The sequence below is a fragment of the Athene noctua genome, chromosome 1 (genome assembly GCF_965140245.1).
Source record: "Athene noctua chromosome 1, bAthNoc1.hap1.1, whole genome shotgun sequence".
Taxonomy (NCBI): domain Eukaryota; kingdom Metazoa; phylum Chordata; class Aves; order Strigiformes; family Strigidae; genus Athene; species Athene noctua.
Window position 1 is genome coordinate 63,469,570 of NC_134037.1, and position 117,674 is coordinate 63,587,243.

Below are 117,674 nucleotides of genomic sequence, written 5' to 3' on the forward strand. Positions count from 1 at the left end.
AAATTAATTTATATATATATTAGGGGTGTGTGCTCAAAAATTTTTTACTGCACAATCAAAATAGTTTAGACACCACTGGTCTAATTTCCCACCAAAAAATAGTAGGGCAGGGAGGTCCTAAAATCCTGTTTCTCACCTAACTTCAGCCATAGCAACTTATCTTTGGGTCCTGGCTTGCTGCTGTGGCTACAGCTACCACTCTGCTTCTTGTCAAATGGCGTCTCTTAAGACACCACCTTCTGTTTCATTGCATGTGGAAGTTTACAGATGACCTAAAGAGAGGACATCATTTTCTGCTCACTTCAGTTCCCCCGTGAGGCTTCCCCACTTTGTGGTGTGGGCACAGGTGGGAGCTCCTGGCTGACTGTTCTGCTTTCTCACTCATAAAAACAACCCCGACAGCAAACATAAAATATGAGGCTCCTGTGATGGCATGAGTAGCATCCATATTTTACAACAAATGTTATAGGAACAGGCATGTGACCTGCTGCTGACAAATCCATGATATCCATAACTGGTATTGCAGTGGGTCACTATTTCCATGATTTATACCCTCTGAAATCTCTGTGCCAGGTGCTGAAGAGAGCGAAGGGGGGTTCTGCCTGTATGCAAGGAACTCAGGAAAGACAACCACAATGACAAAAAACACATGTCAAAACTTGAAAGGCATTTGAGAAAAATTCTACCTAACACCAGAGATTAAAAATTGATAAATGTATCATTGGAGGAGCAGGGTCATTTTCTGTGGTGGATGGATGTCCATTGACTGCAGCCATGGGAGCTGCAGCAGGGAAAGCCCAGCTGCCAGGATGTGCTCATGGACCACGGAGTCACAGGCAGAGCCTCTGCAAATCCACTGTGCCAGTGGAAAAAAACCCAACAACTTGTTTTTATATTTGTATAGGGCCACATAATGAAGTTCTTGCAGCATTACAGCATTTTGTCTTGCTGGCCCTTTCACCATTGTTAGCAATTCCCCCATCTTTTCCTACAGTGATATTGAGGGGATTGATTCAGTTGTCTGCAGTGTGTCAGTCTGTGTCAGCAATTCTCTCTCCAAATGAGAAAAGCTAGCTACAGACTTCTCTTTTGCCTCTTTCATGCCTACCAACCCAATATTTATGTCTTTCTGAAATACATTTTACACTGTTTCTGATGAAAGCTCTTTCTGCTCTTCAGCTGGAAATAAATACGACTTCAAATCCAGCAACTTCAGTGAAATTAAGCCAGCTATGACTAGTTCATGAGCTAGCTTTGCATTTCTGTACTTCCCATTGCACTCCTCCTCTCATGACTGCTGCCGCCGTGCAAGCATTTAATTTATAATTTTGGTATCAGACGAATCTCCACAAGGGCTCCCTTTCTTATTCCCCCTTTCCCAGCAGATGAAATGCAGATGAACTTCAGTACCTGATTTATATATTTTATTCTCTATGGAGACAGAAAACAGTAGTCACATATAGGAATCTCTTGAGATGATACAGAAGAATCAAAAATGTGCCGCCCAGTTTCATAGGATTTCAATCTTCAGTCACTATATTTAATTTGAGAAATAAGTAGTTTTTACCTAGCTTTCTTCTGTTCATAATAGCAACCACAGAAACATCTCACAGTCCTGTCTAGAAAAATTAAATTAAAGCTTTTCAGTTGAAGTAGATGATGCTTACAGTACAGAAATAGACGGTTTCTAGTCAGCAGGATTAAAGGAAAGAAAAGCTCAGCAAGAATGAAGTTGCACTGCAGACTTATCTCTATCTAGGCAGCAGACTAATTTCCATAGACTAAAGAGAAAATTCTCATCGCTGCTTTGCAGGTCAAAGACCCATTTTTAAATTCCCTTATCTTCTCTTTCTTTTCCTTAATTCCCTCACTGTCTTCTCTTCTGTGCTTTATTTGAGAACTGAAGAATAGTGAAGCATAGAAAAATGGACTCGATGATTTTGTAGTATATTCAGGTGTCTATATAATAGCATATTTTACAAGTGGAAATGTAACAGAGGGGAGGAAATGCTCTTTAACAGTATTGCCTGTCGCAAGCCATGCTCTGCCAGGGTATTATTGTCTCTTGGTCACTTAAGATCAATATGTGAGCTGTTCTTTACTAAAATGATTAGTCCTGTAGACCTCACTACCTTGTCCTTACTCTACTCATGGCCTCCCTTGGGCCAACACTACCTTCGCCCAGACAGCTGCTGAAAATTAACCTGTCAATGGCGGTTACAAAAGTAAAGATTAGCTTTGAGCCAGGTAAACTGTGGGATGCAGCTCACTGCGTGTCCATGTGAACACTGGTACCAGTCTGAGGGACAGCACAACAACATGTTGCCGGTGGCAGGCTGAAAGGTGATTGAGGGAAGATAAAACAAGCTCTTCTGACACTAGCTCACTCTTAAATCAGCCTTAAGAGATAGCGGAGCAGAACCTTGAGCCAAGCAACACGAATACAGTCATGGAGCTTCCGTGCCAAAGCCATGGCTCACACTGGGTCATTTCCAAGGCACCATGTTGTCATAGGTGTCTGAGCTAACCCAGGCAATCACTCGTCCTGAATATAGTAAGAAAGCGCTATTAATGAAATATTGAAATTGTATCATGGTACCACTGATTTCTCTAGTATTTGATTCAAAATCTCAAGATGAGTAAACTTAAAAATTAATGAGTAAAATCCTGGATCTCTCACAGCCTATGGGAGTACCAAGGCAGAGTCAGGTCTGCACCCTTGCTTGAAGTAGCGGTGTGAACATGGACAATGTAAGGTATGAATCTCATGGCTTGTCAAAAATCCACTGAGATTAACCAACCAGAAACTGTAGGAGATTAAATTTTACTCTGTAAGGCAAAGTTTCAGGAGGAAGTCCTGGCAAAGCAGACTGCTACTGGCTCCCTTCCCCTTGCAGAGCAGCCACACAACAGGGGATGTTGCCCCCTGGCAGTGAGATGCAGCACCCTACTTTGCACTGCAGAGGATCCCCAGGATGCCCAGGCCCTCTCTGCATTATTTGTTATTATATTATTATTATTATTATTATTATTGTTATTATTATTTATTACTACTACTATTGCTATTATTATTATTATGATGCTGTGTTTTTAACATCTCAGTCCTCAGCAAGTAATTAAATAGTATCTTTTCCAACTTTTGAATTTCAGTATCCAAGTTCAAAAGAACAAAGGCAGGAAATTTTTGGTTTCCATTTTTCCTTGATCAAAAATTTTAAGGAGTTTTATTTATTCCTTCAAGAACATTCTTGGTTAGCTATTCAAGCACAGAAAACTGTAGGCCAAATACTCATGCCCTTTCAGTTGTGAGGGTGTAAAATAACCATATTTTTGATGGAAAAGATGTTGCAGAATACCTACAATGAGTGCATACTTAATACCTTAAAAACTACTTGCACACATTTGTTTTCCCCAAAATGTATATGCATATGGACAAACATCAAAATACATAAGATGTTAACTATAATATACACACATATCTCTCTAGATAACAAGCTAGGAGAAATGTCTATGAACAGAACATAATTAATAACATATCTTATAAATACTTGCTCGGTAATAAATCTATTTATCCACATGCCTTACTATCCAAATAACTTAATTAATATACTATTGGCTTGTCAAGCTGACATATTTTTCAACTGAATTAATAGCAGAGTTTATGGACTCTGCTTCATTAATCTATTTAGGGATGGTACTTAACACCAAGGAAAAGCAAAAACAAGAAAATGATCCAAGCAGCCTTCAAGGCTGACTTTCTGAGTGCCTTTGAGTATGATTACAGCTCAGGGCAGCCACCACACAGTCTCCTAACCCAGCTCCAGAGAAGCCTAGCAAGGGGCTGACTCTCTGCTTTCCCCATTAGGGAAGCTGGTGGTGAAAGCTTTATTCCTTGCACAGCTTTCCACCCTGCAGATGGTGAAGCCATGATCTGCCTTAATGCCATCCTATTTTTTTGACAAGACATGTTTTTGCATGTCTGTCTCTATCGTGGGAGGGGACAGAGCCACCCAGGAGATGCTTGGCAGGAGCAGGCAAGCAGCGTCCACAAACACAGGGGAGCCCACGGGGACCATCACCTTCATGTAGCCATGTGTGCCAGGTCTCGGGGACCACACTCACTGCCAGGCTTTAGGATGACAAAGGAAGACTAATTTTGCTAACACCGATGTTATGTTTAATACTGAAACAATTAGAGGAAATGAAGATGGAAAAGCAAAACATTGTAGTAATAAGAGAAAAATTAACCATCTCTTATACTAATGAAGGCTGGCTGGGGAACTCCTTTGCATTTATCAGTTTTTAAACATGTAAAATATTGTATTGTGATTTCTATATACCACCTGAACTTCTATACTTCTGCACAACTTTCACACAGTGCCTGTAATGAAATTCCAACAAGGTTATCTGGGACTTTCTATGCATATTCAGCTGTGATTGACTCACAGCTCCTGGGAGTCTAGAAAAAAAGATATGCATGGCAGTTTTCTTAGCTCTTCACTTAAAGCACAGTTACAGACACCTCTGCATGTTTGAATCAGTGTGATTGAAGATGAATGCAAAGAAGACTTTATTCTTATGCTAGATCTTGCCACTATAAAGACACCACACATTTGTTCTGCAATGAAAAGGAGGACTACACGGCATATTTGTAGGTTAAGCTCTGAGCAAAAAGGGTGTTTGATAGAGGTTTACGCATAGCTGTTGTAAATTCTCTTTTATCCCTGCTAATTTTGTCTCTCCTTTCGACTACTGAATAAATCCCAATAGAGCATCTGGATCCTTAAATGCTCACAGGACTAGCTGAATGAAATACCTACTAAGGTTGCCTATGCTGCCGAAGTGAAAAGCAACTCCTTCACGTTGCACAGCTTAATCCCCATCAAAGCCTCCTCCCCAAAGCCCTTCTGAGGCCCATTACAGACATTACATTTCTCGAGCTAAGGAAATTTCACAAGGCCACGTTGTTAATCAGATACAAACTTGGGCAAAGAGCTGGGAGTCTCAGCCCTCACTAACACACCTCCCCAGGCAGAAACAGATGTGTCCTTTGGGCTGTCAGCAGGAAGGGATGACTGCTTTCAAAGCAAGTCTTAACTTTTTTCTGGCTCCCAGAGAAAAGCAGAGCAAATCTTTGGTGCTGCCTTCTGCTCTGTTCAATTCACAGAGATCCTGGTGCCAGCCTGGCTGTGAGTGATGTGTAGACCACCAGCCTTTCTCCCTCCACACACAAGTCTTTCTTGGCTGACAGCTTTGACAAGAGAGCCCTGGGTTTTCAAGCTGGTGACTCTCCAGAGTCAGGTTTAGTGTCTTTTAACAACCACAGAAAATTTGGCTTCAGCCTTTTTTTTTTTTTTCTTTTTTTTTTTTTTTTTTAAAATCCATCACTGATTTCAAAAAGGGCAGCTGGTATTTATTGCTGGAGAACATGTGGGCATTAGTCAAGGAAGACAGAACAGCCTCAAAAAGAGAAAGAAGATAGGAAACACAGAAGGCAGGTAGCAGAGATGGAAGAGTAAAGGTCAGGACCATAGGGAGGAAGATATAAAGGAAGTTAGAGTGATATTTAACTCTGTAACACTATTGGCTGACTGTGTTGATTCAGGCAGATATACTGCTATTAGAACCTTTTCCAGTGTTCAGAGATGTCTCCTGCACCATCCCCCCAGAGCTTTCTTTCTTCCCTGGAATAAGACCTGTAAACATCCTTTTCTCCTTGCACAAAAACTGGACCCTTCTTTTTATGTTATGTTTTCTAGACTGGCATGAGGCCTTCTGAGCTGCAGTTTCTTCCGGAGGAGTCAGCAGCCCCTTCCCTTTGGTGTTTGCAGAGGGTTTGCACGAGAGAAGCAAACAGCAGCAGAATAGGTACCCACAAGTCTTCTGCATGGCATCTGCTAGGGCCCACATCATAGGCTGATGAGCTTTCAAAGCAAACTTGGCTTCACTGTGGCTCAAAGCCGTTGCAAAGTATTTGGGGCCTGGGGTGTTACTGAAACAGCAGAACAGCTAAGCGTTACACTGTGACACCAAGAGGGAGAATTCAAGCTGTACCCAGGGTTCATCCCAGTGGTGGCCCCACCAGCCTGCAGGTACCTGAACTGGTGGGGCTGGAGACCTGGAGAAACTGTGGGACCTACCAGGGCCCTGCAAGTTTTCTGTGTTTCAAGTGCAAGGAGACAACTTTTTGCAAGGTTCCTAGTTCCTATTTATTTGTGTACATTTATAGGAAAATGAATTATGCCCCATGCAAAAAAAATATTCAAGAATACTGGTCACACAAAATGACCCTGTTGTTCTCCAGGACTCAGCTGTTTTTTCATTCAGGAGCTGGCAATAAAGACTGCTTTATTAGCATTTGGTACTACACTGTAAAAAACTGGACAGCTTGCAGCTTAACCTGAGCCCAAGCCAATAGTTTGCTGCTGCACTAGGCTAGTCCTGCACCAACCTTCTCAGGACTGCATCTTCTGGGGATGTGACTGGGCAGGCGGGGTGTACACTGCTTTTCCTCATGGAGCTGTGTAACACTGGGTTGCAGAGTGCAGGAGTGTAGGTGCCGCCTTGAATTCAGAAGCAGCAACACCTGCATTGTCCAGTCTTTTCCATCATTGTCTAAAGCAGAACCCCATGGCATCAGATGATACCTTTGAATTCCCATGTATGTCTCAAGCTGAGAAGTGAAAGGTGGAACAAGGCTGCTCAAGCCACTGGCTTCCTCATTTCTAATACTGACAATGTATGAGGTAATATACTGCTTCAAAGCTGGGTTTTAGGATGGCTGTAATCAGCCTGAATGCTAAAGTCACACGTGTGCTCAAGTAAAGCCAGTCTGTCACTGCACCTACCACAGCCCCAGCAACGTGACCCCTATTTACCAAGCACTTATCTGAAAAGGAAATAGGAATATATCTGCCAGTCACAGTCTTAAATTACCTCTCAGTATGTTCTGAGCAAGTGCTGGATGCCGTTCCCTGGCAAAGGAGGTTGTGCAAACTGACACCTTGCCTCTCTTGAAGGCTGCAGGCTCCCATCTGGGGAGCACCCAGTGGGGCTCTGCTCCTCACCAGCTCACCCCACAGCCCCAACTCCCAGGGAGCTTCCTTCCTCCTGTGGAGACTGCTTTGCGAAGGAAACAGGATAAATGAAATGCACTAGGGAGAGAAGCTTGCTTGCAGTATATGAGACTCTCACCGGACATGCCCATATGACACTGTAAGGTGTGACTGAAGTGCTTGTAGTTATACCTGAGTTAGTGTTCAATGGGACAGCTTGAAGACTAGTGACACTGAAGCAACAGAGTTCAGCCTGGGCTCACTGCCTGGGGGCTGTGAATTGCATTTGCTTGTGGATTTGGCTGACAACGTTGCTGTGCTGGTGTTTCATGCCTGACTCAATCCTCCTTTACCTCCTGTATCCCCCAACTGCTTGCTCCTGTTCTTGTGTTACTGTTGTTTAGTGCTGTCACTGTCGCATCTACAGTGGCATGGTGACCCAGGTCCAGCTGAAGAATAAGTGCTCCCTAAGCATCCTCACTGTGCTGCTCCTCAGCAAGAGCAGTGGGCAGCTGTGCAGGGGTGCATATGTGCCTCAGCACAGAGGGAGGGGGAGCAGGGCAAGGGCTGCATGGGCCAGGGCAAGCCACCTTTGTGCTGGCCATGAAGTCTGAGCCAGAAGTGCAATGGTTAATGCCCCAGCTGCCCACCCAGACACCATTGCTCGAACAGCAGGGCATGGTGCAGTTGCCAGCCCAGGCAAATACGTGTGAATTGGAGCCACTGGCAGAGCCTATGACTGTGGTGGGACACAGGACCAAGATGCTGGTGAGGTGAAGGATGTCCTGTTGATCTGTCTGTGCTGACAGTGCTGTCTGTGCAGCAGAGGGCCAGGACAGCACCCAGAGCAGCCCACATTTCCACCTTGGACAGCTAAAGTCTGCCATAGATGAGACAATGCCACAGCCACTTCTCTGACTTCCCTGATAGCCCTGCTCACACACCTCTGAGCAGTCCCTCCGGAGAGCAAGGCAAAGTCAGACCCAGTGGCACTTGTTAAACTGGATTAGGACTTTTAAACTCCTCTTTGTTCTCTGACATGGCTATTTCCCTAGGACAAGCTGGCTGCTTAACTTTTTTTGTTTGTTTTGCCTTCTTCACTGGCTTCATTTTTATGGATTCAGAGACAATAAGACTAGAAAGGCTACCACCCTGATCTTCTATAACATACAACCACAGGACTGCTCTGATTCAGTCTGTATTACACTTGGTCAGGCTTTTGGAAAAATCTCATATAAGTTAAATGGGGCATGAATTGGCTAACTGGGCAGTGCGTGCGCACTGACCAGCCGGCTGGCATCTGCGCTAGACAGCTTGAAGCATAATCACAGCTGCCTTCCTCTGTGCGAGAGCACAAATCTGCACAGCACTCTTGTCCAGTTGCTTATTGTCAGGACACTTATGGATTTGTCATATCTTTGAGATTTTTATTTTTCCACTGTCTCACCCCAGCAATTTTGGTTGTAACTGGACAGGCATGCTAAAGATATTTTAAACTTGCCTGGGTAGGAGAGGAGAGGAGGAAAAGCAAGGAACTGAAATGAAAGATGGACAGACCAATTGCATACACTTTGCTATCCCTAGGAAACCATGTGAAAATAATATCCTATACTCCGCCATCTCAATTTTCCATCTTTTGAATTTGTTTGTTAGATTGAAGACTACCTATCATATCTCTGTTCCACATATTTAAAAAGTGAACAGCTCCCTGACCAACATACGTTTGAGTAAAATAAGTAAGTTGAATCCCTTTGTTTCATTCTCAAGAGACGTATTTTCTAGTCCTTCAGCAATTTCTGTGGGTCTTTCCTGAATCTTCTCTGATTTCATCAACGTATTCCTTGAATTTGTAGGTATCTGTCCTGTTTTCAGCTGGGATAGAGGCAATATATTTTTCCTTAGTAGCTAAGATGATTTGATTTGAGAAGAATGTCAATAATGTACTGATGCTTTCTGTTGTTGCTAAGAAATCAAGGACTTCTCATGTCCTGCTAGTGCACAGGTACACAAGAAGCTGTGGGGGAGCATAGCCAAAGCAACGGACCCAGATTGGCCAGTGGAATATTCCATATCATCTAACGTCATGCTCAGTATATAAATAAGGGTTGATCAGGAATCCTTCCAGGATTGTGGTTTCAGAATTCTCTCTTTTCTGGGATTACTGGCCGGGAACAGGCTCAGCATCAGTCAGTGGGTGGTGAGCAATTACACTATGCTTTACTCATTTGTATCTTCTATTATTACTATTATTATTATTATCATTATTATTTTAATTATATTTTATTTCAATTATTAAATTGTTTTTATCTCAACGTACAAGTCTTTTTACCCTTACCCCTTCCACTCTCTTCCCCATTCCCCAAGGGTGGGGAAGGGTGAGCGCATGGCTGTGTGGTGTTTGGCTGCCAGCCAGGTTTAAACCAGGACAGTACGAGACGGGACAAACATTTCAGCAGCAGACTCCCTGTGGGCATGACACAAACTTTTCTGTTCCTTTTGCTTTGTGCTTTTATAATCGGGATGTAGCAAACATGACATCAGGTGGTTTTGCCATCACCATTCTGAAGCTCATGTTCAGCAGATGATGCACCAGGACCTCCAGCCTCCACTACAGTCTTCCCCAGGACTTAACTCGCAGTCTTTGTAGAGACATACTTTCATTATAGGCCACACTCAATATATATCGTATACTGGCATCTCATTTACTGACAGATACATGTTGCTCTGTATCAGAGACCTGTTTTCTTCATCACTGATTTTTGCTCCCTTATTTTTTTTTTTACATTTGCGAACAACTACATTTCTCTAGATTGTTAATGAAGAGTTTTAAATGGCATAATGCTAAAAATTGATCTCTGTGGGAACCAGTAGAAATACAACCATTAAAACAAAAATCACTATAACATTTTGAAACCTATTAGCCAGTTTTTAATCCACTTTGCCTTTCAATTAAAATGCCACTCCTTAGCACATCACACACCCGGCAGAGTCTGTTTAAAACAGCCACAGTTAACTTTTGCAATCAATCTTGTAATATTATCAACAGATAACAAGCTACTTTTTCATAATTGCACTTTGTTCAGCATTAAATATACCGCTTCCTTTTAATTTTTTATTAGTTGACTCTCAGATCAGCTATAGAGTATTTTACCTGGGATTAGTTTCAGGCTATCAAGCTTATAATTACATGGACTCTTATTTGTCTTGCTTGAGAAGATTGGCAAGATATGACTGATTACTTTTTTTTTTTCACGGTTGCAGCAATAGATATTTATCCAAGTTATGACGTGACCTCGGCTGAACTGTTTTGGGAATCCTTGAACTATAATATAAGATGAGTGTGTGAGACATCAGCTTTTTTTTCAGTTGGGAAGCTGCTGGGTTCTGGTCCACTGCACAGCTCCTTCACTTTTCCCTGGTTGAAAATTTTAGAAACTGAATGTTTCATCTTCCAAGTCTTGGACAAGTCTTATCCAGAAGGAAAGGACTGGGAAAAACCTCAGGTCTGATGACAGGAGAACACTGGGAGAGCATGCAGAGAGGCTGTGAGGGTGCAGAGAGCGTGGCTGTGGGCCCCACAGTGGCAGCATCACTTTTGGGGTCCCTGTGTGGGACCCAAATTCCTTATGTCATGCTCATTGCTGCTGCTTCCCTGAGCCTCAGTCCTTTGTGCTTCTGACCTCTTCAAGGGGTGTAAAAGTCCTGTGCATATCTCTTTTCTATGTTCCTTTGTGCCCCACCTTAGTTTTTCATTAACCAGTGCTCGAAGGGATAGAAACTAGTTTGCTGTGCTTCTGTTTCTTACTCTGCCTCTATGAAAGAGACCTTCCATCTGCCAAAGAGTTCAAGTGCTACTCAGGTTTCCTGAAAAATAAACTTTCTCTACCTGAAGGTCATGGAGAGAGGCTGTTGCCTGCTTGAGATTTGTCTGCAATGACAACGTTGCTTTTCTATTTTTACCTCCAGTTTCCTCAAAGGGATTTTGACGTGCATCACAACTGCAACAGAAGGGGGCTTCTGGCTAAAGCCCAAAACAATACTTTTGAGAAGCCACAACCCTGTATTCATTTTCATTAACAGAGCCTGGAGTAGAGCTGAAGCTGGTACGAATCAGGAACTGGTGTGTCTTCAGTGGACCTGTCTTTGGTGACATCTGTTGTGGGTCTAACTCTGAAATGAAAGACATGCTGCACAGCAAATATGGGAGCAATTGTTTTTTCTGGAGAATTTTTTACATGGAGAATAGTGTAGGTCCTTTATATAGAAAGAATCAAATAAAACACCTGAGATAAGAAATGTGCCCTTTTGCCCTTCACAGAAAAGTAGAAAGTAAAATAATTTCTTTCATTAAAACAATTTGGCACCTGAACTGGATTTGTTGGGTCCTTGTAGTCAAGCCTAAGACCTTGTCCCAGTTTCCTCCTTTCCCCCTCCAACTTCTCCTTTAGAAGCTGCCTGAATAGCTGTAAAACAAAGACAGTACTGGAAATCAGATGCATTTTTTTAATAAAGCAGCAATTTTAAATCCCCTATGTGAATAAATAATCCATATGTTGCCTGAATCTTTTATGACATGAATTCCAAAAACCAACTTAAAAAGCTTTCTCTGTTGTTTTGGAACTGGGTCAGAAAACTCACTCAGGGAATTTTTAATGAGCTAGACAGCCTCCCAGCTCTGGGTTACTGGTTCAAACATGAATCAGGTTAGTAGGGAACAGAATTTGTTGCTGCAGCTGAAGTTAGACCCACTCCTCACCCCAGACACCCACACCACCATGGGCAATAGTGGCACAATGAGCACAATAGCCCAGGGAAAAAATGGAAAAAGGGCCTGGAATAAGATAATTGCTGCTTTCTCTCAATACCTGCCCTTTAGCCCATGTCCTATCTTGGACACTGCCCGCCTGTGCCCCTAGCCTATTTCAAAACCCTCTTTACTACCTTCAGCTGTAAAGGGACTGTTAACCTCAGTTGGGTCATAGATAATGAAATAACTGGTTTTGTCAAGGGAGATCTTAACACAGTTGAATGAACATCAGTTAGCAAAAGTTGAAAATCTATAGTTTTCTGGAGTTGTGAATCTTCACTGTTGACAAAATTACCAGACTTGATGTTGTCTTAACCAGTGCAGAAAGACTATTTTCTGACCCATAATCATTGCTTGTTAGATCTTGTATAGACTAGCTGTGCCCAAACTTTTCAGTGTTTTCCCCAATAGTTTACTCTTCCATTCTTCCTTTTTTTCTTTTCCTCCCCATGCTTATTCTGGTCCTTTTCCTTTTTCAGCTCTTCCATCCTAATTTCTCTGGTCTGTTCAATTCTCAAAGGAAGACATTGCTACTAGGGTCACAATTCTTTCAGTAATTTTGTGACAATAGCATACTGCTAGTATTGTCATCCCTGGCTCTTCCATTAAACTATCCAAACACTTTTTTTTCTTCCTAGCTTTCCGACAGTGAACATAATCAGTCTCCCTGCCTCTATTGCTCACCCCCAGCATTTTGATCCATCAATATCCCAGACGTTTCATCTTAATGCTCCCAGGCTGGCCCCCACAGCCCTCATGTCCCACATGGATGCAGTCAAGGGTCAGCGGAAGGGACATGGAAGTGAGAGGAGATGCCGAAAGCATGGATCTGCAGCAGCATCCCAGCGCCCCGTCATCCCTGGCTGACTTCCCATCTCATTTTCTTCCTCCTTTTTTCTGGAAACTGGGGTGCTGGCAAGGACTGTTGCAATACAGAGCCTGTGGACTGGGCAGCATGTCTGGATCACACTGCTGCAATACAGCTTTTCTTGTTTCTCCTATACTCCAGTCAGGTGAGTGTAGTGATAAAAACAGGTACTGCATGGGACTCCTCCATCAAACCAAATAGCTTACAAGATCTGTGAGTCCTCCTTAAACACTACCTCCGGCCCCAGCACTTCTGTGCCAATGAGGAAAATATTGCCAAAGGGTCAGGTGCAGGTGGGGAAATCAACACCAATTTTGTCCAGTTATGCCTTTTTATGATGAAAGATCCATAAATATGTAAAAGATATCTTTTGCATATTAGAGGAATGCAAGGAAGAATTAAGCTGCAGCTGCAAAATTGACATTTCTTTGTACCTTCTACAAATTAATAACAACTATTTTGTTTCACTGATGCTACTTTACTACTGTGAATAAAGAAGAAAAGCCTTAAGGAAAAAGATGAGGGAGAAAGAAGGGAATCATGGGAATGCATTTGATCAGATTTGTACTTTCTGGTATTTTTAGGCACATCTGCAAACACAGATAGAGCAGCTTTTAGGGCTGTACCTCTTTCTGTCCTACTGAGATAGATATACATGCTACAAAATCCTATAAAAATCAATACTAAAACTTTCAGACTGTAGTAGACAGCATTGCTATCTGCTCACAAATCCAACTTTCCAGTTGTCCAGCTGCTGGGAGTGAGAAGATCTCCAAAGAAAACAGTATCTGTCAGGATCAGTCATTTCCCTTACCTGTTTTTTGTGGAACTAACAAAAGGGAACCAGTTAGTATAGTGGGACAATCAGTAATTTTTTTTTTTTTTTTTTTTTTTTTTCCAGGACAGTAAAAAAGGTAAGCTGTCTTTCAGACATCACAGCCAGAGGGAGTTGCTGCCTGTGGGACCTAACCCAGTCATTAGGAAACAAGGGGAATGACACACTTCATGTGTACGTCAATGGAGACTGTGATTATGCACTAAATATCCAAACACAGCATTTTTTTCCATGCTGAAGGAAGGCTGTGATTTGCACTGGAGAAATTTTACTGAATTATTACAAAAGAGAACCAGCAATAAGAAAAAGAATAGAAAATAAAAAATAGAAATAAGAACAGGAAAAAAAATGACTAGTTCATTTTACTTGTTCTTTTGTCAGCTCAAGAGCAAAAGTAGATCTATTTACTGAAAGGTCTGTTTGTGAACGCTACAGATAATACCAAAATATGCACTCCAAATGCATTGACCTGTTTGCATTAAGGTATCTGAGTGTTATTTTGGGTGGAGTAGGAAAATTAAATCTCATCTCTCTCCCAGATAAACCAGAGTCATGCATTTAGTATCCTTTGGTTTACATGGAAAGCAAAAAGCCAAGGTTAGGGCTGACTGTCTGACTCAGAAAAAGCCATTTAGGAAGGAAGGAAGGAAGGAAGGAAGGAAGGAAGGAAGGAAGGAAGGAAGGAAGGAAGGAAGGAAGGAAGGAAGGAAGGAAGGAAGGAAGCCCTAAGGAGACAAGCTGTGGAGACCCTAAGCATAAAGGCAGAGCTGTTGGGCTAGGAAAGGCAAGGTTAGAAAGACAATGCTAAGAGGAAGGCTGTGAAGTCTTGACTCCACTCCAGCAAACTTGTTACACTAAATATACTCCAAGAAAAGCATAATGTTGTGAGGATAGGCTCTGGGTATAAATAGATAATTTCTGAAGTTCAACAAGGAACATACTTGACTGTTCTCTGCCCCTGAGGGCTCCTTGGCACCAAACTCAGTATTATTAAAACTTACAGAAAAAAAACATATAGTAGCTCACTTAGAGATGCAGAAGGTGGTTAGTAACAATCAAACAGCTGTTTACAGAGACCTGGAAATAATACACTACTGAAGGAGACTGCCAAGGTCACTGAACCGCAGATCCCAGCAATTGCATCAGGTGCTTCTCTTCTTAAGTGCAATTTAACCCTAGTTATGTTCAGGACTAATATGCGTGTCAGCCATTCCCTGTTTATTGTCCTTCTGTGAGTTCCAGGCAAAATTTAAATAAGGAACAACCATTTACACAGATGACATACATACACTTGATTCTTAACTGTGTAAATGGTTTGACATGCTAGGGTATTTTTTCTTGTAGTGTGTGGCATCAGCATTATACCTGAAGTGTTGGGAGGAGAAGAAACTAACTGGGGAGTAATGACCCACAAATGGCCTTTTGACAACTTCTCTGGCATGAAAAGGTGCAGGAGAGCACATTGGACTAGTCTTGTCCCAGGTTGCAGTTCCTAATTTTTTAGTTCATACCTACATTCTTAACAGGGAGAAATCTGTTTTTAGGCAGTAAGGATTAGTATTTCAGGGAGGTATTTAATGATAAGAAAGTTGCTTTCCTCAGGTTCAGATCTTTGGATGTGCAAGTGTCACTCCAGATCTATAATACTTAGTTACACAACTGAGTTTGAGACAGCACCTAGTGAAACCCCATGACTCAAAGGTGGAGATATCTCACTGCATTTTGACTTGCCTGACTATTCCTTTTTTTTTTTTTTTTTTTTTCTTGAGATTCCGAGGACTCCAAATTTCTGTTCCCAGAAAAGACCTTGCAATCTGATAAGTACAAGTGATTTGTTCCAGTACTGGCCAGGCTAAACATGCGCATTTTTTTCTTTATGTTTCAATAATGAAGGCATTGTCGTAGGACATGGCTCCTTGCCACCCAGGAAAGAAAGAACAGAGAGAGCCCAGCGCCGGCGCAGCCATGCGGTTGAATGCAGTTGAATGCTGCCGTGGTTGGCACTTTCCGGGCACTCTGGGGCATGTCACTGTGCCAGACTCCCACACATATTGCACCATTAGATCCATAAATACTACCTACTGCTGGTGTGCAAAGGCAAGTCATGAGTTTTCAATAGATCAAAGTGTGATAGGAGGAAATTACATTGATTTCCCCATAGCAAAGTTTTTGTTTAAGAAATTATAAGTGAAGTTTGTGAAATCTGAAACTGCTTCCAGTTGCTCTGCAGTCCCTCATGGAGGACAGCAGGCTCCAAAACAGGAACGTAGCTACATTCACAGACTGCATTTACAGGAAAAGCTGGAAGAGAATTAGTCCCGCATACAATTCCACCACCATTCTTCACAGATAATTTTTAACAAGTGTTTGCAGGAGAAAAAAGTCTTTCATTCCTGGAGTGGAAGAACGACTTCGGTGACAGAAAGGGATTCATGGGGCTTTTCCAGTTAAATTTCTGCCATGTAAAGTCAACTTCTAAAGCTCAGAAACTCTCAAGCTTTTTGGGGGAGAAAAAAAAAAAAAAAAAAAGAGGGAATTTATCCCAAAGACTCTTAGCATAGCTTTGAGACTGAAAAATAAAAAAATCAAGCCCCCAAACTTCGAGACTGAAGGGCTGAAATACAGCCCTTGATCACTTCCATTGAGTCTGTTCTTAATTTTTCCACCTCTCTATTTCTTCTCCTGGTGCTTACTCCACTTTGTCACTTTCCTCAAGCCAAGCATATTCCTGCCTCATAAAGAAGGAAAGAAGGGGTAAGAAGTGATGAAAAGTCAGACTGGGTTGAGGAGAAATGAAGAAAAAGGAAAGATGATAAGGAGGAGAGTAAAAAAGGTCAGGAATTTGGTGGGTGTGTCTTATGTCCTCTGGACTTATATCTCCCCTTGTCCAAGGTGCATAGGACATGAGGATGTTCCTGGGCCATAGGATGTAGGCTCTGCTACTGCTGTGCAATGTGTCCCTCAAAGTATTCAAGCACTGTTTTTAAGTGGACTTTAAGTTTTATCCCTCCCTATTCTGCAGGAAGGCATAGCGGCACTTCATAGCTTTGATGCTTAGAAATCTCCTAGTTTCCAGGTCATGGCTATAAATGTCTGGTTCCTATGTGTATATTCTTGTGGCAATGCTGTCTTTTAGCTTCAGTAACTCCTTTCATGGCTATATCACGTTGACATCTCATAGCCATGAGTAATGAATGTATGCAGGTCTTGATTTTGTTAATGAAAACATGCAGTGGAAATGTATATTGTCAGTTTTATATCTGTGTGCTGAATAGTAGGAGTGTCATTTAGGTACTAAGGGATGAAGGTTCTGTCAATGCTTTTGGGGTGAGAAATCTCAAAATAGACACAATTAGCTTAAAATACTATAAAATATCTTACATTTTTATGCCCTATTTTATTAAGACTTAAGACCCTTCCACCTGAAAACGAATTTTTTTCTCTTATTACTTTATTTGCTCTATATTTTACTCTTTGAAACTGAGGATTTCATAGACACTGTATCCCTTTGTGTCCATTTGTTTTTCCTCTATCCTTGTATCTACAACAGAGGACCACATGGATGTTCCCTTCCAAAACTGCCCTACCAGTAACAGCAGCAGCAGCAAAGCTAAAGATTAAGAAGCAACAGGTACAGAGAAAAAGGAAGATGGAGAATGAATATAGTAGGAAGCAAACCCAAAAGATATCTGCAAGAAATATATTTAACTCTCACAAAATAAATTAACAAAAAAAGCGTGAAAAAAGTGTCTCTGTACCCAAGAAAATGGAGATTCTTTAGGTTCTTAGTGAAAAATCTGGGCACCCCACTGAGTTTTCCATTTTTTCATTTAAAATACTGCATAAGGTAACAGTTGTATTCATTAAGAACTGCAAGCAGAACTTGTGCCTAAAACCTGTGCTGTTAATGGTCAGCAATTTATGGTGAACTCCACTCTTTTCTGATGCAGATTTGTATACTAAAGATCAAACCAAACATTGGTTGAGAATATGAACCATAAGGAACTCCAATATGTACTGAAGAGAGTGTCTTGCCCCATAAACTGTGTTGTGATGTATATTGCATTACTCTGGGGGTGTCAGGGATGTTGCAATCTAGCCACAAATGATGATCAGAGAGATCCTTTGGCCTTGGAGTCCATCACTGGTGCCTTTGTTGTACCCTGGCCCCAGTCCTTCTGGTTTAGGAATTTGTCATGGGAGCTCAGAGTTAAGGACATCTTTGCATAACGCTCTGCCTGGATTTTGTCAGAGTGAAAAGTGTAGAACTGATTATTACCTCAAGGCCTGTGAAGCTGGGTGGGTTTTTTGTTTTGCGCTTTTTCCCCTTTTTGACCATTAAGCTTATTTCATAGATTTGAAAATACAGTCAGTCTAGACCTTACTGAGTCAAAAATCGTTTTGACATCAGTGGGACTTTTTTTCCCTTGAATCAGTGCCACAGGATTGGGCTGACATTAGGATCTGTGGAAACTCTAGATAGCACACTTATCAGTCCTGCCCCCCTGACAGCTATTTATACCATTTCCTCTTTCTGGAGGATCAGCAGTTTAACTTAGTAAGACACAGGACTGGATTCTGTAAGATGTGCGTAAGCCAAAAAAAAAACCAAAACCAAACCCCAAAAAACCAAAACAACCTAACTTCAAAAGCAGTCTCTGTTTCATCCAAACCATTCACGAGAACAAATCTTCCCTGGTATATTCTGAAATGGTGTTCATTTGCTTTTCTGTGGAAAAGCTACATATCTTTCTTGACCAAAGCCTATCATTGCTAAGTTTCAAATTGTGAACTTAAATGGTTGCAGAGTTTTCTCTCCCTGAATTCAAAGGAAATAAAACATTACACAGATTTCAACTTCTTCTCTGACAATGCCTTAAAAAACATTTTTAAGATTAAATATTGCATAACAAAACTATCCCTGTCACTTGTCAGTGTAACACCCTCTGTGAGTGACATGCTGCTGACTTCTTTCCCATAGGGAACCAAGTAGCCTATTTATTTATAAATCTGTTGTATGACTCAATCAGTTACTCCTCTGTGTTGTTCTCTTGACTATTAATTAGTTCTAATAAGAAATATAAGTCTGGAAGAACAAACAGGCTCTGCTCAGTTTATTGATTATGAAAATTGAGACAATAATCAATGAAGACATAAATTTATGTCATTTCTAGAGACACAAGGCACTTCATTGCTCCTAAGGGATACTGCTCTCTAGGGCTGTTCAATAACCCAGATTAAGAGATCTCTTTTCTAATATGCTAAATACCTTCCACTCCCTATTATTTGAGCTCATTAAAAGTTGAAGTAGTCCAAGTGATGAAAAACTCAGTGTGACTTGTATGGCCAGGACAGCAAAGCAGCACCTGATAGCATCTCTTGACTCAGTTTGGTGCAGCGAGGGCTTAGCCTGGTGTCCAATGGGATCACCTCCTGTGCTGTTGTGCACAGGCTGGCTGGGGAACCAGGAGGGTCACACGTCGTGTCCCGTCTGGGGCACATGGCCATTTCCATCCAACACCCAGAAGAGTTCACCCCAGGGGCTTCAGACTGGCAGTGGGTGGCTGAGATCTGAGTATTGCCAGAAGAATATTCACCACGGTCACCTCCCAAACAAGATTCTGGTCTCAGTTTGATGCAAGTTTAAAATAAATAAAAGAAGCAAACCAGGATCCTGATCTGCACTGCCAGTGTTTAGTCTAAATGTGGGAAGAACAGGTTTCCTTCTGTACCTATCCAGGGTAATTCAAAGAAAGTAGAGCTGGATTACTGAAGACTACTGTGTGAAAGACAAGTGTGAAAAATACACAGCATGGGTATGTCAATCTCTTAATTCAAACAAAAAGTTCATCCAGATTCATTTTATACTGAGAATTCAGGAATTTCAGAGGGAAGAAGAAGTACATTTATCAGTATGTCCCTTGCAACTAACTTATCTAGCTGAAAATAATAATAACAATATTGTTTTGTCTTGAAAGCCTGGATATAAGGAGAAGATTTCAACTTCAAGTAGTCTGAAAATTGCATAATCAGAACCACGAGTGATGGAAGAACTGTTCTCTTACACAAACCCTTATCAATTATTTTATTAAGTTTTCTTAAATTATAAAAATTAAATTTTATGCATTATAGGTGAGTGCTGTTTTAGCTTTTAATGTTGCCCTCTTAAAACATTAAAAAATACTTCAGTTAGGTGGGCCATAGGGGTGACCAAAATCAGCAAATGTCTATTGGTGGTGTAATATCTGTCTTTTGTGGCCACTAACATATTTTTAAATAGTATTTAATTAAAAATGCATAGCCTTTGTACTCTCAGTGTAGACACTGCCCTTGACAGGAAATTACAGCTGTTCAGACAGCAGGTAGAGTAAGGAGTACATAGCATTTTGGTAAGTAACTATAAGGAGGACAAAAAGAGTCCTGAACCAGAAATAAGTTGTCAGGGCAACAAATTAGTCTGCTTTGGGTTTGAGACCTTGCACAGAAGGAAATACAGATGGACAGGCCTTGAGGAGGGTGGAAGACATCATCAGCCTTTTCACCAGGACTGCTTCAGATGGAGTATGGAGGCTAAAACCAAGGAGATGCAAGCTATGTTTACAGAAATGTGGCCTAAACTAACAAGCCTTCTTTTTTCAACATGGTGATAAAATGCTTCATAGTGACAAAATTACATAAATTTTGAGAGAACATGTAATGTTGAAATAAGGTGCTCTAGCTCAATGTATTTTTGTTAAAAAAAATCTCCACAGTATTTTCAATATTGACTGTACTCATTCACTGAAAGAAACCAGAAGAAGAGAGGGGACTAAACTACTGCAGTTTATATGAGCATGGCTTTAATCATCCTTTTACTAAATCTATGAAAAAGCTGAAGTATATGCGGAAGTTCAAGTAATTTCAAGTAATCCTGACCTGTGCCTGTTGGATAGTTTTCAGTGATGTCATGAGGCTATGCATGAGGAAAAACATTTTCCCTTTTTTGTTCTGTGAAATATGTTCACTTGCCAAGTACAAGGAGAACTCCAGGAGCAGGAAGCTTCAGGTGAAGTGTGCTGTTAGTTCTGCCCTCTGTCTTCTGGGACAGATGTGACTAAAGCTATCTACACCTGCATTCCCTGTTTGGCATCTTTGCCAGATGTGTTTGCTGACCTACTGCTGCAAGACCAGCTGGGCGAATCTTGGTGGCATCAGGCAAAACATCACTCCTTTTTGTACAAACTGGCCTTAGATACTTAATATGTTTGGGGGCTGGCAAAGAGAGGCCATAAAGAACAAAATTATCAACCATGTTACAGTCCTTTTAAAAAAAAAAGCAACAAAAAAACAAGAAGAATTGCTTATTTTCTTCAGCCCTCAAAAAGTAATCAATGCCTCCCACCTGCCCAAAAGCTTTCTGATGGTGGTAGGAATCTGGCTGGTTGTTCTCTGTCTGGTGGGGGAGAAGGTTTCCTATGTGTATGCTGTTCCGGGTGCACCCGTGGAGGTCCTGGTAGCAGAAGAGAAGAAGTAAGAGGCAACACTTCAAGAGCCCTTCTTATTGCCAAGGTCTTCAGGGCATCAACCCTTTCAGCACACACGGGAAGTCTGTTGGCCACGTGCATGTCTGCCCACCCAGGACAGGACGACTTGCTAGCTGCAGTCACATCCTTCAGCTACATCAGCCCTCACTGTTCTGGGGCAGGGAGAAAAATAGAAGATGGAAGTCAGAGACCTGGGAGCAAGACACATGTTCCTGATTTGCTGCAGGGACTGTGTAGGTGATCCTGGTCCAGCCCTCAGCAAAGGCTCTGCCTGAAGGTGCACTCGGCTGACAGAAGTAACAAAATACTTATTTCAAATGGCTGGTCTTCTGAGAAGGTTTGTGGTGTTTGATTTTTCAACATTTACACAAAAAGACAAGGAAAGGGAGGGGAAAAAAAGATAAAACATTTTAATGCCAAGGCTTTTTGTCCACACAGATGAACATCAGGATCAAAAAAATTTTTGGTTGCTTGAGTTTTCCTGATGGAATGACCACAATCTTGTAGTGCACAGGAAGCCCACCCCCACCTGGTGGCTTGGCAGGAGAGATGCACAGAACAACAACCACACAACAGCATAAATAAATTTCTTAAAAGGCTTTTAATTAAAAAAAAAAAGACAAAACAAAACCAAAACTATTGCATATTTCATCCCCATGACACTGATACATTCAGATTTGTATTATGTGACACATACTTTGAATATGTACATGACTGATAAGCATATTAATGAGCCAAGATTTGACAGGAAAAGATATTTCAAAGCTTGGATTTCTTTGACATAGTGTTCTTCCATGCTGGAGATAATTAGTGCTGCCTGCTTTCCCCTCATTCACGGAAGAATTTTTTCCGATACTATAAAGATTAGTCAGAGCTCTTAAAAATCCTGTTCAGTTAAATCCAACTAGTAAAGAAAGGTACAGCACATGTCAAGCGACAAAGAGAAAATAAAAAGTGATTAATTTAAGGAATCATTTGAAAATCAACTCTGTATTTTGTTTTGAGTACGAAATAGCTCATAATGAATATTGATTTTGATGACTATTTTTACTATTTTTGCTAGACAAAGAACTGTATCCAGTATTCACCTCTGAATAGGGATGAGCAAACCAGTTTAGAAAAAGATGTGTTTGCTGCTCCAAGCATTCTCTGAATCCTTGCTCATTTACAGGATGAATCCCAGACTACATCCAGCCTGAGAGTCTGACCTCCAGCATCCATGGGAGCTTCTGGTTTAGTCCCCATATGAACTAGATCAACGTCTGTTCTTGCTTGATGGCCCTTTCACTAAAAGTGTGCTGTGATACAATAACAGTGAGTTCACTGTCTGTGATCTAGTTGATGCTATAGTGTGTGACAAGTGCACCTTCAGAGTCTTCAGAGACTGAGATGGGATGGGAGCTGCAGCATCTATTGTCTCATCTGTAGTGCTGATGGAGGCATCACACCTTCAGTGGGTTTTTTCCCTACTGCAGAGTTGTTGTGCAGTGCATTGAAGACAGAAGGGTTCAAGTATCTCGCAAGGCAATCGCTCCAAAATTATTGTCACAGACTTTCTGGCTTGTTTTCTTCAGTGCAGACTGGGGGGGCCCACACTTGGGTTGTTGTGCAAACCCCAAACAGACTGTGACAGAAGACAAGCATCTCCGGCAGAAATTCTTCAGAAACATTTCTGCAGGTCCAGCTGGGAGTAAGTGCTGCAAGCAGAAACTGTGACAGAAACCAGCAGCAAGCTGGGGAATCCAGTGGGAAAGTAAAAAGAGCCACTCCTTCTTAGTAACTTTAAATCAAGCTAACCTAATATATTTTGCAATTTTAGAAGTACCAGCAACAGTTTAATTTGCTAGCAATACTGCTAAAACAGGCAGTTAGTACTTATTAAACCATCCATCTCTTTATGGTGTGACATCGTCATGTGTAATGGAGCAGTGTCATTTAGTCTGCCAAAACAGAAATTATATTAATATATACTAAGCTGATGGGGAGATATGATTTCTTTTATCAGACTTGATTCTTCATACTTTAGAAACTTTTCTCATAATTTGAATGTGCATAATGCCTTCCTTATTACAAGGTACAGCCATTCTTTTTTTTTTTTTTTTTTTTTTTTTTATATGAACAACCAGGAACACTTGCTCACAGCTGAAGAGTGCCATTAGCATTTTACATACTTACAGCTATTTTCAATTTCTATAATGGTCTCTTCTTCCAGCCACATGCTATGTAATGGCATCTCAAAGGAAAATCCAAGGGTTACTGCTGAAGCTGACATCAGCTCAGATTGATCTTTCTTCTTCCCCTGATGCACTCGTTCTTTCATCTTCATAATGAATTCACTGGTGGATCCTTGCATCTCTGGGTAATACAACAAAGTAAAAGAAGCCAGACCTAGCCTGGGAACAAGGGAGGTCCCTCAGGTTCACACTTCCCCATGTGGGGCCCATCCCCAACCCAAATGCTAGTCTCCAAGCTCTTCCTCCCTCAGCAGAGAGCAAATGAGCAGGCCATTCACGTGCACATTTCTCTGAGCATCTGGCCCTTTAAAGCAGACCAAAATAAAATCCCACTTCAGGTCACTAATAGCCACAGTAATCTTTCAGGACTGCTTCTGCTTTCAAAGCAAACTGTAAATTATGATAACATAGGGTCATGGGACAACTAGGTCTGGAAGGGACCACAGGAAGTCTCTGGTCCAGCCTCTCTGAGCAACCTACACACCTGCATGACTGTCTTCATGGTGAAATCTCTTTTTAGTGTATGCCCATTTTCTCTCAAGCTCTTGCCATGCACTGCTAGAAACAGCCTGGATCCCACCTCTCACCCATCCCCCACAGGTACTGGAAGAGCTGCTGTTAGGTCCCCTCAAAAATGATCTCTTCCTCAAGCTTAACCAGTCCCATCACTAACCTTCCCTACATAGCACGAGTACTGCAAACCCAACCACCTTGGGGTCCTCCCCACTGAATTCAGTCCAGGTCATTGATGTCTGTCTTGTCATTATGGGTCCGAAACTGGTGGTGAGGTATTTATAGAGGTGGTTCAGTGAGTACTGAGGAGGGATCCCTTCTCTCAACTTCCTTTCCTGACAGGGCACACTGCAGACTTGTGTTGAGCTCACTCCCACCAGGACCCCAGAGCCTTTCCCACAGAGCAGCTCCCCAGACTTAGTCTACACCAAGAGACCAAGTTAAGATCTCTTCCTTTCCAGGTGCAGGACTTTGCATTTGCCCTTGATGAATTTCATAAGGTTCCTGTCAACCGATTCCTCCTGCCTGTATGTAGGTGTCTCTGAGTGGCAGCCTGACGCTTGCGGGTACTGACGGTTCATCTGCAGATTTGATGGGTGTGCAGTCAATCATCTCTTCCAGGTGATTAAGCTGTTAAACAGGACAGATCCCAGGAAAGATTTCTGCAATTCTCCACTTGTAACCTGCCTCCAGGTAATATGTAACCTGTTACCTCCTACCATTTGAGCACAATCTTCCAACTACTTCTTCCCAGTTCGTTCCCTACCCATAGAGACATTCATAGCCTAACTTGGATGCAAGGCCGTTGTGGGAGACAGAGTTGAAAGTCTTACTAAAGTCAATGTAAATGACATTTATTGCTCTTGCCTCATCTGCAAGGCAATCAGGTTGCTCAGGCATAATTTATCATTCATAAATCCATGCTGACTTTTCCCATTCATCTTCTCCTTCATTTGCCCTGAAATGTGTTCCAAAATTACATAAGCTTACAATATAATAAGCAACTCTTTCTTCCACAAGAAGTAAATGTCTCCTTGTCTTTTCAATACAGCCTTCTAGAAATCCACCCTGTTCATCAGCTGTTAGCAGTTCCAGCCACATCCTGATCCTTGAGCTTAATCTTCTAGATTGGTGTTTTAGTTGTGACTTTTCTGACTCTAAACCTCATCACTCAGGTTGTCTCCAGACTGAACAGGAGATGCACGCTCTTGCATGCCTTCAGCATTTCTGCAAAATCCAAATTAAGGACTTGACAGGAAGAGCTATTGTCAGGTTTTCTTTTGATGGGAAACAAGATGCAGGAGGGCTGGTGGAGGCTGGAGCATGCCCAGTTCTTGCTTCAGCACAGGTCAGAAATAAGATTAGTCAAATCGGGTGTCAGGACATGGGCACTCACCCTTTGGATGCTTTGGAGTCCACCAATTGTAGATGTAGGTCCTGTAAAGCCAGATAGCTGAGAAAAGTCTGTACTGGTGCCTGAGTGGGAGAGACGTTTCAGAACAGCACTGTACTCCAATGGAAAACCAGCAGCTCCACTTCTGGGGAGATATCAAGGCCGTGCACAATGCATATACTGTTTCTTTCCTGGGGACAGACAGCAAAAGGTTGGTAGACTCAAGCTTCATATATTGTTAACTAGTCCTTGTCTGCTGGGATGTTTTAGATCAACGGAGTAGACCAGATAAAATCTGACTTGGACTGGTCACAGGGATTAACATTCAAATCTTGACAAAACACATAGCATGCAGTGGTGGCACAAGAGGTAGAACTGTAGACTTAAATCACTTCTGAAGTATGGCACCTAACACAATGGCAGCATGATCCATAACTTCAGGAGAAGCGAAGAGCACCATCTACTGAATGACAAAGGCTAATTTTGCTTCTCTCACTCAGTAGAGGTTGCTCATTCACAGACAAACCATCGGTTACTGGGTAGTTATGGGTCACTGGGAAAGTTATTTAACCTGCATTAACAGTTGCCTGGATCATATCAAGGAGAGGAAAGGATTACATTCCTGCCAAATCTTTAAGCCCTACCTAGAACTCTGATTTTCACAATAGCCATAAATGATGTTTGAATCCTTTTTTCACCATGTTATTAACTACATGTTTATCTAGCTAACCTAACTCATTAAACTTTAAAAATAGTTTAAAATAAAATCAAAGGCAAAAGAAGATTTAAAGATAATCAATGATCCTATTAATACAATAGATTGTGAGTCAGCCAGGAAATCACTCATTTGGGTTGACCTTCTTTCCTACTATTGTAATAGTGTGCTCTTCTCCACATCCCCAGTCCCTTTATCTCCACTTAGATATGCTCTTAGAAATAAAATAAGCCTCAGGCTTATATTTCTAGAATTTTTTTTTGGTCATGATCTTATTGATGTTATTTCTTATATTGGCTTTTTAAAGCACTTGCTAAATTTGCCTGTAATATGAGGCTACAGTAATCCACCGTCCTCCTACACTGCAGTCTGTTCTAGCCTACACCACATAAAGACTCCTTTGCTGTCACAGGGTTGGAACTGTGCACTGAGGCTCCTAAAATAAATTCAAAGGGAAAAGAAGAGCTACAAAGTAAAATGGAAAGACACTCTGAGAGCTCAGTTCTGCTCTCAGGACACACTACATGTTCACATCACTATGTCTTTTGATAACATTTCCCCTTTACAGTGAAACTCGAGGTCATCTCACCATTTTGATTCAAATTTTGAAAGATCTAACCTTCTTAAAGATTCATTCTAAACCCCTACCAGCCCACCAAGCACAGCTTTGTCAGCTCTGGGAAAAGGAATAGCAGGTCTCAAACCAGAGTTGCATTTGTTTTATTTTAAAAATCTGTCCTGCATGTATTACTTGCATGGTGGGAAGTGCCAATCTCCACAACACAACCATTACCAAAGACAGTGTAATCACATGGAAAGCCCCACCTCCATGCTTCCTTAGCTTCTGGTATTTCATTAAACATTTTATGAAAATTACATCATGACTTCTGATTCACTAGTGCTATTGTCCAAATGAAATCAATACACGACATGATAAGGTTATTTTTCTTCTTTTACTTGGAAGTAATGTTTAAATTATATTAAAGAGTTCCCAAATAGATGGTTTTCTTAGCTTTGCAAATATAAAACATACCACGAAAAAACATCAGGATCACATCTAAGTTCTACCTTTCAGAAATAAAATTTGTGCAATTTTTTTTAAAAGTACAGAAACACATCAGGTTAAGTTTTATAGACAAAACAGAAACAAAGACTGTTCAGATGGTGAGTTCAAGGATGGGTAGTAAATAGATTTCCCATTTCACAAAGATTGCCACAAAATCAGAGCACAAGTCTGACCAGAGGTAGAACAAACTCCAAGCAATCAAAAATTCCCAATAAATTAATTTATAAAAATTAAGGTTATCAGTGATTTTGTTTTATTTTAACAAAAGATTCCATTTTTATTTTTTTCTAACAAGTACACAACATTTTAAAATCTGTAACAAGAACTCATTTTGAAAGGAAAAGAAGAATTGGTAGTGAATCATTTCTACTCTTTTTGTTCAAATCAGTGCAGTGCAAAATACTTTTGAGAAATTATTGATTTCTGAGAGAAAAGCAACCTTCTTCAGAGCTGTTTGACTGCAACTGGCTGTGAGCTCCCTGCTCACGTCCTGCTGGGTACCATGCTTTTTTCCAGCCCATCTCACACACAGCAACTCTGCTAGCAAAGTGACAGAAAAAGGTGACTTTTGGGGAAAGTCCTTGTGCGGACAAGCTCTCTGAGGTAATGCACAAAACCCATCCTTGTTCACAGACTGCTGCCAATGGCTCTAAAGTCACATTTTTCTTTAGATCAGATTGACACAATTAATCTCTATAGCATGGCACATTTCTGCGGGATCACTGGACACAACGAATCTCTACAGTTGTAGGTGCCTTTAGGCATTGGTACCATCTGGTCTCTCTGGCTCTCAGCTTAGCACATACCATTTAGGTTTTGAAAGACTGAAGTGTCAGGTCATGCCTCCGAGCTCCTTGGAGGGAAACGGAGTGATCTTTATGGATTGTGATCTGCAGAAGGTCATGATGCAGCTGTAGACATCCCTCTGGACATGGCCTTCTGTAATATTGATGAACAACATTAAGAGCAGCAGTTGTCCAGAGAAATATTTAATGCAACAGTGAAGAGAGGGGCTCTGGATCTGTTTTTTTTCAGTAACAAAATATGGAGGCAGAAGAATGTATAACCTATGCTTTGCAACCTGTGATGCTCTGTGCTTAGGTTTCATGGCAGCACATATCCGACCTTTGGTAAAAACAGTGAATACCTAAACTGCAGTTCTTGCATGTTAATCTCCAGAGAACAGTAGTAGATACAAACCACTGAACTGCAGGCTTCCAGATTTCACTCTGGAATAGACTAGGCCTGTGGGAGTGCCACAAATGGCTCTGAGAGGTGTAGGTGCAGACCCAGCAACTCCTGCTGTACTTCAGAAGAGTAGCTTCTGGGACAAAGGTGGTAATTTGCTCACAATATTCTCCTCAGAGAAGACAAGAAGTAAATTGTGTGAAAGAGACAAAAGATCAACATTAAACCATCAAATGAGGATCATGAAGCTCTGAAATTGTTATGGTAATAGTCCTCACTTATTATCTGTACTATATGCTTTTATTTACAGGCACAGCCGGTCTCTCTTGAAATTTTTTCTGCAAGATTACTTCCCATTCAGTCCACTGACAGGTTCACTGAAAGGCTGATCCTACAGCCAAAGGAAATGGTCATCTGTTTCTGAGGAGTTAGTGTTCGCTATGTAACTAGGTGAAGCTACATTACAGCAATGAAACTCTTACAGTAAGAAGCTCTCCTTGCTGTTCATTGCCACCATGCTGATATCATTAAATGTACATCTGTAGATTATGCAGACACAGACCCATATGGCATGTCACTGCTAATGTTGCCACTGTTCCTAAAGGTGATTGCCAAGAACGATTAAGTGAAGTGAGTAATTTGCTTACTGTGTAAAGAGAATTAACAAATTTGAAGACTGGAAAATTAGGGAAATGCTTTCACTATTATATCTCTTTGTGAAAGAGACAGCAACTAATCTATGTGGGCAGGAGTGTATACCAGATCAGAATAGACCAAGGGTGGTAACTGATAGGTGCAACAGCCACTTTGCTTTCACCTCCTCCCATTGTGACATGGTCTGCTTTGTTTTTAAACATTAGTTTAGCAGCAGCTTCTTTTTGTGGTTAAACTGTGGTTTAAAAAATTAAGGAGCCCTCTGTTACAATTAAGCTTTCCTTAGTTGCCAGTGACCTGAAGTAATACAAATGTGGTAGAACCAGCATGGATATTTCAGGATGATATTCTCCAAGATCACCCAGAATGTAGAGGCACCGCAGCCCCTCACTCAAGTAACTCATGGTCCTGGGGATTACAGGGGGACATAAATCCCCATCCTGGCTGTGTGCTGAACACATAACAGCCATCTGAGCTAGGAAGTGGAGACATTTCCAAAACTGACTTGCCTTGACCAAAGCCATCCCCCTCTGGAGAAAGAGCTGAGCTGTACCAGCCAGTGTCTCAGGAGCCTGCACGCACAAAACACACAGGATTCAGCAGCAGAAGTCAGCGAAGAAGGATACCCCACTAGCCCAGCTTCTTTTGGAGCCTGACTTCTTATGTACCTCATGTTCTTCAAGCAGTGCTCTGGCCTCTGCAAAGCCAGCAGGGCCGTGTCACCATCAGTGCTAGCAGCTGGGGCCCATTAGTGTCTCACCTTTTGCAGAGCTTTGCAAGTGAGATGAAGTCACGACTTAATGAGACAGCAGGGAGCTGAATCTAAAGTGATAACAGTTAACACAAGTGATCCCAGAAATACTATGTTTTCCTTCCAGGGAAGAAAAAAATATTCTTTGTGTGTAGGAAAGGATCCTTAAATACCCTATTGTGTTTTGAGGACTCTCTGAAAGATGTAGCTCTTAAGGAGAGCATTAAGTACAAAAGGGATAGCAGTCATCTGGTAAAGAAATGTGGCTTCTCCATGAAAGCATCCCAGCAGTACTGCAAAGCAGGAGGAGTATATTGTGTTCAGCCAGTGAGTCCACCCTTAGAGCAAACTTTTGTTCTTTTTTTGTTCTCTTCCGTGCAAGCAAAACTTACACAAGACTATGCATTATAAATAATAAAGAAAGTTTGAATGCTGGCTATTTTTTATGACATACAATTATCGGACATACCACTGTGTTTTACTGGACATCAGAAAAGAGGAATCAGTGTGAAATTCCATGTTTGAAACATGTTAGCTGAGATATACAATATATCTAATAAAAATAAATGTCAATTACTAACTTTGTGAAGGAATAAAGTATGAAATAACACTGCTCCACAGTAATATATGGTATATAGTGTCCATCCATACTGGAAGAGAGAGGAAAAATCTTTCAGTCTTGGAGGACAGAAGGACATTTTTCAAAGGACAAGTTCTATGGTTGTTACTTTTAACAACAGGAGCAGGAAAGCTGAAGCTCAAAAAACACACTAGGCAGGTTAGTGCTGAAGAAAGTTGCAGAGGCTAGCTACTCTGCTCACAACCTGAGACACTTGAGCATCAGATGAAAATCACTTTTGCAAAATATAGTGACACACTTCAGTGTTTTACCTTTTAGTAAAATTCTGTCTTTAAGTAAGTAGATCCTTTGACCTTTAATTCCTCTCTACTGATGCAGCTGGAATGCATCTAATTCCAGAGCATGCCCTTCTGGTGGGGCAGAAAGTCTAAAAACCTGTGTACTTGACTCTTTCACAATAACTAGCATTTCTGCATCTATTTTGCTAGATGTTCAGATGGCTTGGGAAGTGCCTCTGAATTGTTGTGTAGGTTAATTTGAAAGTTGTTAATTCAGCAACTGAGAGGAAGAAACCCCTTTTGGTAGAAGGGGAAGCAAGTGGAACTTGGATGCAGGTATAGGTAACCTGGGAGGAACACAGAGACATTGTCTGAACATGCAGATCCCTGGTTAGGAAAGCCAGATCCCAGCTGGACTTACATCTTGTGAGGGATGTCAAAGACAACAAGAAAAGCTTCTTTAAGTGATAAAAGGAAGCAGAGGAAAAACATGGGCCCATTGCTGAATGAGACAGGAATCCTGATAACAAAGGACATGGAAAAGACTGATGTACTAAATTCTTCACCTCAGTTGTTGCTATTAAGACAGGCCTTCTGATATCTGAGGAGCCAAAGACCAGGGAGTAAGGCTAGAGCAAGAAAGATACACCCTTGGTACATCAGGATCAGGTCAGGGAATACTTAAGCAAACTGGAAAAACATAATTCCATAGGACGTGATGGGATGCACCCATGGTTGCTGAGGGATCTGGTCTGATGTCATCGCAAAGCCATTCTTGATAATCTTTGATTGATAACGGTGACTGGGAGAAGTGCCTGAAGACTGATGGAAAGGACAATCTTATCTTCAAGAAGGGCAAGAAGGAGGGACCAGGGAAGTACAGGCCAGTCAACCTCACCTCCATCCCTGGAGAGGTGATGGAACAGCCAATCCTGGGAACCACTTCCAGGCATGTTAAGGACAAGAAAATAATCAGGAATAGTCATCAGGGATTCACCAAGGGCAAGTCATGCTTGACTAATTTGATAAGCTTCCATGACAAAATGACTACCCTGGTAGATGAGGGGAAAGCAGTGCATATTGCCTACCTGGACTTCAGTAAGGCTTTTGACACTGTCTCCCATAAGATCTTCATAGAGAAGCTGTCAGTGTATGTGTTGGATGAGTTGACTGAGGTGGATTGAAAAATGTCTGAACAGCCAGGTCCAGAGAGTGGTGATCAGAAACATGAAGTCTGGCTGGCAGTCAGTAACTAGCAGCATACCCCAGGGGACAATACTGGATCCAACCCCATTCAACATCTTCTTTAATGATCTGGATGATGGGGCAGAATGTACCCTCGGCAATTTTGCTGATGACACCAAACTGGGATGATTGGCTGACATGCCCAAGGGTCGTGCTGCCATCCAGAGGGACCTCAACAGGCTGGAGAGATGGTCTGACAGGAACCACATGAAGTTCAGCAAGGGGAAGTGCAAAGTTCTGCACCTGGGGACCAGGACATGCTAGGGCTCGACTGGTTGGAAAGCAGCTTGGCAGAAAAGGACCTGGGGGTCCTGGTGGACACCAGGTTGAACATGAGCCACCAATGTGCCCTTGGGGTAAAGAAGGTTAAGGGTATCCTGAGTTGCATTAGGATGACTGTTGGCAGCATGTCAAGGGAGGTGATCCTTCCCCTCTACACGTCACTGGTGAGGCCACACCTGGAGTTCCGGGTCCAGTTCTGGGCTTCCCGGTACAAGAGAGACATGAACATGCTGGTGCCAGTCCTGTGAAGGGCCACAAAGTTGATTAAGGAACTGGAGCATCTCTTCTACAAGGAAAGGCTGAGGAAGCCTGGACTGGTCAGCCTGGAGAAGGGAAGTCTCAGGGTGATCTTATCAATGTGTGTATGTACAAGTATCTGAATGGAGAGTGCAAAGATGGTGGAGCCAGGCTCTGTCCAGTGATGCCCAGTGATAAGACAAGAGGCACAAACTGAAACACAGGAGATTCCATCTGAACATCAGCAAGTGCTTTTTTTACTGTGAGGGTGACTGAGCCCTGGCACGGGTTAATCAGAGAGGTTGTAGAATCTGCATCATTGGAGATATTCAAAATCTATCTGTCCATAGACCTGGGAAACCAGCTCTAGATGACCCTGCCTGAGCAGGGGTTGGACTAGATAACCTTTAGATATCTCTTCCAAACCCAACCCTTCTGTGTGATTCTGTAGCTCATGCTAGTAGGAATGATCTCTGCTGCAATGATGTGGGGGGGAGAACACTTGAATCCTGAAGATATAAAAAAAAAACATATGATTTTTACTTTTGCTCACTGTGTAAGTCCCTATGAATGTTTTTGAGGTACTTCTTACAGATCAAAAGGCTCTTGTATTCCACAGGAGTGTGACAGAGTTGTAATTTGAGTTAGTTCTCACTAACACACGTTTTTAAAATTACATTCTTGTAAAATTGAAATAACTTATTGAATTCCATATTTCAAAATTAGATTGTGTACAGCTGACATTGGTAAGTACCATTACCCAGGAACCTGAACTTTCTAGTCTTTTTTCTAATGTAGTGAATACAATATATGGTGATCTATCTTTGAGTATTCATGTAACACATTATTATAGGTAAGCTGGATAATATTCAATGTAGAATATTTGCTTTAAGTATTGGTTTCTTCCTCTTGTGTTTGCGCTGAGTGCAAAACTCAAAGATGTTTCTTAAGAACAAATGTCTTCAAGAAGTTGAAAGGTTTGCTGCTTTAAATTTCCACTGACATCGGTGAAAGTCTCTTGGACCTTCCAGAGTATGACCCCTAGCAGGTCTTCATTTTCCTTTCTTCTAATCCCTCTAATGAAGACATTGAATCCTAAAATGTGAATACAAAAATCCATTTCAGAACAGGTTTTGTGAACAAACTCTTTTACACAAACAGTTAACAGACACGAGCAATTGAATAACAGTTTTCACCCAGCAGCAGAAGTATCAGAGCTTCAGCCGAACTTGTGACCTCTAAACAAGTCTCCACTGTTAAGCCATCACCAAATGATTAGCCAAACATTCCCCCTTTCCTTCCATATCAGGACCGTTAGCTCCTGATGGAATAATGATCATAATTGTAGTAGCAGCTTTGACAGTTACAGAAAATGGAGGTCACATTGCATCATTGCTAATTCTGCTGCAATGCCTGTACTCTCAGCTGAAGATTTCCCTTCATTTTGGAAGCTGAACATCACCCAACAGCTAACAAATAATTACAGCCTTACTACTATACCCTACATGGTAAAATGTTTTAAACTGAAATCCCTGTGATCATTGTTTCATTTAAGGCATTTGACCAAATGTCATCTGAAAGGGCTAGGAAAAATCCAGGTTACTAAAGGTAGCATTTTGATGAAGAAATATGTCACTGCGTACACAGAGAAATTCATTTGGATTGTCAGCTAACTATGTTTTTAAATGTCTTCAGAATACCCAGAGTCAAGTTACTTTTTGAAAACTCTCTTTGCCATTCTACGAAATGAATTTTATATGTTGGAAATGAGTCATATTTCTACTTATCTGGAAGTGAGGTAACAGAGGCCAACATCCTCAAATTAATGTATGAGATTTCCACTTATTGATTCTGACCTCTAAAGCCCTTTTCAGTTCCTTTTGGTGCACCTGCCCAATCAGATTATTTTCAGTCACTGGGTTTTTGTCCAAACATCAGCTTAGCTGGATCTGGGCTGCCCCTGCAGGTATCAGCATGGGCTGCTGGGAAGGCTCAGACCACTTGTTTTTTCACAGCAGCGCAGGTTAATGAAAAACAAGTGCCTCTGGTTCATATATTCTGTTGTAAGAGCTTTTCAACCACACTCTATCTTTGAGATTTCTGCTGAGAAATATATGTTCACTCTCTTTCTTCCGCTCTCAGTGATCACTACATTTTTTAGAAACACAACACAACTCTGGAAATGCAACACAACATGACTCTGGAAAAGAAACTCAGATCTCCATGATATATGCTGTGGCAGGATAATGTGGACCACATAATATAGTATCATTGTTGGGGGAAAGAAATATCTGCAGCCAGAATGCACCATTTTGAACCACTATCTAATCAGATATATTCTTAGCCAAAGAGCACTGGACCTGGAAACTCTGGAAACTTTTGAGGACTGTAGCTCTTTTAAAATTGGACATTTACTACTAGTACTTCAAACTAAATTCTGGTCCTGACTCCACCCTTTCTCTTACCACTACATCAATATGATATCAAAACTGATGATGGCAAAGCCCCCACTCTGTTCCACAACCAATCATATAGAATTGCTATATCACAACTAGGGACTCATCTCTTGGGCAAGACAAAAAACCCCGAATGAAATCTCAACAGGTTGGAGCTCAAAAGCCCAGCTCATGCTAACATGACTCCACATGTCCCTCTTATTTCCTTTAAGGTGCCTGTGAGTGGTGTCCACACTGCACTGAGAGTAGTCCAAAATCCAACTGTACTTGAGGCAGATGCTGCCAATTTTTTTTTTTTTTTTTTATTTTTATTTGTACCTAAACAATAACATCCAAGAGTCAGAAAAGGTGCTGAAGAGCCTGAGCAGGCTCATGGTGGTTGCAGTCAACATTGTGGGTAGAAGATGTTTCAGCTGATGTGAAGGGATTTGAATGTAGTGTGCTTGGGCAAGGGATATAGGCTGCAGGGTGACAAAGACTGTCACCCTCACTTGAAGTATCATCATAGTCATGTACAATGTAGATATACCTGCTGCTGGTCTTGGAGCTGTCGCTAGGCTTTGGTCTCTTGTCAGGGTGGATCCCACTGGGAAAACAAAACAGCCAACGGCAGGTTAGGGGTCTTTGTGAAAACTGGTCCCAAACTTTTTTACCATTGACCCACTGCTGGTTTTGAGTCTTGCAAATAAATTTAGCTTTAGGCTAGTGGTTCCACACAGAAATGTCTGACATTAACTGTAGCAGAAATATCTATCTTGTTGATTGAAGTGGTCTCTGGCTGAGCAACAACCATTTCACAGACCTAAAGAGGGGAACCAGCTGAAATATTTAAAGCTAAATGCACTGACATTTCTGTGAAGTGTGGTCTTACAGTTACTGACCAGTCAACATAAAGAGGCTTAAAAATGTCATTAAATCTAAACAAAAAAGCAAAGCAGGAAGTTCATTGGTCAATTTCATTGCATAGGTGAAGCCTGGGATCTCATCACAACATTGCTTTATATCCCCAGTTTAAATCAGAAAACAACAGAATCATAAAATAAGTTAGGTTGGAAGGGACTCCTGAAGGTCATTTGGTCCTAATTCCCAGTCAGAGCAAGGTTATCTTCAAAGTCAGAACAGACTTCTCAGGGCTGCATCCATCTGAGTTTCAATACCTGCAAGAATGCACAGCCTCTCTGGCACCTATCCCAGGTGACAAATCTTGCTGTGAAATTTTTTTCTCCCTATGTCCAATCATCATTTTTATTGTTGCATCTTGTGTTTGCTGTCTCCTGTCCTTTCAGTGTGCACCTCTAAGAGAGTAAGGCTTTGTCTTTTCTAACACTACCCATAAGGTAATTGAAGGTCATAGTTAGTTCCCCTCAAAGCCATCTATTCTCCTGGCTCCTCTCCTACAACACATGCTCACGTTTTCCTGTCCTGAACATTTCCTGGTCCTTCTCTGGAGGCCAGTGTGTCTACACCTCTCCTGTAATAGGGAAGTCCAAAGCTGAACACAGTGCTCTGGATGCCAGTTAGACATAAATTAATCATTTCCATCAGCTTGCTCCTTAGGCTCTGGTTACTAATATCGTCATCTAAGTTTCAGGAGGAAATCTCACATGGAGGCAGAGGAGACTCTTTTTTGACTTCAGCTTCCTGCTTTCTGTGCTTTCCGTGTTGCATGTGTCCAGATATAAGCACTGTGCTGGGGTGTTGGCATCCTGCTTTCTCCAGAGGAGTGGCCATTGCCCTGTCCCAAGCACATTGCTCCCCTACTCAATTTCTCCCTGTGTCTTCTGGCTTTGGTCTCCATTCCTCTGTGAACCTTGTTTAAAGCCCTTTTCACTACATTAGCAAGGCTGTTGGCAAAGATGCTTTGTCAGGTGGATCCTGTCTCTTCTCAGGAGCTCTTATACATCAGAGAGCAGGCACAGACACCAAAGCTCTCCTGTGACAGCAAGTCACAGCTGAGTACTGACCCACAGTATCTGTCTGCTCCTACCCAAGCTTTTCCCCTTGACAGCTGAGACCAAGGTAAGCAGTAGCTGGGCATCTCTCCTCTTTATCTTAGACCTCAGAGCCAGTAGTTGTCATGTCTGCTCTCTTCACAGGAACCAGGAGTAGACCCAGGACCCAGTGTCTGAACAAAAAAAGATGATGGGAGGATGAAGTTGGTGCTGGTCTCTTCTCACAGGTAATTAGTGACAGAACAAGAGGGAATGGCTTTAAACTCCAACAGGGGAGGTTCAGACTGATCATTAGGAAAAATTTTTCACAGAAAGAGTGGTCAGACAGTGGAATAGGCTGCCCAGAGAGGTGGTTGGAGTCACCATCCCTGGATGTGTTTAAGGGTCATTTGGATGAGATGTTGGGGGATATGGTGTAGGGGAGAACTTTGTAGAGTAGGGCTGATGGATGGACTCGATGATCCCAAGGGTCTTTTCCAACCTGACTGATTCTGTGGTAAAATTGCCATAGGCTTCTTGGGTGCAATACTAATAATTTTTGTGTGTTTGCACACAGGAGGAAGGTGAAGCAGATGTAGAAGTTCAGCTAGTCAAATGCTTGATGGAAAAACATGAAGTATATCTTCTCAATAATGTGCTTGTTACATTTTCATAAGAAAAACCAAAATCTTTGTCTTTGTTCCTCCATTATTCCAGGTGTAAGAGGCATGTGACCTCCTGATGGAAACTTGGATAAATCAGATAAATCTGTTTGCATATTGCAGCTTCTGCTCTGAAGCTGAGCATGTCCTAAAAGATAAAAAGTCAGTCCTTAAAGATAAATAAAGGCTGTTATGCCGTGTCTGGACTTTAGTGGTAGGCATGATTGGCACTCCTCCACATCTAGACATCAGCTGATGTGGTTATTGAGAAGGTGAGTCAAGACAACCTGGCAGTAAGATGCTGTGTCAGCACACATGACACTGATACAGACCAAGTTCCTCCTCAGGTCCAGCAGAGCTGAGAGGGCCTGCACCTGGGCAAGTGCTTTGGGAATTCAGGTCAGAGGACCCAGGAGGGACAACTGACTCTGTGAACTCATAATGCCACCAAGACACCTGTAGACCTCAGACCCCGAAGGGTACAAGCAAAGGGTGATGGTGGAGGCCTTGAGAGGCCTGAGAAGCATCATAACAGAGGGCTCCAGGATGTAAATATAAATCAATCAGACAAGTACACGTCATGGAAGGGATACAATCTTGAGAGCTGAATAGAATAAATTTTAGATCACAACAAAGGAAGTAAAGAACATGTACCAAATGCGTGTATGAAAGCATTCCTCTGGTGTGAGTACAAAGGAAATAAAAAAAAGATAAAAAATATGGACAAAGGCAGAACAGAAAGAGAGGAATGGCTTCAGTGTTGTCATCCTTGTTAAGGACTTCATCCCTGATCAATGTAACTACTTACCTGCAGCCAGGCTCCCTTGCCTTCAGTAGAGTCAATGCTGCTTTTTAAATTGCCACTCACCATATTTTGTGCTGTAAATTGGCAATTTGTATGTGAAGTTAGATTTTTTTCTCTACACTTGGGCTAAATAAATTAGAATTTTAATTCTAAAATACCCTTCAGATAACAGCAAGCTTTACCAAGAGTAGGACCCCATTTACCATATATCAAACACAACCATCTAAAAATAAACCTTATTAAGTTTACATGTACTTCAAGCAGCTGTAAGGCCTCAGTCTGTAGGAGGGATTTGTCTCTGCAAAGAGGAAACTAATGCATTTGTTTCACATGAATACCTTCATAATGGCTATGTCCGAAGTCCACTGAAGCCAATAGCCCGAGGGTTAATGGGTGTGGTGTTCTCCGGATTGGGCCTCTAGCTACCGCGGTTTGAGTAATCTGTTGGAAGAAAGAACATCTGAGTCCCCTGAAAACTGCTTTTATAAAATCTTTTTCAAAACCAAATCATCATATATGCCACTTTCTAGTTTGCATTTGACATCTGCACTTATCATCACCATGACAACGTAGTGGTGTGACCCATTGTAGATTCTTATGAAAATTTATAGCAAAGTATTTTATCAGCTTGTTAATTCTGAACTAAACCTTTCTGAACAAAGAGAACAGCAAGGCTTCTGTTTGCTAAACTGAAGTGCAAATGCGCAGGGTTTCCAGGGTTCATGGTAACCAGAAGTCTGCAACACTTTCAGAAAAAATTATAATCAGTTTGAACTACTTGCCTGTTCAGGGAGAGAAGTGATCAGATGTTTTTACTTTCATTCTCTTTCACTCTCTAAAATAATTGCTTTTACTACTTAACTGTTTTTTTCTTGTATCAAAAATATAAAAAGTACTACATGACAACATGTTGGAAAATATCCATCAGTTTAAAAGACAAACATGCAATTAAATGATTAATGGATTTTAAATATGTTTTAACTACAACTATGCAAGTTTTAAAGATTGTGAGATAGATTATTCTTTTCTCCCCTGAAGCCCTTTGTGTTATGCAGTTTAAGAATAATATTCTGTTTACTTATCCGTTGATTTATATGTTAAAAAGGGCCCATTCCAAACAAGGAAACTGACTTCACAGATGGATTTATCTACCTGCCTGTCCCCAAAATGTATATGCTCTCAAAAACCTTCACCAGCACAACCTTTAAAGTACCTCATATTCCTGGGTTTTGGTGGTCCTTCTAACAAGTTCCTTGGGTTCCTGCTTGCATCATTGAAGCCCCACAAATCCTTCTCAGGGAGGTCACTTCCCTCCTTGCTCTTGCTCTGGGCCCTCACAGGATTGGCACAGAGTGCCCATCAACCTGTCACATCTGGTGAACAAAAGCGATGGCACAGATGGCATCCTGTCCTATTTACTGCCTTAACCATTTATTAGAAGTCTCACCTGGGACAGGAAGATCAGGGTTATTCTCTTTGCTGTTTGTATGATGTTAACCCACATCTCCAATGTACTCATGGATAATGTCTTCTAGTTTGAACTGTACCATGCTGCACAGGATAAGGAAAGGTAAGTATGACCCATTAGCTGTTCAGCATAGCTCCCTTCTTACTTGCTGTATTTTATTGAACTAGTCTTATATATTTAGTTATCCTTGTGAATTTAATAAAAAATGTAATGTCCCAGAGAGAAACATAACTGAAAATTAGATATTGCGGTGTCCTGTTGTCCAGGAATACTTGTAGGTGCTCACCTCCACCCACCTGGGTTCTTACACAGATCTGTTCTTAAAAGTATGATACTCCTGCATTCCAAAAGGCTCAAGAGAGCCACATGGACCTGGATGTATGATCAGACATGAAAGCCTCAAGGACTTCAGAAGGGATCTAACCTAAAATATTCCTTCAACATTGTTGAATCATCACTCATTGGTGAGTTATGGAAAACCTCAGCTAGGGCAGGGAAAAGTGTCAAAATTTAATCTGGCAATTCACAGAATTACAGAAGAATTTAGTTTGGAGGTCATCTAGCCCTATCTCCTGCACAAATCTTACCTACTTGTCATGTAATCACAACACTAACACCAGGAAGGAGATACTAAGACATACCTGTAGAAACACAGTGAAGTCTTGGAGGTCCCCCAGTTGCTGCTGTACTCATGTGAACCAGCCATCCACTTCAGCTGTGTTGGTCCAGACCTGAAGCATTGGAATGATGCTTGGATTCTGTGACTTTCTGTCATCAGCAATGCTGCTTTAAGGCCCCACCTGGGTAGTATGCATGAATCCTACTTGCCATATTACTCTAACCAAGCCCACACAGGCCCTTAAAAGAAAGCTCTGCCTGGACTCATCAGTGAATTGCCTTGAAATTGTTATTAAAATATTAAACTGGAATATAATAATGAGTAAAAACAAATTTAAATTAAAGATCAGTGTAGAAATAGTTGGGCTACCCAGCTGTTTGGCTACAGCTGTTATTTAGTAAAGAGAATGCAAAATGACAAGCAGGTTCCACAGATGCAAGCCTCCAGCTATTCTGTTGCTCCTATTTTTCTTTCATTTTGGTGTTGCATCCCCCAAAAATATTGTAATACTTCCTCAGTGTTGAGATTTCAACACATGTGGACTCACACAGCATGGTAGTTAATATGCAGGAATTTTGAGATTTTAACTAAATAATTCCCATTTCTGGCTGCTAAAATGTATGGCCCAGCACTGAGCAGATAAGGACAGCCCATAACAAGCCCTAGCCACAAAAAGACCGAAATACTAAATGATGCCTTATCTTCAGCCACATCCCCATGCCTAATATTTGCCCTGGCAGTACAGAGTGAGCCAGTAGGAAACTCTTGACCCAGGGATTTACATGGATTTTAGGCTTCTTATATCTGGACCTAAAGTTCTGGACTCCTTTGTTCACAGGAGTCTTTCTGCAGAGGTTAACCCCATGCACACAAGAGTGGACCACCATCACACAGGGGAATATAGGATGAGAACAGCGAGCACAGCTTTTCTGGTTTTGTCTCAGTTGCTGCTACGCTTTCCTGTGGGTAGAGGGAGGTATACCAGCAACTAGACTAAAAGTCATGATTCCCTTAAAATAGTATTTCTGAAAGACACAGGGTATCTGATACAAACAGAGAAGAAAAGTGGGTAGAAATGAGTAATGTCACAGTCTGGCTACCCACAACAGTGATTGCTGCCTGTTATTAGGCAGCAGTGCAGAGCCTGAATCTGTGGGAGTTGAATGCACTGTACTTTTCTTTAAAAGTCTATGAAGCAGAGAAGGCTCACGGGAGTTGTTATGGCTGTCTGCAGTTCCCTGATCAGACGATCTGAGAAGACAGAAGACCTGAGAAATTCCTGTTAGATATGAGTAAAATCTTTTTTGCTGTGAGGGTGGTCTAATACTAGAACGGGGCCTAGAGAGGTTGGGGAACCTCCATCCTTGGAGACTTGATTGGACACAGACCTGAGAAAGGTCATCTGACTAGACCTGCTCTGAGCAGGAGGTCAAAGTAGATGGGACCTTGGGAGATCCCTTTCCACCTAAATTATCCTGTGATTTTCTGAACCTGTGATTCAAGACACACAGAACCAGGAGACATGGGCCTTCAGTCTTTGCTTACTCACTGTTATGATCCCTCTCTGGATATGTTGAACACACAAGTCATTTTGTGTCCACACATACAAGCGGACAATCTAGACAAGATCATGCTTTATTTCCTTTGAATATGCTCAATGGAATTAATCAGGAAAATTTGTATTTCTGAACTTCTGTAGAGTGCTTCTGCAGAGAAACTCAGTATGTTAATCCAGACTTTTTGGAAAAAAAAAAATTCCCTTTGCCAGAGCCAGACTTGGAGCCTGAGACATCATTAATTGAAATACATTGTGTTCATCCTTAATTTCAGTGACTTTTTGCCTGAGGACTTTCAAGACAGGTATACTCAAAATGGTGTTGGGAAATCATTACATTATGGATGAACTCCTGGTTATACTCCAATGTCCAATCTCATTTACATGCAGTGGCATAGCATTTTGCCTCTTTTGCCTGTCACTTGTAGGTTGTTGTTAGGAGCTTACGGAAAATAAATTATACTGAACATGATTAAACTGTCAGACTTTTAAGGTCTGCTCATTGTCCATATGGGCATGCTTCTGATATAGAAATAGGCATCAATACAGGTGGTACTCATTTCTCCCACAGCCTGTACCATGAAGGAACCTCTGTCTCTGAAAGTGGCCATGGTGCTTGTGATTCACTGGGATCTCTCTTCAGGATTACAAGCCATGCCCAAGCTGATGCAGACACAAAAATTCGTGTTCTCACCTGTTCCTATCCTAAATTAATAAAACTTTAATTATAGGAGCAGGGGAGTACTAATTATTTTTGAACAAATTAAAATACTCCATCATGTGCTTTGTACTTTTTTCTAAGTAATTGGGTTTTTTTTCCCTCCTCATTTATGCTTTTTTCTGAGGATGCTAATGACTCACTCAGTAATGATGCCATTGGTTTTTGTTAATCAGTGCGTTAGCAGTCACTGCTGGTGTTGAAACCAACCTCCTCATCTCCTATCGAGTAAAATTCACACAGTGAATGGTAAGCAGGGAAATTATTCACGACAAAAGGTTTGTTGTAAGGTAGTTTTTATCCAGATACCCTTCTGTTGCAACCATCATACCAAATTCATCATGAACTATTAATATTTGGTCTCTATAAATAATAAATTTCTCTGCATTTTCTTCTCATCTGCAGAGGGGAACAGTAACACAATTGGAAAGGAGTCTAGCCCTCTATAAAATGGAAAGAAAAAGTTCTTAGTTTAATAATTTATCTAAAGATTATATAGAGCATGCAAGAAAATAGGCTACAGTAGGAACTCTTGAGGAATTATTCATTTACATATCAATAGTGTCAAACTTTGACAGCTGGAACCAGGGATCCTGATCTTGATACTCTCAGTTTTTTACTACAGTTTAGGTATCCATTTTTACAATAATTTATCTTTTGTAAAGATGAGAATAATATTCGTTTCAGATTGCAAGTGGCCCTGATAACCCTCCTGTCAATTTTGAAGTTTTCTTCCTCTGGCAGAATGTGGTGGGGACAACTGACAGGTACTGACACCTCGTCTCACTGTCAGCGTGTGAAACAGAAGCATGGATCAGTGAAGAGCTGACTGAACTTTTACCATTTGGTTTGCTTGTTGTTATTTCTGTAGATAGATTGACAAGAAATCTTTGATAACAGAAAGCCAAAAGTGACTCACATTGAATACTGAAAGTACAGAGACACCCAACATCAAGGAGAGAATTAAAATAGCCATAGCACGGCTCTGGTGTTCCCCAACTTCTGTGCTACGCCCCTCAAGGGAAAGCATGGAGTAGCTGGAGGAGAAGGAAAAGAGATACTTGGGCAGTTCAGGGAAGGAATCAATCCAATTGCAATCTGAGATGTGCTGAGGAAAAAGGACTGCAAGTCGCTGTTCTACTGGAAGGAGGGAACACAACAGTTTGAAAAATACATCTTTTTCTCTTTGTAAGGCACATGGAAGAATGTCAGAGAAATGTGTTTCCAGTGTGCTCACAAAGCATACTAGTTATAAATGTTGACTGTTGTGGTGCTTTCCTTTTCTTGTGTTTTCTGAGTCATTTGAACTCAAACCCTGAAGTAAGAAAAGTAATCTAGCTTGAAAAGTAAATCCTACATCTTATAACAGTCTGAATTAATTTCAGATTCTGTTTACCTCCATAAATTTCCCATTCTCAAGTACTGCTCATTACTGGTTGCTTATTTCAGATTTTATTTTTGTTTTTACACTCTGCTGCTGTATTTTGGACACTTTGTGCTGGACTTCTCGCACATGTCTTCTCCCATTGAAATCTTCCTCTTTTGACCCCAAGCTGAGGCAGCAAGACAGATTGCCCATGAGTTAAGGACATTGAGCTGGAGGATACATCAACTTTTGAGGATGTTTTTCATTTCAATCACTATCTACTATCAGAATCAGTGGAAAGACTCCCATGAACTTCATTAGTTATCAGACTGGACTGTTACTGAACACCTACCTTGACAATGATGAAGACAAAAGCTCTCCCTGACGTAAGGGTAAAGGAAATGTAGTGAAAATAGATCAAGTTCAACACTATTGAATGCTTCCTGCAAGGAATGAAAAAAGGTGGTTTAGTTCTCAGTCTCTCAGATTAGAAAGAATATCAGCACATCAACTAGAATTCCTCTGTTTTCATTATTTTTGGTTGCCCTGGAGTAGAAGGTGCAAGGAAAGACTCTAGGAAGACCCCCTTTAATTTGTTATGACAATTAGCTGAAGTTACAGTTTTTACTCAGTTTAATTTGTAGTCCTCATACAGTACCTGATCAACATGCAAAGCATCCCTCCTGACAAAACCCTTGTAGAACAGAGGTGTATAAAACAAGATCACAGCTTCAGAAAGAGTAAACAATGTAAGCTATATCTTCTGAGTTTTGATGTAGTGCCCTAGTGCAAAATGATCTGTCTCCTCTAATCTCCAGCACAAAAACTTTCACAGTGAAGCTGTTGTCTTCCTATCAGACTTGATGCCATTTAGATGCACACCACTGACAAAGCATGAAATAGTCTTACCACCCAGATATTGAAGGAGATCCTTAGCATTTTATGTGAGCAAGGTTAATGTAATAAATTTTCCAAACTTCTGTGATATTTTCAACAGAAGGCATTAGAGAATTAAAGTTCTCCAGGAAAGAAGGCAATTCACAGCTGATCTCACCAATCTCAAGGGTACTGAGTAAACAAATATTTATATATAGCTATCGTTTGTTAAAAACTGTAAATCACTTTTTATCACGCAATTCTGCCTGAACTTCCATAGAAAATCTTTTTCATAACTAACCTTTAATCGTATTAAGTCTTGCAAAATAAAAAACCCCCAACACTGAGGGGCTTGTTGACAGACCTTTTGAATGGTCTTTAAAAATACATATATATGCTCCCTGCAACAAAGCAAGTCTGATACATTATCAGGTCACTTTAGAATAGTTAAAAACCCCGGTCTGTTGAGAAAGAAGAGCCATTATGAGGATTGTGTGGGACACATTCATCATCAATTCTTTTTTTATTTATTCAGGTGCAGTATTTATAGGAGCATTTGCGTCACTAAAGCTTTATTTCTCTAGCATGCTATATGTTTTCACACTCACAGCTCCAGCGTCATCTGCCTTTCCTGGACCCTACAAAACAAATAGGTGCAATTCTGCCCCTCTGTACCTGTGTGCATGAAGTGGCTGGGTTTTCCAGCTCAAACAGGAATGACCATTAGCATTTCGTGTCAACTCCCAAGCAGCAATAAAAGCCTCATAGAGTTTTTTCACCACCAGACTGTGGTGCAGTCAGTGTCAGGCAATCAACCGTGCGCTCTCTCTCTCTCTCATTCTCTCTCATTTAAGGCAAAAGCTGTGAATATTAGGAAAATAACATAAAAGGTTCATTCCTGTCTTTGGCTTATGGTGGTATGACTGCTGATGAATTCAAACTAGAAAATTCACAGCTAATTAGCTCACTAGGTAGCTGCTTGTTGACATAATTTGTTCTATTTGTGATCTAAATTATTCAAGGATAAAAATAAGGCAGTTTCCTACTCAGATTTTTTAAAAGCTGAATTGGTACTAGTGCTTTTGTTGTCCTATTCCTCCTTGCCAAAAGTCAAAGGCCCCTACTGAAAAAATGTTACATCACAGTGAACATTGCATGGTAAAATGACCTCCTGAGGCAGGCTTAAGAGGGGTTGACCTTGATCAGGTGAGGGAAATACACAGGAACCATTGTTAAAGAATTAGTTTTGTGCAAATGAGCTTGCTAAAATAAACTCTTCAGTGTGCTCTCAAGTTGCATACATAGTGACCATTGGTTAGGCCAAGGACACTTCCCACGGTTGCAATTGCCCATTAGCCAAAGGCAAGGGCTGTGGGAACATGCTGGTGAGAAGCAAGACTCATGGGAAGCGCAGCAGAGTCAAAGCAAAGAGAGGGACCACAGGAAAGTATTGGCATCCAGAGGTCCAGGAGGTCAAACTCAGGCTTTTTTGAAGTGTTTCACAAAGGGCACAGAGGGAGAGTGAACCAGGTGTATAAATGCAGTGGTTTAGGTCCACAGGTGAACAGTAGGAACTATCCTGTCCTCCCCACTCTTGGAAACAAACAGCTTTAATTAAGCCAAAACAAATATCATCCTCTCATATGAAAACAACCTAAGCAATTCAATAATTCATTCAACTAAAACAAAATATGTTGTGCGTAAACTCCTTTGAATTTTGTTTTCTAATTTTACTTCCTTTCTATACCAAAACCTGTTGTTTTGAAGGAAACATCAAACCATTCTAGTCCAACAGCCTTAACATGAAGTATTTTGACATTTTCAAACTAAGACTTTATTTCCATGTGTCTTTTTTTTTTTTTTTTAACTGTTGAGGCATTTTACAGGTCTATGTTGCGCATGGAGAAAGTACAAGCAGAACTGACCCTTTTGTATATGAGTTTTCTGAGATGCATCTGGGGCGGTTTCTGAGGTACTAGTATGTTGTAGCACTGAGGGCTATATAAATATGTATATATGACGTACAAACAGATTTAGAGAGTAACTGGACAAGATTGATTAATCATTACTATACAGGACCCTATGAACACAACTTTCAACAGCAAATTCTTAAACTGTAGATTACAAATGCTGGGAAGATATGTTAAGGAAAGGAGCACATTTTGGTTTACGTTTTCTTAGGTTTTGGCTCTAAGTTTCTGTTTCTATGATGAGCCAGCAGCAGTCCTGGATGAGACAACGCAGAGAAATACTTTACCCTCACAAGTCCAGTATTAATATATTCAAAAATAGAAATAAAACTTAAGCATGTGTTTATCTATTCATACTGCCATTCTGCACAGCAACATGGTAGAATATAGATTTTTGAAGGATTTTATATTTATATCTTAATATATAATGACATGCATTGAATTATTAAATACTGTATATTAATTATGTAATTATCACATTATTTTAATACAAGTATAAAATATTTACATAGGATTTCAGTTCAACTAAGATTATTTCCACCACCACCATCCCCGCCCCCGCTAGAAGCCTACATTAAAGATTCTGACTTTGGTCCATCTGTTTGTGGGGAAAAAACAATCCTTCTGGAAATGGCTTTTGCTCTTCTGGCACTGTTTTGTGGTCTGTTATATTACTACAAGATCTTCAAAATCCAGAAATTTCTCTTGCCCTCCAAAAGCTTTTCTGTAATCTGCCTTCCAGAGCTTTTCTGTTGACAGGGAATTGAAACATTTGCAGAAATGGGAAATGTAGCGCTGGCACTGTATCAGAGAAGGCTCCTGGTAAAAGCCATATTGCATTTATCAGAGAAAAAGGTAGAAGTTCCTGATTCATACAGGGAATATTGCGGGGAAGATGCCCTAGGTTAAACTCACAGAGTGTAGGCTGAGCGCGGCACTATGGCCACGCTGCTCAGCGGGACTGGGCAATGTGTCGTGTGGTCACTGACTGACCCTAAGTGTAGTGGATCACAGGGACATGAACAGCCACTGCCTCTGTGTTGGCTGTGGTGTAAGTTTGCCTGTCCTGCACTACCATGTGACACGGTGTTTCAGCCTGCCTCTCAGAGGTAGGTTAGATCTGCAAGGAACCACAGCAGGGACAGCCAGCGCCAAACTTGACTCTTTTTAAGACTCCCTGGGGTGGCCCCTCACCCCAGGTTCCCTGGTGCCATCTCACCGTGCTTGTCTTAGGCTGGGGAGTTGGTAGGCCCTGCCTATCCCTCTGCCTGTGCCACCTGAAGGCATTTTTCTGCCTCCTAACAGCCTACTGGGCCTGAGAAACTATTGAGGCTATGCAGACCAGACATTGTTTAAGTGGGCTGCAGAATAACCCACGGCATCTCCAGAGCACTGCAGGGTCTGCTCTACTGACCCCCAGCCACCGCAGGGAAGGTCTCTGCACAGTGAGAAAATGCTGGAGTGCATCTTACCTTCCTTTCAGTTTCATTTTAAACCACACTTAAAAATATGTTTTCTGCTTTTTTTTTTTTTTTTTTTAATTTCCTTGTGATTTTGTGTCCTAATCAAAGCACTTGTGAATCCCCCACTGTGCTATTACAGTGTTTTAGGAGTTGGAAAACTTACAATAGTCTTTCCCTAGATGACAAATAATGAAGGAACATCACTGCTCTTTATTACTAAAATAAAACCAAGAAAAAAACTGATGAGTATAAAAACTTGCATGTGATACACTTTCCTACCTTAGGATTTGCATTTCTGTCACAGTTTGGCTGCTGTTCAGTGCATCTGACTTTCCTCCTTTGTAATTGGGTTGTTTGAGCAAACTCCAGGCTTGTATTTGTTACTTTTGTGGGTTTTTTTTATTCTCTTACTGTAATGCACAAAATTACAGTTCTGCACATTACTGAATACCTTGCAATGCTTCTGCTTTGCTAAAATTAATTCCACATGGTTTGGGAGCACTATCAAAGTTTATTACGGCTACAGCACTAGTCAGAGTAAAGGTGAACGCCCAAGCCTGGATGAGTGATCTCTGGAATATGTAAAATGAAAACTTATATTGTCATCTATATCCTGCTGGGAGTTTATATGACAAGGGTGCAACACTTTGAAAGAACATGCATCCTGAAATGGAGCATGTACCCAGTTTCATGCTTTTAAAATATTCTTAGTGAGGCAAAAGTCAGTTCCCCTGGAAGTCGGGAATTTTTATTGAAGTAACAGCATTGTAATTATGATGAAGATTGTAATAGTAGTATAAATACCTGAATTTAGTCCCCTCTTCTCAGGAAGTTATAAAAAATTCTTCTAAACTGTGATTTATTGATTTGGTTTCAAGGGTCTTAGCCAAAAATATGAACAGCAGAGGATTATTTCACAACATTCCCAGCAGGACAAGCAAAGCTCTTGAGCAGCGCTGTGTAGACATCTCAAGGAAAAGTAAATGTCAGAATCTGCAGTTTCTGCATCATTGAAGGTCTGGGGCTTCAGAGCACCTAATGCTGCAGCATAGATATGTCTAAAAGCCCTGCTGAGGGGAATTAAAGCTCTGTTTTATAAGTTACTGAGAACAGATGCAATAAGAGAGTTTCTGTCCCAGGGAAATTCAGAACTCATATGTGATGAGACACACTAGACAAACATGCTAAATATGTAGGGAATTTGGCCAAAGTAAAATGATCACATTTAGTATGAGCATCAGCTGAAGTTAAAAGATAGTTTAATATCACTCTTGAAAACTGAGGAGAATATCAAAGCTGAGTGTAATTTTTCTGTGTGACTACTGGGACTTCTAAAGCATCAGTAAGTTATGTGTCTTCTTATACACACTCCTGAGCCTTCACAGAAATTTGCCTGACACCACACAAACTTTTTCTCTTCACTGCTTGCTGATACAAGCAGCTGCTGGTTTAGAAGCTGATTCACAAGGCTCTGCTGCACTCAGTGAGTGAGTTCTTCTGAACGTTCAGAAAAATAATGGAAATGTCTTTGTTATGAAAGGGAAAGGACAGCTAACACAATAGAAGAGAAAGTTCCATTGCACAAGAGTTTCTGACACAACAAATTCCCATCTACACCTGTTTCTGAACAACTGGTAACAGTGAGATGACAAGGCAATATGTAAACAATGGAGAAATCAGGTCCCACCTCTGCATGCAATCAAAACAGAAATCTTCAGGTCACTGTGGTCTTGCATATTTGCGCATGGGAAAAACACAAGCTCTAGCTGCCTGAAAGGATTTGAAGTTTGCTGTCACTGATGTGACTCGCTTCTGGTTCTTGGTTATGGCTGCATAAACTCAATATGTTAATCTGAAGTGCTGAAGGCAATGAGATTAGCTGCAGTGCATTAAGGTAGGCACAATATTGCATGCTTAAGATCTATATGTATAAAGCTACGGTAATTAGATTTACATATGCTTCTCAGTGAAAACCTGGGTTCCCCACATCTCAGTAGGGCACTGATTTCAGCACTCTTGGGACCAAGCAGGGACGGAGAAACAGCCCAGCTTTCATTTCATTCCCCAAAAACCTCCTTGTGACCACAAAAGTCAGGGCCCTATTCCTGCTGTCACCTATTCATCTGGACTGCCTTGTCCTCAGAGCAGCAGGATGCTGAGAGAAGAGCTCAGAGCACTGCTGTGGTGGGGAGGTGGTGGGCATGGGCGCCCCTGCTCTACCCTCCTCCTCCTCACACCCTCACTGGCCTGGCATAAGGCCTGTCAGACTGGCAATGGCCATGACAGCAATGTGGAGGGGTGTTCCATAATCAGTGCATCAAGTGCCAGCAGTGCTGTCACAGACGTCCTCAGCTGCTTGGGGAACAGGATGGAGCCATCAGTGTTCAGCCCAGGGCCTGACACACCGTACAGGGCAGTGGTAAGGGGAAAGGGAAGGAGAAGGGGGAAAGGAAGGGGAAGGGGAAGGACAAACAGAAGGGGAACACCCCCCCACCCCACCTTTCGCTGGAAGGGGTGACTAATGCCTATGTCTGCCTTATCTTTTTCTAAGGACCAGCTGGGAAATATTTGCCAAAAAACCCCACTGGTTTAAGAAACGGGGACAGTGCAATCTAGAGTGATCCCTGCCACCACTTAGATTCAGGTGGAGAAATCCTTCCCTGTAATAGTTTATTCCATGTCATGTATTTAATATGAGAAAACAAGAAGGACTATTATTATCCATAAAAGTGTATTTTCCCATTGAAAGAAAACTAGCTGCCCATGTAGCCCACTTGGCAGCAGCAGGAGCCGTCACATTGTCCCCACACCTGATGCCGAGCAGGGATTACAGAGTGGTGTTAAATCACAGCCTGCCTGTGCTCACAGTTCATATCTGATCACTTGTCTGTCCAATTCACCGGACTCCTAGCAGTACAACAGGGGTGCTGTTTACAGGAGAAACAGATTGATATACAGCGAAGCAAATCATGAGTCCAATTTTTCCTCATTTACAGCTGTGATGTTGCTTCACCACTGTAAACAAAGAGGTGAAAGAAGCTTAAAAACATCTTGGCACAACACGTGGCGGGACAAGCACAGAAACCTCGCAGGGAGGTGGAAGAGCTTATTGAGGGTCACCATGTGTCTGCCACTCTATACATACGAAGCTGCACTGCTCTAACACACAAGCCTGGCTGAATGCTACAAGGTCTGCTATGAACAAGCTCTTAGTTCTCTTGTGGACTAATACCTTCTGACAGTTTCAAATTGAGGGGCCTGACTAAGTTACTACAGGGATGAATTTAATTGTTTGACTGTAGGGGAGTTATCAAGTCTTGCCGTACCTCTGTTATGTGGTGTTTTGTTGTGTTGGTTTTTTTTTTTTCCCTCTGTCACCTGGCTGCAGGATGAAGAACACCAAAGTAAAAGAGTTATTGCTCTGCTCCTTTTGCTGAGGGAGGCTCCTTGTCATAGCTTGAGTCCAGGGAGGGTGGCACATGTCCTGGGGTGATAACTAGAATTGTGGACAGTGATTTCAGCAGGAAATGTCACCCACACAGATAAACAGGGTGTGTGTACAACTCATAAAAACGTAAACTATATTCTAAGTATGATCCTGGCCCTGAATGCTTCTATCTCTATCTGAAACTTTCTTTTCTACCCTCCTTTCTCTGGAGAAAACAAAACCCACTTCTGTCTTAATGATCATTCTATTTTTTGACCTGGACTTCCTGAATTGTGGTAGATTTGGTATGGGGTGCATAAACTATTATTTCAGATCCTACAGATGCTGACAAAACAGAAAATTTTCTGTAACGCACAGAAATCAGCAGCTGACAACAGTGATAATGGTGACAACACAGGAACACAACAAATTTGGGAACCTCTGCAGAAGACAAAGTGTCTCAAGGGAAAAGGTGTTGTTACCAGTTTAGTTCATGATTTTTCCTGCTATTTCCCTATGGCCATCACATGGAACTGATTGTCATTATATGTATATATGAGCACTTCACAGTCTGCATGGCCCAGCCTGGAGGTAAGGAAGCCTTATTTGTCATGTTTTACTGATGGACAGTAAAGGCATGGTGAATCTCAGAGCTTTCTCTAAGGTGACTCCCAAGACTCTGTTAAAGAAGAATGAATCTAGGTTCTTTCAGTCCCTTCTTGTACCTCAGCTATCAGCCCATCGTTCCTTGGTGGTTTGTCAGCATTTTATATTTTAATTTCTCAAATACTCCCACTCTGTAATGTTTTATTCTAATGCTTTTTTAATGCTGTCCTACTTTTCTGTCTTTTAGCTTGTCTAATTTCAGAGAGAAAGACAGACAACTGATGCCAAGGAAACCTATAAATCACTTTATGTAATTCGTAACACTACTGAAAAATCTGTTTGGGATTTATGTCACTGCAAATGAAATTTGCCATTTGCAAGCTGCCTTTTATAATTTATTAAGCAAGTTGAAAATGTTCTTTAAAATAAGCTTTGTCAGCTTGTCATCTACTGGAGAAGAAGAAACAGTTTGCTGATGGATCACAGAAATTGGATTTTTATGGTATCCCATCCATTTCAAAGGGCTTTCTTTTCTCTGACAGGATTGACACAGGATTCCACTTCAGAGGGGTTGCACATGCTCCAGAGGACCATCCCTATTTTTAATTCCTACAACTTTCCATTCTTCATTTTCCTCAAGTTAGCTGAACACCATATGTTCACAAAATCACAGAATCACAGAATCATCAAGGTTGGAAAGGGCCTTGAAGATCATCCAGTCCAACCATTAACCTAACACTGACAGTTCCCAACTACACCATATCCCTCAGCGCTGTGTCAACCCGACTCTTAAACACCTCCAGGGATGGGGACTCCACCACCTCCCTGGGCAGCCCATTCCAACACCTAACAACCCCTTCTGGAAAGAAATGCTTCCTAATATCCAGTCTAAACCTTCCCTGGTGCAACTTGATGCCATTCCCTCTTGTCCTATCACTTGCTACTTGGTTAAAGAGACTCATCCCCAGCTCTCTGCAGCCTCCTTTCAGGTAGCTGTAGAGGGCGATGAGGTCTCCCCTCAGCCTCCTCTTCTCCAGACTAAACACCCCCAGTTCCCTCAGCCGCTCCTCGTACAACCTGTGCTCCAGAACCTGCACCAGCTTCGTTGCCCTTCTCTGGACACACTCGAGTCATTCAATGTCCTTTTTGTAGTGAGGGGCCCAAAACTGAACACAGGAATCGAGGTGCGGCCTCACCAGTGCTGAGTACAGGGGTAAGATCCCTTCCCTGTCCCTGCTGGCCACGCTATTGCTGACACAAGCCAGGATGCCATTGGCCTTCTTGACCACCTGGGCACACTGCTGGCTCCTGTTCAGCCGGCTGTCAATCAACAGCCCCAGGTCCCTCTCTGACTGGCAGCTCTCCAGCCACTCCTCCCCAAGCCTGTAGCGCTGCTGGGGGTTGTTGTGGCCCAAGGGCAGCCCCTGGCATTTGGCCTTATTGAAACTCCTCCAGTTGGCCTCAGCCCATGGCTCCAGCCTGTCCAGGTCTCTCTGCAGAGCCTCCCTGCCCTCGAGCAGATCAACACTCCCACCCAACTTGGTGTCATCTGCAAACTGACTGAGGGTGCCCTCGATCCTCTCATCTAGATCATCAATAAAGATGTTAAACAGGAGTGGCCCCAAAACCGAGCCCTGGGGGACACCACTCGTGATCGGCTGCCAACTGGATTTAACTCCGTTCACCACAACTCTTTGGGCCCGGCCATCCAGACAGTTTTTTACCCAGCAAAGCGTGTGCCCATCTAAGCCACGAGCAGCCAGTTTTGCCAGGAGAATGCTGTGGAAAACGGTGTCAAAGGCCTTACTAAAGTCATGGTAAACAACATCCACAGACTTTTCCTCATCCACTAAGCAGGTCACCCTGTCGTAGAAGATCAGGTTAGTGAAGCAGGACCTGCCTTTCATTAACCCATGCTGACTGGGCCTGAGCATCTGGTTCCAATGTCTTAATCTGAAAAAATAGGTATATACATACACACATGTTAAATATTTAGGACTGATGAGATGCACATCTGATAAGTTTTAAATAGAGCATTCATGTCATGTAACTTACTTTGGGCCACAGTTTGCTTGTGGCTGCCTGCTGAACAACGCCACCAGGGAAACCTGGTGGATGGGATCCATGTGCCAGTCCCAGAAGAAGGCCAAATCCCAAATCCAAATCCCGGTGAAGTGAAGACAAGATTCCCCTGGGCTTCACCGAGGTTTGAGAGAGGACCCAAAGGAACATGTCAGAGCAACTCCATTTTAAGGCTTTCTTATATAAGCCAAAACACTGGCCTAGAGTAGGGACTGGACTAAGGGCTGTACTGGTATTTTGGGGTACAACACTAGAAAATCCTCCTGTGTGTGACAGCTTGAATACACTAGATACCATTTCTAATGTAAATAAGGCCCAGATGAGGAATGTGTATACAAAAATCCGTTTTACAGCTTGCAGTACTGCAGGTTCTGCTTGCACACTGGCTGGAAATGTTATCAAGCCAACATCTTCTTGAGTGTTGATTCCATGTACCAAGAGAAAAAGAGAATATAATTATAGCACCCTGTTATTTTCATTTTGGCTAGAGCACTCATTTTGAAAAGAAGAAAGTGGTGGCCCAAAGGCAAATGTACCATCAGCAAGCTCAATAAAACTCTTCACAGAGTGGGTGGTTGGACTATTGCCACAGCTGATGTGATAGCCCATCTCTTAGAACGCTATGGAAAATAAAATTACATAGTGACATTCCTTTGCAGGTGGCAAATATCCTAATCACTCTCACATGTTTGTTAGAGTGACTGAGAGAGAGAGAGAGAGAGAAAAAAAAAGCTAAATAAATAATTTTCTATCAAAGCTGCATGGAAAATATGGTTCATTGCATTTTCCAGAATTCTCAAAGGCTTTTTTAGATTTCCTCTGAAAGTAATAATGAGAAATTATAGTGAATGTGCTTATTATTGTCTTGATTATTATAATTTCTCTTGTTCTCTTTTAAAGACAAAAAGTCCTGTGTCTTCACCAAATGGTTACTTCTATTTGTGATATGCATGCTCAGCTCTTGGCTGCTTCATGTGCTAGCAGGGGTGAGGAGCTCAGAACTAGGGGATTGAATCCAGTGAAAGTCATGGCTGGTGGCCACTGAGGTTCTGCAGAGGAAAGCTGTGATGACAGCAGTGAGAGCGGGAACATGGAAAAGTGACAGAAATGGGATAATGCCAGCATGGAGACTGCAGAAAACCAAGAAACTGCATTGCAGTGGTTCATGACAGGGCCACCCTTCATGGGCTGGTTTGAACTCTCTCCATTTGCTCAGTGAGTGAGAGAGGAGAAAGCTCAGAGGTGCAGGAGTTGAACGTGCTGGAGCCCAGTAAGGCGGTGTGGAAAGGTGCTGCGTGTCCCCACTCTGTACGTCCCTCTCTGTATGTGCTTGCCTAGTTGTGCCCTGCGTCTGGAGTAGAGTTTCTCACAACACTATGCACAATGCAGGAATTTTTCTCTGAAATGTGTCAATGCACTGTGGGGAATCATGACAATCCTCTGGCCTTGATTTGTCTGTCTTTTCCTTCAGAAAATGCTGAGTAAATAAAGATGATAGAAAAAGAACCAAAGAAAATCTCAAAAGCAATTTGAAGCAGTTTTCAAAGTGCAGGGGTGACAGAATTATTACAGGTCAAGGGTTATCCATCCTTTTAAAGCAATGCCTTTGTCTACAGTAAAATGAAGCTGTTGGAATAAAAAAAAAATTAACAAAAAAAAAAAAGAAAAAAAGAATTGACCTAAATTATTAATAGCAACATGAGATAGAATGTATTCTGTGAAAGCTTTGTCCTTCAAAGATACTCAAGAGGTGCTGCCCAGCATCCTATGTCATGGAAACATGTATTTCTTTAAAAATGCTAAAGTGGCATTTTAGTCATATGAAAGAATGCAAATTAACAGTCTAAAAAAACCCAGTAAAACAATTACTGCCTTGAACAAGGCTCAAGAACAAGAAAGCAGTAACTGCTGCTGTTCAGTATGTGCATTTGTTTTTTCTGTGGATGGAAAGAAAAACAAATCTCCTCCTTACAGTAACTTCACCTCTGTTGCAGGTGTCATAATGAGTGTCAAGTTGAAGCCGTGAGCTGGGATAATTGCAGCTCCTCTTTCAAAGGGACAGGTAAACAGCATCTCTGGCTTTTGTCAGATGGATCAAGAAACGCTTTTGCTCGGAGTGTACGAGACTGCAAATGATGAAGTTGCCACTGACTGTGACCTTTCTTCAAGGCTGTTCATTCCTTTTGTGCAAGAAAAGGAGCTTTGTGGAAAATACGAAAAAGTCTTAGCCACATTTTTTGTACTGGGGAGGAAAAGGAGTTTTCATAAATGTTGCTTTCAGGATTGACATTTTTCATCTTTGTTTTGAACTTAACACAGAAGTTGTTTGGGGAAAATCAGAAATTTTGTCCAGTATTTGGAGTGATTGAGCCTTTCAGGAGTGTCTCATCTCACTGCCCTCTTTTTCTCCAAATCTTGAGCTTTGCAGAGCTCCGAACCATCTATTAAAATGTGTAAAACTGAGTCTAAATATTAAAAAGTGACTTTTAATTAAGAAAAAGAGGGGAGTTAAAATGAAATTATTATGATCGTTTTTCTCTTGCATCTGTAGTGTGGGAGCTTTACTCATCCTATCTTGAACAACACTATCTTGAAGAGTGGAGACTTGCAAACAGCTGCTTAACATAATAAAAATATTTGAGGCTGCATCTTCAACTAGATATGGCACATACAGTACTTCAGACATGTTAAATTTGAGGCCCACAGGACTCCAGACCATAATGCTAATGTCTGGGTGCTGTTCAGACTTCTCTCAGTGGTTCCTTTAATTATAGAGGTTGAAGGCTCAGAAAGCCTTTATTGCACGTGTTGATTTGCACACTGTCAAAATTCAGCTTGACCTGCAACGTGTGAGCCCTCAGCGCCCTCCTCCCTGCACCCACAGCGAGGGCCCCCCAAGGGACAAGCAGAGGATGGGCCAACAGCCAGGAGGAAGCAGGAGAGGTGAAATCCTCCTATTCTCAGGAGGGCCAGGATACTCCCAAGGCATCACAGCTCTTAATCTGAGATCATAGGTAGGAAAGAGACTAAGGGCCTTTTTCAGCTGCTCTAAGCATTTGCACCCAGTGTCTCTGAAAAAGGTATTTCTCTGAAAACATCTGATTCTCAAGTCAAGCTCTCATGAGGAAAGTGGGCACAAACCCACCAAAGAAGAGGAGGTGACACAGCCGCTGTGACCTGCACTTTCAAAGTGTGGGTGCATCCAGGCCTAGAGACCCATTACTGGCATGAGCTCTGTCCTTTGCGATTCAACCAGCAACAACAGTCTGTGCTGTGGCTTAGTTAGATGAGAACTGCACCCCAAATCTTTCTTTCCAACCTCACAGAGCTTCCCCCATCACTGATCTACTCCAAAACTACCAAGTAGCCCAAATATACCTATTCAAGACTTGTGACTTCATTTCGTGCTGATAGCCCTCCGTTAGCATGTTCTCCACAAGCTGCATCAGCTACCTGCAGCATGGAGGCTGGGAGATGACCATGATGCCAAACTGCCCCCGGGCCCCGCTGCCCACCCAGCCTCTACCATGCCAGCTCCCAGTCAGGATCCACTCGCATAGGGGAAAAGTAATTTTTATTTTCAGAGGGCAGTTCTGCCATTTGGGAGGAAGAGAGTCAGTGGGGGCAAGAACAAGTAGGATAGGTGGGAAGGGAGAAGTGGAAGCCAGTATTGCTTCTGAACTCTTTTTATCATGTATTTTAACATGGCTTTTGCTCCTGGAGCAATGATAATTCTGCAATGGTAGGGTTGATACATTCTCTGTCTTTACCCTTTTTATCCATAGTCAGAGCACTGCTGTTGAGTAAAAGAGGTTTATGCGCCAGCTGAAGGCAGACAACAATCTGCCTCTACTGCGGTATGTTGAGTCAGTCTACACTCCTTTAATCACTTCATCTACCCTGTTAAAGAAAGCATGTAAAAAAAGGGGATTTACTCCTGTAAGGGCCCTTAAAAGCTGGTTCAGCTGGGGCTTGATAATAAAAGAAAACAACAGAAAAGATATTGATGTGATAAGCTACAACCACGTCTCCTTTCTGCTGAATTATATCTTAGCTGAAACAGCATCAAGGAAGGAAGGAGCCTACGGGGATTTTCTTAGACAATTCAACCTCACAACCCTTCTGAGAACATCAACGGTTTCCGTTCCCATCTGTTTATCTCTCACTCACCTCTTAAGGACCTTCTTCATTTGCCAAACACCTCCATAAAGTATTCAAAGATACCACACGTGAATCCTGCTTTTGCAGCTCTCACAGGAAAACTGGAATGCGAATAAGAAAACCCAACAAGTTACTATTATTTTTTTGTCCACTATACAGTTTTTCTCTTCTGCACACCTTCATTTATAGGTTGTAAGTTCTTCAGTGCAGTGTTTTGTGCTCCTTACTTTGACAGTATTTAATAAATAATGGCATGCCTGAGTTATAGCTGCAGTAGGAATCAACACTGAATTTCTCAACTCCAGTGCAATCATACAGATAATGCTATGCTGTCATTTCACACTGAACATGCTAATTGTATTTCATACAACTTTCAGTAGAACTTTACTAATTTTAAATGCACCTGCTGTTGCTTTCAAAAGCAGCATTGGGAAAACGTGTATCATCCAAAAAAAACCCGAAAGGAAATGTCATGATGGATATGTTCTTCACATTAGTGTGGAATAGGCCCCTGCAAGTCTTGTACCTCAGTGCAAGTGTTACACAGAAGGACTGTCAGACCGTTCTCTGCTCATTTTTCACTGTAGCCATCAGTTACCTATTTGTAATGATGCGAATCACAGAACTCACCAACACTTGTATGTCCTGTCCTCTCCTTGCTTGTTCTGCTGTATTTAACATGTCCTAGAGATCACTAGGTATTATATCCTATCAGCACTAGACTGGGTGATATGCATACATTCTAGTGCCTAGTGCCTAGCTTGGCCAGCCAGTCTCCCTTGACTCGACAAGTAGTCAGTGGAAAACAGCAGGCTCCTTCCCAGAGGCCACTTCAGAGCAAGAACTGAACTGCAGATTTGTGACCATCTCTCCTTCGGCTCCAGAGGGACCCCAACATCACTTGCCTTCCTGATTACCTCTTTAATACAATACCAACCAACTAAAATAATTCACTCTCATTCATCTGCCTTGCACCTTTTGTCCAGTTACTGGAGAGAATGAATGAGTGTTCTAAAGGCTAATCCAAGAGTGGGGTCATCTGCACGTTTGTTTTATCATGTATTTTCCACGGAATGCAATGCAAGTGTTTGCCTATCCCCTCCCAGGGCCACAAATAGAACACTCTTCTCTCCCAGCACCCCCCCATTACAGAGACGTGCATTGAAGAGGCGTAGGTGTCCAAAATCCATACACATGGGGACCATAAAAATATAAAGTATATGAATCTTGGTTCATAGATGTGATGGAGAAATTGCATCCAAGAGGCAGTAACTGTGAGAATGGCTCTTGTTGATGTGCAGGCTGATTTGACTCATCTCAGCCTACAATGAAAGAGGATCACTTTGCATTTGTGGGCTTACAGCACCACAGCAATGTTTAAGTCCCCAGGTAGAGCTTAAAGCCTTTGCAACCCTAATAAAATGCAGCAGCTTTACTACAGTGAAATGATTTTTTCTTTCCAAATTTCTTTCTTGAATTCTAATGTCATACAACTGCAATTTACTATCACATCAATATTTTCTGCTTTCACTTTCTAAACATAAATCTCATCCTGTCAAGTCTTCACAATAAACAATTCTGCTCCAAATAAATTTTTACGTTAAGCTACATAGCTCTTCTCATGAGCAAAAATCATTGAGTCCCACCATAAATCTGGAACATCAAATTTCCAATTTTTTTACAGAACAAAGATATGAAAGGATAAGAGACCTGCACAATGTGGATAAAATTATATGCCTAGTAACTACTTAATGTTTTCTTTCCCTGTGCCTGCGTGGCCTCCCTCAGACTCTCCTGCATAGTCTCTCTCAGTCTCTCCTTCATGCAGCTCAGCCCTTTGCTTCAAAGGCTTCTGCACTGCTTTAAACATTTCCCATGCAGGACTGACGTGGGGACAATTAGGTGTGGGAGCATTTCAGCTTTTTAATTAAAAGTTAAGCTATAAAGCAGCCTGGGCCCACTCAGTGCCGAAACAGGGTTAGGGCAGAACTATAGATCCTCTGCCTTTGATGGCTGACAGGAACCCACTGCGTTCCTCTCACCAGTACACAGACAGAATTCCCTCACATTTCAGGAGAAAAATATTAGAAGGTGCCCACTTACCTTTAAAATAACTCACTCCTATTAAATCTGACATCAGATGCACACCACCAAGCCAGTGTGGTCTCCGTGTGAAAACTAATGAGGTGAAGGACCAAACCTGACTTAGAGGGGAGGGAAGGAAAAAGAAAAAAAAAAAAAAATCGATTCAAATTATTAGGAGAAAGGACACAGAAACAGAGTGGTCAGAGTGGTGTCTCTCTGACCACTGCTAATAGCAGATGCATAAGTGAAGAAATACAGGGGTTTGGATGGGAACCTCTCCATGTGGGGTTTCAGGATCCTAAACCAGAAAAAGTAGTTTGTCCATTACTGCGCTCGTATTTGCTGAAGGAACAAAGGCACAGTGGAAACCAGAAACATTCTTCACCTTTTAGAGCTGCAGAAGGTATTGCAAGTTAAATATTGTGTGATCGTTTTATTCAAATATTCATTCACTATTTTAAGATTACTTTCAGCAGTAGGCATGGTGGGGATAAGTCCATCTTCACAGGAATAAGTGAACTCAACAGTCAAAGCAGCCATTTACAATGACATTAACCCCACCCAGTGCACTCCAGAAAAGGCTGCATGACTTCAGGTATAGTCTGTCAAGCCACAAGTATCCATTTATGTCCTAAAGTCTTAGTTCTAAAAAATCAAAGTCAAATACACTCTTATCTATTGCTTATTTTTTGAGGTGATTAATCAGAAAAATCTCTCATCCACTCTGGTGACTGTTCCATGAATCAGGTGATTAGCTTTTTTTAAAAAAAAAAATCTGTGACAATTTTGAAAGATTAAAAAACTTTGTATTTGTTTGGAAGATTTTACAAATCCCATAGCTCTAGGGAGTCCTCCAGTAAACTTGTTTATGAGAAAAAGAAATAACAAAGCATATTTTAAACATCAAGGACAACAGTGTAATATGGCTTCTAAGCTGTTAAATCTTGGATCAAAATGTTAGTAGATCTAAGGAAGATCTGAGTGTTCAGGATGTTGCATTATACACACCATCAGCTGGAGATTGGGTTAGGCTTTTTGAAGAATTCTCCCTCTGGTGGTTAAAGAAGGAATTTCAAAGAGGGTATTCAAATTTTTTTCCAACCATCTGTTGACTCATCCAGCCATACTGTAATAAGACTGTTCAAGTCTTACTAAATGAATGTTATCTATAAAAGTCAGACAAGGTGCGGGAAGCCTGGTACTACTGTGTCCATTCCATACTGGCTACCTGTACTTAGGAATACAAAAAACCGCCAAAAGCCAAAACCTTCAGACTTAAGTTTCCCCTCACTACTCACAAGTGCTGTAAGGTCCAGCAGAGGGCCAAATGCAGTATTCTGAATTTTAAAAAATAAGCCACATGACAGTCATAATCAATTGCAAACATACGTCTGAAATTGTACTGGAATTTTCTCTTGCTGTTCTAGTACTTTAGAAAGTGAATTTGGTTAGCTGGGTTTTAAAGGGTAAGTTATTTAACTCAAAGAAAGCATTGTTAAGAATGAATTCAGTTTGAATGCTGAAGATGCAAGTGTAGATTTTAGCAAGAGATGCCTTATTCCAACTAGTGGGGGTTTAGCACCTTCAGAAACCTGCTGAGTTTTGCAGAGAACCAGTGTGCATGCTCAGAGGAAGTCTTCCCTTTGCATTTGGTAATACATAAATGATGTAAATCACTAATTCTACTAGGTAAGAAAGGGCTCAAGGTCCTGATTTGTAGCACTGTTAGTGGGATATACAGCCTTAAGCTCTAAGTCAAAGGTTCAGATGTAGTCCAGTATTGGTGAAACATGAGTTTTTCAATGATTTGCTTGTGCCAGCCCAGCTGTGGCAAATCACTTCCAGAGTGCAAGGCTTCTTAACACACTGCATGTGTTGTAAAGACACAAAGCTGAATGAGGGAGCTGTTTCTGTATACCACTGTTGCCTGCCACAGCAGTAAAGAATTTAATTTTCCAGAACTACGAGAAAAAGGAAAAAACCAAAAGTAAAACCACCCATAATTTCCAACAGCTCTCATTATTTACTTCTGAAGACTGTTATCCAACTTGTCGATACTGTCTCTGAAATCCCAGTGATTGAAAACAGGTGCTAGTTTAAATATTAAAAGAAACACTCTGGGTCCCACATTAAGCATCAAAATTATTTCAATATGAAGTAAGATGATTCAGAAAGATGCCTGTGGTGTTAGCATTAGCCCAGTTAGAACATGCATGCAACATGGCCATGAAACATGCTGTTTCTACATACTTTTTGATTCATGTGCTCCAAAACTGTTTAGGAAGAGAAGTCTTAAGACAGTTTCACTGCCAACAGAAGTTTGCAAACCCATGACCAGAATTTTGCTTCTATGGTCTGCCACAGAAAATCTGTGGGAATACCTGTACAGAATGGTCCACTGGATTTTTAGAGACCAACTATATTAATCTTGTTATCAGAATCGAGCCCAATGATATTAAGAGTCACTTGACCCTGGAATGGAATTCAAGACCTTTTAAACCAAACATACAGCATACGATAGGCAAACATGCTTTTCCTGTAAGACCACAAATTCATTGAGGAGCCCTCACAGTTCTCTGTTACTCAGATTACACTTGGCAGAATTTAGGATCCAAGTACAATACACATGACAGCAGTTTCCAGCAAGCCAGGTTTGCTGTCCTTCAAAACCTAACAGATAAAAAAACTTCGGCCCATTGAATCAACAACAAATTTTCTTAACTGTTAAATTTGTACAGAGAGGTATAAATTAGACCTGACCTTACTAATCTGGACTCTTATTTGTAACAGGTTAAAACTGGCATTATTGTAAAGCTGACAGAGAACTTGGGACATGGAAGTATACTTGATATGGTCAATCCTTATTTTTAAGGTAATGGGTATGGAAAATAAACAAACAATACTAATACAGTCTTTTAAAGTGGGTTTTTTTAATTGAAAAAGTTTGTCAAACAAGATGAGTATTTACAAAACATTGAGCCTTTCAATTTTGTTATCAAAACCTGCTGAACACAGCACACATAAAACGTAAAGTACTATTTTACAAATCTAACATATAAGAAGATATTAATAAATTCATGGGATTGACTTAATAAAAACTACACCATTTCCCAAACAGGGAAGATAAAATATGAACCAGCACAGCTTGAACTGAATATGCAGACTTCCAATAGATTCATTAGAGACATACAGTCTAGTAACTGATGCTAGATCGAACCCATTGCTCATCTGTTGAATGTAAACTGTACATATAAAATTTACAAATATTTTCAAAGGCTCATTCTTAGTCTTTGGAAGGAACGTTATAATTAACTCAGTGTAACTGATGCAATCTCTCTGTCTAGGAGCATTTTTGTGTAAAAGCTTGTCTGCCCCAAAGACAAAGAGAATTTAAATTCTTCTGCTGGACAGAAAGAAGAAACATTTTTAATAAGGCGGAACCCAAATTTTAAAAAGGCCATTTTCTACCAGGCTACATATATCAAGTGCCCTTTTGTATCACAGACAAAGAAAGGAAAAGTCCAGATGACTCAAACCAGGACAGGGAGCAGGCTATTTTAAACTCTTCAGCAATCCATGTATTTGCTTGCAGAGAATCTCTACTCAGTGCTTTCAGAGAAAGGCAACACGTACCTCATCTAGTGTCTGATATAAATAGCTAAGATGACTGGCATGCATAGAGCTAGACTGCTTCATTATGCAAAAGAAAACGAAGCAGAAATCTGTATGTGGTTCTCTCTCCCTTTATACAGCATACCAGATTTCAGATCAGATTACGTTTCACCTTGATTAGTAACAGAAGGAAGCCTTCACATCAAGGCCAGCTGAACACTTTATTTCACTGTGTTACTGGCAAAGCAACATTAACAGGCACTTGGCTAGGCTGTTGTGCTGGTGACCCATTATTGAGAGGTTGTTGTGGAACAGCAGCTGGTTCCATTTTGCTTATGTGTGTTATGAAGCGTAACCGAAGTTTCAAAGCTGGTCTTAAATTACAAATTATTTTCTCAACCTGTTAAAAAAACCAAACAAGACAGAAATACATTTGGTTAAACAGGAGTGTTTTGACATATGTCACTACTGTACACAAACATCACGTTAGCACAATGAAAAGAGGAAAAAGATATAGTAAATAGTGGTATTTACATGAATATTTTATTTACCATGTTAACTCTTGGACCTCTTCTGATAACTAACCTTAAAAAAAACCCTACCTGGTGTAACAGTTGTACACCAAAGGTGTGCAAAACAATTCACACAACTGACACTTTTAAAAGTGCATACTGTAACAAACTGAACTTAAATTGAGTGAAAGTTTACTGAACATGGATGCATTCTTGCTTTTGTCACATGTTATTTATACAAATGAATCAGAAATTAGGTAGAAACTTAAAAGATATAAATTGAAACGAGGAGAAAAGTTATGACATATCCAATACCTTTATTTCTAGTGATTGCTTTAATAATAGTACTTAAAGCACCCTCAAGCTGTGTCTTAAACTTCAGACTACAGAAATGAATCCTGAAATCTGAGATACCTAGTCTAGTGTATCTGAAGCTTTTAAATGTGTAGAGGTGCACTGACTTCCTAATTTGCGTATAGAGACTAGTCAACTGTTAAGCATTTTGTTATTCTTCTACCAATGAAAATAATTCATAAAAAGATTAAATTGCTATATGGGAAGAGAGATAATTAAAGTATCAGTATCTACTGTTTACTTACTTGGTCTTTCACACTGTCACCTGTAAACATATATTTCATATGATACAAGAAGTCACATATAGGGTCCATGTAGTTCAGGTGTGAGCTGTACCGATCTGCATTCAGGAGCATTTCATAAAACGCCACTCCAATCTGTTTCCACAGACACAAAAAGCACCCCAAATGAAAACAGGTTTTAAAATGCTTTAGAGTAGAAATGCTGTTAAACAGCAGAATAAATGTACGTACTGCTTTTTAAGTATCTGTGATTCCTATTGACTTTCTTACAAGGACAAATGGGCAGGTCTTAACTCATCCCATTATGGATGATCCCCTATTCCCAAGTTAACTTCCAGTGAGTGCAATGATGGTATTTTGGTACATGCTACATAATTAGTGCTTAAACATCATTGACTGCAATATGGTTTCAGTAAGTGCCTACAAAATTTGGAAAAGCAGACCTTACTAAATAACAAGGAAAAGCTTAGCACAAGATTTGAGTCTTCTAGAGAGAAGACATTACAGTTTACTGCACTTAGCTTATATCTAGACTCTGGTAAGGTCTTCAGCAAAGGAACACAGTGCATTTTAATGGTACAAACGTTCTCTACAAAAAGTTTACAACTACAGTGTTTGAATACACTTATTAAGGAAGCATTGTGTGCAAACGTATGTGTGCCTACAACCACTTAAAGATGGCAATGTGAAACTTGAGCTTTGTGCTTGCTTATTGAAGCCACATGATAGTTGCTGCCTGCTCTGAGGGTAGCAATCCCTTACTATTTCCTCACACTGAAATCAGTTCCTCGCAAAGAAAAAGGAGTGGTATGGGAATGTTAAGAAGCATGGAAAGGTGACAGCTTTGTAACCTTTCCTGTATTTTGGTTCAATACAGAGAATGCAGGCACAGAAAAATTTTCCCTCCTGATGGAGGGAAGGAAGAATCCAGTCAAAGCAATACTCACTAACAATTTATAGTATTATACACAAGAATCTATACAGTACTTTCTGCTGCCCTCCAATACTTTTACTGAAGCACTGCTTTATTGAAAAGCTTTTTGGAGCTACTTTTATTGTAGCTTTAAGACAGAAAAAAAAAGAAAAAAGAAAAAAAGAAAAACACATTCCTAAAGATTACATATGGGTTATTTTTTCATACTTCTAACATGTACTTAAAAAAACCCAGAAAATGCTGTAACCCAGAGGTAAAACTGAAGGAAATATGTAAACAAATACACAGAAACACTGCCATATGATTATCTAACTACTTCATACAGTTTCTTACAGTATCCTGTGTTCATGATATATCAAAAAACATGGGAACAAAAGTTACAAAACTCCCACTTTTTGACTTCTTCACAAAACAATGTATGCAAACTAAGTATTTCAGGAAAGACTGGGGGCAGGGTGGGGTGGGGAGAGCTGCAGCACAGGAACTAACAGGGACCTCAGAAGGTTAAGAAAGAAGTCCTCAGCACAGACACTGGTAACTGGGGATGAAAAAGTAATCAGTGGTTGTTGACCTGTATTTATGTTGGTCAAGCTCTACAGTGAGACAAGATGCATACTTGACATATAGGCTTTGTGCATATTTATAAACAGCACAGATAACTTGGGATTCCCAAGTTAAGCTCTTCTTTCTAGAAGGGTCTCTGCTAGCTGCCATTTTTCAGCTCATCTGCCTACTGGCCAGCTCCATTTCTTTTCTCCTCCCCTACCCTTATCCACACTGATATGAATGTAAGAAACAGCTTGTGCTCCTCCATCCTTACAATTTAGCTCTTACATACTTCCTTCCCCTGAACAGAAGCTTTTAAAACAGTAAGTCTGATGCATATTTTGCCTGCAGTTTGAGAGCCAGAGAAAGCCTGTATTGCTTACTATTTTTGGCGTTGTATTTCTTTTCTTGCTAAAAATAAAAGTGCTAGGTGTTTTATCCTGAACCAAGCTGACAAGATTAATTACCTCGGTAGCTGAATACCAACTCAGCAATTCAGATCCTCAAAAATATTGTTTAAGTTGTATAGAATTTAATTCTGAATGTTTATCGAAGATCTCTATCAGATTCTGGTTTGTAATATAACTGCAAAGCTAAAACAATATATACTGTATAAAGTAGACCAAGAGCTACACTTTACCTCTATCATGCATCGTGTCCTCTCCTGCTGGAACCGTTGTAGAAAGGGACCAACAAGGTGGTAAACGTAGAGTAACTGGAACTCCGTTTTCACTATGGGTATCAATACTTCTGTGAGAAACCTGTAGTATTTTAAGACATTTACTACTTCAACTGGATTGTTTTTTTCTTTCTTTTCCCTACCCCAAATTCTAGCCAAAACATCACATTGTCTCTCACAGATCTGGGCCTTCATTTTAGAAAGTACAGTGTAGCTCTGTAAATATTAGTTATTAGTTATTTCAGTGAAGCACTATAACATTTCCAGGCATTATTATTGGACTAGAACAGGCAACAATTTTAAGTTCAGTAGAATGCTACACACTGTCAAAAAGCTGTCCCCTGATCTTTTAACACTAGCCTTAAATCAAGATACAGCATTGGGGAAAGTCTAATCAACTTTTTAATGCAGTGAAAATTTTTACTTGCTTTAATGATTAAGTGGACCACTACCACATCCTTCAGTCAGCAAAGCATCTCAACTTGGAGCAGAGGGTACTTGGCTAGAATTGAGGATACATTTACTGATTACAGTTGATGCTTTAGGAATATGCCACAGTCAATGGTTTAAGAAAAACTGAAATTAATAAAAACATAAAAGCTAATCAAGATAAAAGAAGGCTTATTAGAAGCAGTCACACTCCAGATGAAAGCCCTGAAGCTTACAGACAACAAGAGCTATGTCAGTGGAAGAGGGACCTGGAAAAAAACTTGTGATCCATCTGGTAAGTTTTGGAGCTCCTCTGTACATATTTACCGGTGTAACTGCTACAGGCACAGTTTTGTTATCTACAATATGCATGGAATTGAAAAGATAAATTAAATAATCAAATATCATTACACCTACTTAGGAATAAGAGAAAGCTGTCCAATGCTAGAATGATGCCAGACAGCATGTGCCAATGCCAAAGTGTAGCTACAACTCATCTCAGAGTAAGACTGGTGACATGCTGTGAAGTCAAACAGCTGAAATGGGTAACCAACCCACTCTGTCTCTGATGTCAAGCTGGGACTGTTGATAACGTTCACAATGCAATCATGGAGAACAATCCAGTATGGCTCCTGGAAAAAGAACAAAAAGGTCAGAATTGCTTCTGAAAAGAACACCATCTAAGAAGACAATGCCTCCTCAACTCTTTCTACCATTATTGCATTTCTAAGATGTTTTCAACTACGTGGTAGTTTATAACCCTGTCAGACAAACGTGAAAACTAAGATGCACAATACAGAAAGCATCCATGATAGTGCATGTAGCACACTCAAGGGTGTGGCATTATCAAGACATATTTAATGATTTAGTTAGCTAATATAAAGGTCTCCAAAAGAAGCAGAGCAGAGCCAAAAAGCCTTAATGGAAGACTGAGAATTTTCTGTGTTTTCTGAGTACATGCACAAACTGATTAAAAATCCAAGAAGGAAACAGGAAACAAAAAAAAAAAAGTACAAAAACCAAAGACCATAAATGAAGATGCAAGGAGAGGGAACAGGAAGAAGTAACGTTATAAAAATAATAAGGATTAAATCCATGTTGGTTTTCTTCCAAGAAAAGGAATCATTTTGTTAGGGAAGAGAAGACGTATGGAAAGGGTAACTTTTGCACATATAAGCAACAGGTAAGATCAATCACAATTATTCAGGCAGTCCTGGTCAGGTACAAAGAGTCATTATATTCAGAAGATCAAAGTTTCTACTGATGCACAAACTCTAATACTACATGTATTTGCTTTTGCAGTTGTAGGCACATCTCATTCACATGGTTTAAGAGATTTGGGATGGGCAAGTGCAAGCATCAACAGAAAATTAGCTTTGCATCAGAACCCTTACAGAGCTTCTTATTTCATGGTTCCAGTTCTCAATTAATACTACACATGTGACATTTAACTATGTTTTTAAATAGGAGTGACTTACTACTTTCCATCCTAGCCTCAAAATAATAGATAAACAGAAAATCTGGTCAATTTTTCCATGCTGGAGGAGTGGATGTTTCTCAAACATGAAGTAGCCTTTTGAATAGTTCTCTGTGGAATAAGTAGATGTTGGCTATCACACTGCAAACGGCATAAGTTTTTACAACATACTCTAGAAATGACAACCTTACATGGAGGAAAAAAGATTATTCTTATTTTAAAATGCAACATGTTGACTCACTGGTAAGGCTGTGATAATTAGTCCAATTGCATTCATCCAAGCTGTGATATTCTCTCTTGGCACCAGGGGCTGACTAGAGGACAGAGAAAACAGAAAACTGAAGCTCTGAAATTCACAACCGCAATTTGTGCTTCTTGTGCACATAAAGACAAGGTATACTTATCCAAAGAATATTTCTCAAGTTGAGAGAACTATACACATACAGGTATTTAGGAAAGTCAACAGATAGTAAAAATGTCATTGTGACGTTGCTTGCAAAACTTTTTTCAGGCACGATTTTGCATTAGTAACTTCAGAGGCTGTTATCACACTGTTCTTCCTACTGAATAGGTTTTGTTGACTCCTCCATGTGCCCCCCAAAATATATTACTAAGCTGAATGAGGCTGAAAACCAATCACTTCAGTTTCTCATTGCTCAAAGATGACATCTAAATCACTTCAAGAATACTAGATCCTTTCTTTCATTTAGGTTCTTTTCATAGTGGCTGAGCAAGAAACAGAACTGTGGGTCAAACATAATGCACCATGGCAAAAGACCAGCCTTGTCACACCACTGTTTCAAAGTACTTTTGATTTTACATTAGCATCAGTAGGATTCAGAGTCCTGCCAATGCTTCTTGCCCCTTTTTTTGTGTTCAAAGATGCTGTGCTATTAACTGATGGGAGTGTCCTCCACCCAGCACAGCACAAAGGAGAGCAGACTTTTTCCAGCCTCCATGCCACCGAACCCACTGGACAAGTTCTTTGCTTGTGCGAGGTCTTCCCTCTATCTTTTTAGGGGATCACGCTGTATCAACTGTTCCTGAGGCACACACAATCCATGACAGCACAGAGATCCAACACATGATTTTTTGGCTTGATCCCAATAGCCTTTGTTTGTTCTCCAAAAATACTTCATACATAAAACTTTACAGTATTAAGTATTTACACTTAATTAAAAATTCATAAAACCCTAAGAAAATTAGTATCACAGACTACCTCATCAATCTCTAATTATATATTACATATTGCCGAAAACAGTTCCAGAGAGGCAACATACCTCTTCAGTACGACATTCAGTAATGCATTGCCCACATCCTCCCCTGAAACAGCCAGAGCCATGAGCTCAACACAGGTAACATGGAGAGCGTGGGCAGCTGGGTTCGGAAACTCATTGAATCTCCAGTCACAATTTGGAAATGGACCAGGTGATTTGCCTGCCATAGGTGACGATGATTAAGGAAAACAAGCTGACCCAACAAAGCCTAGTGTGAGCAGCACGCTGCTTAAAATATACGTATATACTGCACATACCAAGTTGAAATGAAATGAAAGATAAGTTACTGAGAAGAAATAAAAACAACCACATTTCATAAAAATAGGACATATGAACAAAAGTATGAATATAAGGCAATGATACTCAATCACTGAAGGACTGTGTGAATACATAAATATACCACACACCCAAGGTCATGCAGAGGACAAGTTTCCCTGACTAAGAGGTCAAACAAAACAACACCAACCACCTCATTCACCATCTGCTTACAAGATAAGAAGATGAAAATAACAGAATTTTCTACTCTGCATAATCTGAAATCATTGATTTCCTTCAGTATAGTAACTTCTAGCAGACTTCTAGGGTGACAGTTTATGCAAAATGAGCACCTGCTTAGTCTCTGAAAATATTCCACTTTCCCAACCAAGACTAACTCATTCGAGCTACATATAGAAAAGATCTCCGAACACACTGTTACCATTTGCATAAAGGCAGGGGTTTATATAATTTTATCTTTCTTTTCTGAGATCTAATAAACTTCTTTCAAGCTACACATACAAGAAAGGCAAGTTCAGAAAGAGGAGTGAAGTAACACACATAACATCCAGAAATTTGGTCAGCTCCTGTAAAGCTGACCCAGAAAGAAGACAATGTTCACAGAGATTCCACTAGCGCTATTCTCTAGAACACAGCTGCATGGGTTCGCCAGCTATTTCCACAAATATTTAAGTCAGTTGTAGCCATAATAGTAAAAAGGCAGCAATTAAGAAAATACAGGTTTCTGTTAAAAACATAACTTTTTTAGTCTTTCCCTCCTAAAAAACAGATTCTCAGCAGCTGCTAACAGCACATACACCGATCTTCAACTAGACACAGCTAGTTATGTACCATCTTAAATGCGGCACTGCTTACAACATTTTACTTTTTTCTAATGACATTACTAAGTATAATCTCATTTTTTACTTTTTTTTAAATACTCACGCTTTGTATCAAGCTGATTTTATGTGGAAATTAGAATTCAAGTCGCAATGTATAAACATCAGTATTTCTATTTCCAAGTGATGCATTAAACAGTGAAATATTTATATATCTGTACTGTACTTTGTTTTCACTGTATCTTTCAAGATGTTTTTACTAGGGCAGCTCAGTCCCTGTGTAGAATAGTAAAAAGTACATTGAAAAAGTACATTAAAGTAAACTAGTATGAATTTAGACTAATATATGCTGCTAAATAAAGACTGCAAGCTTTATTTCATTTCTGAATAGATGGAAATTGAACTTTATATTTTGATGAAACAAAGCTATAAAACATTGGCACAGCTTAATGCAAGCTTTAAGGATATTGTCTACTAGTCTTCCAATGAGTTTGCAGTAGTAAGTGTCATCAGGAATCCATGGATTGTCTTCTCGGGAATTCATAGCACATTTGAGATAAGTATCACTTAGACACCAGCCCAATGGGCGATTATCTTTGAGAGACCCAATTATGGCATGAACAAGTTTTCTCTTGAGGTTTGTGCGCTCTCTGAGATGCCTCTCATAATAGTGAAGAGTGTTGTAGAGGTAAGTCACTGGACGGTCTGCCAAGAAGCAAAGGAAAACAACAAAACACAGAAATAATTTCTAGCATCACTATTATGTTTATGGTGGCAAACATAAAATTAAAATCAAGAGCTCTACAAGACTAAGTTGTATGTATTTAAAACCAGCACATATAGAATTAATTCACATTCTTTATTTCACTACACTCTATAACACTGATCTCCCTTTGTCTTGTACATATACTTTATGTGTTTGTAGAAGGGTAGAAGTTGAGCAAAGAAAGTATGTATTAGTAAACAGTTCATATCTTAATGATAACACTAATATACTTCTAAGTAAAGTAAACAATTTAAATAATCTCTTCGTATAAAAGGTATTAAATAGGAAGAATCCAAGTATGGTCACAGTAAAGAAATAATATTGTAAAATGTCTGGGCATAACATGGCAATGACATCTATACAAAAGCTCATTACATACATACATTACTACATACAAAAGTGCAGTTATTGAAGGGTGAAAAAAATCAAGTTAAAATATTTGAATTTTAAACAAGGATAGATGGAAGAACTTGTTTTTAGCTGTTTTAGCCATGGTAACAGAAAGTTTGTAAGGACACAGGTCCAAGTACTTACTACTAGAAGGGAGTGCAAGGGAAAGATGTGAAGGAAGTATGAATAGCAAGCTACCTGAATAAAAGTGAGTTCTTTGTAGGCTGAAATTCACTAAACAGGAATTGTATTTCTCTGTGAAAATGTACACAGCACTTACAGAATAGGAAACGATTAAACACTGCTGTGCTAATAGATGAAAATTATGAATGCAAGAGATGAACGAGAATAGAATGATCGTAACAGGAATAAAAGTCTGTATTCACAGATAACCTACCATGGAATTTGTATAAACCTCCCAGATGATCCAATAAAGTTTCTAGTGATTTGGACACTGGAAGCAATTCCAGAAATCTATGGATTACAATGTCAAACACTGGCAGAAAGCGCAGGCATACATTTCCAAAATAAATTGGCAGGTACTGGGGCTGGATCTGAACTGGGGGATTGACTTGCTCTGCCAAGCCTTCAAAATACAGCTTTTCCGGATATTTCTGGAGAGAAAGAAATCCAACGAAATCAAAATTTCTTTCCTTAAAAGCAGTGCATTAAGCATTCAGCATCTATATCGCTTTAAAAAGACGCTTCATAACCCTCATTACTGAGCACGAATGCAGTGAGATGATTTCACCATAAAGCTTACTAAAGAAAATTAATCTCTGAGTGAAATTACTTAGTTATTATGACTGTTAGATAACAACTTCTTCAGAAAAAACAAAACAAAGTTTGCTCAAAGGGGGCATAAGAGAGCATTAAGCATCCCAAGGCAAAGCTGAAAGCAGCCAGCACTTATGTGTCCCTTTGTCAAGTATTTTAAGAGAAAACCTAGGAGAAATCAGCACTACTGAAAATTTCTGCATCATATACTGAATCAGACCACTAGAAATAATATGCATGTAATAACTCCCTGGGAAAGAACTGGAGCATACCCAAACATCAGATGAGTACAGCTGAAAGCTGAGCTTAGTCTTTTACCTGTGACTGAAACTGCTATATGCCAGATTGGGTCTAGTAACCGTGCAGCCACATCAGAGCACTTTCCAGGCTAATATAATTTGCTTCCCTGCTACTCTTACACTCTTAGGCACTGTTAAGACACTGCTGATTTATCTTTTGACAGAACACTCCATTGGTACATCCTCTTCCAGCCAGCAGAAGCCACTATGTTTACAGCAGCATTAAAATCTCAACAATCCCCTTCCCTAACATATCAGACTATCATGTTCTTGCCACACAGGAGATGGAAGAAGTTTTAATAATTAGAAGAAAATGTAGGTTTAACTATTGTTATAGTCACAAAACACAAGAAGGAAATACCTTACCCCTGATGCATAAAAACTCTTGTTCTAAATGAATTTCAGTAAAACTAAGATTTTAAAATTAGTGTATTTACATGAGCAAGAATGAATCTCCAACCAACTCTTCTGCTGCTTCTACTTTTGAATATCACTGCAATATAAAATAGTGTTTTTTGAATACTAGCCCAAATAAATTACTACTTACTAATTAACTCCAAAACTTGACATAGCTGTCCTGTCATTTACAGGAAAAAAGATTCTTTGGCTGATCTCAACTCCACAGAAAGTATGACAACAAAAGAATTTTATTAGCTTTGATACCTTGTGATAACTCATATGCTTAGTATGCCAGTCATTCTGCAGCCAGTGCTCTGGAGAATTCTCCTTCACGAAATCACTCACTCTGTTTCTGAAATCGTTAGGCTTCAGTAAGAGTAACTGAATTATAAAGTAACAGACTTGAGCTTCATTTCCTTCATGACTACGCATCGCCTTAAACAAAAAGGATGAGAAAATACAGAATTACAGGTGCCGCTGCTGTCTGCTTTATAATCCCTAAACATTTGCTATCACCTTAGGTATATCTGCACACAGATTCACATTGAAAAAATGGTCTCTCCACTGTATTTTTCAAGTGAAGACACAGAACAGAGGCAGGTTCAATCACATCCTGTGAAAAGTACCCATCACATTTTTTATTCCATAGACAGAAAGTCTTACAAACTCCCCAGTGACAGCACATTCTCCAAGAATTCTAGCTCTCTTTCTACTGTCAGTTCTCTTCTTGAAAATAATCAATTAATGATAATGAAGTTGATTGCTACAAACTTCTGGCCACTCTGACATGTTTAAACCTCCGTTTAAAAACCAAACTAAAATTCAAACAATCAACTTTACATTAAGACATTTTAAAATGTAAGTAAATAATTACTGAAGGAAAATTTAATTCTCACTAGTTAAGTTCTGCTTTATTTTGTAGGATAACCTGGAAAGACAGAGAATGCCATTTTTCTCCTTTTCTGATGAAACAGGCTGAATTCTAAGCAAAGATAGCATACTTTAATGGGTACCAAATTTTCCATTTGTTTCTGAATCACAGCATGCCATACCCCTTCTAACTTTTCAGGCTGCAGAAATAATTGCATAGGTCTGACCTCAGAGACTCAAAGCACTAATAACAACATTTAATAATACCACTTTAATGGTTGCTATTAAATAACCAAGAAAAGCTTCCCCTGAAGATTCAGAGAACAGTAATACTTTGAGTTTTATGTTGCCTATAGAAGTTATCTATTATTTTACTTGATTACTGGGTTAGCAAATAGTCACTATTTAAAACCAATGCATTTTTTAAAAGATTGCTCCTACAAAAGTGACGCAGAAAGCAGACTCTGCCTGAAGACATCTTCTAAGTCAGTACTTACCAAACACAGTATCAACCTGTCCAGTGTTACAATGTTGTATTTCCACACCATGTCATTGAGAATCTCAATACATTTATTGAGCTGCTGGCCTCCTGCAGAGGTAGAGAATTCATACACCAAGAAATCTGCAAATGTCCTGACATGTGCCACCAGAGCTCTGGCCCCAATTCTTTCTAACACTCTAGCAGGGAAGAAAAATACCACAACACACAAGCAAACAAACAAAAAAAACAACAACAACAAAAAAGAAAACAAAAAAACTTCTGTTACAAGAATGCTGGCACAGATTTAAAAAGCAACAATTGTTACTGTTCTTAATACATCTTTAACTGGTCTATTTTATAAGAGTTAGTGGGTTTCAATACAATTGTCTTAAAAAAAAAAAAAAGACAAAAAACCTCCCTTTATTAAGTGAACTGAAAAAAAACCCAAGCCAAAGCAAAAAACCCTTAAAGCAACAGAATTCCAAAGCCTGGATACTTATCAGAAGAAATATTTCAGGTTGACCAATTCTTATGTATAGTATTCTGTCCAGAACCCATGCTTTAGTTATACATTTTTAGTTATGCATCTCTTAGGACAATCTACAACTCAATGCTAGCTTTCCTGCAGTGTGCATTTTAATCTAACCATAGCATTAGAATACTGGTATGTCCTCACTGCACAAAAGAAAAACACCTGCTGTCATAAATATTGTTTCAACAGACCAAACAAGGACTGAACAGAAAGAATCAATTTTTCAGGGCTGAAGCTGATGCTGTTCTCAGCAGTAACAAGTAAAAAATTGTAGGATTACTACTTCTATAATAATTTTCATCTTGATCCAACATTTGTTTCTTTAAAAAAATATTTGGCCTCTATTCATGTATAAAGGTTATGTAAATAAATGCTTTATATTTTCAGTTTACTATTTCAGATTGCCTGAAACATTGCCTTTACAAGTAAACTCCTTAATTCAAACACCTCATATCCTTGTCTCTTACCAGGAAAAATATGCATTGCAGACCACTGTGTGGTGTAATCAGTCTCAGACACCGCACAGCTATTATGATATGCTTGCTAACACCTTGCTCCATTCCTTTTTTCGATGTGCTCAGTTAATGAAAAAAGTGCAATCAAGCTGTTAATACACAAGGCCTATGTCCTCAGAACTGAGAATGTTGCTGTAATAACTTTGAAATAGCACATCTTTTAACTTCACCTGTAACCAATTTGATTAATGTGATCAGTGTCTAACAACATCTTCCATAGGAGACAAAGGAAAAGTGGGGGTGAACGTTGCGTAGAAAAGTGTGTGATAATATCATTCTCAGTTGTCATAGACTTCCACTTTCGGTATTCTTCTTCCACATTCTTCTTCAAGTTAAAACGACTTTCCTGAGGTACATTATTCTGCTTGAAGAATACCTGAAATAAAGTAGGCTTTGCTGTGACTCAGAGCCTAGAATAAAACACCTGAACAGGCAAACTTTTGCCTGACTTACCACTTTGTGAGTTCGCTTTACCATGACACCACAGTGACTGTTTTATCACTAACAAAGCTACAGGACAAATCACCACAAGAAAAAAGGCTTCTCCCAATTATTTTTTTTTTAATTTTTGAATTTTTAAAAGATCTGATTTACCTTCCACTGGAAGTACCAGTTGGCCAAACTTGGTCTTAGAATACTTCAGGATAAGCTAATTTTCTGAAGAAATGGCAATGTTAAAATCATGCTGCATTCTTTAGGGACTTAAGATTAATGTAGTCTGGACAGGAGAAGAATCTCACCAACTAGTAAAAGGCACAGGATCTTGTTAAGAGAGTAAATTCTTTGTATTTCCAATTATAAAATCATCAGGTTGAAACTATTACCTGCAGAGGAGCTGGAAAACAGCTTAATGTATGTGATGCCCAGTTATGTGGAGTAAAACTCATGATAGTCTGCAATATATCCTTGCACCAAGTCCCTTGAATTGAATCAGAGCCTGTGAAAAAGTCTAGAAAATGGATTGATGATATTAGAATTTCAGACAAAAACCCATTTCTTACTGGTGTTCATTTTGTAGTCACATGCATTAAGGCTTTGCTAGTTCAACTGGGTTTCCTTTTTGGCCAACTTCTCCCACCCCCTTTATTTGAATCTTATTTACGCTATAGAACAAGCTGGATGTTTTATTCTTTACGCTATTAACAATAACAAAATTATTTTTAGATTTTGAGCTAGAAATAAAGCAATCATGATTTTAATGTTTTATATTTAATTTCTTGTAATGACAGTAAGACAAGCTTTTGCTGATTAACTGATTAGACTTTAAAAAAATCATGAAGAAGATAATGATGATGAAATTGCCAGATTCCATTTTATATTGCTTTAAAAAGGCTGCTCAGCAGTACCTTTCCTAATTAAGCTGTAGGAAAAAAAACCCACAAGCCTCATCCCCCCAACCCCAGTGTTGATTTAAAATTAAAAGTTGAGCAAAGGTTAAAAAATAAAAAACCTAACACAAAGAAGTGCTTTCCCTTTCAAACCACCTCCACCAGTTTTTGTGAAAACAGTAGTTTTAACTCTCCAGCCAGTCTCCAGCCTAGAACCATAAAAAAGGAGATAGAGAAAACATCCCCCTCAAAGCTAACAAAGACCTGACCCATGTCATTGCGCATTGTTAAAACATTAAAATACACAATAAAAGCTTCTCCCTCTCCCTTCCCCAAGAAAGCAAACCCAAAACACACACTACTTGTTCTTAAAGGTAAGCTGTAAACGGGGTGGCTTCCACATGAGGAACATACTTGCTGTGAACAACCCGTGTTTTTTTAAAATGGCATGTATCAGTAATCAGTTCAAACATTCAAATTTAAAATAATGAAACTGAAAATAAAACAGTAAAAAAAAATAGTCACACTATATCTCTGTATAAAAACAAACTTTTAAACAACATCTGATTCCGCTACTGCTTTAATAATAGTCTTTTGCCTAAGAACAAGTAGTTGGAAATTAAAATTATACTTTTTTCAAAACCAGAAGTGTCTTAGGACTGGGTCATTTCCAGGATATTCTATTAAACAGTATTTTACAGAAATGACTTGATTACAGCTTTCACTTACACATTATCTCACAGTACTGCTGTTACCTGTCACATGTGTTGCCCTTGCTAGAGTTAAGATCAAAGCCCTGTTGAGCTCTTCTGATTCTGCCGAAAGAACTGTTTTGGGATCACTGAGGAAACGTGTAAACTGTGGTTGGACTTCTGAGCTGCCTAAAGCTGTGATTAGCCTTAGAGCAGTACTCTCAACACTAAAAGAGGGAAACAGTCCAGTTAGCAAATAATGCTTATACTGCTGCTTCTAAGATTCAAAAAATACCTATTTTTCCACTTCAAATAATATAAAAACATTTGTTTTGAAAGTGACATTCTTAATATTTTGGAAAAGTTTGCTTTTCCCACTGTTTAATAAACTTGTTATCAACTATTTAAGTACTGTATTTTCAAGTAAAGCTCTCAAAAGTGAAAATTGCAGCTGCAGACCCCCTGAAAAAGCACCTCTAGTCCCTCCAATTTCGAGCCCCCCCTTTTGTTATCTTTTAAACATGTTTGTCTAAACAAGAATAAATGGATAAATAAATATATGCAAAAAAGGAATAAAAAACTATGAATAATGCATGGAAAGTTTCAAAGCCAATCATCACCTTTAAGCAGACAGAACTAAATTGTCCTTATTAACGAAATGAGGAAATACTGCTTTTGATTTGCATTTTATACACACTTTATTTTCCCGTGCTCTCGTTCAAAGTGTTTTTCACACCAGATAGGTTGAAGTAATTGAAAACACTTTTACAACACTGTCTTCAAAATGCAAAAGCCATAGGTTAGTTTACTCCAATCTAGTTGCATGCAATGCTTATCGAGTGACTTTTAACATCTGCATTTCACAGACTAAGACAACAAAACAAGGTTTAGGTGAATAAAAAGAGCAAGACCTTGAATTTAAGAAGAAACTTGACTTCACATGTTCTCTTTACTCTTGGTAAAGGATAAGCAACTAAACAATTTGAAGTTGGACTAAGAAATTACTTTGTAATTAGACTTCCTTAATAAGAACTAATAACACGGCTGGTCTGTCTCACTCACATACCCCCACAAGAAGTATTCTACTCCAAGAGTGAATGAACATTCTTTTCCCCAACTATTCTACAGCAAACCCCAGATTCTACATACCAACTGATTCTCATACCCTTTGACTTTTTTAAACAACAAGTTAAAGATTTTCCCTAGATTTATCTGCATATCAACTCTAGAGCTTCTTTAACCACCTTTTCCATCTTTCTTGTATCCAAATTTCCTGTTGTTTTATGTGTGGTTTATGCTGATACAATACACATGCCATACAATAGAAGTGACCCTTTCTTCTCCAGTCTCAGGTTCACATAGAGACACCATAGCTTTGTGCCAACACCTTTACAGCCGCAGAGTGAATCAGATTAATGCCCTGATCTAACTGAAAATTAACTTCACTAAAGAACCAAGTGGAACCAACTTAACTCTTGTAATGGAATTAAACATCCTCTACAGGACTAAGCAGCGCAGTCCCACCAAGCAGACAAGCCAGTCACTGTGACTACAAGTAGCAGGCACTGCCCTTTATCTTCAGTGCAAGCAGCTCAGCAGCCATTCAACACTCCCTGACATGACAGTTCTGTTGCTCATTCCTGTGTTTCGACCTGTGACCCTGCTGCCATGTCTGCGCAAGAGGCTGCTGCACGCAACTCTGCAAAATACTGCTACTGACATTTAACTGTATTTCTGAAACATGAACTGCTGAGATACCACAAAACAATTTAGCCACAAAACTAAGATGGGAAGTACTTATGTCCCATTTAAAACATAGTTCTCACACAGCTTTCTACACGATGAAGGAGGAATCTGTGGTTAAACATGGTAACCATCACCTACCACAGATGAAGCTGGTTCTGATTAGTTTGCGGCACAGCAGCCAAGGAATGAAGATGGCTGAGCAGCTGGACTCTGTAATGAGGCTGGATGTGATGCATCCGATAGCTAAACATTTCTAGCAGAGTGTGCAAAATTCCCCATGCGTGAGATTTGAACACCGTTGGCAGGAGCTGACCTTGTGAAAAAAAAGTTTTGTAAAGTAAGTTTTCCAAGTGATTACACTTTAAAATACAACTACAGAATACATTGTGGAGAGACAGTTATATTTAGCTTCAAGACAGATACTTGATTTGAAAATTGTATTACCTCCAAAGAGTGCGTGTGCAAGCACTGTCTGAAAAGGCTGTAAATGTGTAGAGCTCAATATTTTGAATGAATGTATACAGCAGACATGTAAATTATTTTAACAACTGCAATTAAATATCATGTGCGTCTAAGTAACTTTGCTTACGATTTTCCATTAAGCATATTTTTGCACAACGCAGCGGAACTTAGAAGGTCCTAACCATACAAGTGATGGCATAAAGGGACAGCAGCACACTCATCTGAAATTTACTGCAGCACTAGGATAACTATTATAATTTCTTTTATATTATAATAATTTATACATGTATTCAACATGCTGCATCATTAGATTTTCATTTTTACTACAGTCTCTAGTTGCATTAAAAGAAAAGGCTAATAAACAAAAGGAAAAGGAAAAAAAAAAGGGGGTTTCTTACTGATAAAGCCTTTGATGCCCAAGGACTCTATTTCCATATAAACCAACAGGCGACTATAGGTTTCCACAAGAGCAGGAGCCAAGGCCACACTAGATTTTGCATGAGCCAACTTAATTACCCTTGTAGCTATGCTATGAATCAGACTGAGAAAAGAGAAAGTATTTTTCGTCAAAAAGACGGACTTGAAAGTTAAGAAATTTATTAAGTAAATCAACAGATCTATACCGGACATGTCCAGACACAGGAAAGCTTTCCTGATGATAATTAGTTACACACAGATTTACAAGTTTAAAATTTAAAAAAAGCTAGCTGCATACTGTACCTCATTTTGGCATGAACTGTAAGTGAATCCAAGAGATTCATTGGCAACGGGGTAATAGACCCTGATGCCATGCAGTTAGTCCCTGGAAGAGGTATTCTCATGCTGCCATTTCCATAAATAGTTTCTACTAGTACACCCATTGGCAAAGTGAAACACTCTGAATTGGTTGAATAAGCATTGCACAACAAGGCAATCTTGTAGTCATTCATCTGTAAGTTTTTATTTCTTAAACTCTGTTGCAAAAACCTGTGTGCCGAAGAGATTAAACGTTAAGTAGAAAGAAACAAACAGGAATACACATGTGTTCTGGGATTACAGCCACAATAATCCCAGTCAAAAATCTACTGTATAATAGTAGAAAAAATAAAGTATTTATTGTGTCACAACAAAATTACTATATCATGCCACAGTTTTACTGTGTTACGATTTTTCTGCATCAAAGAAACACCTCAGTAGAAAAATACACTTCAAAAACTACCTTTCTGGACAAAACTTAACATAATGCACTGCTTATCCACACTTTCCAAACCACAGCATAATAATAAAAAAAAAGTCAATTTGCTTTCAGATTCTCCATCAGTAAGAAAGATATACCATCTAAGAAGCAATATATTATTTCCATTAGCTATATGATAAAAACATTTCACTTTTTATGAAATATTTTGACTTTGAGCTCATTCCTTTGATAGACCTTATACAGCATCCCATCACACAATACATTCTGAATACAGACTTGGAGCTTTCTATTCCATTATGTCCAGAGACAAATCAAAACATAAACCCCCAAAACTCACTCGTGGTGATGTTTAAGCGAATGAGGAATGGGAATCTGTAACTTGGAGTTGTCACTATGGGCCTTCCGGTTCAGATGAATCCAAATACAGGTCATTGCAAAAGCATGAGTTGACTGGGGTTTGTTAATATCAGGTACAGGAATACACTAAAGAAAGAAGATATGAATGTGACATATTGCATGCGTTAATGTACAGAAAAAAACTTAGCCAGCATTCACAAGGTCATTTTTCTTTTTCTGACTTGCAGTACGATAAGCGACATTTTTAAAGAACATATTCTACCTTCATGTGTGTATGCAATTTTAAATCAAGAGCTCTGAAAGAGACCTGGATTTCACTAACTATTCTGAAAAAAATCCAAACTGGTTTTAAGACCTCAGCAAATGGACGTTTATACTTAAGAGTATACAAATTCAAGACAAATAATAGTTACAAAGCATAGACTTTGACTCTCAGCCTCACACTTACACATTATTCAGAAATCAAGTATGGTACATGCTTCCATAGTAGGTACTCCGTGATTCACCAATATGTTCTAAAATATCTAACTTGTCTAGCATCACCATTATACTTGAAGATTAATACATTTCCTATGAAAAGGAAGAGATACATCCCCAAATTCAAAAGGTTTTGCCTACAGACTCAGGTATATTACTGTCATTGGAAAAGGCACTCTGGCTCTCTCCTTTTGCCAACATCCACATTTCTTTCTCTTTGGTACAGTTACTACTGCACAAGCACCACTGATGGTACACACAAGCACCACTGATGGTACAAATGTGACAGCAGCACTGCATAATCAAGTAGATAGCAGGACAGATCCTCTTAAGAGCAACAGCCATACATAACATTTAAACTGCTTGTGAAAGGTAACACTGCCAGGAGGCCTGCATGGATGAACAAGGTGCTCCTGGACAAGCTCAAACATAAAAAGGAAGCCTGCAGAGGGTGGAAGCAAGGACAAGTAGCCTGGGAGGAATACAAAGAAACTGTCCAAGTAGCCAGGGATCAGGTTAGGGCAGCCAAAGCCCTGACAGAACTAAATCTGGTCAGGGGTGTCAAGGGCAACAAGAAAAGCTTTTACAGGTATGTCGATGATAAAAGGAAGACTAGGGAAAATATGAGGCCCTCTTCATAAGGAAAAGGGAGACTTAGTCACCCAGTATATGGAGAAGGCTGAGATACTCAATGACTTCTTTGCCTAAGTTTTCATCAGCAAGTGTTCCAGCCACACTGCCCAAGTTGCAGAAGGCAAAGGTGGGGACTGGGAGCATGAAGAACCGTCCACTGTAGAAGAAGATCAGGTTTGAAAACATCTAAGGAACCTGGAGGTTCACAAGTCCATGAGACCTGATGAGATGCATTTGAGGGTCCTGAGGGAACTGGTGGATGAAGTGGCTAAGCCACCATCCATCATATTTGGAAGTCGCGGCAGTCCAATAATGTTCCACCTGACTAGAAAAGGGGAAACAATAACCCCCATTTTTAAAAAGGTAAGTAAAGAAGACCTGTGGAACTACAGGCCAGTCAGTCTCACCTCTGTGTCCAGCAAGATCATGTAGTGGATCCTCCTGGAGAATATGCCAGGGGACATGAAAAATAAGGTGATTGGTGACAGCCAACATGGCTTCACTAAGGGCAAATTATGCCTGACAAACTTGTTCAATGATGAAGTTACAGCACTGGTGGGTAAGGGAAGAGAACTGATGTCATCTACCTGGACTTGTGCAAAGCTTCTGACAGTGTCCCACATGACATCCTTGTCTCTAAACTGGAGAGACGTGGATTTGATGACGGCTGGATGGTCACACTCAAGACTTGTTCAAAGTCCAAGTGAAGAGCAGTGACAAGTGCCATTCCTCAGGGGTATGTATTGGAACCAGCGCTATTTAACAGTTCTGTTGGCAACATCGACAGTGGGATTGAGTGCACCCTCAGCAAGTTTGCCAATGACACCAAGCTGTGTGGTGCGGTTGACACACTGGAGGGAAGGGATGTGCCATCCAGAGGGACCTGGACAGGCTGGAGAGGTGGGCCCATACAAGGTCCTGCACATGGGTTGGGGCAATACCACGCATAAATAAGTGCTGAGTGAAGAGTGGATTGGGAGCAGCCCTGAGGAGAAGGACTTAGGGGTATTAGTGGATGGAAAATTCAGTATGAGCCAGCAATGTGTGCTCACAGCACAGAAAGCCAACCGTATCCTGGGTTGCATCAATAGAAGTGTGGCCAGCAGATCAAGGGAGGCGATTCTCCCCCTCCACTCTCGTGAGACCCCACCTGGAGTACTGTGTCCAGCGCTGGGGCTGCCAACGTAAGAAGGACATGGACCTGCTCAAGGGTGTCCAGAGGAAGCCATGAAGATGATCAGGGGGCTGGAGCACCTCCCTTATGAGGACAGGCTGAGAGAGTTGGGGTTGTTCAGCCTGGAGAAGAGGAGGCTCCAGGGAAACCTTATAGAGAGAGGCCTTCCAGTACTTAAATGGGGCTACAGGAAAGATGGGGAGAGATTTTTATCAGGGAGTGTTGGGATGGGATGAAGAGTAATGGTTTTAAACTGAAAGAGGGTAGATTTAGATTAGACATAAGGAAGAAATTCTTTCCTGTGAGTGTGATGAGGCTCTGGGACAGATTGCCCAGTGAAGTTGTGGCTGCCCCCTCCCTGGCAGTGTTCAAGGCCAGGTTGGATGGTGCTTTGAGCAACCTGGTCTAGTATAAGGTGTCCCTGCCCATGCAACTGGATGATCTTTAAGGTCCCCTCCAACCCAAACCATTCTATGATTCTATGAAATTGAAGCCTCAGAAATTACATAGTCCCACAAACACTTTAAACAAGTGTAACTCAGAGCCATCACTACAGTTAAAATGAATAGTCCCACCAGTCTTCCCCTATTTTGAGCTGACAAAGGCAATTGCAAGTTCATGAAACAAATTGTACTGAAGAATTTCTATGGGTCCAGACTAAATTAAGAGGGGGAAAAATTGCTATGTATCAGTTTGATAAACCACACATTTGTGTTAACGTATCTACTGACCCGAAGTAGAGGGCCCTATGATAAGAGAAAGCAATCTGGACTTCGTGCTGACAGTACTGTCATGACGGAGGTTTAAGAACTTCCCCTAACTTCCCCTTCCTTAGGAACATTTATTCTAGAGGATGTGATTTGCTGTGGCAGAATGAACGTTAAGTAACCATTGATACAAAACACATTGAAAGTGTCTTGTTCAGTTCTTTGGACCTCAAAGTGTCTCTCGTTCTGTTACAGTCCAGATGTAACAATAAAATTCCGTATTATTCCTTACTAGTATCCTCAGTGCTTTAACAAACTCCTCAAAACCTTAGTCAAATCAAAGTCAAGGAAGAGAGGAGTTAAGAGAAGGGTTTTTTTTCTCCCTAAAAACACTGCACAAAAGTGGTTACTGAAGAAACATAGTTAGGAAATCCTGAAAATTTTCATTTAATTATGAAATATCTCTCTCCAACTATGCAGCACACTGCTGTAACAGTGACTCAAGAATGACTGTATTATAAAGGTCTTAAGTTGAATTAAAAATAAAACAATTTCAGAGCAAAAACTTACTTCTTTCTCAGGATACAGCAGGTCAAAAAGCTTCATAACTGGGAGGAAGTCAGCCAGTGCATTCTTCTGGATGCTGCCAGAGATGAACTGGAGTAGCACCCACATCAGATGGTCTCTTCCTTTAATGAGACCACGGCCTGCCAACTGTCAAAAACACTCAGTAACAGACAAATACTATATGCAGAAGAAAAATCCTATAAAAGTAGGAGGGCAGACTAAAACAGTTCCAGTAGAGATTACTGGGAATTTTATAGGAGGACTTAGGCAGAAATGTACATCATATTTTCAGAAAGATGGCAAACAGGTACAGTAGTTGCTACACAGAAGCAGACTCTTAAAGGGTCACAACAATGAATTGTAAGATTTAAAACACATTTAGCTCTTGAGGAGCACTGTTTTGAATAATTAGCAACTCTTAAATATTGGACTTAAACTGTCACCTTGTAGCCCTGTAGCCAAGTACAAGTATTGCCACTGCTAGCAGCATGCCATAGGTTTTATATTTACTCTACCTACAAAGAAAGTCTCTGAACCAGAATAATTTGGGCTTGCTTAATCTGGACCCATAACGATTTATTTTTTTGTTATTTAACTTCTTTATCCGTAACAGCAATTCTCTAATAACCAGAACTCTAGTCTTAACCTCTATTCTTATCTAGCTTGCTTTAGTTTTCGATTATATTGGTGCAACTGCGTTGTATAGTGCCTATTGTCTCAAAGGTTCATTAACAGTAATTAAAGGAATGCAACCCTGGTAAAACTAACTTCACGATACCAAAGAAAGCAGAGATTTAGAATCCATCACAAGTAAAACATAACATACATAATTTTGATGTAACATGAAACTGTGGACAAATGAAGATGGAGCAATGTGTAGTGCATGTGAGAAACTGTATCTAAACAGCCACAAGCTAACCCTATAGTGAGGAAAAAGAACACTCCTTTCTTACCATCAACACCATACTTTCTCTCAACAAAGAGCTCAGGATATTGCTGACTTGCTGTAACCCTTCCTTTCCTTTCTTATGGAGGATCAGCACCACCACTCTTAGAATTCAGAGAGGTGTTGAGCACCAGAGAAAAGGGTAAATACTAGAAAGCATATCAGTTTTAACAGAATTATTATTAGGAAGTAATAATAACTTTGGACTGTGATTGCCAATGTCACTGTAATTGGACAAAAGATCATTGATTAGATTGATTAGACAAACAAACTGTAAGTTTTTACATCCATTTACATGGCATGTTTTTTTAGCTCACAAACTGAACTGGGCATTCACTCTGAGGCTTGGTTGTAAACTGGATGCAACAACACAGTACTCAAACGTTCTGAATTATGCCAGTTTATCTTCTTATTCTAGTTATTAGCACATTTTGAATCCAAATATAACATCCCGTAACTGAATACACTAGAAACAGATCTAGCTCACAGCAATGTAACTTGAGAACTTGACTTACTTTCACAGAGCACAGTGATCAAAAATTTACACATAAGGTACTTCCTGAAGGGGTGACTGACCTTTTTTTTCTTAAAACTTGTTTTGTTTTTAAAATTTCTCTTACCGCGTGGGAGCGATACAAACAATTTACCTTTTGATGGAGTGACAGGACCATATGAGGAAAACTTGCAAACTGAAAGAGCACAAAGAAAATGAGCTGGCTGGAGAGATGCTGCCACAGAAGCTGACTGGTTCCACCATCATCAAACTTCTCTTCAGTCTCAGACCGTTCCATGGCATACACCACAAGATCCACCAGCTGGTCCTCCAGCACAGGGCAGCGCTGCTTGTGCTGTAAGGCAGAGATCAGATACAGTATTCCAAAAGCCTTGCCATTAACTCCAGAACTTGTACAGTTGCAGTTACAGTACAGTATTTTGACAGAAGGCTGGGAAGCATGAAATGAAGTCTGAACTTAAGTTAAGGATAAGCCAGTGTATTAAAGCTGCACTATGTTACAGGTCCCAATGATTTTTACTTTTTATCACAGGTTATCTAATTCCCTACTCAGTTCCAAAACACAATCAATGCACAAGTAAGACCTGGAGGTTTTGTTTGTGTTTTTTCACTAAATTCATGCAGAATGTTATCTCTCTGGTCTTGCATTCATGGAAAACAAAGTCCATTTTTTTAATACACTGGTGGGGGTTCTTTTGTTTGTTTTGAGGGGGTTTGGTGGTGGTGGTGTTTTTCCCTTCTTTTCTCCTTTAAGTTCATTTCAAAAGTGGGAATCACCATAAAGAAAAAGATGTATACCACCAAACCCAGAGGAAACATCTCGATACACAATATAGGTGTTTAATGACTCTTCTCTTTTTCACTCTCATTTTCACTGTAGGCTCACCTACAACCTACAACTAGCAGTAGAATTAACACATGGTTAACGGTTAACATAGGTTAACCCTACGATCAGATGCCGTCCTACTGACACAGCACCACGTGGTACAAGACAAGATGAAAAAGACTTAATTTTCATCTGATAAAAGTGGTATGTTCTACATACTGTGAATAGAACAGAAATTACATATCACAGTGATAAACTCTTTAGCTGTTAGATTGAGACTGCCACAATCTCCACAGTGAGCTATGGAAACACAAAATCACTTAAAATATATACCTTCCCTTAAGTTTTTTAATAATGATCAAGTAAGGAATGCATTATATATGCATTAGATACGTTAGCACATATGTATGTAAAGCAGGCCCACTACCAGTGATTTGGAACTCAAGATTATAAATCTTCAATTTAAGATCATCAAGTATAATGACACATATCACAAGTTCTTTAGTGCTACAATCTTTTATTACCCTGCATTCATATAGCTGCACTCATACAAAGTACTATTTCTAAAGACAAAAAGTTGTATGGAATTTTACTTATTCCAGACAATGCTAGCACTTTGGAAATAATATAACCTCTGTTTCACTACAATCTCTATTCAGGATTGATTCCCCCTCCCATACCTGATGCCTGTAACATAATGCAGCCTTAAAGAAAACATTATTACTTTAATGATACAAAAGAAAAGGAACGGAGCTGCTCAAACACTAATCATGAAAATGCAGTATCCCTTTCTAGAGGCAAACAGGTACATGTAAAAAAGTTTTAAAAGATTGCCCAAATACTCATAAAACATTTTAGGGATACCTTAGATGAGTTCTTTGACTTACTGGTCAGGCAGCCTAAAAAACCCCTTTTAATTAATCAAGAAAGAAATAATAAAAGGAAAGAGAGATGCTGAAAGGAGATGCTTGTTCTACCTTCATCGATGGTAGTCTTTTGCCATGAAAAAAAAAAAGAGATTCTCTTCAATTAAAAATAAAATGCAAGAATGGGAAAAGTTGACAAAATATAGTGAACAGCATCCCCTGTTGCATGCTCTTCGCCAGCTCAAAACTGCAGAAAGCTACAATTCCAGCTGTGCTTTCCTGAAGCATGCTTAACACAAACCTCTAACTAAAACAGAAAGCACTGATTACAGTTTCACCTTCTCTTCCAGTACTTAATGTCATTATTATGGATCAACCACGTTACAGGTTTACAGAGAGCAGTATTAACACCACCAGTTGAGAATACTCTGGGCTTTTTGTGGTTCGGTTTCTTCCCCCTCCCAAAGCAACTAATTATGAAGCAGAGCAGGGTGCAACAGGCAACACTACAGACTAGTTTATAATCCAGCATGCAAAACTACTACGTACAGGGCTTGAAATTTAATAGTTTGCTAAGCACTGGGTTAATGTCCAAAAGCCTAATCATGTTAGGCTATATTAATTTAGAATAAAGTTATTCAAAGAATATAACAGGAAAACATTACTGTTAAAAAGAAAGCCAGAATTTCCAGTAGGAATTTTCACTATTCTGAATAATTCTAAGATTGGAAAAAGTTTAAGAGCCAGGAAATTAAAAAAATAGATTCATAATTTTATTCTAAAAATCATGCTTTTGTTGCTTTAAGAACAATTTTCAATAAGATATATAGCAGTACTTCACATTCTATCTTCACTAATTTAAATTTCTGGCATTTTTTTCTGTGTTTTCAGTGAATATACAGTTTTGCACAAATTTTGTATTTATAGTTTTGGAGCACTGAGGAATAAAATACTGTGCTGCGAAAGAATTTGCAGGATTGGGGCCTTGGTTTATTCGTAACTGAAAGAATATCTCAGTATACACTGAAATTAATAAAAATATAGGTGAGAGCTGATTCCCCTCACAAATAAGTAGGAATTCATGTTTTGGTATGGCTTAAACAAAACAAGAACAAACAACAAAAAACCCCCATTGTTTTGGATTATGTATGGAAAAATAAGGCACTCAAAACCACTATCCATTTTTCCTAAAGAGAACATTATTCAAATTTTTGTAATTTGGCTACATAAATACATATTCTTCATTCTGCCCTGAAAATAATATTTAAAGATCTGACAAATACGTAATCTAATTGAAAACACTATTAAACCAGGGGGGAAAAAAGCACTACCATGACAACTCGATATTAAAATTTCTTGACATCAGCCCTCTGATGGACTGTTGGTACTTTTAAGTGGATCAGAGCTTCAATTGGGCTTGTGTTTTTTAATTTCCAGATGGTTGAGGGTTTTTTTGGGAAGGGGAGGTGGAGGTGGGCAGGTAGCATTAGAAGTGTTCCCTGAAAGTATTTTAAGATGTCAGTAAGGCTATCTGCAAGCTACTATAGTTTTTGAGTATTTTAAGCAAACAACATTTAGCTCAAAAGTATTTTTTAAAAAAATCTATGCTTAAGAAATGGAATCAGAAGACCAAACTGCAGAACCCAAGATCCCTGCAAGAGTAAATGGTGTCTCCAAAAGTCCAATTCAAAATGTGTAAGTTAAACACCTGAAGTAGTTAATACAAGACAGAAGTATAGCCCCCCACCTCACTTCCATTTTCCAAAACTGTATGCTATCAAGACACAAAAACTCAAAGCTTGTGGTTTATATTATGCCCAGTTCTATTTCTACCAAGTTAGGTGGACATTCTCAAGTTTTCCTCATTAAAAAAATGGAGTAAGTTTCAACAAGGAAGTTGCACTCAAGTATTCTCAACACACACTCTTGTAATGAGAAATGTCTAAAAAATAATCACACCCCTCAAGTACCTCACGATGTTAACACTAGTAATATTGGATAGTATCTTCCCAGCATCAAATTACAGTATTTTAAAAATAAAAGGGAAAGGAAAGTTGATTTTTGAATATTGCATTATGTCATCGTTCCTTTCACTTAATGATTCTGCTTACACAATGCATGGACAGACATGAAATAAACATCTTCCCCAAGCAAACTATCCTGGTTTGTAGCTACGAGAGAATACAACTACACAATCACCTGAACAGCATATGGCATAGATAATTTCCTACTCAAAGCTGCAGATCACCACTACTGGTTTAAAAGGTGACCAGCCAAATATACTATTTTAAAGAGCAAAATCATTAATACAATTGCTGCTAATTAAAAGTTTGTATAACATTACAGAAACAAGACACCTGAAAATTACCTCCTCTTTCAAATATTCCCCAACCTAGAGAAATCGAAGTTTAACAAAGTTTTTCATTTTTTAGAGGACTGCAATAAAATCCTGACTGCAATTACACAAGCAAAAATGACATTTTATTCTTCATGCAAGTCTGTACATACAGAGAAGGTAAAGATATAAACCAAAATGTCCAAAAAGACTTACGTCCTTAAGATATTACTAAAGCTCCATTTTAAGAACCAACTGTAGGATCCCTAACTGAATCTTAATTTAGCATCAGTGTATTAAGACACTTTGAATGGTTAATCACTTTCCAAAAAACAGATTATTACATACCTCGATAAATTATTTTAAAGATTATTACGTATTGGGAAGTATCACCCCAGCTAACAGCAGAATATAAACTGACATCATATCACAGAATCATTTAGGTTGGAAAAGACCCTTAAGATCATCAAGTCCAACCATAAACCATCATAACATACATGATAAAATACAATTTAAATCGCTACTTCCTATAGACCATTTCAAACAGGTATACAAGAGAAGGTACTGTCCCACACAGAAGTACACAGCAGCAAAAATAAAAATCCCCAGACTCCAATAGAAGAAGTATTTTGAAGTTTGTATTATTAAATCTGGACTCAAACCTATATACTTGATAAAGGTATTAGAAAATCTCATCCCACAACAAAACCCACAGCAGAACTTAGAATCCTAAAGGGAACATATGAATCTATAAACGTATCAAATTTTACCTTCATTTTTCTCTCTGCAAGATTAACAGGAGAGCTGGATTTGACTTTTTTTACACAACTCTGAGATGGTTTGAGTGAACAGTTTCCTAACATAGATCTGCTTAATTAAGATTGAATCAGAACATTTCATTGTTCATCTTCAAGAATATTTGCGAACTAGGACAAATTTGGCTGAACCATACCTAGTTTGTGATGCCAAAAGATTCAAATGAAGGCTCCAATCCTGCAACTGGATCTGTGTAAATAGTTGACAGGGCATACAAGCAGTTCCACATAAGTAATTAATGATCATAAATAAATAATGATCATTGCTTTGAGGTGTTTCTGTATTTATTTTGAAACAAACTTGGCACTATTTGCATTTCTTATTGTCTTCTACTATACTGTTAATTCATTTGTGCAGGTTAGTTCAGTTCTAACAAAAAAATACAAAATTATCAGCCATTTTACTGAAAGCATTAACATAATTACACAACTTCTGAAAAGTATGCTACTATTTTTTGTCAGATGGCTGGCTACATTAACAAATTCAACTATAACATGAAGTTAACTTGTACCTAACAGCAAGTACAACTTTACTGTTTTCCACAGTTTTAAACAGAGTATATTAATGTTTAAATGGAACGTTATTCCCTGTTCTATACCACTACATCATCCTACTCTATATTTTTAGCTCACAAATTTTCAACACCCCAACCATCTTTATGCTGGTGTAATTGTAGTAGCACAGCTATAGTTCATGTTCTGTCAGCATTTCCTTTATAAGCTACTTTCTTCAAGTTTGTTCCTTGGCCATAAAAATTCACGCCAGGTTGAAACTTTGTGTAGGTATTCCTATACTAGTAAACAGATTTTAAGAAGTATAGTTCAATATATTTCATTACTTCATTTAAATTTTCTTCAATTACTTTTAGAGGACAGTAAAGTAGGAGTTAAAAACCAGCATTTTTAACATTAATGTTTTGACCAGAAGGCACAGACCATCATAATTAGATGAATAAAATGGATTCAATATATTTTTTTCTCTAGATCTTGTATTATTTACCAGCTACAAGATGCATAGAGGAATAGTTTATTAACTGAATGTAGACACAGAAATAGACACAGAATACAAATACTACTCATTTCAACACTAAACCTAGCAGCTCATTTCCAAGGTTTAACATTTCAGCTGCTTTAAGTCTCAAATACAAAAGATTGCCATATAAAACACAGAGTGCTGTTTGCCAAGATGTAAGAATCTGCGCATTCAAAAACATTGTCCCAATTCAGAAAGAGCAGGGGTGTATTTCATTTACAATGGGAAATATACACAAGGTTTCAGGATCATGTAAATTTTATAGTCAAGCTACAAATCTGAAAAAAGTTTCTTAAAAATGGAAACACTGACACAACCTTCACTATAGTATTGCAAACAGCAACGCTATTTTATAAGTCTTAAACAATGTTTTTTAAAGTAGGTATGGAATTAATTATTTTAACGAGGGATCAACTGTAAATATAATACCCATAATTTCAAGCAGAAGCCCACTTGGTTGATTTGCTCAGACATTTATTTATTTATTTAAACAAGTAGTCAAATTTTAAGGAACTACTTTTCACAAGGTATTCTGCACTACCTTTCTTCTTTCACCTAGATTGAAGAATATTACAATTGTCTGTTGGGAAGTTCATTACAAAGGCTTCCTAATGATAAGAAAATTCCACTAGTAAAGCTTTTTTTTTTAAAAAAAAAAAACAACAATGTATTTACAGCTTTACAGTTCAGTGGATGTTTTTCCACCTACATAAGGAAAGAAATTTTGAACTAAGAATCTTTCCTCATCTGAAAATTCCAGCAAAGTTCTTATGACTGGTAAGGGAAATGGGAACAGTCCATTCCAACAAAAATTTTAGGACCAAAGGACCACTGACTGTCAGCTTTATGCTACATCTCTCATATCTCTAGAGATCTGTAGTGAGAATTTGCCCTTGACTAATGGTCCTGCCAATTTCAAGCCCTGGCTGTACATGTATTCTCTAACTGGAATCAGTGGCTACAAAGCGGCCAGCGTATCGTTAGTCACAATACAACAGTAAGGTTGTGAACATACCTGAGCAATGTTCAAGGTCTAGAGCATTGGAGGATGGGCAGGACAAGACAGGACAGAACAAAAATAAAGGAAGAAAAAAAGAAAAGACAAAACAGTGACTATGAGGCCAGCCTCAAGGATCCCCAAGTCAGACTAATCCCTCCCATTCTAAGGTACAAAAAGAAAAAATGTAACGAAACAAAACCCAGCTTTTCACTATTCTAGTACTATAACATTCAATATAACTGAGTACAAAAACGCTTTAAAACTAATGAATAACAACAATTTTTATTGTTTGAGCTAGCAGTCTCCTACTGTCTGTCAAAGGTGTACTTGAGGCTGGCCTTATAGGAAAAAAAAGCAATGCAAAAAAAAAATCATATTTTAAATCTCTACTTTTCAATTTAACATTCGTAAAGCAATATACAAATGATAGGAACAACAGTGTCCAATTAACCTAATATGATCTCATAAAAAAATAAAAATTAAAAAAAAAAAACAAAAAAAAAATTCACTCTCTGGACCTAAACTGTTTTGCTTAGTTAGCTATAGCAAAGAAAAGAGAAAAGAATAGTGCAGATTCTATGCAGAATTAAATCACATGTTACACCATTGTACAGTACCTGCTTATTCAGACCTAGCATATTGCAGACCATATCCCTTGAATACGGTTGTTCCAGCACATATCTCAACAAAGCAGTCTGTGGCTCAAACAGATCCTTGGGGAAAAAAAAAGCAATCACATACAAACATATATTGCCTCAAGATTATGTTTAATACTGAGCTCTCGCTTAACTGAGTTAAACAATTTAAGAATTTCTTTTATGCAGATATGTATTATCTGGAAAATCTTTTTGCTGATACCCAAAAAAAGAAGAAAATAATAACAGCTCTTAAGAAGCGACAGATTTTACAGGGATCAAGTAGAAGAATGTTCTTCGTTCAATAAAAGGATGGCACACCTTTTGAAACAGCCTTGAAATACTGGAAGACTGTTAAGAACTCAAAGGAAGCCAGGTAAGACAACTGAGGAAGCACATGACAAAGATGCATAAAAATCATGAGTAGCGTGAAGAAAGCAGATATGGAACTGCTCACTGTATCTTCCTATAGCTGAATCACTTTCAAGAAAAACATTATCTGAAGCCAGGTTCGAAACAAACAGAAGGAGCTGATCCCTCATGCAACACGAAGTTGAAACGTGGAACTCCCTGTCAAAGACTCAGGAAACACCCAAAAAGATAATAGCTGTAGAGTGTAAACACTACATATCTCATTAGATACGCTATCTTTACATCCTTCCTTAGACACCTAGAATATGGAGAATAGGATGCTGGACAAGGTGCATTAATCTGTTACAGTTTTTAAATTCTTTCTATACACCAGTATATATAACATATTTAAGTTATCTTTTCTATGGAATAACAAAGAGTACAGAAAAGAAGAAACCACCTTCCTATTCTTTTTCATCTCCCCACTACTAAACTAATTTTCCAGTCAATTGCCTGCTCTCACTTGCTCTGTCACATGCACACACCCGCAAAGCACATTAAACATCTCATGTTCTTCAGCACCCTGGGCCACAGTTATATCGCACACTACTTTAAAGGTCCTCAGCATATAGCTTGAAATCACTGAAATATATAACACAGTGAAAACATCTACATCTTTAATGTTAGCCTAGTGGGAACAATCGGATATTCACAGTTGAAATTATTTTTCCCCCCTAATGATAGAAAAGACTCCTATTTATTGGATATAACTTGTTTAAGAAGCTTAATGAGACATACCTTATCATATGGTAAGAGACCTTTCAAAGGAAAACGAAGGGTTGTAGGATCCAGCTTCCATGAATTACACATGGCACCCGAGTTATTTACCACAGGAAGAAGACTACAGCGACCTACATGCAATAAAACATAAATTCTAAAACAGTGAAATTGGCCTATTGTTTAATCATTCTGTGGCCTCAGCCACTTGTACGCTCTCCTTAGATTTCCACTGTTTACAGCTTTTTACCATAGGATTGCTTCAGGCTGATTTTACTTTTTCTAACTAATTTTCAACTAATAAAATATCTAAGAAGTAAAAATCCCCATTTATTCAGATTGGGTACCTCAAAAAAAAAAAGTATTTGCAAATACTAATCTAAAAGTACCCTTTCAGGTTACCAGAAGACCAGAAGCATTGCCATGGCTTGATCTAGAGATTTAATTTCGGTACACTGACCCTTTCCACAAAGAAAGTGGTATTACTAATCTAAGTATATAAGCTCGTCTTTCAATTTTCCTTCATTCAGCCTGTAAGACAAACTGTGGGCAGGATCTGTTCAGTAAACTAGTCAAATACAAGCATCTGTACTCCAATTACAGTCAGTGGAGATCTAGTCAGTTCAGTCAGTGTAGGCCAATGGGATTCAGCTATCATATGATTTTTTGGTAAGGTAAATTTCAGACTTGTTAAATCAGTGTAGATTAGACAACTGTGATTTATTTCAGTTGCTTAAACACAGGCATCTGAATTGAGCCTCTAGTGCACCTGCATATCAGCATCTAAATTTAGGTGCCTCAACTTTGACCTAAATCTCACTGTCAGTTCAAATTCCATGACTTCTATTGCCCAGACTGGCCATATTACTATCAGATAAAACAAGTAATAAATAAATATTTCTCTCTTCCCTTCAACCATATCTATACAGGTCATTTACATATACAAGTCTTGTAAAAATTTTTGTGTGATTCCTGCAGGTCATATGCATTAAAGCTATGCCACACTTTCAAAAGAAGACTGTGCTTCTGAAACACAAAATGCTTTGGAGCATTACAGATGAATTACAGATGAATTTAATCTCTTCAGTGAAGAAGCTCAGTTGCAATAAACCTTGCTCAGACCTAAGAAATAATGCAGCTGTTCAGCTACTTAATTCACAAAGCGAACCGAAGACATTCGTATCTCTTTGAACAAAAATGCAACAGACATCACAAAACAGCCTAATTTAAATCTTCCTATTTCTGGCAATAAACGAAGGTGAGGGGTTTTTTTCACGGAAATGGAGAGCCAGTACTCATTTGAGCTAGGAAATATTCACACAGAGCCTGCAACAACAGGGATAAGGCTGACCAGCTACAAAAGCTCCAAGAAAACACTCCGTGACTAACATGCCAGTGGATCTGTATTAACTCAAAATCCCTGAGCACAGAAAGTTTACATTTTTCTTAACATCTACTGTAGTTAGAAACCATATGCCCACATAACAAGTAGTACACTTCCACTACCAGATTGTAGCAGAAAAATATTTTGATCTTATCTATATAAGTCTTTCCTTTCAAAGAAAGCCTGAAGAGAAGCAAGTCTGAAAACAAACTGACAAGAGTAAAGATACTACATGAAACATCAGCTCCGAATCATTTTGCTTAGATGTCCCAAAAGGTTATAAGAAACAAAATAGTTCAAAATAAATTAATTTATTTTGAAGTCATTCATGAAGTCATTCTCTTACCACAAATGGAATTTATTCTTGCTGTAGGTCTGAAGGTATCCACAAAATCCGATACTAAATTACCTAGTAACTGGGTGAGAAGAGAAGAAAAAATAAGAGTTTAAGTTCCAGATAATGATAAGGAATATTTAAGACTTAGAAACAGTTTATACACCTTAATAAAACATACAGTAATCTACTAAAATAACTAGCTTCCTCCATATTTCAACAAGTCAGAAAAACCATCTGGAACCTAAAAGCATAAAAGGAAAAATGTGATCTTAAGAAGGGACAGGACTCACTCTTCTCAGTTTGCACTTGAATAACGGTTTCTCCTATACATACCATATTATTTCAGTGCGCACCATTTAGTAACAGATGATTTAAGACAAACTTTAGAATTCCTGTTCATAACAGATCTCTGTTTGCCTCTGAATAACAATTCCACAAAGACAAAGGACCTAGATTAGTACACTCTGGATTAAATCTTAGCTCAAAAGAAGCCACTAACAGCTTTCCATTAATTGAAGTGAGTTGGGATTTTATCATTTTCCCAACAGTTATTTTAACAGAATACAAAATTAAAAACTGGATCAACACTACATTCTTTCTGGAAACAATGATCATTTTCATTGCACCAAAGCCTCAAATATTTTTGCATAATTGAATTTAAACACAAGGAAAATACTGTTTAGCAATTTAAAAAGTCATTTTTCTTATCTTGAAGCCACAGAGAAAGCACAAACTGGTAGGTAAGTATGACCTGCATTTCCAAGCGTATTCAACAAAAGCCACTCAGTGCTTCAAGAGTTGTGAACACCGGGCTGTAGGTAAAAACTATGTTATCAATTTCGTGTAAGAACACAGGGAACTGCTTCTGCAATCACATCAAGCCTGTATTTAAATTTACATACCTAAACACAGAGCTTACTGTTGAATAGAAGATTTCAAATCTTCATTTAAAAACTTTTGTTTTAAAAAAATAAAGGCAATTTTGTTTTGTGTGGAACAAAACTCCAGATTATATGGTTTGATATCATATCATTACCCAATGGGGAAGTTTTCCTTCAGGATATAGTTTTCTGATTTCTGTAACTGCAAAGTAGGCAGGTAACAAACATGCATTTCTTTCCAAAATGTAGGCTACCACCTATAGACAAAAAAATACATCAGTGTGAAAGACTTCAGATAAAGTAAACAAAGATGTAGTCTGTCTACCAGTCTGAGGCAGCCCATGAAAACAGATTCAAGAAATAAAATACTTTTTATTAAGTTGTATTTTAACAGTACTACATTAGTTTAAAATCTGGTTTTAATTGTGTAAGTTAGACTGTTTAAGCCTAAGTAAAACTATGCCTCTGTGTCTGCCTACAAAGTATTGAAAATAATTAGTATTTTTTTTCACTAAGAAAAAATAAAGAAATTAATCTCAGTATTATATCTCATACATCTTACCTTAGGTAAGTTAAACACTGGGCCTGACTCTCCTGTATGGATTTTAGTGCTTATCTACAGTATCCCCCAAAAGCTCTTTGTTTACTGTATAAAATGCAATTACAGAAAAGAATTAGAGCACAAAGAGCAAGTCTTTGCTGTTGAACTGTACCAACTCTCAAAGAGAGCCATTCCAGCCCTTGAAACTCTAATAACAAAAGAACGAGGCATATCTTCCTCTATAGTGGTAACATACAAAATTCAGATAGTTACCTCTCTTGCTGCTAAAAGCTGCTGTACAACAGCTGAGCTCACAGTGTTTGGAATTGTTAAGATTTTCTCTAGAATCACTTTCAACAGATCACGCACACCCTAAAAGAAAGCATGCAAAATTAATCTTCTCGGATACCCTTTCCTTCTGGTAGAAAGATTACACAAGCAATATGGTCAGACAATATTTTGACAGACAAATTAGTTGTTTGTTGCTAAGTGTCAGAAGACAGACTGCTACTGAGAACGTGAATGTTAATGACCTAAAACTCCCTAAAGAACTTCTCAATTTTAGGATAGTCCAGACAAGAAAGTAACTGTTGAAATTTTGGTGTGCATCCAGAGACATCCAACCTACAGTGGCTTGTGCAGGCTGACCAAAGTACAATGCTGCATTGTATGGTTTTGCTCTAACACACTCATCAATGCTTGGTGAGGCGATTCTCTGCAAGAGCTGCGTGGCTTCCTACTCCTTCTCTTAGAGCTGTACCCTGCCAAAGACTCAGCTTTCAGGACCTTTTTCCTACATAGCAACAGTGGTCAAGAGCATATGACAGAACCTCAGCCTTATGCTTGATAGTATTACTTTCCCATGTGTACCACTTCTTCAACTACATTACGATTATTTAGCTTGTCACTGAAAGAAGCATGAAAGATAAATGTTTAATAGAGAAAAGAGTAGGAAGAGTTACATTGTCCATACAGAACTATCTATTAAAGCTCAACTATGAAAAAGCATTAAAAGTGGTCTCACTGAATTGTTTTTTTCTTTCATAATCAAAGCAGAGTTTGACATAAAATCATAAAAACAAAGCCAGAAAATAATGTGTCTTAGCACAAAGAAAGGAATGAGTGGAAGATACCTTGTAGTCTACACCTCCAATAATCTTCCGGACCAATTTAAATGTTAATGCCCACAACTGTGTCCTTTCCCATTCAAGCGTATCAGAGTTTATCAGAGATTCACAAACCATCCTAGCCAAAGGAGACAATGCAAGAATGAATGACAGATAACAGGCACATGTTCTCCAGCAATAATTTTACATCACCATTGTAAAATACCTTCCAATATTTACAACTTCCATGTATCCTGTTCATCAATTCATTTCTACATAGCTTACCTGGGTGGCAAAAGTCCAGTTTCTACTGCCATTGCTAAACAGTCATAAAGAAAAGAAATCCTTTTAGGACTATGCTGGCTATGAATGAATCTTACAATCCACTGGACGCACTGTTCATGAGATTCCTGAAAAAGCAGTAGAGGGGAGAAAGAATGAAAACTCTACAAACTGTAAAATTCATATAGTATCCTACCATGAAGAAATGAAACTAACACAAGAACAAGATTATAAATGGTAGTTGTCCAGTTGTCCCACATACAGTTTTTCCTATGTCTTTTGATCTTATTTTGAAGTCCAGTCATTCAAAAGAAGTTGTCCAGTTCTGGAAACCCTTCCTAGCTGACACATTGATTTCTATACTCAACTTTGTTTTTCACATGTAAGTTAACACAGAATAGAATAAAATAGAATTGTTCTATATTATTCTTTCCTTTTCACAGTTATAAACAAGTTCAGTGAAAACAAAGATGACCAGGTCTCCAATTACAGTAAAGTGCCTAGAGTTATCTAACTTCTGGAAGGTAATTTTTGAACATAAACAAGTATTTTCTATTTTTCCCTCCTTATTCACTTCTACCAGAAATCATGTAAGAAACTACCCTTTTCAGTTTATTTCTTTATTGTTACACTTTTATTTGCTTATCTTGATTTGCACTGCACACCAACCTCAGCTGAACAACTATATAATCTTATTAATATCAAAATGAATCTTTTTTCCTTGCAAAATCTTCCTATATTCTTTACAACGCTATATCTGAAACTAGATTCTGAATAACTGGACACAGACCTTATAGCTTAAGTCTTTGTCTACTAGACAAGGTATCACTATATTAAAAAAAGTATAAGAAACAAATTAAATGTTAACCTGGGAAAGACTGCTCCAGAACTGTCTAAAAGCGCCCAGGCAGCTGATCAGTTTGGTTCTCTCATCTTCAGGAGTGTCCATAAACATGCTAATGCAAGTAAGAACATCAGTTATTAGCAGTGCCCAATGAAAGAGCACAAGTAGAAAAACACATTTATACAGAAGAACTTGCACAAATGAACTAATATTACACTCACCCAGGAAAAGCTTCTTCAATTACTTCTGTTTTCTGTAAGAGAAGAAAAACGAGTGAGCTACTGTCAAGAGCGTTTCTATGAGTATCACATCACCGGGATGAAGCACAAAGGAGTAAGTCATTCTGTTATGGGACTAAATCAGAGAAAGATGTATTTCTTCTGCTATGCTAGACTCTTCCAAAGTTCAGATTGCTTTGTTTTCATATAAATATATAACACCATACTTTGTGGATCCAGATTAAGTCTCTTTAAGATTTTTTTTTTCTTCTAAACATCTAGAAATTAATTTACTTTCCAAAGTTGGAGAAATTAATTCTGTTATTGCAGCTCTTTTTCTGTAATTTGAAAAAATTATAAAATAGCATTTTTAATCCATTAAGTTTCTGTCCCACTTATGTTCCATGACATTCAGTTACACAAATCAATTATATACAGTTACTTTCTCATCTGAGTTTAGATGCATTGCGTTTTAAATTCCAGTGAATGATTATATGGCCTTGTACTAGGTGAAAGGCTATATTTGATTATCCAATTTATCACCTCTAAAACGTTTTTCTTTTTAACTCCGTTTTGCTCAAAGGCTTTTACATCATTATTCTAATACATCAGCAAAAATGTTCTGAAAAATGCTACCCTACAACTTCTTTTATATCCTGTAAGAGTTTCATACTATACCTTGATGTGATCTGTAGCTGACCACTATGTATTTTCATTTTTATATTGTAGAAATAAGAGTATGTAACAAAATAATCTTTCTGGTGAACCTTTTCAATCATACAGCCTAGAACTGCCTGTCACTGCTACTTAAATGTCCTGGTGTCAGCTGGGATAGAGCTAATTTTTCTTCTTAGCAGCTAGAATTGTGCTGTGTTTTGGATTCAGTGGGGGATTTGGTATGAAAAGGATGTTGATAATACACATTGGTGTTTTCAGTTGTTGCTAAGAAATCAAGTACTTTTCAACTTCCGACGTCCTGCCAGTGTGCAGGTATACAGGTGCAGCTGGGAAGGAGCATAGTCAGAGCAACAGAACCAAACTGGCCAACAAAATATTCCATATCCTACAATGTCATGCTCAGCATACAGATGAGGGTTGGCCGGGAAGCAGGGGCTCTCCCTTCCGGGATTGTGTTTTTCAGGATCTTCTCTGGGATCGCTAGCTGGGACGAGGCTGGGCATCAGTCAGTGGGCAGTGAGCAATCACATTGCACGTTACCCATCTGCATTTTCTATTATTGTTATTAGTCTATTTAATTTCAATTATTTAACTTTTTATCTCAACCTATGAGTCTCCTTACCTTTACCCCTCCAATTCGCCCCCCCATGCCCCAGGCAGGGGATGGGGAGTGAGCAGCTGCACGGTGCTTGGCTGCCAGAAGGTTTTAAACCATGACATCATAGCTTTCTCAAGAAGCAGAAGAGAAAGCAATACTCATCTGTTCTGCACAGAAACTTAGGTGGGCAGCAGTGAAATATACCAAGTCTGTAACAGCAGCAGTGAAAGTAATAACTTGCTATTTTCTCAGTTACAGCTTCAAAAATGCAATGAAATTTTGTGAGGGCCTTTTTTTTTGTTCCATAAGAATTTTAGGCAAGTAACATTGCTTAAAAACAGGCAATGTGACAATGCAGTCAAATCACAATGTTAAACATGTGAAAACATAATCTGACAGTGCCAAAACGAGAAATCAATCAGGTATGGGTAATTAATATGCTACGAGCAATCGAATACCATTCAAAGAAAGGTAGCTCGTGCATTTTATAGTGCAAATTTCAAACAGAAAGAAAACCCAACCTTCCCTCTACTGAAATTCATCATACAGACATTACTTTCAATTAAACATCTCTGCAAGACCTACAATATTCTTTCCAGTTCAGACACTTCAGTGAGTCTTTTCTGTCCAAAATATCTGGTCCCTGTTCAGGACCTTATCAGCTACTGTCACCCCGGTGTCTCCAACCATGAAGAGCTGATATCTACCAAGAAGCCTGTTCATTTGTGCTCTACAAAACAATGACTTAATGACCCAAATGACTTGGGTTCACAAAATGAATGTCCTGTTTAATAAATCTGATATCCTTCTGTGATAAGGTCATATGCCTAGGGGACGAAGGGAAAGCGGTGGAGGTAGTTTTTCTTAATTTTAGTAAGGCTTCTGATAGTGACCCTCACAGCATTCTTCTGGACAAACTGTCTAACTGTAGGAGGAGTGCATTCATGGTGCACTGGGTGAAGAACTGGCTGAAGGGCAGAGCTCAAAGGGTTGCAGTGAATGGGGCTGCATCTGGCTGGCGACTGGTCACGAGGGGTGTTCCTCAGGGCTCAATTCTAGGGACAGTTCTGTTCAATGTATTTATCAATGATCTGGATGCAGAGGTTGAATGCACCATTAGCAAATTTGCTTATGATTCCAAACTGGGAGGTGCTGTTGACTCTCTTGAGGGACAAGAGGCCTTGCAGAGAGACCTAGATAGACTGGAGCATCAGGCAATCATCAATGGCATGAAATGTAACAAGTGCCGGATTCAGCACCTGGCACGGAGTAATGCTGGGCACAAGTATAAATTGGGAGAGGAGCGGCTGGAGAGCAGCCCTGCACAAAGGGATCTGGCGATGCTGGTTGACAGCCAGCTCAAAGTGAGTCAGCAGTGAGCCCTGGCAGCCAAGAGGGCAAACCTCTGCATCCTGGGATGCATTCAACGCAGTGTAAGGGAATGAAAGTTGCTTTCGTGTAATAAGCCTGATGGGAATGGCAGGAGCAATTCACCAGAACAATTAACAAGAGCAATTCACAACCACTGAAATCCCTGACCTAGGGCTAGAAGACAAGTGGTCTTTTTGTCAATTGTGATGAGCTAGTACTTGAAACTGCCTTAGATGGATGCAGATACCGAAAGACTTGGGGAATCTGAATTTCGAACTTTACTGTCTTAGTACGCGTGATGAGCTCATGCATATTAACTTCTCTGCCCTAGAGAAAGCCAAGGTTCATTTCCATGAACATGTGACGTATGAACACATACATGAAGGGGCGTGTCGGTAGGCGGTTCGGGAAGTCTGTACACCCTGTAGTACTCAGCCAATGAGGAATCAGGGGAGGGAACTCACGGTTAGGAGAAAGGGATATAAACCATTGCACGATGGCTGTTAGGCACGTCCACCTGGTGGGGTGCCCGGTCTTGCAAGAACATAATAAAGAGTGCTTCACACCGCATCCTGTCTGAGCTGTTGATAATTGGCAACTGAGCGTTTCTCACAACAGCATAACCAGCTGGTCAAAAGAGGTGATTATCCCACTGTATTCAGCGTTTGTGGGACCTCACCTTGAGTACTGTGTGCAGTTTTGGGCCCCACAATTTAAGAAGGATGTGGAGGTCCTTGAATGCATCCAGAGGAGGGCAACAAAGCTGGTGAAAGGGCTGGAAGGAACGTCCTGTGAGGAGAGGCTGAGGACTCTGGGCTTGTCTAGTTGCAGAGAAGGATGCTGAGGGGTTACCTCATTGCTCGCTACAGCTTCCTGAGGAGGGGATGTGGAAAAGGACATGCTGATCTCTTCTCCCTGGGATCTAGTGATAGAACGTGTGGGAATGGTTCAAAACTGCACGTGAGAAGGTTTAGAGTGGACACTGGGAAGCATTTCCTTAACGAGAAGGTGGTCAAACCCTGGAACAGAGAGGTGGCTGATGCCCTGAGCCTGTCAGTGGTTAAGAGGCATTTGGACAATGCCCATAGTAACATGATTTAACTTTTATTCAGCCCTGGTGTGGCCAGACAGCTGGACTAGGTGACTGTTGTAGCTCCCTTCCAACTTAAATAGTCTATTCTAATGACCTACTGAACCGTGCTTCATTTTACAGATACCGCTATGCGGGTGTACACACAATTCGCTCACGCCACCGTGCTGGCCGAAGAAAAATGTCTCCAGTCCTACTCTGCGTCAGCTTCCTGATAAAACACTCAGCAGAGGGAGGATTTCAGCTCGGAGAAACGCCCTCCCCTCCGCGGATCTCCCGGGCGCACCACGCCGTGGGGCCGCCGGCGGAACCTGCGCGAACTCCCGCCGAGGAGGGCGGCCGTCTCAAACCCCCGGAGTTCCAGCGCACGAACTGCGCCAAGACAAGCAAAAAACCCTCCTTCTCCCCTGTTCTTTATGTTCTCCAGGATGCCCCCACACCCCCCCGGGAGAGCGCGGCGGGCCGCTGGGCCCCGGCACACCCCGGGCCCGGGCCGGCCCGCCTAGGACGCTCTCCCGCGGCGGCGCTCCGGGGCCGGACTCACCACCACCTCCTCGAAGATGCTCTGTAACTGCGTCTCCATAGGCACCATGGGGCTCGCCATCGGGCCGGCCGGGCCTCGCAGCCGAGCGGCGGCCCCCGACGGGCCCGTAGCCAGGCGCAGACGACGGCGCGGCGGCCCCTCCCCCGCCGGAAGCTCCGTCCCCGATCCCGCCGCCCCGGGAAGCGGCTGCTCGGCCCGCACGTTCCGGCGGCCGCCGCGGCCCGCGCCGTGCCGCCCGTCCCCCCCCGCCGGGTGCGGGGCTTGGCGGCTGAGGGCCGGCCCCGCGCCCGGCCCTGGAGAGTCACGGCCCGGGAGCGCTTCCTACGGGGTGGAGAAAGCGGGGACCGAGGGGAAAGCAACAGCCGTTTAAAATTTGGGAGCTATTTTGTTGGTTTTTTTTTTAACGAAAATATTTGATTAGCCTACTTTGGTTTTGGGATAATCTGTTCTTAGAATAATTCGACGAAATACCCGTTCTGGTTCTTAGAGTAAGGATTCCTTACGTTATTACGGGCCTACAGTTTGCTGTAATTAGAGTTACTCATTCCCATAAAAAGTCATAAATAAAGAATAAACCGAAAATGCATTTATCTGAAAACATCTAATGATACACATGTGCAGTGGTTTTTAGATTAAATGTAAAATCAAGGCAGTTTTAAAATTTCGTGGCCCTTTGACACTGACACTGTTTTCTGAGCTGTCTGTTTGGCCACAAACCTAAGTTCAGCTAGTGCTGGTAACTCCATAGAAACCTATGTCTACTGCAGAAAAATAAATCTGATCATCCCAAATTCTAGCTGATAGATGAAGGCCTCAGAACAATGAGAAATTAGCATTTCCAGGCTTTGAGTTGAGTGGAAAATAACAGGATGTACCCATAGGGGAAAAGTGCACATCAAATTGGATGGAAGATTGTTGTAAATGTGAACAGGCCTAGAAGAATACAACATAAGCAAAGACAAATGTTCTAAATAAAGTTAAAAACTATGCCAGGAAATTGTGATAGGTGGGGCACCAACGCTGGCACAGCTGGCAGAGGTACGTGCTGCGCCAACAGGCAGTAGTGGACGTCATTGTATTCAGTCATTCTTGTCAGTAATGGGAAATACCTGGTCGGGAAACAAATAATGCTTACCTGTGTATCCTTTACCTACATATACATGTAATGAATGATCATTGGAACCACTGAGAATATAATTGGAAGTTGTGTTTGTACTTGTATGTGTTGGTCTTATAATTGGGCTGCTCTCAGTCTTAACAAAGCTATTTATTCTTTAAGAAATGTTCATTATACTCTTCACTGCGTGCTTATTTAAACTGTGTTGCGGTACAATCTGACGTACCCTTGGATGTCCCATCAGCATCCTTTGTCAGTGCTTGCCTGTGCTGGGCAGACTGGCTTGTGTTTTATCAAAATGGCCACACCAGGATAGGTGTTTGGTCTAATTCTGTGCCAAGCTCCTAATCCATTCCCATAGTGACCCATAATGGGACTGGAAATGGAGCCTGAAAGAGGTGATTTTACTCACCATTATGTCTTATCCTTATTTTGAGGACCAGTCTACTATTCTTACTTTTGTCTGCCTTACTGCTCAGTCACACTCATAGGCTGAAAACCATTCCCAACCATGTCTCAGGCTCCAGATCTTGATCCAACCTTAATATGTACCAAGCCACAATCTGTTCACTATTTTGTGCCTAATATAACTTTATCTTGATTTTAGGTCACCATCCACTATACATTCTAAACTGTACTTACCATGCCAGCCCAAATCTAACTGATTATCTTTATTAGACAAGCTTAATCTAAACTTAACTAGAGTCCTGGTCCACAACTTGGCCCAAATACTATACCCAATTTTGAGTTTTGAAACTGAACAGCATGATATATTCTTCAACACCCTAAGAGGTCCCAATGGTGATTTATCTTCTAAATTAACTCCTTGTCTAACCAGATGCCATTTTAACAAAACTGAACTACCTGTGATCCTACCTTTGGCAGATAATCTGGTCATTGGGGTAGAGCTGAGGGCCAGGAGTGCCACAACAGGTCAGGCCTAAGCAATGGTCATCCTGCTTTGCCAAAGGGAAGCAAATGTCCAAGAGGGGGAACAGAACAGATTTTATGCCCAGGGATTGCACTCAGGTGTCTCTGCCAAGGCATGAGGCCCTGTCAGACTCTATGTATTAGGTAACACAGCCGCAAGCCTCACCAAACAAGGAAGAAACGTAGCATTGGCATGAGGAAGAAAATTAAATATAGGAGTGTGGTGGGTTGACCTTGGCTGAATGCCACGTGCCCACGATTAAATGTAAAATCAAGACAGTTTTAAAATTTCCTGGCTCTTTGACACTGACACTGTTTTCTGAGCTGTCTGTGGCTGTTTGGCCATGAACCTAAGTTCAGCTAGTGCTGGTAACTCCATAGAAACCTATGTCTACTGCAGAAAAATAAATCTGATCATCCCAAATTCTAGCTGATAGACAGTCAACTGGACGGGGGGTGGGGGTGGGGTGTGGGTGCGGAGGGGAGAATGTAACAAAAGGCTTATGCATGGAAGTACGGACAGGGAGAGATCACTCACCAATTACCGTCATGTGAGGAGACGGACTCTGTGTACAGTGTAAACAGATAGAGACCTTTATTGTTATTAACACTGAGAATTTATACTATCTTCAAAGCTGTGTCAGTAAGCATGAGTTAGGCTGTGTTATTATAATTGGTAACAATGTACTGTGCATTTGTCTATCCACTGACTGGCTAAGCTAAAAGATTAACTCTACCGTCGGCATCCTGGTTATCGGTTCTTTAGTTCTTTAGTTCTGCAACTCTGCATTTTCTTGTTGCACAGCTGCCAACTTTCTTCAATCCTTCTTTATTCTTCAACCAAGGACATCGTTGAGCCAAGATGTCCATTTTCTGCCAAAAAGCTCTCCACAAATCCCCTTTCTTTTTCTTTGATGGTAACAGCAACCAGTCTCTGATATTCTTTCTGCAATAAAGCTTTAACACACTGTAAAAGCAAGGCACAAAAAATAAGTTCATTAATATAACAATTCCTATAATTATAAGCTGCTTCACCAGATCTTTTAACCATCCGGTGATACCCCAGTTAGCGAGCCTCTCATTTAGCCCCCGATTTGTAACTGTTAGTATATGCATATTATGTTGCAGTTCAGCTAACTTTCTGTGTATTGATACCGAATGATCAGATAGGTTCATACATCACATTCCATCAAAATCTTCACAACCATGTCCTTGTGCTAATAGTAAAAAATCAATGGCAGCACGATTTTGCAGTGTAGCATGTCTAACACTATCTACATCAACAAGAAAGCTTTTTATTATATCTGAAGTCAAACTTAATTGCTTGATGGTCCAGCATGCTAGTTTAGTTATATCTCCTAAAGCTTTTCCTGCTGCAATATGAGGAGTAAAGAAAACTGTTAGAACTCTAGCAGAAGTATCCCAAAATTGTATTTCATCTTGACAGTTACGATCTAGTTGCCATACCGCACGTTTTTGTCTTACACTGCTTGTGGTATTCCAAATTGTGTGATTAAAAATTTATTGGTAGCTAGGCACAAACACTGTTATCTTCCCAAGATAACATGCACCTCCTAAAGCTCCTGCTGGAATACCTGGCCATGCCCAGTCTCCACAGATCAAGCACAATCCTTCTGGTAGTGCTAAAGGATGTTGTGGTGAGCTCATGTTAGTCCAAAGACCTCTGTTGCAATTTGTGGTATCATTCTGATACCATTTTTCAGTTGAATTTACCCAAAGTGAATTATTTGGATAAGTCAACAACGGAGATTTTCCCTGTCAGGTTTGATCAGACTTTACCATTGCTATCCTCATGAGCTCTGTTCCTCTGAACATCACACAACTCTGGTTACTTGGTATGGAGCCGAGAAGATCCAGTTCTTGCGGAGGTAACATAGTTACATTCAACTTTTCTATAATTAATGCTGTTTGAATTGCCTCTGGGAGGTTAGGATACTGATGCCTTATGGTTGTCCATTTTCCACAGAGACCTCTCCATGTCCTACTGCAGATATTGATAATTTGGGTTTCATTGATAGTTAAGATGGTCTCGCGCTTTACCCACCTGGTAAATTGTTTAGGATCAAACATCAGGATGCCTATGAGCCAGGTACAAAATGGAATGTCAGGTGTAGACATAGATAAGCCTAAAGAATCCTGACCCATTTGATTGGCTAACGTTACCCATATGTTCTGTCTCGGCAGTGATTGATGCAGTTGATGTAGTTTCATTCCAGTCGTAATTCTCGAAACAAGGACAATCACAACGATGCAGAAGGCACAGTCGAGTCTTGTTCCACTGCTGGTTTCACCTATTTTGCTGGTATCCACGTGGGTCCTGACCCTGTAATGACACAAGCGTAACCTCTTCCCCACGTCATTGACTGATAAGGACCTTCCCATGATCCTTCTCTATTTTTGATTAAAACTTTGACACGGTCTGTTGATTCAACCAAACCTGTTGACATAGACTGTGTATGTTTTACCATAGGTGGAATAAGATCATCACCTGCAAGATGCAAAAAATTCACTATATACTCTACTTTGCTAGTCTGTTTATTGGAGTTTCTCCCAATTCCCCCTGTTTTTGTTTTTGTAAATAATTTTTGATCATGTGACGGGTACGCTCAATGATTGCTTGTCCTGTGGGAGAATGAGAAATACCTGTCATATGTTGAACACCCCATTGTCTGAGAAATTTCTCAGTGGATTGGGACACATATGCTGGACCGTTGTCGGTCTTTATTTTTTGTGGAACACATAGGGTAGCAAAAGTGTGGTGAAAATTAGTTTGTACATGTCTCGTTGACTCACCACTTAATGCAGTCATTCAAACAGCCATTGAAAAAGTATCAATAGATACATGAACATATTTTAGTTTCAAATCAATTATTAAAATCTCTCAATCTTTTGGAATCATTGAAGGTGATGGTAGACCTGGTTGCAGTGCACCCATGTCTACTATAAGCTCATTTATCTTTTGTAGATCATGGAGTAACCTCCATTTTCCCAATTTCTTTGGAATAACAAACACAGGAGTATTCTAAGGACTAGCTGATCTTTTGATGTGACCAGCCTCCAATTGCTTTTTTAGCAAATTTTGTAAAATTGCAACCTTTTCAGTGGTTAATGGCCACTGATCTACCCAAACTGGCTTTTCTGTTTTCCATTGAAGTTTGAATACAGGTCGCTGATCAGTAGCCATCACTGAAAAGGCTGAGCAGTAACAATGCACTTCATTTGTTGTAACAAATCTCTTTTCATTAAATTGATTGGAATATGTGTTATATGAGGTTTTGTCATAAATTTTAAACCATTGGACATGCAAAACATAATCATATTTTTACTAATTTTGGTGGCTGTATTTCCACCAGTTCCCATAAGTGAACCCAGGGTATCAACAAGAGGCTAGGACTTCGGCCACTGTTTCTTAGAAATCACTGTTACATGTGCTCCTGTGTCACTTAACAGTTCTATTTGCTTTGACACCTCTCCCGGAATCATCGTAACCATTAATTTAGGTTTGGAACTTTGGATTTCTAAAGCCCACATAATTTGCTGATCTTTTCCTGTAGAGCCAAATCCACTGTGACCTCTGATTTTTGAACTTGTTACTGGTGCTTGGTTTTTGAATGGTACTAATTATGCAATCCAAGACCCTTTTGGTAAAAAAACCTGGAGGACTTGGAGTCCAGACCATTACTTGAATTACTCCTTCATAATCCCTGTCAATTACTCCGGGCATAACAAATATGCCTTGTATTGTTATACTTGATCTGCCCAATAAAACAGCACTAAGACCAAATCCTAAGGGTCCATGTGCATTAGGAGGTATATTGTGAACTCTGGAGTCTATTATGGTTGTATCTTCTGTCGCTGTTACATCCACTCCGGCAGTGCCACTAGTTCTTGCTGCAAGCTGTTGCAGACATCCTGGTGATTGGTTGTCAGGAGGACTTGTGTCTGTGCACGGTCCTGCCCCGCACTCTTCTTACAGTTTCCCTGATTCTGCATAGGCAAAGGATGTCCCTCACAATCAAAACGAGATCGACATTGTTTAACAAAATGTTTTCCTTTTCAACATCGTGGACAAATTCCTGGAGGTCTAGTTTCAGGGGATTGATTAGACATGCGTGATTTTCCTTGTCGACATTGCCAACTAAAATGGCCATTTTTTCCACGGGAAAAACATTGACACTGCTCTCCTCCTGTTTTCATGGCAGCAGCAAAAGTCCCTGCTAAAACTTTTGCATTCTCTTTCATGGTTCCTACACGATTGGCAGCTTCCACCATTTCTACTAATGTAGCATTCCCAGGTAAATTTAACAAAAAACTCTCTTACAGTCCGGATTTGCATTCTCAATAGCTAGTTTCAACAGTAATGCATCTCTAGCGTCAGGATTATCCACTTCTTTGTAAACAGCATCTTGTAATGCATCTATGAATGTCATATATGGTTGATTTGGTCCTTGTCTGACTGTTGTATAAGACACTGCAGTTTTGCCTGATTCAGGCAGCATCATAAATGCTCATATTGTCATTCTGGATAAATCTTGTAAGATATCAACTTGCAATCGAGCTTGTGCTTGTGGATTGGCAAACACTCCTATTCCCATGTAATGATGTACTCTTACACCATACAAAGGATCACCTGGTTGCCTTCCCAAATTTTCTACAGCCTTAACTTTGGCATACTCCATGTATTTATCTCTCCATAACAGTTTTTGTGTTGGTGTTAGTATCGTAGCCACTAATTGATGACAATCAAATGGTGTTACGAGTTCTCCACACAGCACATTTTCTAACAATGACTGTGTAAATGGGTCTTGCAAACCTGCCTCCATGACTGTTTTTCTGACCTCTTTTACTAATCACCAATTGAACGGCTGAAATTGTGGTGGACCATTAGGTTGAAGCACCCCAGGAAACGTCATTCGTATCGGTTCTCCCTCCTTGATACTATCCAACTGAACTTTTCTCCATTGTTCCCGAAATGGATCAACCTTTTGCCCTTCTTGTTTCTGAAAGCTGTTCCGGTTATCATTTCTCTCACCGTCCAAGCTCGAGGTATTGAGCGCAGGTGGATCTCACCAACATACTTGTTGTTTTCCTTTTTTTTTTTTAATTTTTTTTTTTTTTTTTTTAACAGGATATTTGGTTTTAGTATTGTCCTCTGTATTTTCATTTTCAGTTTCAGTTTCAGCTGATGGACCACCGACATCATTGTCATCATCAGAACTCTGTCCAGACACTTAAGTTGTTTTTGTTACACTGCTTTCACCTATATCAGGTGTGTCCTCACAAGGAGCACTGGTGTTGTTAAAAACTCCTTCAGCCTCTTTGATAATTTTTCTTTTCGAATGCAAGTCAACTAAAGTCTCATATACCAGCCGCCACGTCGTTAAGACTTTGACAGCATTTGAATCCCCTTTGGATGCACAGTCAATAAGATCTGCCCTTTTCCACGGTCCCGGTTCAAAAGCCTGTGGCATCTCTGCAGGTAGATTTTTTCCTTTTAACCATGCTAACAGAAAAGTTAAAGTCTTTTCATCATACGCTATACCTCTTTTCTTCAGAATATGTTTCAGAATTTTTACTACTGCTTTTTCATCGCTTGACATACTATTTCCCATCACGTTTCTCGGTTGCTCACCTGTTAACAGATGCAGGTGATTGTGGCCATGTATTCTTCTCTTTTCCTTTGGTTCCTGACTGGTACAGCTGACAGGAGATTGTTCAACCGAGACAACTCCTCAAAACGCTACCGTTCTTCTGTTGGTGCATTGTTTACAACTATCATGTCGGGGTCACCATTTGAGGAGACAGAGACATGGACTCTGTGTACAGTGCAAACAGACAAAGACCTTTATTGTTATTAACACTGAGAATTTATACTATCTTCAAAGCTGTGTCAGTAAGCACGAGTTAGGCTGCGTTATTATAATTGGTAACAATGTATTGTGCATTTGCTGTCCACACGCTCTAGTTTATCCACTGATTGGCTAAGCTAAAAGATTAACTCTACCGTCGGCATCCTGGTTATCAGTTCTTTAGTTTTTTAGTTCTGCAACTCTGCATTTTCTTGTTGCACAGCTGCCAACTTTCTTCAATCCTTCTTTATTCTTCAATCAAGGACATCATTGAACCGAGAGGTCCATTTTTTGCCAAAAAGCTTTCCACAGTCATGAGCAAAAAAGACCCAACTTGGGAAAAGTAACAATTTATTGCCAATCAAATAGTAAAAGTAGAGTAATGAGAAATAACACAAATCTTAAAACACCTTCCTCTCACCCCTCCCTTCTTCCCATGCTTAACTTTACTCCTGATTTCTCTACCTCCCCAACTCCAGCAGTGCAGGGGGACAGTGGGGGTTGTGGTCAGGGTGCAGTGGGGGCTGTGGTCAGTTCATCACACGTTGTCTCTGATGCTCCTTCCTCCTCAGGGGGAGGGCTCCTCACACTCTTCCCCTGCTCCAGCGTGGGTCCCTCCCTCAGCAGACGGTCCTCCAGGAACTTGTCCAACATGAATCTTTCCCACAGGCTGCAGTTCTTCATGAACTGCTCCAGTGTGGGTCCCTCCCATGGGGTTCAGTCCCTTCAGGAACAGAATGATCCAGCATGGGTCCCCCACGGGGTCACAAGTCCTGACAGCAAACCTGCCCCAGCGCGGGCTCCTCCATCCATGTGCCCACAGGCCCTGCCAGGAGCCTGCTCCAGCGTGGGCTTCCCACGGGGTCACAGGCTCCTCCGGGCACATCCACCTGCTCCAGCGTGGGGCCCTTCCCGGGCTGCAGGCGGAGATCTGCCCCACTGCCAACCCCCACGGGCTGCAGGGCACAGCTTCCTCACCATGGGCTGCACCACGGGCTGCAGGGGAACCTCTGCTCTGCCTGGAGCACCTCCTCCCCCTCCTTCTGCACTGACCTTGGGGTCTGCAGAGTTGTTTCTCACATATTCTCACTCCTTTCTCTGGCTGCAGTTGGCAGTTTTCTTTTCCTCCTCTTAAATACATTATCACAGAGGTGCTACCACCGTCGCTGATGGGCTCAGTCTTGGCCATCGGAAGGTCTGTCTTGGAGCTGGCTGGCATTGGCTTTATCAGACATGGGGGGAAGCTTCTATCAGCTTCTCACAGAAATCACCACTGTAGCCCCCTCCTACCAAAACCTTGCCACACAAACACAATACAATGAGATCACATCCTGTTCCATTTGCTAAATTATTTTCTTTTATATCAGTAGAAGCAGAAATTTGCCCTGGGTGCCCACACTGATGAATCACACTCTCAAAGGTCAATTTTGCTACTTCTGTAAATTTATATATTGGTTTTGGCTGGGATGGCGTTATTTTTTTTTTTTTTTTGTATAAACTTAACTTTTATGGTGCTATGTTTTGGATCTGTGATGAAAACAGTGTCAATACCCACCCCCACCCCCCGACCCCCCCACCCCATTTTAACTATTTCAGAGCAGTGCTTACACAGCCTCAAGGCCTTCTCTACAAGGAGGCTGAGGGTACACAGGAGGTTGGGAGGGGCACAGCTGGGACAGCTGGCCCCAACTGACCAAAGGGATACCCCACACCATATGATGTTGTGCTCAGCCATGAAACCTTGGGGGAAAAAAAAGGAGGAAGGGTGTGGCAGTTAAAGTTACAGAGTTTGTTTTCCTAAGTAACCATCATGCGTGGTGGAGCCCTGCTTTCCTGGAGATGGCTGAACACCTGACTGCAGAAGGGAAGTGCTGACAATTTCCCAATTTTACTTTGCTTGTGTGTGCAGCTTTACATTACCTATGAAGCTGTTTTTATCTCAACTCACAAGGGTTCTGACTTTTACTCCTCCAATTCTAGCCCCCCATCCCACTGAGGGGGAGGGAGCGAGCAGCTGGGTGGGGCTGAGATGCCTGCTGGGCTTAACCCGCAAGAGTGCTTTTTGTCACCCAGTGTGGGGCCAGAGAGGTCAAGATAATGACAGATTTGATCAGAATGTGCTAGCATGGATTTATAGGTGGTACAGCTGTTTAGCTATTAAATGACAGGCTCCTGCGCTTGCCATGACACTTATTTCTTTGCTGTATATTAAGAGTCCTAGTGAGTGGTGGCTGCTATTTGCTGTACTGCTTATCATCTTAAGTTTGCTGTTCCTGGGAACATTTTGATAACAGCACTGGCCACGTGCCTGGTCTGGCATATGGCCAGGGCATCCCTGCTGTCCCTGTACTGCTGTAGTAGGCATGCTGCAATTACAATCTGAACTCTAGCTGAAGGGACTATGACCTGTGGGTAGATACACCCCAAAGCATTTCTGGCTGTGGATAGGTCTACAGTGGAGCAGGTACACTCCTGAAACATAGAGTCATAGAATCGTTTAGAGTGGAAATGAGCTTTAAGATCATTGAGTCCAACTGCAAACCTAACACTGCCAAGTGCGTGACTAAACCATGTTCCTAAGCAGCACATCTATGTCTTTAAAATACCTCCAGGCATGGTGACTTAACCACTTTCCTGGGCAGCCTGTTCCAATGCTTGACACCACTTTCAGTGAATAAATTTTTCCTAATGTCCAGTCTAAACCTTACCTGGCACAACTTGAGGCCATTTCCTCTTGTCCTATCACTTGTTACTTGGGAGAAGAGACCAACACCCATCTCACTACAACCTCCTTTCAGGTAGCTGTAGAGGGCAATGAGGTCTCCCCTCAACCTCCTTTTCTCCAGGCTAAACAACCCTAGTTCCCGCAGCCTCTCCTCATCAGACTTCTGCTCTAGACTCTTCACCAGCTTCATTCTCTTCTCTGGACACTCTCTAGCATCTCAATGTCTTTCATGTAGTGAGGAGCCCAAAACTGAACACAGTATTCAAGGTGTGGCCTCACCAGTGTTGAGTACAGGGGGACAATCACTTCCCTCATCCTGCTGGCCACACTATTTCTGATGCAATCCAGGATACTATTGGGTTTCTTGGCCACCTGGTCCTACTGCTAGCTCATATTCAACCAGCTGGTGACCAACACCCCCAGGTCCTTTTCCACCAGGCAGCTTTCCATCCAAAGGAAGGGACTGCAGCCCATGGATAAGGCCATATGGGAGCACGGGCAAGGGGAGAAGTTCATTTCAATATTAAACCTTATAACCTGGTTCAAAGGGACCAAGCATGGAGGTTGTAATGACTATAACTTTAAGTTGTTGTAATCCGTTGCCAGAGTTGCATGTCATAGGAAGTACCATAGCAGAAACCACCTGAACAGAGGACAAGGCTCACAAGCAGCCCTGCAAGAGTGACACAACTTGAGTAAGTTTTGGCAGCCAATAACATCATAACACACTTCTTCTCCTGTCCTGAGTAGCCACCATAACAGATGGAACCCAGGACATGGAAGAAGAGAACTCAACAGACATTTTACAGGGGTGGCCCATAAACTAGGAGAATGATATCTGTCTACATATCAAAGGATGGGCAGGAGGGAGGAGGTGATTAATGGGGATGTATTGGATAATGTGGGACCTGAGTATGATAGTAACGGTATAGAATAAAGGCTAGAGATTATACTGGTTTGGACTGGGATGGAGTTGATTTTCTTCATACCAGCTCGTATGTTTTGGATTTGGTTTTGTAATTATAAATATTATAAATTTATTTATTATAAATTACAGCTCATGTGGTGCTCAGCTTTAGAA

At 40.2% G+C, this 117,674-nt stretch overlaps 1 protein-coding gene across 9 annotated transcripts; it reads right to left on the reverse strand.

Moving 5' to 3' along the window:
- Window positions 1-63,384: 63,384 nt before the first annotated feature.
- Window positions 63,385-106,091, reverse strand: MED23 (mediator complex subunit 23). Of its 9 annotated transcripts, none has more exons than XM_074896330.1 (30): window positions 105,952-106,091; window positions 101,674-101,705; window positions 101,477-101,564; window positions 100,612-100,736; window positions 100,354-100,465; window positions 99,494-99,592; window positions 98,835-98,936; window positions 97,808-97,877; window positions 96,099-96,211; window positions 94,932-95,027; window positions 94,330-94,347; window positions 87,573-87,614; window positions 85,983-86,126; window positions 82,402-82,547; window positions 81,608-81,853; window positions 81,286-81,428; window positions 80,564-80,738; window positions 78,743-78,906; window positions 77,484-77,608; window positions 76,830-77,035; window positions 75,629-75,809; window positions 74,526-74,696; window positions 73,184-73,400; window positions 72,099-72,335; window positions 70,540-70,705; window positions 69,501-69,573; window positions 68,200-68,414; window positions 67,315-67,435; window positions 65,198-65,329; window positions 63,385-64,486 (listed from the first exon to the last, which is right to left on the reverse strand). In XM_074896330.1, the coding sequence occupies exons 1-30, from the start codon at window positions 106,009-106,011 to the stop codon at window positions 64,313-64,315; spliced, it is 3,993 nt and encodes a 1,330-aa protein (XP_074752431.1). In that variant the 5' UTR covers window positions 106,012-106,091; the 3' UTR covers window positions 63,385-64,312. The 9 variants fall into 9 exon arrangements, with proteins under 9 accessions (XP_074752431.1, XP_074752426.1, XP_074752428.1 ...); XM_074896325.1 differs by having other exon boundaries at window positions 87,573-87,773; XM_074896327.1 differs by lacking the exon at window positions 98,835-98,936 and having other exon boundaries at window positions 87,573-87,773.
- Window positions 106,092-117,674: the final 11,583 nt, after the last annotated feature.

Bases quoted from the DNA above. Each gene is read 5' to 3' on its own strand.
- MED23 (XM_074896325.1), bottom strand. From the start codon at position 106,011: ATGGCGAGCCCCATGGTGCCTATGGAGACGCAGTTACAGAGCATCTTC. The intron at 97,878-98,834 runs GTAATGATATGA...CTTCTCACCCAG, and splicing joins AAGGAAAACTTCCCCATTGG to TTACTAGGTAATTTAGTATC. The intron at 81,429-81,607 runs GTACAGTATGCA...CTCTTTTCTCAG, and splicing joins ACAGTTCATGCCAAAATGAG to TCTGATTCATAGCATAGCTA.